At 36.9% G+C, this 144179-nt stretch overlaps 7 protein-coding genes across 18 annotated transcripts; 3 read left to right on the top strand and 4 right to left on the bottom strand.

The window, feature by feature from the left end:
• The first annotated feature begins 7973 nt into the window (after nt 1-7973).
• On the top strand, nt 7974-16129 carry LOC131738085 (polypeptide N-acetylgalactosaminyltransferase 5-like). The gene is given in 9 exon segments (XM_059031332.1): nt 7974-8181; nt 11313-11448; nt 11840-11959; nt 12102-12201; nt 12203-12235; nt 13195-13524; nt 13806-13886; nt 14361-14519; nt 15009-16129. Coding segments are annotated over 9 exon segments (1308 nt in total). The 3' UTR covers nt 15150-16129.
• A 226-nt stretch (nt 16130-16355) lies between these two features.
• On the bottom strand, nt 16356-20385 carry LOC117405105 (ermin-like). Its single transcript, XM_034007905.3, has 3 exons — nt 19400-20385; nt 19126-19224; nt 16356-18000 (listed from the first exon to the last, which is right to left on the bottom strand). Exons 1-3 carry the CDS (start codon nt 20112-20114, stop codon nt 17612-17614), a joined length of 1203 nt encoding a protein of 400 aa, XP_033863796.3. The 5' UTR covers nt 20115-20385; the 3' UTR covers nt 16356-17611.
• Nucleotides 20386-31889: 11504 nt separating this feature from the next.
• LOC117402958 (cytohesin-interacting protein-like) lies at nt 31890-38135 on the bottom strand. Its single transcript, XM_034004693.3, has 8 exons — nt 37894-38135; nt 37060-37109; nt 36854-36908; nt 36614-36716; nt 36385-36478; nt 35569-35635; nt 34966-35032; nt 31890-33907 (listed from the first exon to the last, which is right to left on the bottom strand). The coding sequence occupies exons 1-8, from the start codon at nt 38059-38061 to the stop codon at nt 33435-33437; spliced, it is 1077 nt and encodes a 358-aa protein (XP_033860584.3). The 5' UTR covers nt 38062-38135; the 3' UTR covers nt 31890-33434.
• Nucleotides 38136-46590: 8455 nt separating this feature from the next.
• Nucleotides 46591-65133, bottom strand: LOC117411948 (activin receptor type-1C-like). Of its 2 annotated transcripts, none has more exons than XM_034019830.3 (9): nt 64968-65133; nt 60974-61198; nt 53107-53352; nt 52612-52842; nt 51725-51892; nt 50394-50550; nt 49017-49141; nt 48429-48559; nt 46591-47855 (listed from the first exon to the last, which is right to left on the bottom strand). In XM_034019830.3, exons 1-9 carry the CDS (start codon nt 65044-65046, stop codon nt 47730-47732), a joined length of 1488 nt encoding a protein of 495 aa, XP_033875721.1. In that variant the 5' UTR covers nt 65047-65133; the 3' UTR covers nt 46591-47729. The 2 variants fall into 2 exon arrangements, with proteins under 2 accessions (XP_033875721.1, XP_058888313.1); XM_059032330.1 differs by lacking the exon at nt 64968-65133 and adding an exon at nt 64604-64675.
• A 6833-nt stretch (nt 65134-71966) lies between these two features.
• On the bottom strand, nt 71967-111505 carry LOC117410035 (activin receptor type-1). 7 transcript variants are annotated; one of them, XM_034016395.3, is made up of 13 exons: nt 111365-111505; nt 111015-111240; nt 102698-102891; nt 98800-98991; nt 91286-91359; nt 89559-89822; nt 87478-87695; nt 86666-86765; nt 83149-83295; nt 82425-82700; nt 79168-79365; nt 73661-73791; nt 71967-73194 (listed from the first exon to the last, which is right to left on the bottom strand). In XM_034016395.3, exons 5-13 carry the CDS (start codon nt 91353-91355, stop codon nt 73060-73062), a joined length of 1539 nt encoding a protein of 512 aa, XP_033872286.1. In that variant the 5' UTR covers nt 91356-91359; nt 98800-98991; nt 102698-102891; nt 111015-111240; nt 111365-111505; the 3' UTR covers nt 71967-73059. The 7 variants fall into 7 exon arrangements, with proteins under 7 accessions (XP_033872286.1, XP_034780280.1, XP_033872302.1 ...); XM_034924389.2 differs by lacking the exon at nt 111365-111505 and having other exon boundaries at nt 111015-111348; XM_034016411.3 differs by lacking the exons at nt 111015-111240; nt 111365-111505 and adding an exon at nt 104927-105046.
• Nucleotides 111506-115176: 3671 nt separating this feature from the next.
• On the top strand, nt 115177-124378 carry LOC117413948 (uncharacterized protein C7orf57-like). Of its 3 annotated transcripts, XM_034023432.3 has the most exons (9): nt 115178-115321; nt 115655-115716; nt 116533-116697; nt 118230-118329; nt 119057-119213; nt 119387-119475; nt 121752-121861; nt 122166-122343; nt 123141-124378. In XM_034023432.3, exons 2-9 carry the CDS (start codon nt 115668-115670, stop codon nt 123178-123180), a joined length of 888 nt encoding a protein of 295 aa, XP_033879323.2. In that variant the 5' UTR covers nt 115178-115321; nt 115655-115667; the 3' UTR covers nt 123181-124378. The 3 variants fall into 3 exon arrangements, with proteins under 3 accessions (XP_058888312.1, XP_033879323.2, XP_033879332.2); XM_059032329.1 differs by lacking the exon at nt 116533-116697 and having other exon boundaries at nt 115177-115321; XM_034023441.3 differs by lacking the exon at nt 122166-122343 and having other exon boundaries at nt 115180-115321.
• Nucleotides 124379-126369: 1991 nt separating this feature from the next.
• On the top strand, nt 126370-129770 carry LOC117413938 (uridine phosphorylase 2-like). Of its 3 annotated transcripts, XM_034023411.3 has the most exons (8): nt 126370-126465; nt 126560-126621; nt 126714-126831; nt 126911-127069; nt 127168-127282; nt 127454-127663; nt 128004-128150; nt 128463-129770. In XM_034023411.3, exons 2-8 carry the CDS (start codon nt 126572-126574, stop codon nt 128603-128605), a joined length of 942 nt encoding a protein of 313 aa, XP_033879302.3. In that variant the 5' UTR covers nt 126370-126465; nt 126560-126571; the 3' UTR covers nt 128606-129770. The 3 variants fall into 3 exon arrangements, with proteins under 3 accessions (XP_033879302.3, XP_033879310.3, XP_058888311.1); XM_034023419.3 differs by lacking the exon at nt 126911-127069; XM_059032328.1 differs by lacking the exons at nt 126370-126465; nt 126560-126621 and adding an exon at nt 126643-126652.
• The last annotated feature ends 14409 nt before the right edge of the window (nt 129771-144179 follow it).

Genomic DNA, 144179 nt, shown 5'->3' with positions numbered 1-144179 from the left:
GGTGGACAAACAACATTAACCAGATCCATTTACAGACATAAAACTGACAGAAAGATACATAAACTACAAAATAACTTTATTATTTCTTAAAATAATAAGACATCCATGTGTTGAGGCTTAAACATATTGACAGGATTTTACAACAATGTTGCATGATCATGAGTACATTTTATTTATTTATTTATTTTTTCTTTCCACCAAAACTTGCTCGTAAACTCACCAGATTCAGTAGGTTGGTAGATGCTTATGGGAAGATAGAAAATGATAATTTTATAGCTTTCTAAAAAGTACACCCAATTCAATGAGCAGCACAACCTTTTACTTGAGGGTGATACGCTGTCATATCTTTCACCTGCTGCTGAAACAGGCTCCAAAAGAGAAACCATAGAATACAACAAGGGTCAGAATAGGTTTCAGGTCAGTAGTTTGAATCAGAATCAAGTCTTCTTAACCCATGATGATTCTGATTATTTATTTTTGGTACAGTTTATGGGCTCCAGTTTAAAACTGATGAGTTGCTCATCCCTAAATATACCACATAAGACCCTGAATAAGACTACCGGGAGAGAACTGACAGAGCCACTCTTTGAATTACAGCTTTCACTGTCTCATACAAAAAGAAAGGTATTGGCTGTGTTTCTGTATTCAGCTTAACCTTAACCTTGGTGCTTCTCATTAGATAGTGTTCTTCCTGGTTAGTGGATGATTAGGCTATTTTTAAGAGATTTTCTGTAAGCTGTCTTTTTAAGCTATTTTATTTTATAAATGCAACACATGCATTCTTTACTTTTGTGGGGAAAAGGCGTAGATCTACATCAAGGAGGATACTTGTATTAGCTGAGTGGAACAAAGGAAATACAGTAAAACTAGCAAAAGTAAAATACCCAAAGATAACACTGTAATTATATAAAAAGGTGACTGCCCATCCTGCAGCACATAATTTGCAAACTTCTGCATGTGCACTTTATCTATTACCTGTACCACCTGTTATTAACTGTTTATATCAATGTCACAACCTGATACCCACTTGTTAAAGGAAACTTTGTGTAATGATACAATTATACATATTTATTTTCTATTTATCTCAAATGTGGTTAGACAGGTTAGTTTATTCTTTAAATTGGTTACTTTAAAAAAATGAATATTAGAAAAAGTTCCCAAATAGAAGTATGGGGGGGGGGGGACAATCCTGCAGACAAACCATTTTTAATGGGTGCTTAAAATGTTTTGGAGAGAATTATATGGCTGTGCATATCCCTTACAACAGTGAAGGCATGTTTTCTTTGATAGATCCAGATAATGTATAACTATAATAATATTAGCCATAAAAATGTTCTTAACACACACACTTTTGTGCAAGCAATAAGCTGCCAAGTACATTAAGTAACAGTGAATAGATCTTTCAAGCTCACTCAAAAAATGAATGCCTTCAGAGTTGATGGCATGGCCAACAGCAGCCAAAACTTTAGCACAATACTTCTGGCAGTTGTAATGAACTGTATCAAAAGTGCGACAACTTGTCTAATAACAAGAAAAGCCTCCTAAAAAGTAAACCTATTCAGGTCTTTTCTGTGATAGTCACCAGCTGATAATTCAATTATTATGGAAAATTATTTTAAACAGCGTAAAATGTAGGAAGTTCAATTTTTTTTTCTTCTGTTTCTGCCACTATCACTCCAGCTATTGATAAGATGTCTAAATTTATTGCAGAATAATTCTGCAGGAAAAAGAGATAAAAGGTTGCTGAATAAAATATGAGGCGAAGGCTGTAAATTGTAGCAATGCATATCATTTCATTCAAATGTAGGAGGCAATTACCATCTGCTATACTCATCAGTTCCATCCTTTATGACTTAATTATATGTTTAATGCTATCAGATCAAGGAAAGGGCACAATAGATGAATGAGAGAGAGAAACAGAAAAGATTCCGCAACAAGACAAAAGGCAGATGAAAAGTAACATAAAGAATAGAATTGGTTTCATTTGTTGAATAAAATAGTTAATTTAAATACTATATTCATCCATCCCCTTTGCAATTGTGAGATAATAAAAACCATGTGCTTGCCAATACGCTTCATACAATTTTCACAAAAGCAGTTAAGTTTCTGAAAACTGGAAGTCTTTTTTTCTCATATTTTTTTTTACTAGCGATGTAACATTTCAGGAATGATCACTGATGGAAACTTCAGTTGGTCACCTTATTTATATTACAGAAGTTATGAATGCAAAAACTTGTAATCATAAAGGCTGTAAAAACTGTCAATAAAAGAGCAAGCAAAGAGCAACTTACTTTCTGCAAGACAACATTCTGCATTAAAATCAATCACTGCTTTGTGCAAAGGAACATTTGATACCAAATAAGTAACATTTATAAGTATAAATGGTCCAACTAGACTTCATGCAGGATCAATTTTAAAATGTGCTTAATGGGTACCTTTATCCTTGGGTTAGTTATAGCATATTAGAAATATTGCATATATGTTACCCTTCAAGTGTTTGTACAATGATTACATGGTATGTATTTAGCCAGGTATAAAACCTGTTGCATCCTCTGGACCTCTGTCTGAAGTATGGTGCATGGTTCAGAGCTGACAGACTTGCAATCCAAAATGTCTTTTTGGTTAGAACATTTGTGGGAAATCTGTTTGTGAAATTTCAGTTAATCAGCATACCAAAGTCCACTATAGGCAACATAATAAGCAAATGGTTATGGAAGTCAATGGGTACTAAGAAGATGCCGTACAATCATTCAGAGTGGTTATTCTAATAACTCAAATATTGTGGGTTCTTTTTTTCACTAAGGTGCTCTGATCTGAGTTCAGAAGCTGCTCTTCAGTTCTACAGTAGTTGCCAGCCATAAATATAGCAACACAAACAAGATGCTGAAGTGTCTTTATATTAGTAAGCGCCAGCGCAATCTAATGAACATCTACTGTGGATCAGGTTACCTTTTAGTATGGCACTGGCTCTTCTTACTGCAATACAGACACGTTGTGTGTGTTACTTATACCTGTGACTGGAAGCTAAAACAGAAGAGCAGCTTCTTAACACAGAATTTAAAAGAATAACTGTATTTGAGTAAAATTAAAAGGATCAGGTACAGTAAAGTACACACACCTTTCAGTTCTTTGTCTCAGTGTGGTTTTGAGACTGTAGTAAACAGTCTATTGAGCATACATATGTCTCTCCCACAGAACATAATCTGATGATATGCTACTTTAGCAGCACTTAGCACTGATAGGCAGATAAGAAACGTGAAACTCTAAATACAAACACTAGACTTGCCCTTTCCTATCTCAATGACCTGCTTTCAGTCTACATGCCCAACCATACTCTGCATTAACAAGCAGGCTTGTTGGAGGTGCTTATGGGCCAGGGGTCTCTCACACACACACACACCTGTTTCTTAAAATTTGTGAAATATAGAATATCTTTATATATCCATCAGACATTCCAAGACATCTTCATCATTATTAAAACCCTCTTTATTTAGCTACTATTTCCTTCATTTGGTGGTCCTTGCCAAACAAAAGCCAGTAGAGGGGAGTGTTTGCCTGGTTATACAGCGCCCCTGTCAGGCTGTATATTAGATATTCTAATCAATGCATTTTTGTCTTCTAGAATTGACTACAACTGATCCCTGTTCATAACCTATATTTCACAAACCTATTTTATAAAAACAGGTAATATTTATGAAATTGTTTTCAAGCTACAAGCACATTAATTCTAAACTTTTAACACATATAGTAAATGTTCACATTGCCAAATCAAATTGTGTTTAAAGATCTACTTCAAACAAACATGATCAAAAGCACCATCTTGTGGCTAAACCTGGACATCTGTTTTATTACTCAGCATACATTACTAGGTAATCTGTTTTTAAATATTACTGAATCGCCCTATTACATACCTTAATGTTCAATCACCAATAGGTTTGGTGATTCAACATGGGATCCAAATCAAGATGTGCATTATATCGACAAATAGAAAGAATTAAAACCAGTGTAATAAATGATAGAAAACCATGTTAAACGTTGTAAAACTTTATGAATTAAATATTCAAGCTCAGTTGTATCATTCTCAACACAGGTGTCAAAACACAAAACAGTTTGAGAGACCAGAAACTACTTGGCTGAAGCAATTTTGCACAATGCACAATTATATAAGTGACAGACAGATGCTCACAAATTAGCATTCTGGGCTTCTCCGAATTAATCTGTAATGATAAGAACTCAAAAGGGATCTTGCTGACTTCTCTGTGGGTTACATAGCAAGGGCCGGGTGCCCTTTCCAGTTATTAATGGATATCATTACAAAGTTCAGACATTTTGTACCTCATGCCATTGTCATTCACTGAATTCTGACACACCGGACATTTATAATCATGTTAACTAGCTACTGAGCTGTTAGTATTCATTACAGCTGACTGAATTTCAAACCCATGATATAGTTTGCTTATGTTTTTTATCTTGTTGATTGATTTCTCTAACTTATTTATTGCATTTCATGGTTTATTTAATACATTTTTGCAGTAACAAAAAAATAAAAATAAATAAATGAATAAGCATCTGATCTGTACTCTGGTGTTAAAACTTGAAATGGCCTTATCTTTTTTTATTACTGTACTTACAATGTTCTTGCTCTCAAACAGCAATTTATAAAAACTATAGCTTATCAAGGCTGACTAGTTCCTAAATACATTTTGTTGTCCATTAGGCACTATAATTGTAGAGCAAATTGTGTATAATTCCTTTCTAGTAAAAGAGCAGACACAAATATTACAATTGTATTTAAAAAAAAAAATCAGGTAATTGCTTTTAAATGACTTGTGCAAAGGTCTTGTTTCATTGATGGGTACCATCTGTCCAAGCAACAGCAGCAGATTCACTACCTTTACCACTTTAATAGTGATTAATTAAACTGGTAATAAGTTACATACATCACGATTAACACACAAAAAAAAAAAAATTACCGGAGGAAATGTTATGTAACAAATTAGGTTTAACAATGATAGAAAATTACTAAATATTACAGCCGTTTCCGTTCACCATATTTCTTAATGAATTCTCTAATTAATTTAATTCACACGTTGTGCATAATTTGGAATTTAAAATGTCACTGGGTCAGTTTCTACCGTAGTCTTTTTCAGGCTGTCTGTTTCGACAAGAGACATATTAGCAAAACATGACCTCCATGCAAATTACACAGACCAACTGTTGTTTAATTCCAGTCCCTGATTAGCATGTTCTTAAGATATCTGTAATACAATTTTTTATACAATGTTATGCGCACGCTGTGTCATTTTCTTCTAGAAAACTGTTTTCATTAAGATTACCATGTATGTTTTGAGACAGTATTTACAATCAACATGATTAATAAACACATTATCTTGGCTATAAGGATATTTCAATAGGTAACAGTAAAATAAATAAAAGAAAACATGCTGAATTCTAATTATGTAGGCAATACTAACGAGCAAAAAGTTAGTTTCTTTGTATTAAGAGGTACTGACTTCAAAATTTTCAAAAACTGTTGGAAGGTGGTTAATGGTGGGTTAAACTATGTCTTTTAAAATTTGCAAACACATGACATGGTTTGTATTCCACCGCTTCACAAGACAAGTAAAAGTAATTTCCATCTTGCAAGTATAAGTTGTTAAAAAGTCATTTAGGAACCTAGACAAGAAAAGAACCTCCAAACTCTTATTAGCAGCCCATCAAGAACCTCAAATGCGTCTTCTCATTTCCCAGTCACATACTGTTTGAGACACTGGAAAATGCAGCAACAATGATGTTGAATTTCACAGTGAAGGTGAAGAGGGGTTAAAATCATAGCAACACATTTAGTTGGCACCCAGATGTAGCCCTGTCTCTAGGCTCCCACAGACACTATGTATAGGCCTATCAGTATACCCTGCCTCACCCCCCTCCCCCATTACACCAGATGATGTTTGTAAAAAGAGCAATCTAGCTGCCGGCAAAAAAACACACACACACACACACACACTTTTAACTGGAGCTGGAGGGGTTTCCTGAGGGCAATCATTTAGCAAACATTATAATAAAATTGGGGGTTCTTATTCCAAGGCCAGCCACCAAGGGATGCAGATCCGTCCCAGGTTAATCTGAGTGAGATGTTTTTCTCCTAAAATTAATGACATTGAGGAGAAGTGGCAGATGCAGCAGAGGGTGCTCTAGGGATGCTGCTGTGTATGGTTACAAACTTGAACTGAGGCAATCCAAACTGAAGGCTTCTGAAGTCTCTACCCCCACCTAGTGGCCATATTGAACATTACAATTACAGTTTGAATATTCGTGACAGTGGATTGTGGACTAAATAAAGAATTATAAAACTGAAGACTACAAAATAGAACTCCTATAGGCTGACCTATGTTTTCTGTATTTCTAGGAGCTTGGCCCAGTGGTGAACTCTACCAGAACAGACAGAACCACCCACCCTATTAATTTGTTCTCTCCAACAAGATGAGTTCTGACTGTATGTAACACTAACATCTGCTGTGTGGTCAAACAAGGAATAGGGAGTCTACGGGGGCATGGCACGCAGAAATGGCAGCTAAATACATCTTCAAAGTAGAAGGTGACCTACCAGCATCGAGCAGTTCTTGCAGAAATTGTAAGATAACTGGCATAGGGCAAGAGACTGGGTCATGACCCTTAGTCAGACACCAGTTCTGAAAATATCTCCACTTGTAGGCGTATAACGACCTAGTGGAGCCTGCCCTAGCATTCTGCAACGTGCCCACGACCACGTCAGATAGCCATAGGGCCGACCAGCGGTCCCGTTCAGGGGCCAGACCCATAATTGGAACCTGCCCGGTTCTAGATGCCAGAGAGTGCCTTTCGCCTGACTGAGGAGATCCAGGCGAAGCGGGATCTCCCAGGGCTGGCCTTGTAAGAGCTGGCACAGGGTCGAAAACCAGATTCTCCTGGGCCACCTGGGGGCCACTAAGATAACTGTCACCTTCTCTAATCAGACCTTCTCTAGGAAGGCTGGGAGCAACGGTATCGACAGGAACACATAAAGGAGCGTCCTGGGCCACTCGTGAGCTAGGGCGTCGAGGGAGTACCACAGGGGGAAGTGTGTCATTTCCACCGAGGCGAAGAGATTGACCTGCACCTTCCCGATTCGTTCCCAAATGCGCTCCACCACCAGAGGGTGGATCTGCCACTCTGAGGCATGCACACCCTCACTGGAAAGGAGGTCAGAACACCAAGGTAACCTCTGATCCCTGTCGAAACAGGGAGAGGCAACCTCGAATAGCTGCTACTCTGTCATCCGACAGGTATGCGCGCATCGTACTGGAGTCTAGCCGGAGCCCCAGATACGTGGTGCACTGCACCGGTGTAAGCCGACTCTTTGCATCGTTGATGGTGAGGCCCAGCCTCGCCAGATGCTCTGTCACAATCGTCGAGTGACAGCATTTGGAACCTCCTCTCCTTCAAAAACTCGTTGAGGAGTCTCAGGTCTAGGTTGGGGCGGAAGACGCCGTCCTTCTTGGGTACCAGAAAGTATCTTGAGTAGAACCTCCCTCCGTGGAGGGAGACACTTCCTTTTGGAGTACCAAGACCAGAAGAGGGTCTGTCACGGATGTATTCATGACCCCTTGAAAGGGAGGAGGCTCCAAACAGAACTATAGCGTGTAACTGTTGTGCACGGAAGCGAGCACCCAGGTGTCCGAGGTTCAAGCACACCACTATTGCAGCTGTTTGCGGAAAACGGATGGGTCTGAAGCAGCAAGTCGTCAAGGCCTTTTCTGGGGCTGCTGAGGTTGGGGCGAAGCTCTCTGAGGCGGCTGCCTAGGGCGATAGCCATGGAATTGCCTCCTAGAACGCTGTTGCATGGGCACACCACGTCCTGCGTTCCCTCTACCTTGCGGGAGAGTCCAGTTGCATATGCCTGCTTGAGGTGTGTCTCCATAACCCTGCACTGCGGAGTCTTAACCAAGGCCGCAATGGTGGAATCCACTGGGGGAAACCCTGCCAGGCCCAGCTTATACGCGCCTTCCAAGGAAGCAAGCTGTGCAAGCACCGCGTGCACCGAGGCACCATATGCATCAACCACCGCATGCACTGAAGCACTGAAGTACCAAGGGCTGAGCATGCACCTCGGTACCGAAGCACTGGGGGCAGCTAAAGCAGTGGTGCCTGCCCTGACCTCGTGTAGTCACACACCTCGTCACTGCATAGCAATAAGGAGACACACAAGCTAAAGCCGCGGTGGGTGAATTTTGAAACACAACAGGGGGAGAAACACACACTTTTTTTTGTTTTAAGGCCCGACACATCGGGATGGGCGGGCCGAGGTAGCCGGCGAATAGACCGTACAGCGGGGCAGGTACACACGCAGCCCCGGTGGAGGAAATACACGGCTGACTGGCTGTTGTTGTTTGTTTTTTTGTTTTTTTTGTTTTTTTATACTGCACTGCAGCTAATCCACAGCACAACAACAATAGAATGCTGGGGCCTATCGGCAGCTCTGATATAAAGAGCTCAGTAAATACCTACCAATAGGAGGTATATCCCATAAGTAATGTTTTGGTGGTCGTCTTCGAATTGAAAGGGAACTGTATTTTGCAATAATGTGAATGCTAGGCTCTGCTGTTCCAGCACTTTGCTATAACAAACGAGTTTGAGTTTAAGGTAATACCAAGTTTTCAAGTATCGAGAAAGACATGATTACATAATATCCTGCTTTTCTATGTACAGTAAATCACGACTTTCAAACTATATAAGGGCTATGTAAATATTCTGAATCAGACTGTTTGTACTTAGAGCATCTGCCAGACTGCCAGTAATTTATGACAGCCTTGTACATGTTTCAAAGGGCAAGCACGCCATGTACTGTATTAAAAATGACATAAAAAAAAAAAAAACAATTCCTCTGGAATCTAAAAAGATTTACACTTCTGCACTGATGTAACCATCACATCTTATATTTCACTGTCCAGTTCGAATACAAAAACCTGGAAGGATAAAAATTGTGAACATAACTAGCACTAGTGTCGGACGAATGGATATTTTACAGGATGAATGTTGTTAGCCAGATCATTTATGTATTTGGAAGGACCTGGGTATAAATTGTTTAGTCACTTCGTAGTGAGACGTGAAGCCTGGTCTACTAGGGATGCATCCCGTCAGAAGTTCTGTAGAAAAGTATTATTATTATTATTATTTATTTCTTAGCAGACGCCCTTATCCAGGGCGACTTACAATTGTTACAAGATATCACATTATTTTATACATACAATTACCCATTTATACAGTTGGGTTTTTACTGGAGCAATCTAGGTAATGTACCTTGCTCAAGGGTACAGCAGCAGTGTCCCCCATCTGGGATTGAACCCACGACCTTCCGGTGAAGAGCGCAGAGCCCTAACCACTACTCCACACTGCTGCTGTAGTAGGATGATAAGGGTCATGGTAACCTACTTATTAATGCATTTTGGCTATATCTTCAGAACTAGTCACCTCAGTTTCATGCACATCTGGCATGTTTCAACATACAGCATATGTAGGTCAAGGTACATGACTATATCAGGCTTACATGTTTTATCCGTATCTTCAGCACTGCTCATTGAACTGTGTTAAAAGTTGGTATGCCAATTATCACAAATTCTCAGAATCTAGCTCATGGTGACGATTTATGCATACTTTAGGGCTTGATAATTAGTTATTAAGAAGGGACTGTTTGTTTGAATTTGACCAATATTTACACAAACATTTTGTTATAAAAAGTCATACATCAATTTTAAAATGTTTTCACCGGCAACCCTTTAAAAATTACTGAAAATGACTTGATCGAACAGGTTTACTGTGTATTCAGGTTTATGTTTTTGTAAAGGAGTGCCATGCTGTCAGAGTACCAGACAGTGAACCAACTTATTTACGAAATAAAAATGTTAAGGTACAGTACATTTATATGTATGTAATTAGCTGTTTCATCTGAAATGAAAATATGATGATATACCTGTTAATGTATACTTTTCATATGCAAATTGACTTAGTTGTTAAAATAAGTTTTATGTTAATGAATTAACTTTAAAGAAATAGCTGTTTTGGATGACAACAGTTACACGATGTGTGGTCCAGTGGTTAAAGAAAAGAGCTTGTAACTAGGTTCAAATCCCAACTCAGCCACTGACTCATTGTGTGACGCTGAGCAAGTGACTTAACCTCCTTGTGCTCTGTCTTTCGGGTGAGACCTAGTTGTAAGTGACTCTGCAGCTGATGCATAGTTCACACACCCTAGTCTCTGTAAGTCGCATTGGATAAAGGCGTCTGCTAAATAATAATATCTCAGTTGTGGATCAAAAATATAGGTTTAAATTAAACTTTAAAAAATGTCAATTTACTTCCGTGTTTCATGTTAGCATTAGGACCCCACCTGACCGCCATATGCATCATAATAAGCCAGTGAAAGGTATAGGTGGGCGTCATGTTACCTGCAATACACGTTTTTTTGTTTTGTTTTGTTTGTGTGTGTGTGTGTGTGTTGTGGCAAAATAAATGGGATCACCAAAAACGTTACATCTTTCGTAAGCATGTGATTCCTTTTTGCCACTTACTAGTGTAAATTAAGTCCACTAGAAACCTACAGTGTGTAAGTATTTCTCGGTATGCATGCTTCAAAACAAAAAAGAAACATGCGCATATTGTAAAATAACAAGGCTACAAGTGTTCCACTGATTGATAGGCAGCTACAGTCTACAAAGCAAGCTTCCTTCTTGCTGCAGGCAGTAAAGCAAATGCCGCTAAGGGAGAGTCAGGTATTTTTATTTTCATCAGAAGAGCACATGTACCGGTCAGGAAAACATTCACTGATATTCACAAATTTTATGTCTGATGGCTTATGAATGAGAAGTAAGATTTTCTTAGCGTTCAGTTTCAGTGTTACCAACTTGCCCCCTTTTATAATTGTGCCGTTTGTTTGTTTGTTTCTCATACTTTTCACATGAAAAGTCTACAAGGACACAGCAGCCTGTACTTCTGTGGTGAATAAAACAGCTTTGAAGTACACTATTGTGTAACAACATGGAAGGAAAGTCTGATTTAGTGTAGTGCTTTTAGGGATGGTTCAATATTAAGGAAACATTAGAAATGGAAAGTTGAATGTAAAAAAAGGTTATATGGAAGAGGCAGTGACAAGGGCACAGTACTAAGATTTAAATAAGAGTATACAAATAAATTTTTCAAGATGACATTTTTTACTGAAGTAGTTTTATTTAATAGTAAAAGTGAGTTGGTGGATGTTAATGTTTCTTATATTTATTATACAACTGATTTTATTGCAGGTGAAGTTTTAACATTTCTGGACTCACATATTGAATGTAACGTGGGCTGGTTAGAGCCACTTCTGGAAAGGGTGCACATGGACAGAAAAAAGGTTGCATGTCCAGTAATTGAAGTTATAAATGACAAGGATATGAGGTAATAACTATGAGGTTTAACTAAATTATTAAGTATACCCCATATGACCTGTATTATGTATTGTGAACAGTTGGAAAAGGGATTTAGATATTCCTTGCAAATAGTATAGTGGGTGCTGACATTAAGTGGTTCAAGTTTGGTGGATATCCATTATGTAGGGGCTCATTGATAATTCTGAAGTGGTTTGAAGAACTCCAGAATTATTATTTCCATTAAAATTGATTCAATATATTATTTAAATCAGTTTTCGAATGTGAGTGTGCAGATCACTCTCAAGAATCTTAGTTATCCTTGTGTGCAAAAAAAAAGTAGTATGTTCTAAAATAAGAATAAACCCATGTTTGTTGACTAGAAACAGTGGGATTCATATGTATTTTTTGTTTTCCTGTAGTTACATGATAGTTGACAACTTTCAAAGAGGCATATTCAAATGGCCCTTGGTATTCGGATGGATGGGGATCCCTGATGAAGAAATTAAGAGAAACCACATAAAGGATTCAGACCCAATAAGGTAGGAAATAAAGAGCTTTCTCAAAAAGAAAACCAGGGATTTGCTTACTTGAAGCTGTTTGCCATGGAATTAATATGTAAACACATGTGTCTTCAGTATTTTGCTGTCATCACCTGTACCTGTGCTTGTATTTATTTTGCAGGTGTCCTGTTATGGCTGGAGGTCTGTTTTCTATAGATAAGAAATATTTCTATGAACTCGGCACGTATGACCCTGGACTTGATGTGTGTGGGGGGGGGGGGGGGGGGGGGGGGGGGCATGGAGATTTCTTTTAAGGTATTAAAAGTTTCCTTTAAGCCACATTCTTTAGTTTTAAACAAAACTAGAATCTAAACACAAATAGTGAAATTTGATTTTAGAATGGATACTGCTTTGGTGAGAGGGTTTTCAGGATGATATTTTAAATCAATAAATAACCGTATCAAGTGATTACAAAACTTTTTCACCCTCCATTATTAAAGTATCTACAGTATAGCTAACGAAATCATTTCTGTAAGTCTGATTTGGCATGCATTACCATTAGAGCTCCCGTTTTCCTATTGTATATGAAAGAGGCACACATTATATTAAACATGTATTTGATTTTTATATATTTTTTTCATTGCACGTATAAACAATACAACTGGTGAACATCTCTTGTGCTTTCCATGCTGTACTTCCCATTGAAGGAACTCATCCAGCACGCAAGTTGCTTCTGGGAGTTTCAGTCCTTGTTGGAAAAAACAATTCTAAACTTATTGCATGTTTCTTTATTTTTTTTTTAATATGTATTTCTCCAGAATTTTTTTTTTTATAAAATGAAACTTTCTAAATGTTTTCCATTTAATTTCTTTAAAAGAATTCAAACTCTCTGAAGCTGGAGGCACTGTCTCGCATTTGAGTCCAATCGCTGCTTTTACAATGACTGATGTGTCTTCAGTTGCAGCTTCATTCCTTCATGCGACTGTAGGAAGTACAGCAGTGACAAACCGGCAGGAGCATCTTCTCCCAACAGCTTCATATAAATTACCATTTAAAAATCTAATTCACCTTTTACCATGATTTCATATAAGAAATCATGATAGCAATGAAATATAGCAATATATATATAAGATTTACTGGAATTATTTTGTTAGTACCATGTACTTTTCTTGTAGCCATCTTTTCTGTAGCAGTCACTTTCATACATATACATAAGATAGCTGTCCAGTGACAAGTCAGTTCTGTTAACAAGCCTATTTTGTTTATTGCCCTAGATTTGGATGTGCGGAGAAGAAATAGAGATAATTCCATGCTCCAGGGTGGGCCATATCTTTAGGGGTGACAATCCCTATAAATTTCCTAAAGATCGAGTCAAAACAGTTGAGAGAAATTTGGCTCGCGTCGTTGAGGTGTGGCTGGATGATTACAAAGAGCTGTTCTATGGGCATGGCTACCACCATCTTCTCAATAAGAAACGTATGGATATTGGAGACCTGAAGCAACAGAAAGAACTCCGAAAACATCTCAAGTGTAAAGACTTTAAATGGTACCTGGACAATGTCTACCCTGACTTGGATGCACCATTAGTGAGAGCTGATGATCTGGTAAGTTTACAGTTGCTTAATTGGAATGCTTCTAAAAATATTTCAAGGTTGATACATGGATTCATAGTTCCTTTTTGCTATATTATTTGGCTGATTTGATAAACCATGATCAAAGGGAAAAGGGACATTTACAGAGAAGAATAACATGACTTGACCAGAGAGTACCTATTATAGGTTATTCTGTCATATTCAATCAGCTGTTGTATGTATTTATAGTCCTTATATATTTCAATTATGCTATGTCATTTGTATCTATTATAAAATGTTTATTTTAATTATAGCTTTTCAATCTTGGAGTTAGAAAATGTCTTTCAATTGAGAACAGCACCCTGTCGTTCCAAGCCTGTGATCTCAACGAAAAGGTAAAATATGAAAACCTTCATTTCACTTGCTGTTGTAAACTCTGGGTTTTCCCCTATCCTAACTTTAGTATAATTCAGTATTCAGGTGCGGGTACATTGTGCATAAAGACTGACAGATTTGATGTATTGCTGTATGTAGAATACTTTCCATGTCTATCCATGCAGTCCAGTAACTAAGCTAATACTGTCTTGAATCTATCCCAAGTGAGATCATCTCTATCAAAAAGAGCTGATCTTTCTTACACTCGTAAGAAAGCCTTGATAACAAATATACAAAGTAGTTCAATACACTATACTACAATGAATTAAACCACATATAATAGAGTAGTAATCAATTTCATATTAAGGTTTGCTTCAGGGAATACATTATGCAAAAATTAAAAAGCTGTAAAATAACTTCTGTTAGGGCTATATTTCTAATACATTTGACTGCCAGTAACATATGATATGCAGAATTAAATGTTTCTTCCCCAGAACCAGCACTTTAACCACACTTGGTTGAGACTAATCCGTCAGCAGAACTCTTGTTTGACTGCAATAGATAAAAAAGGCACAGTGAGCCTAGAGCAGTGTGACAATGCAAAACATCATCTAAGGTGGTTGCACAAATCACTTATATTGGACCCACTGTTTGTAAGTAAAACACCTTTTAAGCTTGTAGAAGGGAAAATCTGTTAATGTACAATTATACAGTGTAATTATTATTATTATTATTATTATTATTATTATTATTATTATTATTATTAGTTAGCAGACGCCTTTATCCAAAGTGACTTACAACAATAATTAAAACTTCACCCAAACTATTGTCACAAGAAAAACAGAAAAGATACTCATCGTTTGACTTGTTACAGTACTGATACAGGAAGTAAGCTTATAGAGCTGTGACTTTAAAAAAAGTGTCTTCACTGGAGACCAAGTGATATGATTGTAAATGCCATTTTAAAAACACATTAATATATACAGGTATCGATGAATATCAAATTGAGTTGTTTCTTGCTAGCTGATGGTGTCCTCATTTTAAAAATTGGTGCTAACTTTCCATTCAGTTTTTGGTTAAAATTGTGATAAAGTAACACATTGCTTATCCTTAATGTTATTATGCCCCCTCCCTCCCTCTAGACGGACCACCTCATTTTAGAGCATCTGCAGCGACCCTACTGTCTTGAAGGCAGCCCCTCAGAAAATACCATTAAGATGGCAATGTGTAATTCAAGCAGTCCATTTCAGAAGTGGAAGTTCACAAACTACTATGCCCAATAAACAGAACCATAGAAACTCCGGAGACTGAAAAAAACACAAGTGCCTTTTAAAGTCTTCATGGTTTACAATTTCATTTTTTGTTTAAAAACAACTTCTGAACTTGTCAACTTTGTCAAGTCACCTGCGGTGACATGCTGTATGTGATTTTGTTTTTAATAACATCCGCATTTTCTTGTTTCATATATGGAGCAGTCATACAGTATTGCGTGGTGTAGCCAGTTCTCCCCAGTCTAGTTTCAGTTTTTCAGTCTTGATCTGTTTGAGGAAAGGCATTTGGTTTTAAAAATATAACTTTAAATACATGTGGGCTTAGTAAAGTTATGAGAAAGGTAAAAGTTTGTAGATAAACATTTTTCTATAAAATATTATTATTATTATTTGTTTATTTAGCAGACGCCTTTATCCAAGGCGACTTGCAGAGTCTAGGTTGTGTGAACTATGCATCAGCTGCAGAGTCACTTACAATTAAACAAAAACAATGCCAATAAGTTTTATATACTGAATTCTATTTAAAAAAAAAAAAATGCTGTCATTTTTTTTCTTCTATCACATAACATCACATAAAAATTAAAGCACATATTTACAGTGATATAACTTGAGTTGTACTGTTTCTGATATTTTTAACAGAATGGTGTTATGCATTAAGCTTATTGGTTTTGCAGAGCTGTAATCATGTGTTATGATATGTTATTAATTGCTCAGGGAAATTTAGTTCAGTGAATCTGCTTCTGCAGTTTTTGTTTTTTTTTCCTCAGGCTGACAATGTCCTTTTGGACTTGATTTATATCTGTATTTATGTATGTCTTCCTTTTACCACCAGAGGTCACTATTGACTTAAAATGCTTGTGTGTAATCACCATTGTAAGATGAAGTAAACAGGGCAGTGACATAACAAGATACTGTATTGTCCTTTTTTATATTTTACCATCTGTTTCTAGTGTTCATAAAATAATAAATCAATGCCTTTATTACTGCTTTATGTTAAAGTATTTTCATTTGTTGTGTTTGCTGTTTTGTTAATATTTATATTGAACTCAAATTTCCAAATATCTATCAAACTTAATTTAAGATCAAGGGAGCACTTCACAAATGGTATATTATTTTAGGTACATTTGTTTGAAACATTATTTTAAACTCAATAACATGCACAGATGAAATAAAATTATTTTTATTTCATAATAAATCTCCTTGACTTAAAGTACAGTGAAGATTATTAGTCACAAAAAATAACTTGTTGAATAAGCAGGAGCATGAACACTCCCGTGTTCATTCTTGAAAGAACGTAGGCATCTAAAAAAAAGTGTATTTCATTGGATAGCTTTAACAAAATTCATTCAAATTACAGATTTAAATGACTGCAGTAAGGCTTCAGTAACAGCATTCTGTAAAAAAAATTACAGGAATATGGATCATAGGTAATATTTCTATACAAAAGCTGGATACAAGTCTAGGCTAATATGATGTCTTTCAAACTTTGTTACACGTTCAAACTCAAAGATGTCTATGATTAATCATCTTGTCATTAAAAAGGACATCTTTGTTTCTTACATGGCTTGTTCATGCCAGTAGCAAAATTCAGCAACTCTACGTGGGCTAGATAAGCCACAGCATGTGTTGGTATACATATGAAATAGTACTATTCTTGCAGTTCAAAACATATCAAACTTCAAAAGCTTCTGGTTACTAAATTCTATTACATTATTAATTTTGCTGTGCTGTAAACCAGACATATCCTCGTTTCTTTTATTATATACATGTGAATAGAAACTTGTAGTGTTGTTAACCTACCTACAATCACCACCTGTTGCATTCTCAGAATGAACCTTTTCTACTGTAAAAATTGTCTGGATATGAAGGCCGTTGATCTACTCAGCTGCTCATTCGTTAAATCAGGGATATTACTCAATGAGGCACAGGTGATATGACACACCAGTTTTACTGTTGTCAATGAATACAAATGGAAAACTTTATAGAATCAATGTTACATAAATGTTTATTTTCACCTCCCTTTGCTAAACAAATATAGCTACTATACTACCGCAAGGCAAGTGATGCCTCCCTTACCAGTTGATATTCCCGGTTTCCACAACAAAGTCTTGTAAGTTTTTGTTACAATGAGTCCCATTCACAAATTAACATTAACATGATTTATCACTTGTGCTTTACAACATTCAAGAACAGGTTCATGAATATCAAACTATAATATGTTTTATTCATAAAAAAGACAGGCATGGAATGAAATAAGTTATCTTAAAAACTTTGTGAATAGGACCGACCTTGAATTTGAAGGCATGCAATCAAAAAGATGAGTAATTGAGTAAATAAACTACAATATACCAGCTTCTACATGTAAACTCAACATTATAACATACAGCATGGGTGGTAGAATGCTTTATCAAGTTTGTATATCCCAGCTAACAACAGCTAGTGATAAGATAACCAGAAGCAGATTATGTGTTAGTTCATGCATGCATCATTGACTCAAACTCATCAATTCTTTGCTTGGTGTTTCCTCTTCTGATTTTGCGATAGGACACTGTGTTGTACTTTGAAGAGCTGTGTTTGTTGATGTCTGGCTTCTTCCCTCCCCCTGATATTTCTCCAGAAGACTGGGAACCAGGGATCGGACTAGTAGACTGAGAATCCTGAGAGTCATTTTCATGCTTTGTTCCATCCCAAGAGACCACCTCGTCATTGTCATCTTGACTCCCCTCCAAAAGTTCCTCCTGACAGAGGTCCTCCATTTGCTCTCCTGTGGCCTCTGGAGGTTCCTCTGCAGCCATTGCCTCCTCATCTCCATTAACCTGGCTCACCTCTTTCACTGGCTCAGGAATGGCTTCCTCCACATGCTCTGTATTTCAAAGGCTTGGTTAGCTTGGGAATACATACAGAATGCAGAGTAAAGCTGGACAAACTGACCTTTTCCTATAGAACAGTGCTAAAATATTTGAATTCACTTAACGTTAACTGTTCAATATCTAAGTGCTATCATGGAAAGCCATAGCCACAAAACAGTGTGTTTGATTTAATAGAGCACCTTTCATTATAGAATTCTCTATTTTTTTTATAATTTTTGTTTACTGAAAAGGTAAAGGCATTTTGTTAGTACAATAGATAGCCTTTAATGGGTGATAACTATTGATATTCATGTACAGGGTGAGTCAGAAGTTACACACCATACATCATTCCCTTTTGTATGTCTGAAGGCTAACAAAAGCTGAATGTGTGACAATTATTCTCGACATTTTATGTAATGTCCTTGTCCTAAGCAGATGGACATGTGCCAACAATGGTGCAGTCCTTGATTCAAACAGCTACTGCATTGACATGGGATTCCTATGGTGCACAACTTCTAACTCAACCCTTATTGTAATCTACCTTTCAAACACCTCCATCTTGAATCTCTTGCTATTCAGTCTATAGGAAAACATCCAAGATGGCCAATGTTTGGCACTATTGTAATGTCTCGAAAGCAAGCCCACGTACTGTAACAGTGAGGTAACAACAAAAGACATTTTCAAACAACCTTCCTGGTTTATTGAAAACATCCCAATTTGACTGTTTAAACCATATACATGTTATCTGTATTACACTTGTAGGTATATAAAAAAATAGACATCTATATCAATGTTGTAGCATATCAATTATACAAAGCACATGCCTCCAAACTTGCTCAGTTAGTAGAAAATGTAGTGTCATGTAAATCAAATCTGATTTATTAATAAGCCTCTATATTTACAAAGGACTTGACAGTTTGGAAAATCTAATTAAAGCATGCAGATTAGAGAACTGTGTTTTAGTCCAGCACCTCATAACTTTAAGCACCAGAAAACAAGTCACTAAGACTATGTCTTAACATTGAATAAACATTTATAGTGCCTTTTTTACTTTATTATTCTAAACAAAAAATGAGGACAAATCCTATTCCCCCATGTCAAAAGATGATAGTCCCTCCTAAAGAAGGACAGTTTCTTACCTTCCTCCTGCTGCTTCTCATGTGTTTCTGAAGGCAGGGGCTCAGGAATAGAAGTGTCCTCCAATACTGCAGCTGTTTCCTCCTTCTTTTTGACAGGAGCTTGAAACACAGTGACAAAGTAGGCGTGAAACATGGGGAATAGTATGAAAATGTTCTATATTTTTATAAAGGGCCCTGAGATATGTGTACATGCTATTTAAATTAAATTGGTGTGGAAAATTGGTATGGCAAAATGTTTCTATAACAGTTAAATGAAACTGTGGTGATTCCTTACCTTCCTTTCTGTTTTGCTCAACCACTGTCTGCGGTTGAGATTCGGAAGGAGCAGTTTCAGTCTCAGTGTTCTTCTCTTGTTCATCATCAACAGAAACAGGTGCACAAACTCCAGCATCAGAAGCTGGTGTAATTGTCAATGGTGCAATAGCCTCAGGATCCAATGCAGGTGCAGCAACATCAGCATCAGAACTAGCTGTCGATTTAGGTTCAGATGCAACTAGGTCAGCATTAGAAACAGACTCACTATCTTCATCTTCAGGTTTGCTTACCTGAGTATAAGATTGATTCGTTTCAACATCAGTGGCAGGTTCTGTAACATCAGCTTCAGTGTCAGGTGGACTCACATCAGATTTAGGGTCATCAGATATATGTTCACTTACTTCAGCATTAGACTCGGGTTCAGTAAGATTGGCATCAGGTGCAGAAGTACTTATATTAGAATCAGACTCTGGTGAAGTAACGTCAGAATGCATTGCAGGTTCACTAACTTCAGCATCAGAAACAGGTGCAATAACATCCGCATCAGTTGCAGGTGTACTTGTATAAGCATCAGAAAGGGTTGTGTTGATATCCACTTCTGCATTTTCAGGTTGAACAAGCATGATTGCATCCCCCATTCCACCTATGGTTTCAACCACTTGTGAGTGGAATTCGGTAATTGTATTCCCTTCCAGCTCAGTTGCGTTGGCTATGTTGGTTGCTTCTGCTGCCATTTCCTTTAGCAGTTCCCAGACGTTTTTTTTGAAGAAAAAAAAATGTCAGTCTCTTTATATTTTATATTGAATGAATTTAAACTGTGAAGTGCTTTTTGTTAGAGAGAAATTGATTTCATTCTTTAGTTGAATCCTGTTCACTGGTATGTCCCCAAGCGCACCAACATAAGGACTGATTGGTAGACCGCTCAGTAAATGTTTCTCTACCCTGCCAGATCTATCTTTCATCCAGCTGTCCAATCAAAACCCATTTAACTGGTTACAATTATGCAGTTGGATAATAAGGGAAGGCACCATCTTGCATTTTAATAAACAAATAATGTGAGGCAGTCAGGCTTTTGTGCTGGTGCGCGATGTAATTCTTTAGGCATGTTTGGCCAATGATAAACAGTGGTTTTCTGTGTAGCAATAAATGGCCCTTTGTCCACTGGCCTCAACAAGAGAAACAATTGTCCTAATTCTTTAATCTTTCCTGAGTGACCACCTTCACTCTTAACCATTTTTTGTTGGAAGATTAACATTCCCAAAGAGTTTAACTGGTCATGTTTGAGTAAAGTCGCATAAGCAGATCACCTCTGTCTGTGGCATGCCCAAGGTATTTCTGCATGAGCTGTGCCACATGTGCTGTATAGTGTGATTCGTCATACCTTTGTGCTCACTATTAACCTCTATTTTAGCCAGAATAAGAGAAACAACACCTTACTATTTAAAGACATTTTAACCTAATATTTAAAAGAAACATACTTGTGTGTCCTTGTGACCGGGTAGTGTGTACAATGAGACTCAGAGACCAGAAAGCTGCAGTTTAAGCATTCGTGCATTTTAATAACAAAGCAAAACACCATACAAAACAACACTGCACAGCACAGCACCATCACCATCATTAATCCGAACAACCGTGATCACCCTTTTTATACACCTGTGGCTCATTTATTCATGAATCATTTATTCAAATTTATGGCTGAAGCCACATTCCCACGTGTTTTTGCAGGGAGGAATTTAACCCCCTCCCTGCCACCCAATATCCCCCCCCCAACACACACACACACACACACACATTACACCAACAGGGCTTCTGTCATGCCACAGCCCTCTAATGTACAGGGCTGGCATGAAGTATCCACTGATGCTGTGTTTTCTCTAGCTGACGTAGAGTACAAGCACAGAATGCAGCTTCAGTCATATCACCAAGCATAGTTAATTAATCATGTGATATGTTCATATTGCACTCTACCTCGGCTAGACATTCACCAGAGAGCGTACAATGTTATGGGTGATCAAGTTAAGTATGTCAAACATAATATCTGCTAATTGTTATAAGTATATATTTTCTAAATTGTATTTATTTTCTCCTCAAACCATATTTATTACTACTTTACATTTTACTCATATATCACAAAGAAAACAAAATACTGAAGGAACCTGTTAATACGTGAATATAAACAACTGTTGATCTCTTATAATGCAAACTGATTAATCTGAACAAGATGTGCATATGAGATAAGTATGCCTCTTTGATTAAAGAAATATCAGACTAAATATAGATATGTTATGTACCTCACCCCTTGAAGCTCTTATTTCTTCATTTAACTTCCCCCATCATTTCTTTGCTGATGACATCCAGATTTTCTTTTTGTTTCCCTCCTTTACCCCTGACCTTGCCGCCAGTATATCAGCTTGTTTGGTACCTTTCGGATGGCGCACCAATATCTCCTCATCAATCCATCAAAAACTGAAATCCTTTTCTTCCTCTCCCCCACCCTGCCCCACCATCTCATTCCCTCCCTTGCCCCTCATTCCATCCATCTCTCCTAGTAACCTCGGCGTCATCTTCGACTCCACCCTTTCCCTTTCTGACCATATCTCAGCCATAACACACACCTGCCTTTTCCAACTATTCAACATCCGCAAAATACGCCCCTCCATTTCATTTTCTGCTACAATTTTCTGCTACCACTCCTGGTCCACTCTCTCATCTTCGACTACTGTAACTCCCTCCTCCTTGGCCTCCCGTGCTATGCCTTTGTGCCTTTACAACAAGTTCAAAACGCCTCTACCCGTATCATCTTCAACCTCCCCCGTTCCTTCCATACCTCCCCTCTCCTCCTCCAGTTACACTGGCTCCTGTGTGTTATCATTGCATGTTCAAATTTCTTACCCTTGCGTACAAATCTCTCCATGGTCTTGCCCCTTCTTATCTGGTTGCCCTGATCACCTCCTATGTTCCCTCACGTTCCTTATTATCCCTCTCGTTCCCACCCTCGCCCTCTGCCCAATCCTGTTTTCGTTCCTTTTCTCTTCTTGCTCCCCTCCATTGGAATAAACTCCCACTTGACATAATACAGTCACCTAAACTACGTAGTTTCTGTTCCTCCCTCAAAACACATCCTTCTCCCTAGCCCATTCTATTGATACTCCTGGTCTCGACTTCCTGTTATGACACCGCTTGTCTTGACCCCGACCTAGCCTCTGGCCCTCTGCTCTCCTACAACAACAAATTTGTATGTAACCACCCTAGCCCAATAAACTTACCCTCTTTCTTTACCCACTTTTCTTGATTGTACCATTTTGTTATAATTTTGTGAAATGCCTAGGCTAAAGGCGCTGTAAAAATGTAAATAAATAAATGTAACATTGATTCTGTAAACATCACAAACAAAATGAAGTAAACATCACACCAAAGATGGCCTGGTAAGGAAGTGTGTGTTGTATTCTGTGTTTATTTTAGTACCCAGCTCTCTTAACAGCAGATTATAAATCTTTACCAGAACGAGGGATCAATATTGTTTTGTCATAACCCCTTAAGGTACACAGAATTTGCGCAGTTGTTCAAATGGTTTCTTCTTAAAATACGATTCAAGTATCATGAAGAAACTGATAATTTGGATGACCAGATCCAACCTGTCAGTACAATTTAAACCATGTTTCATGCACCTCATGGAAAAAAAAAGTTAGCATAATTCTATTTGTGGGACACATATCTCCCTCGTACCTTAAAGGTTTAAGACAAATATCTGATAACACTGGATACAAAGGACAAAGGACTTAAAAAATGCTACTTCATTTTCCTTTTTTGTAGAGAAACTGTTTTAGAAAAGTATTACAGTGCTAAACAAATTAAATAATGAAGGACCTGGTTGGAAGAAGGTCCTTGCTTGGAATGGACTGAGAACCACTGAACTGATTTACCATAGATCCTTAAAACCAATTATAGTTACTTGTGACTGTCTGGAACTTTAACTATCTTTAAGTGTCATAGCTATGAAGTAATAATAATACTGTTTTTTTATTATTTAAACACCTGCTGCAATGCAGCACAGAAGTGTATGCCTTTCTATGTAGCTTGACATTAGCCTGAACTTCTAAATCCTTTAATCACCTAACTTAAAAAAAATCTATTATCCCAAGATATTTGATCTCTGTATTACTCTGACTTAAGGGCTGTTAACAACACAATGTATTCTCTACTCTCCATATAAAATGTAAACCTAGATACATGTACATCTCAGTACCACTAGTGGATAAATGTTGCTACACAGCTATAGCTATATTACAATGTCATGTATAAATAGTTTATTAACACGTTTTAGATGGTTGATTGAAGCAAGGTAATTACTTCATTAGGCATTATAGAACATATTTTATAAATACATAAAAAATAATGCAAAATAATGTTCTAAATATTAAGAAGTTTCCCACCACTATTCTGTGTTTTATTATATTATTCATGCTCTGCACATAAGAGTGAACATCCTGTTGTGATGCTTGAAGTATTATTTATTTATGTAAAGTGTGCTGGTGTGCGATCTTGTGGTTTCACACTGTAGTATTACACTGAAGGAAGTGCCTTACAAACCTACAGTAAATGAACAGTTTGGGAGAGCTGAAACAGGTAGAGACAGGAGCCTGTTTGTGAGAATTGTATCAGGGGCCTCCTGGTATCCTCCAGACCCCTGTTAGAGAACCTCTGGTGAAGGGAGTGACTAGGTGTTGTACATTTACAGTCCTGTAGTCACAGTGCTATGGGATACTGTTTTCATTCCAAGTTTCCCCTTGCTTCAACTCTGTTTGGGCTAATCCTGTATCAAATACGAATCAGTCTTTTAAAAATATTAGCAAGTTTTTGTCATTTGTTCAGCAAAGTACGTTTTAATTCAAAGTGAATTATTTTTCAGTGTGCCAAAGTGAATTCATTAGTCACAGAAGCACATTCTTTTGAATCAGTAAAAAAAAAAAAAAAAAAAAATCTATAGCGAAAATACATTATTTTAAACCTCTTAAACAACTGATGGACTGAACATTTTTATAGTGTTGTTGCATTACAGCTCCTGAGAGTTACAGATCTTTATTTATCAGATGTGTATTCCTTTGTTAACATTCGTTTCAGCTCCTTGTTGTTTTTACATAATGAGACAGAGCTCTGTCTGTACCCTGTACAGTTTCACAGCCCATGATCCTCTGGGATAAACCACCACAAACATTCTCCAGCTTTCTAACTCAGAGAGTTCACTGACACCAGTGTGGATTTACCATGACAGGAAAGGTTCCAGATACGATTCTATAAAATGTAGAAACTATAAAGCAGAATTCAATTACAGAACAGGAATGATTTGCAGTTCAGACAAATATTAACTGTGTAGAAAGAAACTGTTTTTTTCTCCATAGGATCACCAACACCATTTTGAATTTCCACATGAGATTAATATACAAAAATGTGAGCACTGTATTTTAATGGTAAGAGAACAATAAAATGTGACAGATTAATTTCCTTCTATAGTTACAGTACCATTAGCACTGCTTGTGTTGGCACATTTTTTTAAAACTCTTTCAACACTGCAAACCTATATACAGGCCTAGGAAAGACTGTAGACCACTCTAGAAGCACTGCATAATGACAGCAGACAACCTAACTAATATTAAATATGAATATGCATTAATAGTTTCTTTTAGTTTTACTATTGTTGTTTATTTTTTAACATAATAGACTGAAACTATTTAATTGGTTGTCCTAAAATGTATCCTTTTCGTGGTTATTTAGTTCTGAAAGACATTGGTTAACATAAAATTCTAATCAAATCCAATGTTCAGTGTGTTTTAAAATGTTTTTGTTTTTTAGTGTACAAAAGTGGCAACAGTACTATCCTTTATAACAGCTACTAACAGGAACATTTGGAAAATGGATGCTATATTCTGGATGCCTAAAATGTTGGATGAAATAGTGCTATAAAACCAATTACCACATCATGCAAAGACATCATTAAAGTACAGATACTGCAGCATCCTTAAAAAGATGGGGTGATTTTATTGCATTATTGTATTTACTGTAATGAAACATTTTCTGAAAAAAAGGTCTTAATAGTCTGTGGCAGTCTGGCTCGCAGTGGTGATGTGGATGACGTCACGGACCAGGAAGTAACTCAAACCAAACAGTGGATGGGCGGTTGAAGCTGAGTGTTAGTGCACTCAGCGTATTTAATAAACAAAATATTAAACAAATTAACACAACACAAAACAAAAGGGCACAAGGGCCAAACGAATGAACAAACAAACAAGTAAGTGATGTGCTGGGAAATCCAGCACGTCTTAGCAATTGTTTTGTTAATGTTGCTTTTTCTCTCTCCGCTCTCCCGTACTCTCCTCTACACTCTCAACCCCGAGTGCAGAGTGCTGCTGGTTTATATACTCTGGCCGAGGGATTTAACTAGTTGGTAATTATCTTATTATCCCCCGGCCAGAGTCTGCACGCGTTTGGTAAGGATGCATGACTGTCAGCTAGTTAAATAATCAGTAGCTGATCAGCCATGCATCCTCACAGGGTTTTTAAATATAATAACAAAAGACGCGGCGCTTTTACCCGCGCCGCAAACAAAAATACAAATAATAATAAATAGGGGCGGGACACTCCGCCACACATGCCCCCCCTTGTGCGCAGCACACATGGCCTTTTCGGCCACCTCCCCCCTTAGTCCCCAAAGTCCCGGTCAGCAGTCCCGGCGCAGGAACAGGGGCAGCAACGGGCCAAAGGTGGCGGCCACGGTGGGATGTCCTCCTCCCACCCAAACAGCCGTAGTGTTCCAATGGCCCGCGCACCGGCCAGCTCCTCTGGCCAAAAAATTTTTGGGGGTGGTCTCCAGACCTGCCCCCCCTTCTTCATGGCCGACAGCTCCCCTCCGTGGGGCTCTGGCCACCCTTTCTCCTGCAGCGAAATTGCTGCGGGGGAAGCTGGTCTCCTGACCTCCCCCCCCTTCTTCATGGCTGACAGCTGCCCTTCACGGGGCTCCAGCCACAGTATTTCCTGCCGCGAAAGTGCGGCTGGGGAAGCTGGTCTCCTGACCTCCCCCCCCTTTTCCATGGCTGACAGCTGCCCTTCACGGGGCTCCAGCCACAGTATTTCCTGCCGCGAAAGTGCGGCTGGGGGAGCTGGTCTCCTGACCTCCCCCCCCTTTTCCATGGCTGGCAGCTCCCCTTCGTGGGGCTCTGACCACATGATCTCCGGCCGCGAAAGTGCGGCTGGGGGAGCTGGTCTCCTGACCTCCCCCCCTTTCTTCATGGCCGGCAGCTCCCCTCCGTGGGGCTCCGACCACAGTGTAGTGACCCCAGGCGAAGCAGGATCCCTGGCGACCCCAGGCAAAGCAGGATCCCTGGCGACCCCAGGCGAAGCAGGATCCCTGGCGACCCCAGGCGAAGCAGGATCCCTGGCGACCCCAGGCGAAGCAGGATCCCTGGCGACCCCAGGCGAAGCAGGATCCCTGGCGACCCCAGGCGATGTGGAACAGGCAGCCCCAGGCGATGCGAGGCAGGCATCCCTGGGTGGTGCGAGGCAGGGCAGGAGCAGTCCTTCCCATGACGGTGGATGTGGAACCAGCAGGTATTCACCCTCTGCTGGTGGAGGTGGGAGGGGAAAGCAGTCCTCCCACAGCGGCTGAGACGGAACCAGCAGGTATTCACCCTCTGCTGGTGGAGCTGGGAGTGGCAAGCAGTCCTCCCACGGCGGCTGAGGCGGAACCAGCAGGTATTCATCCTCTGCTGGTGGAGGTGGGAGGGGCAAGCAGTCCTCCCATGACGGTTGAGGCAGAACCAGCAGGCATTCATCCTCTGCTGGTGGAGGTGGGAGGGGCAAGCAGTCCTCCCACGACGGTGGAGGCGGAACCAGCAGGCATTCACCCTCTGCTGGTGGAGGTGGGAGGGGCAAGCAGTCCTCCCACGACGGTGGATGTGGAACCAGCAGGCATTCACCCTCTGCTGGTGGAGGTGGCGGAGGCAGAGGCAGCTCTTGCTGCTCTGCTCCTGGTGATGGTGGAGACAGAAGCAGCTCCTGCTGCCCTGCTCCTGGTGGTGGTGGAGACAGAGGCAGCTCCTGCTGCTCTGCTCCTGGTGGTGGTGGAGGCAGAGGCGATGGGGCGGATGCTGGCCACTCAGAGGGAGGCTGTGGCGGTGCTGGCTCCCTCTGCTGTGGCGGCTGGGCTGGTGTGTGCCGTGCTCCCTTCAGCAGCATAAATAGAGGCTGCTGGGGAACACCAGCATCCTGCCCTTCTCCCCCCCAGAAAAATTCAGGGGGTTGAGCCTGTAACTCCTCCCCTTCTGGCTCTTGGGACTGCAGCTTGGGTCCTAAGGCTGTGGAAGCGCAGACTTCCACCTCTTGGGCTATGGACGCACCGACTCCCCCCTCTTTGGGCTGTGGACGCACCGACTCCTCCCTCTTGGGCTGTGGACGCACCGACTCCTCCCTCTTGGGCTGTGGACGCACCGACTCCCCCCTCTTGGGCGTAGGACGTTCGGGCTCCTCCCACTCGGGCGTAGGACGTTCGGGCTCCTCCCACTCGGGCGTAGGACGTTCGGGCTCCTCCCACTCGGGCGTAGGACGTTCGGGCTCCTCCCACTCGGGCGTAGGACGTTCGGGCTCCTCCCACTCGGGCGTAGGACGTTCGGGCTCCTCCCCAGGCTGTGGAGGCGAAACCAGCAGGCATTCTCCCTCTGCTGGTGGAGACGGTAGCGATGGCTCCTCTCCCTCTGATGCTGGAGACGGTAGCGATGGCTCCTCTCCCTCTGATGCTGGAGACGGCAGCGATGGCTCCTCTCCCTCTGGCGCTGGAGACGGCAGCGAGGGCTCCTCTCCCTCTGGCGCTGGAGACGGCAGCGATGGCTCCTCTCCCTCTGGCGCTGGAGACGGCAGCGATGGCTCCTCTCCCTCTGATGCTGGAGATGGCAGCAGCAGGGTCTCTCCCATATCCGCAGCCAGGTAGTTGAACACCATGGCTGCGATGTCTGGGAGGGAAGCTGGGTGGTGTTGCTGTTCCCAGGCCTCCCAGCGCTCCCCATCTCTTGCCCACAGGAGGTTGATCACTGCAGGGAGGGCTTCCTCATAATCCCTCCCCGGCTCCACCAGCCAGTCCCAGACTCCCTCAGAGGAGAGTGCATTCGTCCTCTTTGGAGGATGCAGGTCCTCCCTCACTGGACGCTCTGGCTCCTCTTTCTCCTGCCATGGAGGGGGTTGGTCTGGTGCCACGTGCCCAACCTCACCAACCGCGAAGCACCACTCCTCACCCTTCAGGCAGGTGAGGCAGATATCCAGTGTGGCAAGGTAAGGCTGATGTTGCTGCGCCTCCTGCTGCTGTTGTTGCTGCTGCTGCTGCTTTCTCCTCCGGCTACTTTTCCCCATTTTTAATTTGAAAAAAAAAACGAACAAACAAAAAAAACGCACTTTTCAATCCTGGTCCGGCTGTTGGAGGCGTTGTTTGTCCCACGCAGGACACCATATGTGGCAGTCTGGCTCGCAGTGGTGATGTGGATGACGTCACGGACCAGGAAGTAACTCAAACCAAACAGTGGATGGGCGGTTGAAGCTGAGTGTTAGTGCACTCAGCGTATTTAATAAACAAAATATTAAACAAATTAACACAACACAAAACAAAAGGGCACAAGGGCCAAACGAATGAACAAACAAACAAGTAAGTGATGTGCTGGGAAATCCAGCACGTCTTAGCAATTGTTTTGTTAATGTTGCTTTTTCTCTCTCCGCTCTCCCGTACTCTCCTCTACACTCTCAACCCCGAGTGCAGAGTGCTGCTGGTTTATATACTCTGGCCGAGGGATTTAACTAGTTGGTAATTATCTTATTATCCCCCGGCCAGAGTCTGCACGCGTTTGGTAAGGATGCATGACTGTCAGCTAGTTAAATAATCAGTAGCTGATCAGCCATGCATCCTCACGGGGTTTTTAAATATAATAACAAAAGACGCGGCGCTTTTACCCGCGCCGCAAACAAAAATACAAATAATAATAAATAGGGGCGGGACACTCCGCCACATAGTCAAATTAAAAAAAGTGAAAAAGCTGTTAGTCTCAATAGTAATCAGGGATATTTTTTATTTCTTAAAGTATACTTTACCCAATTAAGCTTAGTTATTTCAGAAGTTCAGGCATTATAGTCTATCTGTTGAAATACCCAAATTATTGTTTTTTTCCTGTCTCCTGGCAGCAGCAGCTGTGGCACATATCTGCCTGCAAAACAAGCACTTCCATTAGAGCTTTTTGTCTTACATTTTAAAAGGAAAAACAGCTTTACACCCATATATGCTGCTCTGCGTTCTGTTGTTTAAAGCAATGGAAACTGTTGGTAGTATTTCTGTGTAGTTTAGAACGGTTGATACAATGATGTGGTTGGCTTGAAAAGAGGCTGTATTTATAGTGATCTTGCAGATATAGCAGAAGAAGCTTGTTTATATTGTTGAAGCTAGTTGCATTCATATTTTGGGTTTGCATTGTGTATATATATATATATATATATATATATATATATATATATATATATATATATATATATATATATATTGTGAAAGACTGGGAAAGAGAAAAAGAAATGTAGTCCAGGAGGGGTTACAAAAGACTACATCCCCCAGAATGCCACAGGAGGGAACCAGGATGAGAGTCACCTGCCTCCAATCTGTAATAATTATCACCTGCCTGCAATTAGCAGGCAATTATTTAAACCAGGAGAAAGGTTTGTTTCGGGCAGTCTCCAGTTTGTGTGAAGTGAGGCTGTCATGAAGAAGAAACCTGTATGAAAAAGTTTCTTATATTTATGTTTCTTATATTTTTACGTCTCAGTCTATACATTTTCTTTATCATACGTTTTATCAATAATACAGTTGCTTTTCAGTGTTAGCTGTAGTTAGTGCAATAGTATGTACCACAGTTGCAGTCTGGTAGTTAATGAGAGGCTTGACACTGGACAGACAGATATTCTTAATGACCTTCACTTCCTATAAAACAGACAATGGTCTTATTTGCAAGAGTTCTGGTCAAGTTTATTTATACTGAATACTTTCTCTATTTTATGGGACAATGCAATAACACTACCAGGCACAGAAGGAGATCCGCTGAGCACACCACTACATTAGCAGAAGCATCAAAAGTGTGTGTTTACATTCACTAATCACTTAATTAACCAAAAGAGTTAGACTGAATGTTCATCAGAGAACAGGGAAATACTAGTGGTTCTGTATTGTTTGGTTTGAATCGCTCCAGTGTGATCAGGTTTAGTCCTGTATCCTTGTAAGTACAAAGAAGAGTGACCAGACTTAATCCAGGATTTAAAGTACTAAACTACGAAGAAAGTATGAAAGAATCGGGGGTGGGGGGCATGAGTAAAGTCTTTAAAATCTTAAAAGGAGTTGACATATTTAACCCAAATCATTAATTTAAGCGCAGTACAGAAACCAGGACCATTGGACACAGTGGTCAGGGTATGGGATGGCTACTTTGTCATGTTGTTGAGGCAGAAACACTTGGGTCCTTTAAGACCCAGCTTAAGAAAGTTCTGAGATCAATCAGCTACTAGGAACTGGCCGAGCTTAGATGGGCCAAATGGCCTCCTCTCGTTCTTAAACTTTCTTATGTTCATATGGAGGTTGAGCCTAAGTCTTTGTATTAGCATACACAATGCTTGAGATGTGCTCACCAGTACCCGGTAAAGATACTCTTCTATTCCAAAAGGTACTGCCACTTGTTATGAACAGGAATGGCCTGTTTAAAAACAAATCCTAATGGTAAAAGCTGAAAAGTTTAATATAGATAAGTATTTGAAAAATCCCTACAGCTACGTTTTCTTGGTACATGCCTAGTCATTTAATCAGCAATGCAAAGTGATGTGCCGGTAAGTCTTGCAAAGAAAAACCACACAGATGTAAAAAATTAACCGTTTCAGATTTCCTGAATGATTACAAGCATTTCAGGGCAGAGGACTGATTTTGTTTCACATATGACTCATTTTCTAATTCACAGTTGATATCCTCTTACCAAAAACACTGCTGTTTCCATTCATAATATTCTGGCCTTGTCAGGAGCTATAATTTGGCATTGAAAACAAATGTCAATACAGAAGAGATGACCTCAGAATAAACAAAACGTATTTACACTGTTTACATTTTATAATACTACTATTAATTACCTGCAATTACTCATGTGACTTCATAGTGTTAGTCAGTTACCATAAAGTGTTACCAATTTTTTAATGCTGGCCCTGGCAACAGTCTACCATGTGTTTAATGTTTGCACCACCAGATTTTTTTCTGTAAAATTTACATAATTGTTTGGTGGTAACTGAAATAAAATTAAACAATGCACAGTACATTTCAGAAACATTTACTATTTTACAGATGAATACCTTGGACACAAGTATACATTCTAGTCGACGGTTTATATTATAAAATATACATTTAAAGACTGTTAAAGACACGACTGTGTTTCTGGAAAAAAAAAATATGAAACTCTGTATGCAACTTAAACACCCACATCCTGTTTTTAATCAGCTCACATATGCGTGGTTCAGAACGTTGATAATTTGTTTGTGGTTACAGTCATTAAAGCAGTCAAGGTGCTGTTTTCCATCCTAGTTGTTAAAGTATAAAACTGTATATTTTAACATACCAGTAAATGCTGCCCTTTACAATGGGCATTTGAGGTAACTTTTTACATGAAGTGTCTCTTTATTAAACTATAATATCACAGTATTTACACACTTGGCTATGTAGTTTACAGCATAACTACCTGTTTATTACAAAATGAATGCAGACATTTGTAGGCAGATATTTTGTAATTACCCTGTATTAACACATGTGGTTGTGTAATTACCAGATGTGCAATTACTGTTTAATTACAATGCAATTAGACACATAATGCAAAATGTTACTGGATTTCAAAACCATCCATAAAGAAAAACATAATTAGCTTTTCTTTTTTTAACATACAAACTACATAAATGTATTGCCTCCCTTAATGTAGAACCTTTAAATGCTTCTGTTTTTTAATTAGCAGCTGTTAGAAAAGCAGTTAGAAATACATTTTCCTGGTTTTTGTCCAGAGAACATTCTAGGTGCAGTAATGTAATCTGTAAGCAATGTTTAACAGCACAAGAAATACAAATATCAGCAGCACAAATGTTACACTAAACTAAATCCTTGTGGCAATAAAAGCATGCTTTGCTTAAAATATGCTGTTGCTGATGTGCTACAATGCTAGTCTTTTAATGGAGATATGCTACATTTCAGTTACCCCTCCCTTCCTGTGTGAATAGTATTATCTGATTGCACTGGCTGACATCTGACTACATTACCCTCCAAGTGTGCGCCCTTCCATTCAACTTGTATTGTCCCAGAGACCACAACATTGGAATATTTTTACATAATCTAGATCATCTCATTCACCTGTCAGATTAAACTACCCATAATTTGTATTGCAAGCTCCCAGGCAATGGCGTTCTTCAGTCTTTAAGACCCATATATCAGAAGACATACGATCAATGTGTCATGACTCAAATGATCAATGAGTCATGACTCAAATGATCAATGTGTCACGACTCAAATGTCATATTAGGAATTAATATAACTTTCATTCAAAATGCTCAAAAGTTTAAGTAGTAGAAACAGGATTGAATGCATTAAAAAAAGTAGTTTCCTAACACTTTTACTCAGTTTAAATGCACAATGAGGGACACCCTATCAGGCTGCACAACTGCAACATTGGTTAAATCAAGACATTTATTTTGTTTTTGCAAGTTCAGACAGCTAAGCCTTCAAAGCAGAAATATTTGCTTTCCTTTTCATTCCAAAGTATTTCAATCACATGCCTTTGCGCATATATATATATATATATATATATATATATATATATATATATATATATATATATATATATATATATATATATAATTTGGTAATATAATATGACATATACATATTAAACAAATGTTTTCTTTTAATGCTCTTGTCCCTAATGCTTCATGTGCTTCTACTGTTGTACTAAAAAAAAGTTACTATAACATTAAAGGGTTTCTTCCTCCTCCACTGAGTGGTTTAAACCTGGGATGAACTTCAAAAGACGTTTCCTGACACTTCCTCGTTTTGTTTTCCTTGGAAGAGTCCCAAACAAACCTGCATTACCCGGCATGTCCCATGAAGGTGACCCTGACCCACTGTTACTGCTTGCCAGGCTAATACTGCTGGTTCTGGTCACTGAAGCCTTCACCCCCATTGCATTACTGTCCCTGGGTAAGAAGCATTCATCATCCACGCTTGCACGCCTACAGGGGCTTGTTGCCAATTCCTCAAATACATATTGCAGGTCATCACTGTCATCTGTCATGACACTCAGCTGGCTCTTACAGCTGCTGTCACTTGAAAACCTGTGCTTGACTCGCAGAGCTGGGGAGAACGTAGCACTGCCAGCACCAACAGTAAGTGTGAGAGAGGAAAGGGAATCCAGTGTGTCTTGGGGATTACATTCATTTAGGTTTCCTACAAAGTCAATAAAGCAAATTAGTTGGAGTCTTTCTTTTTAGGTGTATAAACAAGCAACATGGGTTGATGTTTAACTATTAAAATTCAATGTCCAAACAAAACCACAAGGATTAACAAGTTGGCATCCTAAATCAGCAATTAGTTATTTCTGGCCAAAGAACTTTAGCGAGTTACAGTTGCTTTTGCTAATTAATACATTCCTAAGTTGTTAGTATTTTTTTTTTAATTCAAGACCAAAAGCTTTTGTTAAACTTTGCGTAAAACTAGGGAGCAATATTTGTATTCATTAGTCATCAGTTAAATTATTTTGGTTGGACCACTAATGTGCACTGGAATAGACTCATGGGCTAAGAAAGCTGCAGTACGGAAGGCAAGCTCATTTTAGTCATACTACAGTATCTCTGAAGATCCTACTAAGTAATACATACTTAGTAAATAGTCAAGTAAGGAGCTTTTTTTAATTTTAGGCAGACCTAAAAATAATTTTTTATTATGTAATTGAATCATATTTGAGGTTACTCTTATAATAGTAAACAGAAGCTATGGGAGCTGCAAAATGGGTTTGGTTAATAGTGCCAATTAAAAAAAAAGGGAAAAAAAAGGTTATGGCTCTTGTTACGTTGAACTTTAAATGATGTATGTTATGAATAGTATACAGTGTTATGTAGCCTTTATGAAGGTATTATGAACGCAACAGTGTTCAATTCAAATAAAGTGTGTTTCTACTGTAAGAAAGATTTCAACACACTACTTTCGATGTTGGGTTGTGCAGATAATAAGGAAATACTGAAAAGCTCAAAGCAGCAGACTTCTCACCTCCTACTTACACCAAAGATCTGCTGCAAAGTTTTCTCCAGACTGTACTTAACAAGTTCAGAGTGAGAGGAGCTTCCAGTTAGCATAACTGACAGAACTCTGTCCTTCTCAGAATATGTCTCCCATTTTCTTTGCATTACTTATATGCATGCATTAGAACTTTTATTTTTTTATCAGACACAAGTCGTACTGACGAGACAGGATGTGTTCTGTGGGTTCACAGAAGAAATACACCTTACCCTGAGCGAGGTGTTGCTCTTGTAACAGCAGTTTTCGGAACTCCATCCATTTCTCTCGCAAGGTTTGCTGTGTGCAAAAGGTTAGCTTAGTTAATCATTTTCTCAATGTACTGGCCTCATGATAAACTTTCGACATCCTACATTTCTTGTGCATTTCTTTAATGATCCAAAAGCTTTAGCTTATTAAAGAGTAAGCCACACCTATGTTCTGTCTAAATCTAAGTAAAGTACATCGTTTGGGCTGGCAGAGTTGAAAGTTCACATTGTCACATGATTTTAATGAAATGAGGAGAACTGATCAGTCCTGGCACAAAGGATTTTCCAGACAAGCTCAAAACCAGATAAAGGCAGATAATGAGACAAATTATACAGGTAAATATAAACAAAATACACAGTTTCTTTCTTCTAAACTAAAGTTTCTTGTTAGTTTTATACAGGTACTCTACAAGACTTGCCTAAAACAAAAAAAACAACATGAATAAACCATACTGTATTACTAAATAACATGTATAACATCATCTGTCTCCACTTTCTTTCTTGGAGGGTCATTTCAAGATTTAACACAATCAAATGTTGAAATTAAGTTAAATAAAAGGCAGATACCTGTAAGAACTGCAGCTTGGCTTCAAGTGCAATCCTTTTGAAAGTTGTTCCATTAATGGTCTCCAACCTGAAAATGGTACACAAAGCACACTGATTGTAAACAGGAGCCACAGATGAGGTGACACACATTGTTCACTTTGTGACCTGCTCAAAGTGAACTTTGCATTACATTATCATAGTGCACAGTGTTATGTTCTAATTTACATGTTCATATGCATCTAATCATAAATAGTGGTCATTTCTGTACCTATAGATCTTTTACAATGTTTACAATGTCTACACTCTGTGTCAACAGTGAGTATGTGGCCCAGTTCCTCAGCAGGCACCCACATCACATACATGTGGTCTCAAGGGGCTCTTTCTTAAAGCAGCTGAGAAATATGAGAAAATAAACATTGCAATGGTTATCCTTTGAAGGAGGGATAACCCATGTTTTAAAGAAACATCCCTTACCTGTTATTAGCACACAGTACGTGTGTTGAAGTTATTTTTGTTTGCTGCTTTGGTTTTTTCTTTTCTTTTTATTTGCAACCCAGGAAGTGTCCTATAGCACTAAGCACCACAAAGCAACAATTTATACTTTTATACACATATATATATAGTGTTGTACTTGAACTATATGTACATCAATAGGTGTGATATAATATTAGACCAAATGAATGGTGCTACAGGGTAAAATTGGACCTATAACTAAGGCATGGGTATTGCTTACAATTTAGAAAGCATGCCATTCTATATGGATGGAGTGAATGTTTTCGATGTCGTATTTCACTGTTTTACCCACTGAAATGTTTTTTTTTTAAAAGGGATACATACCTTAAACAGTTACTAGAGGCTTTTATCAGGTCCACAGTGTGCTGGTGTGAGAACCCTTCCGATCTGATGCCGTTGATGCTTACTATAATGTCACCTACCGAACAGAGGGGGAGAGAGTGAGCTGTGGCTACAGAGGTTGCTTTCTAAAACAGCTTGTGTGGGCAGCAGAATGCATGAGAAAAGCAACACAAGGCTGAGGTGTAAGAGGAAGTGTAAATGGGTTAGTTACCAGTTGTCAGCCCTGCAGCCTCAGCTGGGCTGCCTTCATATACTTTACGAATGAAGGTGCACATTTCCAGAGAATTGCTATCCTGATGTTGTAAACCATATGTCTGCAGAAAGAAATATATGACATAAGTAACATATAATAATAATTAAACTAATTATAGACTATTATTGTACTGTCAGAAGTAGGCCTACAATAGGAAGAATCAATATGATTTATCAGTTTGTTCGGAAATGTCCTTACCTGAATTTCAAATCCAAACGTTTCATTGTCTTGTTTTTCTAAAACAATGGTTGCCCTGTGAAACAAAAAGAAACTCAAATGGGCTATAGGTGAAAGAAAAAAATGCTCCCCAACTCCTCATCCCATTTGTTTTCAGAGTTAACATTAGTTCAATACATGTCATAAACTGATTACTGCATCCATAGCAAGGAATAATTTTTATTTACCTTGGGGAGTCAGTGTAATCCACCAGCGAGTTTGATCGACATAGAGTCAGCTGAAAGGAAACCAGTTTAATTAGGTGCCCAGTTTAATTGGTGTGGTGCAGGTTAACACACTGCCTACCTGTTAATCTGCTACTGTTAACAATAACAGGATACACATTCAATGTCCAAAGGGTTTATTTGGACATTGCTAATGCACGCTTTTGACAAGCTGCAGCATTTTTATACATTTTTCATGAAAAAAGAAAACAAAATTAATAGAACTTAAACATAACTCTTGCACAGCTGATTTTAAAAAAACATCTTAATATTACATATTTTACACTGTAAAGTTTATTTTAGTATATCCAAATTAAACGTATATTTTCAAACAATCAGTAAAAAAAAACTACAATGTAATCTGTTGAATAAGATTTATGTTTCATTGTTAAACTTTTGATTTTAAAATGTAACAAGAAGATACTTGAATATTTATGCAGACACCCCTACTTCATTATAACCTACTACCTGTTCACTAAGCATCAGGAGTAAGTTAACTGGGAACTGTATAATGTAAGCATGTGCATGTTTGGGGGGAAAAAATGTATTCAATACAAATATAATAGTCAAATCATAAGCATAGCTTGAACATTTAACAAATTAGGCGAATTTGCTACTATCCCAATAGTTCTACATTCTGTTTCAATTAAAAAAAAAAACATTTGTACAATTAAAAAAGCTAATCTTATATCCTGTAACTGTATATTTTCTGGCTATTCCTTTTTATTATTATTATTTATGTAGCGCAGTAGATTCGTAATTACGCTACTAACTTTTTTGCAGAAGTAAAAAGCTCACCTGTTTGCGTCCCCTTGGCAAAGTCCCAAGTGTTGTTACAAGCGTCTGAAGTCGTTTATTGTCTGTTTCGCTATTGACTGAGAATGCAGGATATAGACTACTTTTACGCCTGTCTTCCAAAATATAATTGTCGTTGCTGTTTTGTTTAATTAGTCTTCTGAGAGTCATTTTGGGAGAATAGTGGATACCTAATCAGCATCACTGGCGCGAGTTACAGACTTGTAAAATCATACCTCGCTTTGCATGCAGACAAAATGTGTCAAAACGGAAATCCAAGCCATGTGATTTTTGTGGGTTTCAGGGTTACTGCTCTGTGAACATGGTTGTGCAGATCATCGGGGCTTATTGAGTTTGTTTTTTTTCTTAAGCTTTTATGTGAAGGTTGTCATCATATTTGGCAAGGAAAAGGAATCTGCGTAATTTTCTTTTTTTTTTTTTAATAAGATATTTTCTTTGTACAGACTTTGGTTTATGGTCTGTCAGAAAGCAGAAATGCGGCAAAAAAAAAAAGAGATTAAATTGTAATTTATGAAAGTGAATAACTACAGAGTGGTTGTTAACGCGAATAAGGCTATCTCTTTTAGTATTGCATGTATCCTGATAGCGGTTTTAAACAAGTACCAAATAACAAAACAAACACAAGCTCACAAGAAAATAGCTCATGGTTTTTGGTATCATAGCTGTCTCATCATAGCAGTTGTTATTTGATACTTTTTAAAAGTTGCTTCTATGATGGCTGCACCAAAATTAAAATTCAGCCCTAGGGTTACCAGGGGAATCTTGACAACAAGGTCAAAGGGTCAGAACAAAATACAATAAATTTGACCCTTGTTAAAAAAAAAAAAAAAAGTGTTTTAGAGTATTCGCTGGTGGCGATATGCATCCCTAAAGGAGATAACAATGCTTTGGCTACTGTATGCTTAAACTGATTCATGCAGAGAGTTTTAAGCTGACAAAAGCAGTGTTATCTGTGGCTGGGAAGTTTATTCTTCTGGTCTTTCTTAGTTTTTCAGCAAAAAACCTTATGTTATCATTTTTTCTATCAATGGTCGGATATGTGGTATGCTAAAAATGACTAGATGAACCCGGTTCCTTGTTTAAGCTCTTCGAGTATGGGATGTTTTTTGTTAAAGCAGCAACAGTAGATGTTTCATATATGATGTTATCAGTTTTGTTATGGTATTAGACTCAAAACAATACTTTCAGTGCTCTTTTGTTCACCCTATATTAAAAGACCAACATCCAAACTGCAAGATATCTTTAGAAGTATCCAGAGAGAGAGAGACAGAGAGACAGAGAGAGAGAGAGAGAGAGAGAGAGAGAGAATAATAGATGGGCTTCAGTGAGTTACAGGAAAATAATTCCATCTAGGGTTTATGTGACATCATGAACTAAGAGACCATTAGAGTAGTTTATAAACTGTCACAGGAACCAGAGATGGAATTAATTTCTTTTAACTCACTGAAGCCCATCAATTCTTTTTTGCAATACATGGATATTATCTGTGATAAAAAAAAGACAATAAACGGGTGTTAAGGTTCAAATTGTAAGTGAATTTAATGAATAATAATAACTTAAATTAAGTCAATGTTAAAGAATCTTAAATATAATTTATTTTTGATAATTCAGGAACTGTGAATTAAACTGGGTAGATAATGAACTGCAAAAAAAACGTATTTTTAAGGAAAAGGTGTTTCAATGGGGTATGCTTTTTATTTTATTTTTTAGTCGCTGTGGAGTCGAAGATTATTTGTCGCTTGGTTGCTGCTGCCTTTGGTGGAGGATGATTGTAAATCCTCACAGAGACAGATTTGTTGAAAGTGCCTAAAAACCACAAATTGTAGGTGTTGTCGAGTGATTTAAAACAAGACATTTTGTTTGAAAGTGGTTGGGGTGCATAGGAGTCAAATATGGGTCAAAGGTCAAGTACTATCTTCTAGACAAATATGCCATTTTGACATCACTACTGCAGTATTATGCCATTTTTTCAAATGGCTCAGGATGCAAATATAGCCTTCATTCATATATATATATATATATATATATATATATATATATATATATATATATATATATATATATAGTGATTAGATAAGGGTTGCTATGGCAGGCTGCTTATGTCTTTCAATGTATAAATTACAGACCAGAACATGCAAATGATTATTTGGTGCAATCTAATCTTTGGTAACAGTATAGAGTATTAATCAGACAGAATGTTTGCTGGGGTGAAAGGTAAGGCTGCAGAGGAGTGGGACATGCCAGATACTGTATGCTTAGCTCATCAAAATGCTCCAGCCTTGCAAATGTTTCTAATGGAGGCTTCTGCAGCGTCTCCTATGATAGAATGAAATCCCCAGCAAGCTCACCGACCTTGGTATTTCACATGCCCTTCTGCTAGATTAGTGTCCTCATATTCAGTGGAAACATTGCACCTACTGGATAGGCAAACCTATATTCATCAGTGCCTGCAAGTGCAGTTTGTCCATGTAAGTAATGACTAAGGAATTGTATTTTTTCCCAAAATATAGGCATTTCAACAATCATCTATATGACTTAGACTTGTATCTGAACTGTCACTTTTTCCCACACTTCCCAGGAAGAATCTTGTGATTGAGATACATTGTCATATGTAATGCATGATGCCATTGTGTAATAGCAAATGTTGCAAAAAAGCTGTCACATGCCATTCACTGTAGCCTTGTGAATCATGAAACCCTTCTGCCATCAGCACTTAACTCTTTGAACACAAAGTAGCTTTAAATAAAGATGAGGTCATTAATTAAATCATTTAATGAAATAATGTCTTATACTGAAAAAGGCACAGAATACCCAAGCCTCATTTACCGATCTGCAGTACTGAAAGAGAACTATTATAAACTACTGTGTCTTTGCTATATAATGCTGCAGTATTTTTTGATGGGTAACCTATTAAGTGTATTCTGTATGATTCTCTATTGTTTATGCTTAGATTATTATATTCCATGCTGACTAATAAATCCACAAGGCTGATTGTGAGAAAGTGAGGTGAGAATCATATTCATGTTGCGCTGTGCACTGAGGCCCATTGTGAAGCATTGTGCAAGATAGTTTCATTTCATACACTACTGAAATCAAAAGCAGGAGTTTATAATGACATAATGAAACAGAGCAATCTGATTATTTATAACGGTTGTGATGGTGATGTTAACCCACCTGTCTATAGACAGCAGGTTAGCAGATATTTCCAGCTCTACTTAGAAAGGCAACCTTTAGCATATTTTCCAGGAAGACAAATAGATATAGACATTAAATATTTCTTGTGCTTTTCTGTAAGTGCAGTAATGCATATACCTAAATAAAAAAAATAAAAAAAATGAAACAAAATCTGAAAGAATATTGTATTTTGAAGAATATCATACATACCTTAAACTGAAGACAAGACTTCTTGTTTATTTGAATTTTACATTACAGGTCATACTGTATATTATTAAAATACAGGTGGCTGTGTGGTCCAGTGGTTATTATTATTATTATTATTATTATTTATTTCTTAGCAGATGCCCTTATCCAGGGCGACTTACAATCGTAAGCAAATACATTTCAAGTGTTACAATACAAGTAATACAATAAGAGCAAGAAATACAATAACTTTTGTTCAAGCAAAGTACAAGTGTGACAAACCACAATTCAATAATACAGCAGATAATAGTGATAGTTACATCAGGATATGATTCAATAGTGATAGTTACATCAGGATATGATTAAATACAAAGTACTACAGGTTAAACACTTGGCAGATTACAGTATTCTGAAGTACAGGATTAAATGCAGTAAAATAGGGGGCAGATAAGAGCAAAATAAAGCACATTTACATGAAGGGTGATAGTGTCCCAGGATACAAACAGAGGAGTTCTACAGGTGCTCTTTGAAGAGGTGAGTCTTAAGGAGGCGCCGGAATGTGGTCAGGGACTGGGCAGTCCTGACATCTGTAGGAAGGTCATTCCACCACTGCGGAGCAAGGGTGGAGAAGGAGCGGGCTCTGGAGGCAGGGGAGCGTAGCGGAGGTAGAGCTAGTCTTCTAGTGCAGGCGGAGCGGGGAGGTCGAGTGGGGGTGTAGGGAGAGATGAGGGTCTGGAGGTAGCTGGGTGCAGTCTGGTCAAGGCATCTGTAGGCTAGTACAAGAGTCTTGAACTGGATGCGAGTGGTGATCAGGAGCCAGTGGAGCGAGCGGAGTAGTGGAGTAGCATGAGCGAAGCGAGGCAGAGAGAACACCAGGCGGGCAGCAGAGTTCTGGATGAGCTGGAGCGGATGGGTGGCGGACGCAGGGAGGCCAGCCAGGAAGGAGTTGCAGTAGTCTAGGCTGTGTGGTCCAGTGGTTAAAGGGCTTGTAACCAGGAGGTCCCCGGTTCAAATCCCCCCTCAGCCACTGACTCATTGTGTGACCCTGAGCAAGTCACTTGTGCTCTGTCTTTCGGGTGAGACGTAGTTGTAAGTGACTGCAGCTGATGTACAGTTCACACACTTTATTCTCTGTAAGTCTCCTTGGATAAAGGCATCTGCTAAATAAATAAACAAATAATTATCATCTGGTTCAACAGAAAATTGACCCATCTTTGTGGTTATATCGGCCATAGTGAACTCAGGATAAGCTTACCTATTTTAACTGCTGAATTGTTTAATTATGCACTTGACACAAGCGCTTTCAAAGTGAACACTTAATAGAAATGTTGTCTCTGAAGACAGGAGGGTAGGTAGTGTAGTGGGTTTATGGACAAACCTGTCACTGTAAGGGATGAAAGTATACTTACAGCAGGAGGTCAATTGAGGATCAACATACAGCACCAGAGCTTTGCTGACATGATCATTTACCATCTACCCATATCATGACTACAGTAGCAGTAGTCAGACAGGGAAACTGTATAAATGTCTTTTTATATATAAATTACTTGGACATGTGATTCAGAACTACAGTGTCCTCTGCTCATATTGTATTTGGTGTACATACCATTAGAAAAGGCTATGTGATGAAAAGATGTGATGGGAAAATCGCATACTCTAACAATCCAGACTTGCACAGATTTTCTGTTTTGTTCTGCATTTATTTATTTATTTTGTTAAAACACATCTTCCCATAGCTTTAATCTTCAAAGATGAAGTTGGAATATATCTTAATAAGTCTGACAGTTTTCTGTTAACATTTAGGTGACCATAAAAAATATATTTGACTCAATTGGTACAAAAAAATAAAATGAAATAAATAAATACATAAAAATACTTTATTTAAAATACAATTTGCACAAACATCTCATACAATAAACATTACAAGAAAAATCAAAACATTGATATGTAACATAGCAAAATATATTGTAATACCTTTTTCTTTTAGTGACAAAGAGATTTCACAGTATAACAGCACTCCGTTGACACAAACATGAAATAAGCTGTATAACTGAAGCACTTTGTTTAGCAGCAATTACAGATTCCACCCTTTAAGATAATAAAAAATATATACTTTTATCAGAGCATTTAAACAATAAATATTACATGGTATAATCCAGTCACTTGTGTTTTTATTCTTAAAGCGATAATCTGCTTTTGCTATCAAATGTATTCATTAACTGCAGTGCCTTAGGGTATTTTAGGTCCACTGTAGGCAGAACCTGTGTTTAATATCCAATTTTTATATCTATAGTAACACTTCCACCATTTCAAACGTAAAATGAAAGAATATACAGCAACACCATTTCTTTGCTTCAGAAAAACAGACAAGTTTCTCATTTGTTGTTGTATCCCCATAAACCTGTGTTAAATTAAATACAAATTAGCAATGTGAAAGTAAATGCAAATAAAACATGGCAACCTTCTTGTATATAATATATTATCATTAATTTGGTACTTGGTCATCTTCTCTATGCTATATACTTTAAAATAGATAGAAAACCCTGATACAGCTATCTAGAATGTCTTTGTATGAGGAAAAAAATGACATCATATTAGGATTAGCTATACTGTTTATTTATTGGTATTTACTTACATATTATTATTTAAAAAAAAAAAAAAGTTTGGAGTGATGTAAGATACATGCTGATTTCCAACCCTGTCAAGGTTTGATCTTTAAATATACTGAGCATCAAAAGAAACTTATCACTTATATTTGGATAAAATTCACTAGATGTGATCGAAAAATGACAAACTCTGTTTTAGAGCAGGTGCAGTGACTTTTTATTGTGCTGATTAACAACTGACATCACGAAGATTCTGCAAAATGATCTGTCGATCTTGGGCAGGTGTTGTGACTCTTGGTCTCCCAATTCGTGTCCTGTCATTGACAGGGTGTGTCTGGTTATACCGTCTCGCCAGGTTTGAAATTGCTGGCTGTAAGCACGCAAGACGGCGAGCTACAGTACGCTGCCCTAGTCCAGCCTCCAACATGCCGATTACACGAAGGCGCTGCTCTCTTGACAGACGTGGCATATTGTTTTTTTCCTGTGATTTTCTTTATTGCTTTTATTCGAGCTTGCAATTCAACAGCTGAAATCACTCCATATCCAGTATCCAATCAACCGTCTCACTAATTAGGTGTAATAAGTGTATATGCTTCAGTCACAGTCACTCAAGCGTATCAAGGTCAAGGATGAATGATCGAGTGGTTAAAAAGAAACCAGAAACATTTCATCAATGTCCATCATTTATATACCTTATTTTTTTTTCAAAAATAAATGTGTTATAATAGTGATACGTTTCTTTTGATGCTCGGTATATAATATTAACATTTATTTTAGAAGTGATACTATGTCTTTAACTTTTCTTTTTTTTTTTATAAAGCACATATTAGAAATTCTCTTTAAGGGGCAACTCAAACTGGAATGCAAGGGTTAAATACAGGAGGATGTACATTGTACAATGGGGTAAACTTTACAGAAAACTGAAGCTAATCAAATACTTCGATGTGGTGCCATTATCCAATTCCATAACAGATATGACTAAATCCTCTTTTTGAGCTTTTCTTGTCACGCGGGGGACAACACGGATGAGGTGTTTTTGAAAAGTACAATATTTCATTACAACTGCGTATTACAGACATAATATACAATAAAGTACTGAAAGGTAAAAACAACATGACAAGGAATTGAACGTGACATCGAACTTTCTAAATCAGTAAATACTGCTTGGACATTCTCAAGCCATAGGCCGTTAGATTACAATTATTTAGTCACATCATTTTCATTCTTCATATTATCTTAAATAGTGCAAAAGAAATACCAACCACAGTTTCAAATAACAGAAATACGGTCTAGCAGCAGGTGCTGCTCTTATCCTAGAGTATAGGACGGCTGAATCCATAGCAAAGTAAAGGCCTAGTTTTAAATCATCACACTTCCAGTCACTAGAATAGTTAATGTGATGTGTCCAGTTAAAAAGACCAGAATAAATCTTGTTTTCTTACATGATGTATTTAGATTGAAGATCATTTATACTTTTGTAAAACAATAATAATAATAATACAAAATCTGTGAACTAAAGTGATCATTTTAACTCAGGATGTTGCCAATCAAGGTTAAAAAGTCTTAACTTATTATACACATTAATACAATCACCTTAGCTGTTCTCAATGAACATCAAACAATTACATTTCTCTAAAAATCTGTGTTATTACGCTTTGTATCCCGAGATCACATTAAAATATATATATATATACACACACTGTATATTCTTCCAAGTAATATATATATACACACTGTATATTCTTCCAAGTAAAAATGTCACGTCAACATAGCGTACTGTAAACTCCTTTATATCTCCAGCTTATTTTTTTTTATACTGTTGAATACACTGCCTTGCATAATTACCACACATTAATCGCATAGCTATTAGCTTCATACATAGCTATTAAACTATTAAATGGATATTCTAAAATTAGATCAAATGAATGCAGCACTGTGACAGGGGACTGCCCCGTCTTTATGAACATGGTTGGGACTGGCAGGGAGGGGGTTAAATTCCTCCCTACCAGGAAATCATGTGAGAATGTGGCTTGAGCCCTAATTGAAAAATCAGCAATTATTGATTAATTGGGCTCCAGCCACAGGGCATAAAAGCCAGGGGAAAGGCCCTGGCTAGATGGAGAGTTCCAGAAGGAGAGGAAGCATGTGTCTGTGAGTTTTTGAATCCAGTGAAGGCAATGCCCAGCCTGGAAGCCTTATTCTTGTAAGTTTTGTTTTGTGTATTTTGTGTTTAGAAACTTTTTTGTTTGGCCCACGTGCCGATTTATTTTGTATTTTTGTTTATTAAAAAACTTTATTTTGAACTTCTAAACTGTCTCTGAGTCTCAACCTCTGCCAATCCTGTCACATTTGGTGCTCAGAAGTGGGATAACGCCACCTGGAGACTCAGAGACAGTTTAGAAGTTCAAAATAAAGTTTTTTAAATAAACAAATACAAAATAAATTGGCACAAGGGCCAAACAAAAAGGCTTCTAAAAACAAAATACACAAAACAAAACTTACAAGAATAAGGCTTCCAGGCTGGGTGTTGCCTTCACTGGATTCAAACACTTACAAAACCAGACAGACACTTCCTCTCCCTATAGCCAGGGCCTTTCCCCGGGCTTTTATCCCCTGTGGCTGGAGCCCAATTAATCATTGCTGATTATTCAATTAGGGCTCCAGCCATATTCTCACATGTTTTCCTGGTAGGGAGGAATTTAACCCCCTCCCTGCCAGTCCCAACCACGTTCATAAAGATGGGGCAGTCCCTGTCACAAGCACAAATAAATGAGTGTACAGTATATTACAATAAACATGTTTGTAAATGTACTGCAATGATCGTTTGACATAGGATGCTGATTTTGGGGGGGTTAAAAAAAACACACCTTTCTATCGTCCCCAGTTATAATCAATTTCAATATTAACAAGTTAAAAACACTAAACTAAATTACTTAGAGTTCTGAATGTGTTGTGCCTTCTCATTTTCATTTGATTAAAGTGTGCAGTTGAAGTGTTTTGATCTGTGTAACACAGAACAAGGAGCACAACCATTAATGTTAAAACTTAAGTATTGGGTTTGATTCCTGGTCTTCTCTTTGACTACATAAATGAGAGTCACTGAAAGTGTTCTTTATTATTGATAGTGTTTTGTAAAGGTGAGATTAATTAATTGGAGAAAAACGATTGATGGAAAAGGTATGTTTTTTTCTGACACTTTAGTGAGTTAGGAGGCAAACTGTTTGATTTAGGTCAACATGGTGAAAATGGCTTAGCCAGCAATTTGTTGTCCCTAATTACACTGCAAAACTGTTTTGTGAGTTCTAGATTTATCATGATGTGTGTGTGCCAGGAGTGTGCAGATGACTCTTTTTTTAATCCCTGTAGACCTGTATATTTTTACATAAAAAAAGATATCCTACTATGTTTAACAAAGGCAAATAAACAGTACTATTTGTAAATTTTAAAAGTATTTAGTATGATGGCAAGGTGTTTTAAACCAGTCTGAGATTGGTCCTTGAGGCCTAATTCTACTGGAATTTGAAACTTTTTTGTTTAAGGGAGATGCTTAAGGAAATCCAGTTCTTCCAAAAAACTAATGATAAAAATATAAATGGTCACAATAACAAGTTTGTCCACATCGTTACAAAAATATGTTTAATCAGTATAAATGGTGATTTTTAATTCCTCCATTAGACACTGTTTCGATTTTTGTGAACAACCTACCCGTGCCATCAGGCTTGCCAGTGAGTTACTCAGTAACATTACAAATTGAACTGCCATGTTGCCAAAGGCAGTTTTTAAAAGTGTTCAGCTTTGGGCACTTATACTTGAGGTAGCACAAATGTTGAATACACATAGTCAAGTGCATGTCTAAACTTTCAAATCCTTAGTTACGGTAAGCTGAGAGATGGTCTTCTTGATGCGTAGTCCTGTCAGACGAGCTGCTCCGTTGGCGTACCAACACTCACGCATTATTTTACCCATCACACGGAGTGCCTACGACGCAAAAAAATAGAGATTACGGATGAAAAAAGCATCCATTGCAAGCACAAGTGAACAGATAGACAATTATAAGAAATCACATTACAAACAGAACAGGCAGTAAACAAACAGGCCTATTAAACCTTACTTATCATTTGTCAGAGTGTGATTTCCTGCACCCTATAATGTGATATGCATTGACTATGAGGCACTGGTTAGACAATAATGATCCTACAGACTAAAATTAGCTAAGTAGATTGCCAGGGGCATGCCTCGGTTTTCCTGAGAATAGCTTGACCAAAACAACCCTGGTTAACATACTTTATTAGAGGTGATGGTGAAACAAGTTTACCATCATCGATAAGCTTTACATATTGCTTACATTTTAAGTTTTTCATGCTACTATCACACTTTCAAGACTTTGTAAGAAACTATTTGCAAATAGAATTGATAAATTCAATCATATTTAAGATACGGTATTATGTAAAAAAAACTTGACATATTATTTCAGTTCTCCCTGACTAATATTATACAGTCAGGAACCTTGGGTTTTTATACTTCTATTTCTGAATAAAACAATTGACTTACTTCACAGCTCTGCCACTGGTTGGGAATGTTTGGTCTCAGTTTCTGGTCACAGACAACCTTTCTCATGTCTTCTATAGAAGGGTCAGAAGGCACCATATCATAGTAAGGCAATTGATAATCGTCATGGATTCCTTGAAAAAACACATATGACCGTTTTATGAGTTATGCAAGATAACTGCATCACATTCAACTTTAAAAATTCTTTCTTCCAATGTTTATAAATCAGTCTGAAGTAATAATACATTATATATTCTGCTGTCATTCAAAATACAAAGGGTTATCTCAGATACCTGACCTCATTTGACCTCTGTTTCAGTGGAGATGGGCTGCAACACCTTGGATCATATATTAAAGATATTCTGCAGTTACTTAAAGCATCACTAATCTGCAAATGTTAATGATATAGAAATGTGTAATATTTTCTGCAACAGTCTCATTATTTAGAAAGATTCAATGCTAAAATCTGTTGGAGGTTAAAAATAAAACTTCCCTCATGGGAATAAATGAAGAATCAAATCTCATTTAACCAGCCTTCACAGACTATTGATTATCACATTGAGTTCATTTGATGATGTATTTCTGGATTACCTCTGATGGAGCATCTTCGCACCAATTCCCAGAACACAAGCCCCAGGGAGTAGATGTCGGCACGTTTAAATGATTCAAAGTTGTTCATATTGATTTTATCGTCAAGTATTTCTGGAGCCATGTACCTAAAATAAATAAACTCATTACTCAATACAATCAGTACACTTAGTAAGATAGTAAACAATGACACATCCTTTTGGAAAGCCTTCTGCACTCAGACACTCAAAGCATATGTCATTTTGCAATCCAAAGTTCAGGAAATAAATACAATTTCAAACTTGAATAAAAAGGTTTAGCTTTATTACTACCAACATGTCCTTGCTCTTTTCTATACTTGTATTTTTAAAGTGTTGAGTGTGAATATCTACAGGATCTGCTCTTGTCCAATTCTCAGTTCTTATCACTAGAGAAAGTTGAAGGAATGTCATTTTAACATTGACTCCAAAAGATAAGTTACAGTATATGACATGCTAATTACAGCTATGGCCAACAGTTTTGCATCACCCTATAGAATTAACAACTTTTGCTTCATAAAGTCAAATGAAACTTGATGAATAATGTTATGTTAACATATTGAATTACATAGCGCTTTGTAATTTTCCATATACTTAATGAAAAATGGACAACAATGGAAAAATGTGACATTTCAAAATCTAACATGACATATTGTACTACTATTATGGCTTCCGGTAGATTTTTGTGATATCATTTTGTAGTTTCTTTGATTACATGATGTTAAATAAAATATCTAAATTATGTTTATATAGTTTTCTTTTTTTAATTATGTTTTAATCCTAAAATTCTAGGTGATGTAAAACATTTGGCCATAGCGGTACTATATCTTACAGGATCTCAATATTTGTAATAAGAATGATTAAGTTGATGCCATTTATGGGACCTAGAAGATACAACTTGAAATTATACAAGCTTTCAGACCAAAAAGATCCCTTTATTAGGTTAACATGGATTTCAGAAGCGGTGTAGATGATTACATTAAAAAAAATAGATCTATGTAAAATGGAGCATAATTGAATAAATATAATACAAGCTGTAAAAACTACATTTTGTTTAATATAAATATCTGACAGCACTGGGTGAACACTCTCCAGAGAATATCATAATGCATGGTAAAGTCTGCGGGACTTGTGGGTTGATATGGTTCATAGGAATAATTTTGTAAATCACATGGTATACTAATGAGTAAAGTAAACTTTTGTCTAAAGGGGAAAGAATATCATAAAAATGGTATTCTTTTGTTGCACAGGCTATGAAGATAAACCCACTCCTAAATACAAACATGAACATAGGTAAGAAATACATAAACAACTATTATGCTTTAAGGAACATACTGTTTCAAAATGTATTGATTACACTCACCTCTTTGTTCCAACTCTGTGGTTTGAAGGTCTATCAATCATGTTTGTAACTGAATCATGTTTGACAGCAAGGCCTAAATCAGCAATAGCACAAGTTCCATTCTTTTTCACTAAGATATTTTTTGACTTTAAGTCTCGGTGTGCAATAGCGGGTTTTCCTATTAAGTAAAGAAAGAGGGAATTATTTTTGTAAACATTTAAGTTTTTTTTGTAACTGCATCCTCAGCAGAATGATATGAGTAGTTCAATCTGTTCACATCTAAATCTAAATTGGCAACACTGCTTGAAGGCACAGGAAAAAATGTTTAATTTTCCCACGGCTTATTATTTCCTTGAGACAACAAGGAAAATAGATCGCTTCATCGGTGCCCAGGCACTGAAGTTAGAGCGGTTGTGTGCCATTGAAGCATTTTCATAACACATCGGTAAAGATTCTTTAATTATTTAAGGTGAATTCTTAAGCAAGGATCTGCCTGTAGAAAAAAGTACCGAAGGATTTGCTGTTATTTGTATTTACTGATTTGGTGTGAACCCCGGCCCAAACAGGGATTCGCTGTTATTTTATTTTATTTAGTGCAATAATTAAAAGCAGCAAATGTGGAATCCCATCTGGTCTCCCTGAGTCTTGTTTCATTTCCAACGCAGCGGTTCATATACATATATATATATATATATATATATATATATAGATATATATTTATAAATTTAAAAAAGAATGAAAAGGGAGGGCGGCAAAATTGAGTTTGCCTAGGGCGGTAAAAATCCTTTCGCCGGCCCTGCATACAGTAATAAAAGATAATAAACAATTGACACCAAAGAGCACTACTGGCGCAAAAAAACATTTTCACTAGTATTTTAGAGTTGGACTTTCAGAGGTTTACATTCCTAAGTCATACTTAGTTTAGGTTTTCAAAGTATTAACAAACATTGCCGCTTTGCTTTTAGTTGAAACCCTAACAAGATTACGTTTAAAATGCATGGTCTATGCATAGTAATGCACAATAGTAATCTTTTCATCAGTGTTACACTTGTTACAGACATAGATATGATCATGATAAAGCTTTAGGCTCCACAATTAACTTTGAAGACTAGGCACAGATCATATATATGTTCTCACATTTCTTGGACAGGCCTTAATTAATTATTGCTGGTAAAAAAACAAATAGCAAATATGTTAAACCATGTTGTCCTGCATGTGATTCTCCATTGAAGGAAAGATAATGCAGGCTTTAAAACATGTATACCAAAGAAAGATAGACCCAAAGATTTGACATATTACTTTAAAACAGAAGAAAGTATAAAGTCAACTGTACTAGAAGTTCTGGAACTCACCTTGGGTACCAATTATCTCCATATGAAGATGCGCAAGACCACTAGCAATGGAAAGCGCCAATATTATTACTCCATCCACAGACACAGTGTGGCAGTTTAAATAATCAAACAATGAGCCATGCTCATGGTATTCAGATACAAGCCAAAGCTGGGTCCATGTTCCATTATCTAAAAGATAGAAGTTCACAAATGGTTAGTGGTTTTAAACATCACTTGGCACAAAATTACTTCAGCTCTTATTTCAATTTGCCAGAAATGCAGATTAACACATTGTCACCTATCTATGATTTAACTTACAGTGCAGTATCTATGTGTTATACCAATTCTAGCTTCTTTGTATTGCATGTTTTCTTCATTGTACTGGTAAATTAATTAATTAATATACATGTTTCAGAGTGGTTTAAGTTATAACACCCTGTGTGTTAGTAAAAGTTTTTGTCTAAAATTAAAACATGCGGTAACCAAGTGTTAACAATACAAAAATATACTATACCCTTACCCCAAAATAGTATACAAATAACGTAATCAGTAACTGTATTAAAGATCTCATCAACCAACCATACGGCAACTTTCAACACTTCAAACTATCTTTAGTCATTTTAAAATAAACATAGCTAAGTTAGACAACTTTTCGAAAATATATTTAGCGGCATTACCATGCATTTTCTTTCATTCTTTCATTCAATCGATTTTATGAAACAAAATGTATGTACAAGGCATCAGAGTGCTGCACTGCACAGTGAAAAAAACGTAGACACAAAACAGGATACATAATAAATAAAGTAACCAACTCATAAGGGAACGCTTCTGTAAAAGATCTGTATCGGACTTAAGGTTTGTATCTGAACACAAATACACAACTTCAGGGAGTGCACTCCAGTTTGTACCTTTGTTATCGGCAGCAATGAACCCCAGGATATGTTCATGTCGTAGCATTATAGTTTGGTAAATTTCAGCCTCTCTGAACCAAGACCTTTCATCACGAGAGGAGAAGATTTTGACAGCTACATCCTCTCCACTCCACCTCCCTCGCCAAACCTCCCCAAACCGTCCTTTTCCAATTATTTCATGGAGAACAATCGATCTCGCAATCGTCCGCTGAACAAGCAGAGGTAACCCTAAGAAAATGGAGGTGGGGGTCAATATAAAATACCAGTGTTAGAACCTTTAATATACAATTAGAGATGTATGTAAACTTAAGTTTTGGCTAATGCCTTCATTAGTGTATGAAGGCATATATACGTTAATATAACATGATTCCTACAGGTTATCATTTGTGTACAGTTGGTTTTACTAGCATATTAGTAAAATGAAAATAATCTAGTGATACTTCTGCTTTACATAAAATGAAAATCATCTAGTGATACTTCTGCTCTACATACCAGATCCAGATCCTGATGTGGTCAAATCAAATATCAGATCTTTTATAGACTTCCCAGATGACATTAAGCTGTGATCAGATAAAGGCTCCTCGACGTCATGTCTTTCAGTCTTATTATAAGGGCATTGCTGGCCACGGAGAGTGCAGATTGTCACAATAGCAGCCAAACACAGTAAACAAGCTGGTACAACTATGACTACAGCCAGCTTCAAAGGTCCCCAGCTTGGTGTACTAGACACATTTCCCACTGAAAAGAAGAAAACATTACATGTTCAAAGAACTTCTTCAGCAGCTGGTATCTGTCCAATCATTGAAAGACACATTTATTCGATCCATTAAAAGGATGCCAGTACCATCGACATTTCACTAATATTTACTATGCTAGTATGTGTGTTCTGGATGATCTTCTATTGTTGTTTCTGTTTAGATCATTAATAGGCAGGCATACTAATTATTCCAGCAAAAATGTCTAGGACAAATACAGAATGCAGTTGTCACTTGTTGACAACATAAATGATGAGGAATAATAAAGAGTGACTTATCATGAATGATAGACCAGTAATCGATAATACAGTTCACTAATCAATAAAATGATTAATTGAGTAATTCAGCATCTGGCTGCATAGCCTCTAAATGCTATGTTAATTCCAACCCTTGAAAGTGCAGAGGTTACAAGATTCTTCAACAAACACAAATGCTGAATAAACAAACTGAAACTATAATGCTCACAAATGATTAATAATACTGTCTTAACAAACTATTGCAAATATTGTTTTCTAAAACAGTAAATCTATAATCCACCTACAGTATGTTATTTGTCATGAGAATGTTGTGCCATCTAGTGGTTGCCTTTCTCTCATGTTTATATTATATCTGTGTATCAGTAAAGTATTGTACTTTCCCAAAAAATATGCAACTCTATAATCCATGATAAAAGCATAAAATCAATTAAGAAAAAAAAAAATCATCTCATTCTATTTTTAAAATCTGTTATAAAAAATACTTTACCTTATCACACTATACCTTCGTAATCACTGTACCTTCTGAACAACTGCCAAATTAGCATTTTATACTTAAGTAATTAACCAGTTGTGTTATACTTCATTTAATACCAACAATAAAATTAAACCATGTTTCAAAGTAAAAAACCAAAAGGACTTTTAAAGAAGTATCCATAATTAAAACAACAATTTATAATTACGGTATTGTGGTTGGCTAACGTTTCACGTATCATTTTGAACTTTTATTAACAATTCACTGGACAGAAGCAATGTCTGTTAGGGAACAAACTGGTGCTACTGGTTGTGTACTGGTTGTCTTATGTTTTCATCCATGGGTACCCCTCTGGTACGCAGAGAACCACCCTCAAGGAGGTAAGGCCAGGGCTGTGGGGCCTCCAAGGCTGGGATGTGAGTTTTGCTTGCCTTTCAGAGAGAGATGCAGTTGCAGAGGTGGCGCAGGAGAGAATGGAGTAGTACTTGAACTAGGGTTAAATAGCAAGCTGACTGACAGAGCCCTTATTCCTGCCCCCTAAACCATTCCCTTGGTTACAAAAAAAACCCCACAACTGAACTCTATACACATCAAATGGTGCTAGCCAGAAGAGTAAACCAGTGGGGAAATAGAAACAAATTGTCAAAGTTCCAGTCAAATTGTTTTGTAAAAGTTTCTCAATCTTGAACTATGGTCATTACTTTTTTAATTGACATCAGTGAGTCTTGTGCCATTTAAAACGAGAGTAGTTGGTATTACATGAATATATTTTAGTGTTTTTTTTTTAAAAACAAACAAAACCCTATTGAATTTTACAAAAGGAAATTCTCTATTTTACTATATGTCCATGCGAATTCTGACAAAATTATTCCCAACATTGAATACCCTGAAAACGTAGATCCATATAAAATAAATTATCAATCAAACAATCAATTTTATTTTTATATAGCACCTTTTGCAACAGGTCGCCACAAAACGCTTTACAAAGGCAAAAACAATTACATATTACTGAACAACAGTAATCATTTAAAAAGAACAGAATAAAAATAAAACAGAATATATAAGCTGTATTATAAAAATATGATTTTAATCTAGATATAAATAAATAAATAAATAATAAAATCTAACACCTGAAGTTTTTATTCTGAATAATGGGTACAGACAGTAGGCCAGCATCCAGTGATCGGAGCGGGCGATTGGGGACATAGTGTTCCAAAAGATCTTTAAGGTATGGAGGTGTGAGACCATTTAAAGCCTTATAAGTTAGCAGCGACACCTTAAAATCTATTCTAAAACTAACCGGTAGCCAATGCAAAGATGCCAGCCCCGGGGTGATATGCTCTCGCCTCTTGACCCGAGTTAAAGTTCTAGCTGCGGCATTTTGTACAAGTTGAAGGTGAGAAATAATGTTGTGATTAGTCCCAATGAAAAAAGCATTGCAATAGTCAATCCTGGAGGATATAAAAGCATGCATTAATCTCTCTGCATCCTGCCTGGAAAGAATACCTCTCAGTCTTGCAATATTTCTTAAATGAAAAAAGGAAATTTTTGTGACAATTTTTAAAAATTGTCAAAACTTCTGTTTTGTCTGAATTTAACATTAAAAAGTTATTAAACATCCAGTTCTTAATGTCAGCAAGACAGGTATTCAAAATGTTAGCAGCAGATACATAGTCCTGTTTGAGGGACAAGTAAAGCTGAGTATCATCAGCATAACAGTGTAAACTAACTCCATGTCTATGAATAATGTCACCCAAGGGTAACATATAAAGAGAAAATAAAATTGGGCCAAGAATTGAACCCTGAGGGACCCCACAAGTAACCTCTGATAAAAAGGAGGTCTCCTCTTCAGTTTTTATTAACTCTAATCTGTTTGAGAGATAGGACCTGACAATCTCACCAAATCCCGGTTCAGACATATCTTTTATATCATTTTCCAGCTTCACCATTATGATGTCCATGAGTAATATCGTGTGCAATAATAACCTGGCCTATTTAAACCTGGTGAATATTAGAGCAGAACTCCACAGACCAACCTAATATAAACATGTATTTTGTTCTAGCAAGTTTTTCTTCTTTTACAATTGTTTTAATGAGTGTAAAACAGACTTCTTGTACTGTGATATATTTACTCTATGTAACATCTTGACTTCAATTTATTAAGCACAGAACACCATCTGCTGAGGTCAGAAAATGTTAGAAATGTTGAAACAAACTGCTTCAGGTCTTTCGAAATTTGTTTTGCTGTTGCACTTTTGCCTAAATGTACATTTAAAATGCCTTCAGCCTGCTGGAGAAGACAGGCTGCCTCAAGAGAACAGTTTGTTGATCTGCATGCATTAGGTCAGGAGTACAGTACCACTGGGACCTGGATTACAGACTGAATGTGTAATTCTCACATATGATTGAGATCTACGAATGCTCACTATGAAGAAAGGGAAGCCAGAGACATTTCTGTATGTATTTCCCTTAAACGTACTGAACCCCACCCAAGGAGATGATATTGACATGTACTGCTCATGATGAATTTGAACATACAGTCTGAATGTTGCTTTTAGTTTTACTGTCTGGTAGTATTTAATTGCTTCAACATGTATAAGGCATGGACATTTAGTCTCAGATCGAATTGGGATCCTGCATACACTACACGGCTTCTTCATCACCCTGGAGAGCAGCCAGGAGGAATAGAATATCATCTGAGCTCCAAATCTGGTGAGGAACCTCAACCCCCGGTAGAGATCATTTTCGTAGTGTTTGTGAGACAGGCTAGGTCCTAATACAGTACATCCTTCTAGGGTCGGTATATGTTTCATGTAATTTACCTGAAGTTTATATTTTAAAAAGTTAGGGGTGGTGGGAAGACAAATGACACACACTGGATTAACACAAAAGTATCACTGCATTGAACAAGATCTATGTTTTTATGTGTAATGTCACAGTGTGGTGTAGTATGATCATGTGACATTGTCAGAGGTCAAAGAACACTCTCTTGCAGAGTTCCAGAACCAATCACTGGTGGATGTCTGAGTGGAATGGCGCATACATTTAAGACAAAACTGCCAGCTAGCTAAAAGAGGAGAGACTTAATAGTTTAAAAAGGTAACTGCCTCAATCCCACCAGCACATGGAAAGAGGTTAAACAGATTAGCTGCAAGGACTGCTTAGCTGCATGCTCAAGGTTAGCTAACAGATTAATCAGAATAGCACAAAGGATTCACCAACATCATTTTCATTCCTCTAATCTCTGGATTTTACAGTAATTACAGAATTGCTATCAACTATACAACCTTGAAATATATTAAACAGAAATAACACAAACACATGGTTTTCTTTTTTCTTTAATTGCACTGAAAAATCAACACCAACAAAAAATTACTAGAGCTTCCATAAAGCTTCCTGATTTTATGGATTTGAAGGCAAACTAAGGAAAATAAAATGCTTCAATCTAGTGCTGTCAAAGCCAACTGTTTTAAGCCTTTTCACCGCATTACGAGATGTTTTTTTTTAATTCTCATAAAAAACACACTTATTCACTACTGTTTAACTACATCCTGATAATTTTTAGGTTACAACAAATTAGCCTGAAGCACAAGTACACTGTGACCTAGTGAAGAGATCCTCAAGGGCACAGAATGAGTTGAACAACAGATTAATGAATATTGAGTAAAAGAAATATATGTCAGAACTGTATGTATTTTCTTTTGCACATTTAGCATTACAATATACCTGTTATCTACTACGTTTTCTAGCGTTATCATTGACCAATTTTCAGAAATCCTTTGGTAATCTGTATCTATATGATGTAAAACGTGTTCTGAGAATTGCTTTTTCTCCTAGCAAACATCATAAAATGTTGTAATATGTGAATGAATAACCATTGGTAAAAGGAATCTAAGTCCTGTAATGTTTGTAGCCTGTTTTGTTGAATTCTCTTGGTATTCATAAAATGTATTTTTGACTTTAATAAATATTACGTGCAATCGTGAAATATCTTGAAATATCAATTTTTAGACAGTGAAATAAACCACTTGTTACCGTGAAAAAAACACATTACAAGCATAAAAACAGCAGTCTGTTTTTTTTTTTTTTAAATTAATGAATGTCATAGCTGTTTCAAATTAATTAGTGCTTTATGCATGAGTAAATGCAGTCAATTATGTAACTAGGGAAACAATACATTTTGTTCTAGGGAGAGATCACTGCTGAAACTTTAACTTGATCCCTGATGCACCCAAAACTCTATGGTGAGAACAGATAACAATTACCTTGCAATTAAAATAATAATAATCATTCTGCAGGACTAAGTATTTGTGAGGTTCAACTATTTTCACACTACGAGGTATCCAAATACCAATCAGCAAATCGTGGTTCAGTAAAACTGGATAAGTTTAGAAGATTTAATTTAAAAAATGAAAGTCTTTGCCGTGGCCACCTGAGACTTCATGGTCTCTTTTTATATTGGTATCAGGTCATTGCTGCCATCCTCCATTCTTAACTTTCCTCTTGACCAATTAAAACTCTCTGACCTACTAAATGTCTTCTGACGGATATGGCATGTTAGACCATGGTATTGTGGTGCTGTTCCTTTGTGTCATCCTTCTGTTGCTGATTTCTAAATCTTTTCCATTAATTCAGCTGTAAAGACAAAACAGCCATCTTGAGATGGTATAAAAAGTGGCTGTTTGAAACGCATTACAAGGTATACAGTACCTGCTAGCTTTTTAAAATGCATTCACCTCTCTTTTTGACTTATCTGTTGTATATGTGTAATACTGTATACCAGAAAGTTGGATTTCAAACAGTGTTTTGCTTGTGCTGTAGTGGGTGTCCTTTGAATACAATTTTTTTTTTAAAAGTTACTCTGGACAACAGTTAGGGAATCTGAGACTAATCAATAAAGCAATGAAGAGAAAGAAAATGAATTTTTAAAGGTTACCAAGAATATCTTCTACCAGTTTCATGCTGTGTAAAAGATGCAACCCATTTGTATGTGCACAGCGTCAGAACTGTATGCTTTAACTACATAATGGAATGTGCACTAGCACTATCAGATACAGATAACCTCTGTAAATTCTTAGCTCTTCCTGTAATCCAAGGCTGTTCATAAGACCAAGCAAACAACCAGCCAAACACATTATCAAAGTCAGGCATACTAAGATCTTAGGGTCAAGAGAACTATGAAAATTGGAGGTTTCTTAGAACATTATGAGCATTTTGAAAATCTAGATTAAAAGCAGAAAATTATTTGGGTTGCTTTGACATTTCCTTTAAAACACAGCTATTTGGCACTATGTGCTCAGTACAAAAAATTAATAAAAATAGGTGGGTAATAGGATATTGTCTGAATGAGTGTGGGTGGCATACAACTAGAAATTGCCTCAGACCAGAATTCTACTCTCTCTGTTACACATAAGTGTTTTCCAGTCAATGTATATCACTGGCTAAAGTCAGTGTTCTGTGAGACTTCTGTGAAGCTCATTTGGTCAATAGACATGAATATTCATACTGAGGTAAGACTTCATTACAGTATACCTTGCATTCCATACCTGGATGGGTGCAAACAGCAGATCTCTGACATACTGATAACAAGTGATAACGTTAAGAAGTGATAACAATAGGAAGACCTATGCTCACCCAATGTCTAAACTGGTCTGATATTCTGCAGGACTAATGACAATTATTAAGCTGAAGTATTGAAAATGAGTGTAATTCAGGAGTTGAAGTGAATTCTGCTCACACACCTAATCATGGGGACCACAATATTTTGTCAAGGGAGTGTGCTACTGTAGTACAGGAGTTCTCAACTCCAGTCCTCAGAGACCCCTAACAGGATTTTGTTTCAACCATTGCTTTTATTTCCAGTGTGCATTGTACTCTGGTGCACAGATAGCAATAGCCTGTGAGTACAATTTATGTGCACTGAAAAGCAATACCACATATTAGGAGAGATGCACTATCACTATCTGTTTACCAAGTGAGTAGTAAGCCATATATAACAACAGGAAATGCTATGCTGAATATAATGGATTCTAGAACGTAATTCCCTCGTCAGCGCTGGGAAGTGACTCACAAGTACCTTTTTTTTTACTTTAACATTTATTAACTAAAGTATAAAAACATATATGACTGCCGCTCTGATGACTAAATAATCACAAAGATTAAAATGCAATTTAAATTAATTACAGAGTACCACTATGAATGTGCGTTTGTTTATTTTAAGTACTGCTAGAAATGTGTTACAGAAACATTTCATATAATTGGTACGATAATGACAAAAAACAGTAAACTGTTTAACAATGAAAGAAAGAAGGCTATAGAGTGTCAAGAAAATGTTATATTTTCAGAGATTTAGACTCACTAAACAGCACTAAAACAGCCACGTTATACTTTGTACCATTGACTTGCACTGTTTATACTTAAAAGAACTACGCCTGGGTGTTGTAAAACACCTCCATGCAAAAACAGAGAGGCTTGACTGTGTTAAGTGCTGTACCTACCATAAATATAAATGTTACAAGGGTGCTCCAGCTGTCCTCTGGGTGAACTGTATGAATGTATTTTTACATGGTTACTGACAGTACAACACCAATACTGTGGGTGTCCTAAACCAACATTATTACGTCACTGAAAGCAGACATGAATGGTGTCAGCAGCACCAGTGACAGAGGCTGCATATGCTGCAGTCTGCTGGAATGAGGGACCTACTAAAGGAAGGGATTAGAAATAGAAAATAGAAGAAAATACTGTTTGAAACAAAAGGGTAAGGCTACCCTTTCAATATGACAATACAATGATATAAAATGATGTGACTAATGAACAAAAGTGCAGTACTGAGATTATTTTTACAGTATTGAGAATTGAAGAAAAATAATTACCTTTGGGTAGGTGCAGTGTTATATTGTTACAGAAATCAGTAAAACAGCATTCTCTTCTTAAAATATTACTGGAACTGGAGCAGAAGATTTGCCCTTTCATTTGATGAGGAGATACACAAGACTTCAAAACTTCTTCCTTTCCATTACTCAGCATCACTGAGTTCCAACAGGCCCCCTCAGTTTCACAAATATGATTGGTACACACCAGACATATACACTTCAGACCTGGAAAACAATGCGAGAAATTAGAAATATTATCCGACAGTTTGTTTCCTCAAAATGTAAAACATGCCTTTCCACGAATGATTGCTCTTGAAGGAAAAAAAGGGCATTTTTAAATACATGTCCCTGAAGCAGAATTAATTCAATAAACAACATTAGAAAAAAAAAAACACACATCAAGCTAAACATCTTGCAAGTACCTTATTTGATATTTTGAGACTTTATTTTTTAGACTTTATTATCATTATAATATATTGAAGCCCTTTCATCCTCTAAACACACTGTAGATAAAATATGAATATTTTTTTTCTAGTTTGACTTACCAAGGAAACCTTTATAAATGTAACAAAACTAGACAGAGAAGTTCCACTGATAGATCCATAATTACATCAGGTGCCTTTGCAGATGTGTAAACTCTCACTGGGTTAACTCTCTTCACTATATCAATGCTGATTAGCCCTGTAGTCTTCTAATGCAAAGGTGTTTACACTTACATAACACAGCCCTGTTACTTTAAGAGTAAAGCTGTACAATGCAGTTTAGGTTAACACCCAGATTAACCTCCAATGCCTCTACACTTCTTCCCTGGTTTGGTAAAGCCAATAGGTCAGTTTCTGCGACTCCTCTGACAGTTTATACTCAGACAAAACCCATGAGAGGTAAGATGTTTCAGATTACACACTCTGCAGACTTTAATATGCAGAGCACAGGTGCAGGCTGGGTGATAGAGGCTAGGAATAGTGCTACTGTTGTAGACAATGCAGAAACTGTGCTGAACCATTCAAGTCAGACGAAAGAATGAAAAGTCATATACAGTGTAAGACATTTGAGTTCAAGCATTAATCCCAGCATCACTGGTGCGCTTGAAGTTTGTGGATCCCGACCTAAAGTGGCAGAGGTCCTTGTGGGAAGCTACTGGTACTCAAATTACATGCATGCAGGCCAACAATTTGTTTACGAGCCATTATCAAAAAAGTCTGACAAATGATTGATTTCCTTTCTGTTCCAAGACCCCAATGTCTCTATTTTGAGATATGCAGAAAACCTGTATTAAGGGATTTGATAGTTTTTTCTTGAGCATGATTTATGCAGACCTTGGTTAGTTAAAGAAACACTGACTGCCCAATGGTATTGGACCACAATTCCAGAACCCATTGTTATAGGCCATTTGTTGGAGCAGCTTTGACAGATGACAATGCTCACCCCTACCGAACCAGGAGGCAGACAGCACTCCAGACACATAAACGTTCCAAAGGGGTGTGGAGCGATCCTGCATGGAGTGTTAACATACAGTATTAGGGACACTGTGAATGGACTGCAGCACAGAAAGCAAGCAACCAAACATTTGTTTCGGTGAAGTGTGTTACTCATCTGTGAAAGTTTGTTTAGCCTACTTTTAAAATACATAGTGGGACAAAAGTATAACATAAACACGCCTAACTTGTTTATGTTTTATATAATTTATATTTCATATGAAAAGTTTAGAAATATAGAAAAATTGCATAATAATCAGTTTATGTAATTAAAATATGAAGTCATATTTATTTTTGGAAATATTTGATTTATATATTTTGATATTTACTGTTGCAAAATAATAATATAGTAAATCGTAGAGTACAAAACATTTTATGAGTAACTAAGGCTAAATTATCATTGCTCTATGACTTATTATTTACATCTCAGAAGACACTCTTATCCAGGTCAACTTACAATTGTTACAAGATACCACATTATTTTAACATTCAATTACCTATTTATACAGTTGGGTTTTTACTGGAGCAATTTAGGTAAAGTATCTTGCTCAAGAATACAGCAGCAGTGTCCCCCACCTGGGATTGAACACACAACCCTCTGGTCAAGAGTCCAAAGCCCTAACCACTACTCCACACTGCTGCCCTTAAAGTACCTTCAAAATAAACAATCAATAATAGCACGTTGATATGACAACATTATAGTTTGTACACAAGCATTTCAAAATGAAAGATGCTGAAATACAGCAGTGTGGAGTAGTGGTTAGTGCCCCCCCCCCATTCAACATGGGATTCTGTTTCAAATGTATGTCCAGCCTCAAATACCACTGGGCAAAAGCTACGTGCAATTATGTTTTAATATTAATGAACCTAAATAGTATTGTTGATCCAATCCATCTTATTTGTCTGGTCTCACAGAAGTGTTATATACGACATTACAATGTGTTAAGAACATCCTTGGGAATGCAATGCAATATGATAAAAGAACTTGAAATGACACATTTCAGAAGTGAATAACCAATTTTACTTTAAATGTCTTGAAATAAATAAATGCCCTAAAGGTCTACTTTGCGGGTGCCAGTAAAAACCACTGTGCTAACAGACTGTATTGCCATTCTAGACATTTTTGAAGTCATTGTGAATTCTAAAGTGATAGCAAGGTAAATCACAGGTACTGTAAAGCATGGATAAAACAACCATGATGAAGTTGGGAAAGCATTTTAAATTAAACAGATGTTCAGGCAATGTCATATAAATCAGCACCTTGCAGTGTTTGATTTGATCGAACGTGTAGGATATAAGGCAAAGGATCAGCTATAGGATGACTGTCTTTTTGGAGTTATAGAGTGTGACTAGGAATGGAAAATATCACATAAGAAAACTACGCATGGTTGGAAGCTGTTGTTGATGAACAGAGGAAGGTGACTGCTGCTGAGGCTTTTAACATAAAAAAATATATGTTTTTAGTTTGATCTCCACTGTTAGAATAATGAGAAATAATAAGTTAAATAAACATCCTTTCAAAACACATGTAGATAGTTACAATACTTTTCTGGAAAAAACCTCTGACCAGACTTTTAATTTTTTTTTTTTTCTGGTTAACCCCATGTAATGCTGTACAGGTTTGCATTGTAGTCTACTGCGTTTTAAGCGAAACATTAATACAGTTTATTAATGCAGTAAAGCTTGCATTTACAACAACCTTGTAATGGCCACTTGCTCTTAAAATCCTGTAAAACCCAGAACATTACCTTCTTTCCATCTTTGGTAAAACTTGTACTGTAGTTAGATACTGTAGCAATTATTGTACATTGATGTAACTCGAACGTTAGGCTGACTACTAAACAAGCGTACACTGGTAAACACAAGTCTGTTTGCTATTTTATACAAAAAGTACACCGTCCGACGAATGCGCGATTTATGTAAGTCTAAACGTAATTTGAAGTTTTAAATTTATCTTAAAACCTATCTACATGCCTGGCAGTTGTATGTACATCAAAACTGGAAACGCCAACTGCTTTTTATTATTATTAATTATTTCTTAGCAGACGCCCTTATCCAGGGCGACTTACAATTGTTACAAGATATCACATTATTTTTACATACAATTACCCATTTATACAGTTGGGTTTTTACTGAAGCAATCTAGGTAAATTACCTTGCTCAAGGGTACAACAGCAGTGTCCCCCACTGGGGATTGAACCCACAACCCTCCGGTCAAGAATCCAGAGCCCTAACCACTACTCCACACTGCTGCCCTAATCATAAGAGGATTAGCAGACAGGACGTCACAGGTGGAAATTCTAACGAACTCTTCCACATTCTTTTTTTACAAGCAATACAAGATGCACATATGCAATTTGTCATTTTCGATTGTAACTTTTCAATCTGCCACTTTGACAGTGTTAAGTGGCCATGTTTACCATCTGATACCGTATAGGCTGCTACAGTATCTGAAGCTGCACCAGACAGAAAAAAAACACCAGCAAACTTTCCATTTGAAATTGTAATAAAAATAGTACCTGTGCTTAACTGCGTGACGTAGAGAAATATTAGCGCCGTACCAGCAATGCCGTTGAGGTGCCATGACAAGATACTCATCTGCTTGATTCAGCGAAATAGCGGAGAACAGTTGCACTCAAATTGATTTGCTTGAAACTGCAGGTCTGACAACCATCACACGCTGTATTGCTCCAGTCCTAATAACTGGTCACAAAACACAACACGCAGTAAACAGAGCTACTCCGCCCCCTTGACTGGAACTGGAGGATTAATCTGCTTTCCCTGTGATAAATATACAGTTAGTGACCGCCTGGGGGAACAGGCAGTGAGCTGAGTGGATACTGTCCCAATGGAGCAGTGTTTATATCAATATATTGTAAATACATACATACATACATACATAAATAAATAAATAAATACCGCAATTCTTTGTCTTTTTTCCAGTACCAGAGTTTACACTATGAATGAAAAGTTGCATAAAACTAGGGTTGTGTTTGTGCACGTTCTATTGCTGTACTTGTATGAATGCACCTACGGTAGTTACACTACATACTGTGTACTAGGCCTTTAGAAGTTCTTTGCTTATTATTCTACCTGAGAGGTGAAAGTTCAAGAAAAATCGTATTCATCTCAAGACCATTTTAAGGTTGAACGCAGGCAGTTACAGATAGTACAACTGACAAGGAACAGGATGTGGGGTACTTAAAACTTTCAATATTATTATTTATTTCTTAGCAGACACCCTTATCCAGGGTGACTTACAATTGTTACAAGATATCACATTATTTTTATAAACAATTACATTATTTTTTACACATTATTTTTACATACAATTACCCATTTATACAGTTGGGTTTTTACTGGAGCAATCTAGGTAAAGTACCTTGCTCAAGGGTACAGCAGCAGTGTCCCCCACCTAAACACTATTCCATACTGCTGCCCACATATTCCCCTTTTAAGAACATTACAAAAAAAAAATCCCCCTCAGAACTTGGCTGACATGCCCGTGGAGTTTGGATTTCAGAAGTTTGCATAAGGCCAACTGGGACAGCCAACCTTAGTCTGTTCCAGAGGACTGCTGCTCACTTAGCATTTCCTTCAGAGGCAAAGAGTGACTTCCAAACCAATCACGAAGACTCCTTCATCTCAGACAACAGCTCGCAGACTCATTCATCAAACTGAACGCAAGTCACCCCCAGAAACCAATCTCTGACCATATCAGAAATGTCTCAGAAATGGTCTCAGAAATGTGTCCTAAGCAACCAAAAAACACAACAGCCCTCCTCTCTTATACTCAACTGTTAGCATCACTAGGTAAGGTGACTAGATTTCTAAGTCCTTAAACTGGGACAGTATGGAAATATTGTGAATAACTTCCGACATCAAAGTTACAGAGAAGATCTCAGGTTTTAATTTTCACTTTGTTTGATCTAATATTATATTGAAAGTGAATGCAGAGACTGGTGATATTTAGTGTGGAATCTTTTACTTTCAAAAAACTTTTTTTGTGAATAAATGATCTTATTGTCTTTGTAATGTTATTTCTACACAACAGGTAGTCTTTACATTACACAGTAGCAATTCAATAATATCGAATTCTAAGATTCTATTTTACCGCTGATTACTGCTGCAAATCTAGTAGCTTTTCTGCCTAAGAAACTGCATCTTCAATCTTTGATTTCCACTTTCCATCTCTATCTCTATCTCTATGCTATCCTCCAGTGTCCAATCTGCAAACCAGGCACTACCTGCATGAAAACATTACATATCTCAAAATTTCTATTTATTAACTGGTTACTTCATAGAATCTATTTTTTTCAAAATATTTAATTTCTTACCATTTAATATGACATGGCATTTGTTCTGTGTATGTTTTCTATTGCAGTTTCTGATTGGATAATTATTTTTCTTCTATTAAACTAAAAACTGTGAAAGTAAAATACTTATAAAATACCTTATAGAGCTATCACACCTATGCAACAGAAAGCAGTAATCTTAAATATGAGTACTCCACTGTATCTATTTTCTTCTTAAACTTTGCAGTACAAAATATACATTTAACACAGAAATAAAAATAAGGGGTCACAAAATTAAAAATGCCTGTAAAGCATATATATATATATATATATATATATATATATATATATATATATATATATATATATATATTTAAAAAAAAAAACAATTAAATTGATCCCAGGAGACCTGAAACTATTGTACTTCATTATTGCTAAAAACAACATAACATGTATACTTAAATAAAAAAAGAAATTAAACTTGTAAAATAAAAACTTGTATATTTCACAAATGTGAAAATAACTATTTCATAAATTATTTTGTATTATTCACAAACATACGTTTCTTAGAGGGTACCTGTGGTGAACTGAAAGTGAATGTAGACTTATTTCAACAGAAAATATGTTTCCAAATACTTTTGTCACATTGTACAGCCCCTCCTATTGTTGTGATGGGCTATTTCAATGCACAAAGTGTTCAAACCACAACAGGCTTCAGTGCACTGCGTTGTAAACATGTCAAGGTAATGTGACGACAGCGCTGATTTCCGCAATTGTTGCCTATGTATAGCTACACACGAAGCAAAGTCGTTTGTATGCAGATATACAAATATCATGCATGAAGAGAATAATTCTAACACAATACAATAGTACCTGTATGAGCTGTTATTGTTAGACTACAGTAGTCCAAATTTTTCAGAGAGTGAAGATTCAGAATCAGAGGAGGATAGCCACCAGTTCGTTTTAGCAGCATTCAGTGGATAAACCCGCCCACAATTCTCTGCAAATATGAACGTTGACTGTTAATTCTCCAGATTTGGTGGTTTTTAAATGCTACTGGTCGTTCAACCTACTTTAGTCACATCAAGTGTTGTACTGTAATAAGTTAGACAGGTTAGAAACACAGCAGCCTGTATGAAAATACAATATTCTGTCATTTCTGTTACCAGCGCGACGATGCTGAGGGAAAAAAAAGGGACTAAGTGAGCGCCCCAAGAAAGGTTCTGGGGACACTGGGACCAGTGTTCCAAAAGTGGGACTGTCCCATCCAAAACGGGACTGAACCCCAGCCATATATATGGTGGTGAAATAAGACAAATGGCCAAGGATACCACCCCCCTACAAGGGCCCGGTTTATTTTCCTCACAGGCCATCATATCCACGCTTAAGGTGAGTTGACCTGACATGCTTTTCTGTTCATTGTCTTTTGATCTGATTCTGTTCAAGCCAATATGGCTGAGTTTGTGCACATGTGTATGAGTTTTGCTTTACACAGCGTGAGTTTTCAGCATAAATAAGCGTTATTTGTACAGAAATCATACTGAGCTCCTAGAGACCTAGACTGTGAGAAGCTGCATGGTTATGATGGAAACCGGGTCACTTTTAATTAGTAGGTAAATAAGAACTAATTTAAGCATGTTACACTGACCATAGAACACATTATTCTGGTCTTAACCAATCAGTTATGATCAGTAAAAATGTTGGTGTCGCATGAACTGATTATTATTTTAATCTTTTATTGATTATAGCTCCCTATTAATCTAATAACACTAAATGTGCTGTTAACATGAAAGCAATGAGCAATCTGTTAGTTTAATCTGCACAATGCACATCAGGCACCTTTAGAGTTTTAATATGTGTGACAGGACAGAGGCCCTGCACATTAAAATGTGTGTTTTTGTGGCTGGCAGCCATCTTGTCTCAGGGGTAGGGGAACAAGATGGCCACCCATTACACAGCCATATGGTAATTAAGTTAAATTGGTTTGGTGTGGTGTCTTTCTGGGGAGGTTGATTGCCTGAGAATGCTAGGCATGCAGTTCCTGGTTGGCTGATCAATCGGTCAATTGATCAACCTGGAGAAGACACCACACCATTTAAAAAGGGGACAAAGAAATGTTTGTTTGGAGAGAGTTAGTTCAGCGAAGGCATTGCCAAGCCGGAACAGTAGTAAGGGAGCTGGTGTAGACAGAAGACTGGGAGCAGCAGGCTGTGCTCCCTGTTTATGACGTGGCTTGGGTTCTGTTTTTGAAGTGTTTTTTTTTAAATGATTTGTTTGTTCCAGTTGTTAAATAAAAGTGCACCAAAGCACTAAACTGCAGCTTGCATTGTTTAGGTTTGCTGTTTCTGCCACTGACAGGCCTTGACCTCAATGCTACTACACCACATGTGCTTGGTTATGATTCATTCCTCCTTTGTCAAGACTTTCCACATACATTAAATGAAATCTAATGTTCCCAAGGTGAACCGTAACTCCTTTTTGTAGTAATATTGGCTGGTATCTCCACAGCCCTCAACAGATACATTTTATTTTACATTGTACTCTCATACTCCATGGCCAGAACATAAACATAGCTTTGTCCTAGCGTTTTTATCTGCAGCCACGAGAAAAGAGGCACAGTATACTAAAATGATGCTTTCAGTCCATCCCTCAGTCCATCCTTCTCAAGTAGTACAACCATTGATAAAACTGGATACAATTTATGACAGCTACAGTTAGGTCCCTGTCATATTTACAACTGCAGTATTGTATTGTACTCATAACTGTGAGTTGGAATTGTAATTGAGGATACTGTCTTATTAAATGTAATAAAGGGTCTGGGTAGTTTGAACTGAATGAGCACAAACTGTCTGTATATAACAGGTTGGTAGCATTCAACCTCACAGTTCAATTACTACCTGGACAGAAAAAAGGACAAAATTAAACTTTGTTGCTTTTGGATATGCATTATTATAAATTTCACCAAAAAAAAACTGCTAGCCACTAGGCCATATATATTAATCTTTTTCTGTAGTTCACCATTTTCTTTCCTTAAAGGGTTTTCAGCAATATAAAAGAGGAAATCAACATGTCCGGTCCCATTGCAAATCTATTAATGCTACCCTTAAACTCCAGGCTTTAGATTTATACCCTGAGCATTATATTCCTGGTTTTAATTTTAAAAAAAAATACATTTGTTTTATTCATGCTGGTACAAATAACATCTGTAATGAGTTTCAGAAAGAAACAAAAAAAAAACACCTTCATTTGCAGAATTTATTGTGAAAAGCGATCAGCATATCTGTAAATATGATCTGCTAGTTGTTGCAAGTTGCTGATGTAACTATAGTGACTACTGCCTAAACAGGTGGAGCTCAATGCATATTTACTGTGTTAGACATTGTTGTGATTTATAATCACTTTTGGCTGTACAATCTGTAAACGTGGAGGAACATGGATTTATTTAGGCAGGTGATGTCTCCTACCCTTGCCTTGCATTTGTTGTCAACTGTACTAAAAATATAGAATGCCATAGCAAAGATGGAGAACAGACATGTCAAATGCTGGATCTATTTATCTGGCCTGATTCAGTCTACAATGTAGTTCAGAAGCATTGGTTGGCACATAAACTCCATCCTGTCATGTACATTGTGTGTGGATCGTTAAAGACATACAGACACACGAAAACAGTTTTTTGAATGTATAGGTTTCTTCACAATGAGTGATCCAGTTGCATTGCTTCCTATGGTGACGGGCATGCTACAGTCTTGTTTCACAATGTTTTGTGGACAAGTACATTTTCACCATATGTCTTCATAAAACCAAAATGACTTTTTCCATATTAGCAACACCCTATTCTGGTAATTTGGGTCAAAATCACCAATCTTTACTCCATGTTGTGACTCTACCAGGCCTGTCTTCCACAAACTTCCCCTCAGGGTCTCCAGCAGATCAGCATTTCAAAGTCCAGGTTACTACAGCAACTACAGTTTTTAATACTAAAAACTAATGTCTCAACAGTAAACACATTTCTGTCAAAAGTAATTTCCCCCCTGGTAAAGGACACTATTTATACCATTAAAAAAAAAAAAAATCATTAATGACTGAATGCAACATGTGGAACACAAATTAAGGAGCGTGAGCTGTGCAGGTTTCTGCGACAAAAAAAACAAACCTTCTGTTATATTGGTCAACCTATTGAGACTAACTTCAAGCTTTCATGCATTTACTGTAGCTTTCAAAACATGTTCCTTTTAAGAAAATGTATGAGTAAAATCAAATGAGCTCAGAAATAGACTTTAATGAAGTCGTTTTTATCTAGTTAGTACTGCCATAGTCCTCCAAAGCCATCATTTTCAACAGTGTTATCAATGCCAGCGGCCCCATATGCAAATTAAAGTAATTACTGCAACCCACATAGTTCTCAGTGAATGTGTTTTCTATAGTAACATTAAATTATACAGTTGTTTTTTTTAAAAACAAATAATGCTAGAATATTACAAAAGCATGCCCGTTTGTGATTTTTTTTTTTTTTTAAACATTTGAATGTAAAGCTTAGAAAGGATGTACCAAAACCAGAATTATAACATGAAAGCATTCACACATAACCAGTCTGTTATCATTCGCTGTTCTGTAAAAATATATATATTTTATATATGCACACATACATCATACTGTACTGCTGATGCATTACTTGGTAAAAGTGATTCTGGAAGTTGGGACAGCCTAGTCGAAATCACCCGATCTGATTGAGATCAGTCGATTAAATGGGACATTAGCAAGCAAAAATCAACCCATAGGAATGGGCCAGTAGGTACCTACTAGCCTACTAACAGGTAGAGTAGTTCCGGATCAAATGCTTTAAATGGACGTCAGATGTAGTAGTCGCTAGAAGGCGCTAAAAAGCAGTGTTAAAATAATAGTAAAAATTACTTTAATAGTAACAGGTTTAGGGGTGGCGATTAGGTTAGTTGTAGACATTAGGTTTAGCAGTAGAGGGTAGATTTAGGGGTTAGTAGGCTAGTATGTACCTACTGGCCCATTCCTATGGGATGACTTTTGCTTGATAACGTGCCATTCAATCGACTGATCTCAATCAGATCGGCTGTCTAAATATAGAGGGGGCGTCATGTCAATTTATTTGTGTTTTTTTTTTTGTGAAATCCTTTTCATTGTTTAGTGTGCTTTAAATCAGTTTTGCGTATATCATTTGTAACTTAATAGCTTGTTAATAAAATTAAACAATTTCACGTTTAACATTAACACAGTGTTATATTAGATCTGGAGACACCCATCACAAACAACCCTTTCATATAGTCGGTTGCAAACATTCTATTTAATTTATACAAATGACTACTAAATATCAAATGTTGGGTTAAACAAAACAAATTTTAAATTCTGGCTGAGTTTACAATGCACATGAAGATTAAGACAAAGCACATCCACAGGCTTGACAACCTTGAACCTTATTTTAATATATCTGTATAAATTATGAATTGAGTGTTTTTATTTACTCTAAGCATCTGAACGCAATAAAGCTTATAAAACATTAAAAAAAAAATCATAACATGAGTTACATAATGCATGGACTGTAATGTGATATGCAAAATAGATTACATTAAAGACTGCATTAATCATTTGTTGTATTATGAAGCAAGAAACAGACACAAAGAAAGTAGCTTAAACTGCTGCACTATTTTACAACTAATCAGTGCATTAGCAATAAATACATTTTATAAAGAATATCAAGAAAACCTACTTTCCAACAATAATGTAAACACCAGTGCAAGAAATGATGCTAAAATAACTAATTATTGTTTTTCTTTTCAGTTTCTCAGTTATTGATATTTCTAAGATACGGTGTTAGTGGAATAAACAACCAAACCATTTTTGGCAAGTTATTTTCTTTTACAATGCACCAGGAACAGCGCAAGTAAGGAATGCAACGACTGCTAGTGCAATAAAGTAGAGAAGCACAGACCATATTGCTCATTGAAATAGCAGTTCAGTTATTAGTTTTACCCATGTAGTGTCTAAGACAACCAACGCCATTATTCCATGGCCAGGTGACAGTTTCTTCCTTAAAGAATGTGACTATTACAAGTTCCTATGGATGCAAACTGACAGTAGCCAGCAAATTATCACCACATCTTTACAGCCTTTTTAAATGCCCACGAAGCCATCTTTGGATGCCAAACATTTCTCCAATCAGGTTGTTAAAATAAATAATCTGTGCCGCTATAGAGCACTGTGCCGGGACCGATCCCACGTCTTATTTCCAGGCGAAACACTTGTGCGCTTCATGAAGCCCTTATAGTGCCACTTGGTGCTAGAGAGTTCAGCAATCAGCTTTGATTTTATCCAAGGAGTTGTCGATTTTTGTCAGTGTCTTTTTGATGCGCAGTGCAGTTAACCTTGCAGAGGGATTCTGGTACCAACATTCCTTCATAAGCTTGGCAACAGATGTTAAAGTCTGAAAAAAAAAAAAAAAAAAAGAACAAAAAATTATGTTTTAACATAATGAGGGTACATTTTATCTACAGGTAATTCAGAAATTGATGAGCCAAGGTAGGTGTGCAATAAAAGGCATGTTTACCGAAAGCAAATAATAATTGAGCCCAGTACGAATCCAAGCATACTGGTCGTCAGATTGTTTAAAAGATTTCTATTTTCACACCTCTTTTGTGCAAGAAAATAATGTTTACTGCTTTTAACTTCTGCAGAAGCTTACATTGATGTCAGACCTTTACTGTGAGTTAGACTCTCACCAATTCACTAAGTGCACACACTTAACTTTGATCCATCTTTCTTTTTTTAATGGGATGCAATTTGTATAACTAGATAAAAACAGCAAACACTGGCGTCACATAATGAACATAGCTTTAAAAGGAAACATCATTTCCTCCACTCATTCTTTCAATTTAAACACAATTACTCACCGGATCTGAAAACCACCTATTAGGAATGTTTGGCCTTTGCTGGTCAGTGCAAACAACCTTTTTCATATCTTCAAAACTGGGGTCGTTGGGGACAACATCATGAAAGGGTGGCTTGTAGTCTTCTACAATACCTATGCAAGATGAAGAAAAAGTACTGTGCAATCAGATAAATTGCTGTGTAAATCAGATTTTATATGAGTGAAATGCTTAGGACGCACTTTTAAAACATTCGTAATCAATGTAACTTATCAAAACAAGGTCTCAGTAAAACCAGAATTCATTCTCCACACACCACAATACTGAAATCAAATACAGGTTATACTGTATATTATAAAACTCCCCCCCCCCCCAATAACTCTTTAAAAATACAAATTGTGGCACTTTTGATCAACAGGACTATAACAATTGCTTGGGGAAGATGTCTTTCTGGTGATCTCAGTGTAAAAGGCAGGTAAAAACTGTGATACAACTAAAGCAAGAGACATTGAAAGAAGACACTTGTAGAAACGTCTGCCCAGAAGACCAACCCCAGGATTACATTTTAATAATGCATCTGCTATCCTTATAGCGGCTTTAAGACGGATCTGACTGCTCTCCGTACATCTGTGATCGGTAACAAGAGAGCTATTACAGCATGTGAGGCCAGGATGGACCGGATAGAGGCTAAGAAGGCAGACCTGGAGGACAGAAACAGACGCAATAATCTTCGTCTGGTTGGCTTGAAGGAGGAAGATGAGGGCTCTAACCCCACTGATTTTCTATCTAAAACTCTCCCACTATGGTTCTCGACCTTGGCTGGTAAGACCATCGAGATTATGAGTGCTCACCACATATATTCTGACCATTCCAAATCAAGTGACAGGCCTTGCAATCTTATTTTCAAAACTACTGAGGTACTCGGATCATCAGGGAGTGTTGCAGGCAGCCAGAAAGAATGCCTCTCGGTCTACGGCTGGCAATATTAGGGTTTACCCAGACTACAATAACATCACGGCTCAGCGGCACACGGCCTTCTCCCACTCCACCACCTTTGCTTGTTCCAGAGGCCTACAGGCTTTCCTCCTTTATCCAGCAACTCTTAAGATTCATCACGCTCTATGGATCATCTCTTCCAGTCTCCTGACAATGCCCAGGCCTTTCTGGACTCCCTCGGCCTTGCTGGCCCACTCCAGGATCAGTCCTTCACCCATGTCCCTCACCCATGTCCCTGATGAGACTTGTACGGATGAAGGGAGTACAGCTATTAGAGCTGTCTACGCTTTAGTTTAATGATTGGTGCTGATATGAATGCTGTGATAAACTCAGCTCTTGATAAATCGAGTATGCAGCGGGGAAGTACACAGACTTTGGCATCCTCTACACTGCAGAGTTTTACATATAATTTCAGTCTAGTTGATGCTTGGCGGGTTTTCAATCCATCAGTTAAGGAATTCACTTTTCTTTCGGCAAAACATAAATCCTTCTCTAGGATCGATTTCATTTTTGTATCGAAATCTCTCTTTTCCAGAATGCATAACATTGATATTCTACCGATGATTTTGTCAGATCACAGCACTATGTACTGTAGGCTAGTACTCGATGACATGTGAGCCACACGATGGCGCTTCAATACTACTTTATTACAGAATGAATCATTTCATATTTCATTCCAATCTGAACTGGATGAGTTTCTCGATTTTAAATCGTGATTCAGTGAATGATCCTCCTATCTTATGGGACGCAATAAAGGGCTTTATTAGAGACTCTGCTTCATTGTTTGCCTATAATCTCAATAAACACCGTTTGAGCAAAATTAAATAGCTGGAAGCCAAATTACAGAGCTCTTTTTCTGAAAGCATTGCACTCGAATTGGACATTACTAGGAAAGATCTCAATCTGTTACTCAGACAGCATACTGAGTTTCTCATTTATAGGGCTAGGCAGAATTATTATTTTCATGGTACCAGAGCGAGTCACCTCCAAGCTTTAAAGCTTCGAAATAACGAATGTTTCACAGACATTTCAGTTATCAAAACCACACAAGGTAATATAGTATCTGATCCACTCTTGATAAATACTGAGTTCTGTTCCTTTTATTATAAACTACATAGTTCTGAAATTCCATATGATGGTGGCAAATGTGATCAGTTTCTTCAGAGTCTTCAATTGCCGTGCCCCTCGGATGACGAATCAGCTGCATTGGGAGCTCCAGTATCTCTGGAGGAGATGAGAGAGGCGGTTCAAGATATGAAAATGGGCAACTCTCCAGGTTTTGGTGGCATACCCCCTGAATTTGGAACTATTTCTGGTCTGTCCTAGAATACATGGGATTGGGGGCAGAGTTTATCAAAATGATAAAAATGTTTTATGTGAATCCCTCGGCGATGGTGCTCACAGGTACCAGATGCTCTCCACAGTTTGCCGTTTCCAGAGGCACGTGTCAGGGCTGCCCTCTCTCCCCGTTGTTGTTCGCTCTTTCACTTGAGCCGCTCGCACAAGCAGTTGGACAATCTACTATAGTTTTATTCCTATCAGTATCAAGAATATGCAGCACCGCATATCGCTTTATGCTGATGTGGTGTTATTATTATTATTATTATTATTATTATTATTATTATTATTATTATTATTATTATTATTATTATCATTTTCTTAGCAGACGCCCTTATCCAGGGTTACTTACAATTGTTAAAAGATATCACATTATACAGATATTTTTTTACACGCAATTACCCATTTATACAGTTGGGTTTTTACTGGAGCAATCTTGGTAAAGTACCTTGCTCAAGGGTACAGCAGCAGTGTCCCCCATCTGGGATTGAACCCACGACCCTCCGGTCAAGAGTCCAGAGCCCTAACCACTACTCCACACTGCTGATTAAAAACATCTCCCAAATGCTCCCTCACATACTTGCTCTATTTAATGATTTCAGTGCTCTCTCGGGATATAAAATCAATTGGTCAACGTCTTCCCTGTTGCCGCTGAATACTACAATGACTAATATAGTTTTGCCTGCAAACATATAGGTAGTTAAGCATTTTAAATATCTTGGTGTGGAAATTCACCCATCTTTACACTCGACTGTACTCGCTAACTATAGTATGATTTTCAGACAGGTCGAGGCGGACTTAAACAAATGGATGCAGCTGCCTAACTCGATCCAAGCCCCTATAGCCATAATAAAAAATGAACGTACTCCCACGTATCAATTTTGTCAGTTCGATGCTTCCACTCCCTCCTCCTGTCGGATACTGGGATAAATTGATATCAACAATTAATAAGTTTGTATGGAGAGGAAAGCGGACATGTCTCAAATTTTATACATTGCATCATGAGAAATCCAAATTTCAAATGTTATTTTTGGTCATTTGTGTTGCGACTGATCAGTGTGGTTTGATGCTGGCGCTCCTGTTTTATGGCGACAACTAGAAGAAAATTTAGTGTCTCCACAGACTTCAAGATTTGGTTTATTGTGGTATTTCCCTTAAACAATGCAAATTACCTTTTGGTCCTATAATCTTTTATATGATCACAATATGGCGATTGGTAGAAAAACACACTAAACTTCGAACTAAATGGTATAATCACTCTCCTATTTTTCACAACACTGCACTCTTGTCAGGCGGCCGCCCTTTTGTTTTCCCTCAGTGGAGCGATAGAGGTGTTCACACTTTTGCAGATGTTACTGAAAACAACTACCTTCGCACATTCTGCACATTGCAATTGCAATTATGATTTACCAGGTACTTTTTTTTTTTATTTATGTCTGGCAATGTTTTGTTGTTTTGTTTTATTGTATTGTACTTCCCATTTCCAAATAAAGATTTGATCACAAAAAAAAGTCAATAACAAAAATATACATTAGGTGTAATTATTTCATGCTTACATTGCAGAAAATGCCAAAAGAATAGCTGCACCATAAAATTGTATGGTATGTATGAATTGTTAGCCTAGACAAAAAAAAAATCACACAGAACATTCAATCTAGCAAGAATTACGTGCTACTGTGCAAGATAAACTATTAATTAGAATTGTTTTCTTGAACAGATTCGATTTTCCTGTATCAACTTGGGAGCTGTTCACACAATGTTACATGATTAAAGGGTAAACTATCTGCACAGAACATGGCTGCTTGCCTAGCACCGACTATTAATAGCCATAAATCTATTTAACCCTGAATGGAGAAATCAGTATCAATTTCAGATTACACATCTGGTAGTAGCCTACTTCTTAAAGAGGAATCACAGGATTTTAACCAGGATACGGACTTCAGACTAACAGTACTGTATTATAACTGTCAAGTGTCCCATTTTAACACAAGCAATCTTACAGTATTACTGAAAACCACAACACATACTCTTCAAAGAACCATTTTAGCCATTAAAAGGCAGTATCATTATGTATTTACGCAAAGACTCTTACCTTAAAAATCATTTGTTTTTTGTTTTTAATGTTTTTTTGTTTTTTTTTTTAAATATTGGCTACTTCAAGTGTTTGTTTTTCAAGCTGACATACAATCTTTGTTAGGCTTGTTTTCCTTTTGTGTTGCTATGGTGTTCTTCCAAAATAGCAGTGGTTGCTCAAACATCTTGTAAACAAATCACTATATACTCTTACATAATGGTCTTGTCCACTTTCTATACAATATAGTTTAAAAGCAACATTTTATAACAAATTCACATTTAGAAATGTACCGTGAAGCTCAACCGTATTACAGAAGGATTTCAAATGCAACAATGTGATTTATTGGGATTAAATTCTCCTGAAAAATGTAAAATCGAACCCACCACATTCCTAAAAAAAATTAACAAAATTGGCAGTGCAAACATAGTAAATGCCACACACACTTCTAGGAATTCAGGTAAGCACATTAGTGTTTTGTAAGCATGTTCCAGTTCTTAACTGGCTGAATATACTGTTATTTGCATTAAAAAAATAAAAATGTTAATTGATTTCACCTCCAACTAGATGTGGGAATTTCAAATAATAAGATATTTGAATATATCAGGAATAAAAGTTTTGAATACCTGAATACTCGACCTCTATTTACTCATAACAGTGACAGGTCCTTAGAACGTATAGGGACGCATAGATAAATACATCAACAGTAACACAGAAGAAACATCTAAGGCATCTAATGTATTCAAAGTAACAAAATGATTTAAACTATAAGAAAGAAATACACAGCAGAAGGGGTTTTAACTATAAAACGCTTTGAGAACTCGTATAAAACACAGAACACGGCTGCTTACTAACAAAGCACAAAAAAAATATGCTTGCTCAATAGCATAAGATGCCATTGTGATAAATCTGGTAAAACTATTTAGAAACCTTGTAAATTCAATGCCAAAATGTTTTGATTGAAAGTCTTCAAAGTTGAAATTAGTTTTGCTTCACATTCTTAAATACCTGATTTCAACATTGAAGACACTGAGAAAGCCCTTTAGTTGAAACATTTGGCATTTTATTTATAAAGTTTATTTTAGTATTTACTGTCTGCAATCTTAAAAGTCTAAACTATACTCACCATTGCTAACCGTCCTCCTGGCAACCTCCCACAGGACAAGCCCAAACGCCCAGATGTCGACTCTCTTATAAGACTCAAAGCAGTCAGCCTGGATGGTTTCATCTAGAACTTCTGGTGCCATATACCTCTTGGTCCCAACCTTGGGGTTATTTCCCACATCTAACTCATCAGTATCTTGGAAATGCATCACAGCAAGACCTGAAATAAAAATAAATAAATAAATAAAAAACAGGATTAATGATTATAAATACAAGACGTTCATTTATCATACATTTCATGATCAGCAGTTATGTCAATATCATCGAATACACTTGTATATTATTATTATTTAATTTAGTCGTCGCCAATGGTTTTTTCCCCGGTTTTCTCCCCAATTTAGAATGCCCAATTATTATTTTTAGGCTGTGTAGGACCCTTAAAATTAACATTCAGTTGTTAAAGGCTATTTGTTATTAACCAAACATGATGCATGCCGTCTTATTGCTTAAGTAGCTTTTGTAATCTATTAAAAAGTGAAGCCTGAACTAGGAATCAGACTACCTTTCAGTTACAATTAATCCAATTACTCTTCCCAGGGGAAAAGGACAGCTTGACCTACAAAACACACAACATTATAAAAGAAAAAAAAACTCTTAAAATGTGTGTGGGTCAACTACTTAGGCTGTTGAAATATCTTTGAATTTTAAAAGGGTTGGTAATTTAATAGACATTGAACACAAATAGAACAACTCAAAAGGCACAGTGTAAGGGTAATGGCACATTGGATAAAATGAAATGTGTTTTTTTTTTTTGCTGATCCCTTGAAATTCGTATTCATGAGAATTGAGTGTATATAATTTACAGTACATTATAGGTAGGGGTCTACCTAAAATCGCGATTTCGCGGAAATCGTGAAATTGAGGGGTCACCGCGAAATTCACCTCTTAGGGGCCAATGCATACAAACAAGTATGGAGAGGAAAAAAAAGAATAAAAACTTGTTTAAATGAACTACTACACAATGCAAGTGACGCAAACTACGTATCTTCCTTCTGTAGATAACCCTTTTTGATTCCTTCTCCGTCCCGTGTGCATTGCACTTTAGCAAAAAATAAACAAACCAAAAACGTCCATAAGTAACATTTACAAAAGAAATTCTCCAAAGCAGTTAATGTTCTTGTTTACTATTCAAATTACAAATGTTTTAATCAGCCTATCAGTGCGTCTTTACTGCTTTTATGTGACCTGTACTGTGCAGTAGGGGGTGGGACAAAGTTGGTGCTGCATTGTTTTGATTTAGGTTGCTAAAATCTAGTTTTCAGCGTTGGAGGTAAAATAGTAGAAATGGGCGACAAAAAAGGCAAAAGTATATTTCGGTTGATGATCATTTCAAGATATTTCCCAAAGAAACTGTACATGCCGACTGAGGTAATTGTTTTGCATGTCTTAAAATGTGTCTTTGGAGAAAATACGATCGATCGCTATTTAGATTCAGAATCACACATTAAACAAAAGGCTACTTCAGAGGCTGCTGAACAGAACGTAAAATAAACAGCTTTCAGAAAACAAACTGGAAAGTCAGCCCAGGCAAAAAGTATTCCTGTCTGCAAGTTAAATCAGTACTAAAACGATCCAGCACAGCCACCTCGTATCAACCTGCTGCTTACTTTTTCACAGATGGAATTTTAGACCCAAATAGCCACGTTTTCTTTGTTTTGACTCGGTACTACTAAAATAAATTATTGAATGGGACAAATAACATGACAACGAACATGCTGCATACATTGCCTTTATTAAAGTATGACAGATGCCCTTGTGTAAGTTTTTGGGCTGTTTCTAATCGATTTCCACATCTGTATAACTTTGCCTTAACTTCCAACCAATTCAACTGCTGGGGGATGCTGCATGCTTGCCTTTAACAAATGACAGCACTCTGTTTTAGTAAGGAAGCAAGTACCACTATTTTTAGGCTTTATAGTGTTCTGAAATACTGTTTACATGGGTTTATATAATGTTTAAACAGGTCCGCGAAATCCTAATTTTATTCCGCAACATACGCAATTTAAGTAGACCCCTAATTATAGGTGGAGAAAAAACACATTTACTGCCCTCTGGTGAATAAACATATCATTATATTACAGGTCCAGAGCTATCTAAATAATGATAGCAGGCAGCAGTGTGGAGTAGTGGTTAGGGCTCTGGACTCTTGACCGGAGGGTCGTGGGTTCAATCCCAGGTGGGGGACACTGCTGCTGTACCCTTGAGCAAGGTACTTTACCTAGATTACTCCAGTAAAAACCCAACTGTATAAATGTATGTAACAATAATGTGTAAAAAATAATGTGATATCTTGTAACAATTCTAAGTCGCCCTGGATAAGGGTGTCTGCTAAGAAATAAATAAATAAATAAATAAATAAATAATAAAATAAATAAAACAATTTATTTTTTTTAAAAGTACTTAAATGAACCACCTAAATTCATCACTAACCATTTATTTTTTCATTTTGCTTTGATATATATAAAATAAATCTAGTATCCTTTGCATTTATACTTACTGAAAAAAGATTCTGCAAATAAGAATTGGAAGAAATCAGGCCTAATGAACCTAAAAGCTCAGAAGCAGCTTGTTCAGATTGAAAGGGCTCCTTAATGCATCTGTAATTACGTCCTTGGTAAACATTTATACATAATAAGGGCCTTTTCGAGAGCTTTTACTTCTAATGAATCACTCAAAAACAAACTAGTGAAAGTGTACCATCTAAAACTCTCTATATATGAACTATTCAAGCAATGCAAAACTAACTTCATTATTACCTAAATAACAATAAAAAGTAAACTGATATTTTGCTTTTCCATGGTGCTCAATCAGTTCACAGGTTACCAAGAGGAGCTGTGAATGTGAGTTCTTTATTAACACGATTAGCATGATTTTGTTTTGCTGCAACTATATGACCAGAAGACTTTCTACCAGATTTATTGAGCATTTACCCCACGTAAAAATCTGTAATAAATCACTTGTGTATATTGGAGCCTGTATAATTCTTTGATTCACTAAACATAAAAAAAAATGTGAAAAAAAAAAAGAAGTGGAGGAGACTTTGCACTGTAGCAAAACAGAAGCTTGGTATGGCTCTACCAGTCCGATAAACAGAAATTACCGTAACACAAACACCTATTGAACGCCGAACAGAGAGAGGGAGGATTTTACTAATTATTGCTTTGCCATTTTTTGCTTCTCAATATTATCATTATGGAAGACGGAACAGAACATTCTCACCTAAGTCTGCTATACAGCACTGTCCATTCTTGTTAACCAGGATGTTTTTGCTTTTCAAGTCCCGGTGTGCAATAGCAGGCTTTCCTTGGGTTCCGAAGATCTCTACATGCAGATGTGCCAAGCCACTGGATATGGACAGGGCTATGCGCAGACAGCCCACCGTGTCCAGCATGGTCAGCTGCAGGTAATCATACAGGGAGCCCATTTCATGGTAGTGTGTTATGAGCCACAGCTGTGTACTGGAGTTTCTTGAAGTCATATCCGAAGCAATAAAACCTGGAATCGCACGCAAAGCAGAAGTTTAGTAAATTCTGTAGAACAAGCTATTGCCAGAGTATCAAAAATACTTACTAGAATTCCAGCTACATTATGAGTGGCCCATGCAAAAGAAGTGGAATAACATTTTATTCAGGATATGTATGTGCAGCTCTGGATAATTTAACATGCATTTAACAGGAAACTTGTATACGATTTGAAAGGATATTTTCTTCATGGATCTGTATCATGTTTTGGCAAAACTACTTATGTTAGCATTTGTTCCCCAAGTACAAAGTATTAATATAATTTGTTGCACCCTAAAACGGATTAAATTAGACATCAGAAGATACAGTATACTAGCTAGTAATTGGGCTACTCGGGATGAACAATTCCAGCTTCCAAGTACTTCCAAGTTAGGGTTAGAACCCCACTGCTCCACAATGAACTTCCCAAACAGTTTACTTACCCAATATGTTTTCATGCCTCAGCAGCACAGTGTTGTAGATTTCAGTCTCTCGAAACCAGGACTTTTCATCTCTGGAGGAGAAAATCTTCACTGCCACACTTTCTCCTTGCCACTGTCCTCTCCAGACTTCTCCATAGCGGCCTTTTCCTATAAATCAATACAACAAATTTAAAAAAACCTGTGCGAATACATCTGTTAAACTGATCTGAATTTACCTGGCATGACATTTAGTTGCATACATGCAGACTCATCATTTTGATAATTGAGCAAGCTGTCTGGAGAGCTATTGGTCGTGCCTTACTGCTGGAATATCTTCCCAACAGAACCTAGCCAAGTTAACACTACACACAGGAGGGTTCTTTGATTCCAAGAAACAGCAGCTGGGGGTCATTTAAGCGTTTCCTTAAAACTGAATTACAGGATTCAAAAAATAAATAATTAGGACAATAAATTCAACTGGACGTGGCTGTAAATTTCATATTAAGCAACCTGTTTTTCAATCGATTGCTTCAGAGTTAGAAAATGTAGCAATTGTACAAGACTGTCTGGGACCAATCACAGGCAACACAGGCGAGGAGGAACTATTCACATGGGACTTACTCTTCTGTATCCTTGAACTCAAAAAGGCAAAAAAAAAAAAAAACACACCACACAACACACCCAACAACAAGTCATCAGTGGGGATTATAAACTGGAACCAAAACCATGTTTTGCTTGCTACCCATTAAGTAGTTTACCCTATAATTATCCTGGACCTGTGGAATAATTTTGAATAAAATCAGCAAGCAAATCATTCATTGGGAAACATCTACTAAAGTATAGAAAACAAAATGAACTTTGGCACACCCAGATTGTTTACACTCTTCTCCCACAGTCTTCTAGCACCGATCTGGAAAGCGGAGTGTGATTTATTACTTAACGTATTTTCTTACAGGCGGTGGGCTTCACAGAGTGCATTTACCACCCTACAGAAAAGCACTTCCCCCCCCCCCCTTTTGCTTCGAACGAACCCAACTGGCATTCAATATACTGGGTGATTAGAAAGTAAGTTTATCACATCAACGCACCATATCATTGATGTGGTAAAACCTGAGATTTGAGGAATTGTGGATCAGAGATTCTAGTATGTTGCAACATTTCCTTATAATATTTAGCCTTGTAGATGTGAGTTTTTAATCCAATTTGTGCATGTTTTTGTAATCCCTATAATAAAAAAAAGGGTTAAAAAAAATGTTGCTATATGTCTAGTTAGGCAACAAAAAAAAAAAAGGTTTACTGTACTGTTATTTTTACGTACTACTTTGTTTATTTTGGTGTTGGTACAAGAGCAAAACAAATCTTTAATCCCTATCCTACACTGAAGAATAGGTTTCAACAGAAATATAGTAGGAAGACAGTGCTTACATCATATACTTATTTGCTCATTCATTTGTTATTTTCTTCATGCATCACTCCTGAATGTGCGCGCATATCCGACCCTATAAAATTTTTACTTCAGTGACGGTTAAGCGCGTGTGACGCATATCTGATTTCATTTTGGCCCGTTACAACCCTTGTATGTTTTTTGTGTTCCCTGAAAAAACGGACAATATCAAAAACGCATATCTGAAAAGGACTGCGTTTTAAAATAAGTAGGCTTCCATTTAGATGTACTGTATTGGTTTTGTTGGTACAGTACTATATATTTTTTAACAAGTTTCCAAAATTAAAACAGTATCCAAAGTCGGTGTTCAAAATTGCAGAATATAGTGCTCGATAAGGCCCTAACGTCACATTTCACTTGCAATTGAAAATACACAAAAGCAACATCACAGATATTAAAAAAAATGCATTGCAGTATCTAAAACTGTTTAATGATTAACGGTTATATTACCCTAGCTTGTCTCCTTCGCTTTGTTTTGGCTGCATTTTCGTCAGGTGAAACTGAAGAAAGTGCTCTGTAACTGCACAATGTAAGACAGACTGACTTGGCATTGGAGAGAATTTATTTATTTATTTATTTATTTAACCGCGGGCTGTGACGGACATTCAGATCAATTGCAACATTGAAGAGATGGGCTTTGTATCAGAAAACTGGTGACAGAGTCAGAAATCACGTGTGCCAGGTAAGTGCATTATTTTGTTATATATAGGTATAAATAATGGGGATTGATTTTATTCTTAATACAAGGGCGGTAAAACGCAACTGACATGTATCTGGGTAACGGATACCTGAGTACTGACTGTGAGTGTGTGTGTGTGTTTTCAGGGCATTTTGTTAATGTTAATGTCTTTATTTTTCGCTATTTACATTTTTTTAATGCAACTGTTCATTTTAACAATTTTTTAACACAACAGTAATCACACACGTTTGGTGACCATCATAACTGTTGCATGAAACCGCAGTGTAATAATGAAACCGCAGTGCAATAATCCAGCACCTCTGCATTTGTATGTCAGCCTCTATATATGAACCCCCAATATCTCTCACAGCTTTTTTGGGGCATATGTATAGCTATTACGTACTATATAATCACCTTACAGTACAATAATACGACAAAAAAATAACAATGATAAATACCCGAAAATAATCGTAATATTTTTTTTAATAAAGTAGATCGTAGGATTGCGTCGATCGCCGGCTTATTTTGACCCCCTGCATTCATTGTCACTATTTTTGCTTTCATTTTTAACGTTTTAGCCACTCGAAGTACTTAACACAGAAAACCCACTCCTTCAACTCTGATTGGTTAAATGTTGTGTCAAGACCTAACACAGCTGTCATGTGGTTCCAAGATTATTTTTTTTTCAGCCAGCAACGCGCAATTTATCTAGTCTTATAGAAGCACAATCAATCCTTATTGTTAAAGGCACAGTAGCATCTTGATTGTGTTTTTTCAGCTGGGCGGCAACAGCCACTATATTAATAAAACCCTCGGTCAAGAGTCCAGAGTCCAGAGCCCAGAGCCCTAACCACTACTCCACACTGCTGCCCTATATATATATATATATATATATATATATATATATTATATACATATATATATATATTATATACACACACAAATATGAAACATTAGATCAGTTAAAGCAATTACCATCTTAATAACTTAATGCATTATTTACTGTTTAAACAAATGGAGTCACTGCAAGTTCTAGACAAGATTACAACCAAAGTTTATTCTTAATAAACTAACTGCATATTTTGTAATCCTGATAACAGCATTGTAGTAATATTGGGCAGCAGTGTGGAGTAGTGGTTAGGGCTCTGGACTCTTGACCGGAGGGTCGTGGGTTCAATCCCCAGTGGGGAACACTGCTGTTGTACCCTTGAGCAAGATACTTTACCTAGATTGCTCCAGTAAAAACCCAACTGTATAAATGGGTAATTGTATGTAAAAATAATGTGATATCTGTATAATGTGAAATAATGTATAATGTGATACCTTGTAACAATTGTAAGTCGCCCTGGATAAGGGCGTCTGCTAAGAAATAAATAAATAAAATAAAAAAATAAAAAAATTCCCAGAATACTGACCCACACACTCATTTAGTGTAATCTGCCGAGCTACTGTCCTTTGAACCAGGAAAGGCAGACCAGATCCACTGCCTGATGTACAGGAATGGTCCAACAAATCCTATGTAAAGAATAAGAAACAGAAATCAGTGCCACTGTATATAAAACACACGTATATCTTCATTTTAAATGATATGTGCTGGGCTGCCAATCAACTATCAATTATTTTCCTTTCCAATGTACTGCATTGAAGTAAATTGTGAATTTTACAGCCTAATTATTCACAGCAAATGCTTCAGGAATCCACAAGAGGGTGCTGGTTATCTTCTGATTTACCAAAAAAAAAAAATTACAACAGAGATATTTTTAGATAAACATTTGTTTGCCACATGACAGCAATACAGATTTACAGCAATGATGACTTCAAAACCCATAAAAGACTATAAAAGATTTTTTTTGGTACAATTATCAAATCCCAAAGTTTGAGATAATCACAAACCCAAGCCTGCCTTAAGGCAAAACAGAGCCTGTTAAATTAAATCTGTTCTAGAAATCGTTGCTTCATTTCCGTGGTGAAAGTGTGCTTTGGTAAAAACTGCACTTTCTTTTTCGTAGTTTTAATAGAGGGGCTACTACTAATAATGCCTTAAAAACAAGTGCCAAGTTCTCTTCAGTTTTATGTGGTACAGACATATTGAAATACCAGATTCAAATGGCAAGCATTCTAGGAACCGACACGCCTTCTGTTTTATAAAAAAAAACACGTGTGCAATATATAACAATTTAAATAATTTAAAATTAGAATCTTAGCTTACAAAGCTGGCTTCACTTACTGCCAAAGTGCTCTCCCCAACGTTTGAGGCTATCAATCCATCTATCGTCCCGTACTCTGCATCTCGTGCATTTAGCCTCTCCATCTGATTGTGGTGGATTGATCTGAAGATCAGGACAGCAATCACAGATAGGACTATCAGCACTATGACAGGGGCCACAATAACGATGGCCAGCGTTGTCACACTGTAATGCTGAGCTTCACCTTTTTGAGGTTTCCCTTTAAAAAAATAAAAAATAAATGGGGTGAATTTCAAAAGCAGTTGTGTGTATATATAACTAAGACAGTTGACGAAATAAGTAATTTATAGTGGATGACTGCCCATTTGTAACAAAATATTAAACCTGGTTGCATCTACACCATGAAGTCAAACAATTTATACCCAGCAACCACAAGGCTAGCAACATTCCATAGATATGTAAAAAGCTTTACCATTTAGATCAGTATCAGTATATTTGGACAAAGAACTTAATTTTTGTTCACAGCATGAATATCAACAATACAACTGCCAACGCCTTCCCAGTAAAAGCTATTCTGGCTGCTTTCCCTATAGGCCCTTTCACACTGGCATGCTCTACCTGGGTCGGAACCTAGGCGGGTCAGGACCTGGTGTCATGTGGGTCGGCTACGCGATTTCACACTGCTTTTGATAAAGCAGGGTTGACCTGGGTGACAGACACAAGTACACAATGCGTGTATCAATGCCCTGGAAGCAGCTTGTTACGGACGCTTCCATCCAAGCTTCTCTGGATTGAACTGTCGGCACAAATGTTGATTAGAGCAAATGCTTCATCATCCCTGCTGCAATCTGGCTCATGGTGTCTCAAAATCAACAAAAATATGTCTAAACAGGAAGCGAAACTTTCATGCAGGCATGGCTGTTTGTTTTTTCATCGGATTACGAACGGCCATCATGCATTTTGTCTCGCTCAACCCGGGTCAAAGTGTGTCGACCCACATCCTGAGGTGGGTCGCTGCGACCCGGGTACGACCCAGGATTGTGACCGGAGTAGCTAGAACCAGGGTTGGGACCCGGGTAGGAGTGCCAGTGTGAAAGGGTCTTTAGAGAGCTTTACATCCTGTCCTTGAATCAACTCCCGAGAAACTGGAAAATTAGTCACAGCGCTAATCCAATTCACAATAAAATCACTCTTGCCTCAAGTGAAGGAAGTTGTTCTTTTCAAAAAAAATATCAAGATATATCCCGAAACAAAAATAAAAAGCCTGGCCTGCATTTCTTTTACCATTTGTAAATGCTCAAAGCTGGATGTGACTATTCTGATCTTCCGAGATGTCTCGTTACAAAAGTTAAGGGTCTGTGGAGTAGAAGCTATAATGAATGACTCTGATGGGCAACAGCTGTTGATGAGGATGAGCCAAATCTGGGCCTCACATCAGAAGAAGCTGCCACTAGATTAAAATGTGTTCATGTCTTGAATATTCCCATCCCTATCCCCACCCCACACGTTCTTCTTTACATATGGCACTATGGATCCTCTTGAAATGGTTTATCAACAAAAGGAAATACATTTAAAACATAGCTTTTACTTGCTGTAAGCATGTCTCGTGGCGGGAGGTTAAAAAAAAAAGTGGCAAAGTGGTCAATTTTTTGGCAACCGAGAGAATCAAGGAATTTAAAGACAATATGTCACTAAGTCAGTAGTCTCGGTTATTGGTATGACCAGAGCTTTAAATCAAAGTTCTGCAATGTGCTTAATTTGGACTGAATGATAGCCACAATCCAATTTAGCGAATCATAGCATACACCTGTATGCCAAGCATTTGGTCTTTATCCTGTGGAAACAAAAAGTCACATGACCAAAATGGAAGCCAGTACATATTATTCCAATAAAATAAAGTAAACATTTCTTTCTCATTTTAATTTGATAAAACATTCATATCTAAACAAGACTTATATCTTGTGCAGTGCAATGGCACGCTACAATCCATTTAAACTACTGTGTTGTCAACATTTATTGATCAAAAATCATTGTGATGAGTCAGTACAAACATAATACATGCTACCAATGACAGTGATCCACAATAAAAATAAAGTTATTTTCATGTAGAGAACTGTCTTACCTTTTAGGGGCAATTGTGCTGTGATGTTTATGTTACACAAAGTCCCTTGACAGCACTCCACAGCCTGTTCCGTGGAATGAGGGGTTTTGCAGGTCATCTTTCCCTGTTCGTAAACCTGAAAGCAGCCTTTCTGGTAAACCCAAGTGCCATCATTTATACTGAGTGAGGAAAAACACTGCTGGCCAAAGCAGCGATCCCTGTTCCCACAGGACATTCCCTCACAAACACACTCATAGGTTTTTGTGTTTACCTTCAATTCTTCTTCTGTGGAAAACAAAAGAAAAAAAAGTTTAAGGAAACCTCAAACTATTCTTCAAATGACACACAAATTAAAAATAGAGGAAGGCATATTATAACATTATGTTTATCTGGCGAAACTGCATTTCAGTTCAATGATGCACAAAGCCTCTAGAAAAAATAGTTCTACTGTACTGTACAAATTCTTGTTTGGACTAGAAAGCAGTGCAGATTTAAAATTACTGGCTCTACTTTTGTCAGAGGCCTCATTCTTGTCTTAGCCCCCACCAAATTGGACCACGATTCAAATTAGGCAAAGGGGACAAAAGAGGATCTAGGAAATATTCAATTTCTTGTTAGAAACAAAAACCCAGATTTGGAGTTATGAACCATTGCTCTAACAAACAGAATGTGATCTGAATCAAAATGGAAGGCTATGTGCCAAATAAAAACTTGCCAACCAGAGTTGGTATTTAAAGGAATGCGGGTACTAAAAAAGGAAGATGCTACATTGTGAAAGAACTAAACAAATAAGGTGCAACGCAGAGGCTGTAAGACACAAAGTAAGCACTGGGGAGAGTGACTGATTACACAGGCTCCCACAGTTGTCACAGATTCGGTGAGAAAGCTTAGAAGTATGTGCTTATGAAGATGGCACAGAGTCAAACTCTGAGGACTCCAAGTCACTCGGATTCCTCCTAAAATAAATACAGCAGGGAAACAAAAGTGAGAAAACGACAGATACAGTAGTACAGTAAAATCATTTTAATAGAGGAGAGTTCTAATAGAGAGGGCTCTTCAGACTGCCTTCAAATTCACAGAGTTGAGGCGAGTTTTAGGGATGGCAGTTTAGATCATTAAAATAGACCCAGTCCTGTTTTCTAAATATATTGTTGAATTGCTGTATTAAAATGATGACACTCCACATATTCTGTTGAGGTCAAGTTAAGCTGAACTTTAAAAGAAAGATGTTTTGATTTAATTACTATTATTATTTTTTTTTAAAGAGCAAAACAGTACCATTATGGATCCCCTGATTTACCCTATAACTATTTATCCATGATGTGACAGAGGGAAAATACCAAAATACACTGGCTCAGAGTGATAGGGGTCTTAATAGTGGAGGTATAGACAGTATATGCTGCAGAAAGGCTCCCTCAGTTAAGCAGTATTTGAAATACAATAGAACCCCCCCCCCGTGATTGCTTGAGATAAATGCAGATACAGAGATGAGTTCTGATTTATCCCACTCTCCTTGTAAGCGATATGCTACCAAAGTGAAAGACACATCAACATTGACAACACTGCACTGCTTTATGACTTTATGACTGTTCTATGACACAATTCAAATCAAACTTCTCAACACAGAATGAGAAAAAAAAGCACAAATGACTAAAGCTCAATATTCGATTAGTCCTTCATTTAAAAAAAGACAATCCTTGCCGATATAATTCCCATAGAACACAGGGAGTTAGCATATTTTTCCTTACCTTCCATGCTGGAAGAGGGCAAGACCAACATCACCAAGACAGAGAGAATCATGACTCCATCTACCATCATAGAACTGCAAGACAGAAAACAGAAAAAACTTTAATGGATAAATTAACAACACAACTTTTCCTGACATTTCCTAGTTACTGTAGCTGTCCCATTTCAGAAGCGTTTAAATGGAGGAATATTTATTGCTTGTGGGGATAGGTGGAGTAACCAGCTGTGCTCTAAAACACAGTTCTTCCACAGCCTACAGGATTGTCAGTGTATGGCTGACCAAATTAGAGGTGCCATTTTTTTCAGGGCTGGTATGTCCCCATCACTTTAGCCTTCCCCATACTTTTTCAGGGGGACCCGGATTAGGTCTTTGCTGGGTTTCAGGCCATTTTTGTATAACCCTGCAACACAGGAAATACCTCACTGTGGTTAACTTTGGACTTTGTATCTATGAAAGGACTCAGCCACTTCATTTGTTTATTCTTATCTTGTCCACACAAAGGGGAGTGGAGTGGAAGAAATTACTATTATTAAGGTATTGAATTTTAGTTGAATGAAGATAAAAGTTTAAGGTCACTATTTTTAAACTATGACAACATTTTTTATACAGTTCAACAGTTAAATTATCATTTAGCTTAATCATTATTCCTGCTGCTTTTTGTCCTGCTTTGTGCTGTGCATGGCATTGTACAGTACACAAAAATGATACTGCTGTAGGTCTAAAATTCACATTTACTGTACCAGGGGTCTTCTTTCTGTTGCCATGGTAACCAGTACCTAGCTGAGTGGTTAGCAGCAGGAAGACCCCATTATCCTATTGGCTGGTACAATGTCTGTGAGAGACAGCCAGGGCAGACAGGAAGGGGAACAGACAGACACAGAAGGAGGAGAGGCTCAGCATGATAAAGAGAAGTGGAGCAGAGGAGGAGAAGGCTGCCAGAAATAAGAAAATAGAAAGAGTGGGGGAGGACAGATTGAGACAGAAGGGCAAAACCCACACCAATATAGGCCCTTGAGATTAACATTTATTTTCAATTTGCGAAGGCAGGCATTCTTGCAAAAAAGGGACGCAGTTATCAAGCAAGAAAGGCTGCTGGGTCAGGTACAAATGTTTATCCATGTAGCACTAAATTAGACAAATAATCCAATGCTCAATGTCCTCACAGTCAACAGATTTGCACGTTAAACATTATTGTAATAGATTATTTATTATTGATCCAATTATTTATCATGATCCAATTAATTCTGAATCAAATGAATAGGTTATAATCTGGGTTGAGCACAGAAAAAAATGGTTTCAGGTATAGCTGGCTTTGCATTTAGGCCATTATGACAAAGCTTTAGCTCAGGAGTTATTTAAAAAAAAATGGTTAGATTTGAGGGATTAAAAATGTTAAGTATGCATGAAATCTGTTCCGAAACCAAAAGCAGTCTAGAACCGTTTTATGACAATCAAGCTTTATATATAGCTAACGCTGAATACTGATGATCAATTACTAATTACAGCCAGGTGTGCAAATTTGGATATGTAGCATTCTAGCACAAGAGGACCTCATATAGAGCCAGCAATATTAAATTCTTGCGCCAGTTGACATTTAATTTTATATATATATATTTTGTACTGCAGTGACATGTAGGTTCAAATGCATGGAGAGAACTCAATATGGTCGCTGGGGTAAAAGGAAAAAAAGCCCTATCACTTTTTTTGTTTTTTAATATTTAAAAGAAGGTGAACATTATGAACTGCTGTACAGTAGTTCAATGAATACTTGTAAAATAAAATTGTGAGATATACATGTATACAGACGACACACACACACACACACACGAGAATATAGTATATTGAGAATATGCATTGTTCATTCTTTCTATAAATAAAAACCACAGAAGCAAATCTGGGGAAGCCTGTATTAATTCATATTCTGCAGAACATGCAGAGTACTGGAATGACGCTGCATCTATCTGCAAGTATTCCTAGGCAGATTTGTTTCCTCATATTATCTAACTCAAGCCAGCATTCTGGTTTAGAGTGTTGAAATGCAGCCAAAACATTTTGAAGGGGGTGTCAGGCAGTTCTTTCTGGTTGCCATTTTGTTTAAAGTCCTATTTCTCGTATTAGCCCTAAAGCACTCTGTTAAAGCCAAAACTTTATTTTTATATATTGACCCCCGCCCCCACACCTTAATGTATAGTACATTGAGATAACTTTTTGTCGAGCAACTAATTGAAGGTGAAACTGTCCAGAGAAAAGAAGAGCGCTTCACTGCCATGGCTGGAAGAAAAAAGAAAGAAAAAAAAACAAGTGGCAGAGTCCCAGGAATCTGGTTTGTGAGAGCCGAGACAAGTAGCTATTTTCCATTGAAATCTTATGCCACTTGAGACTTGCACCCCAATAAGCACTTCAGCCCCCACAACCTAGTAATGGACAACTCCGCTGCTGGCCTCACACAAGTCTTAGATTTCATTTTTAAAAAGTCCATCTTCAATGCTAAAACAAAGGGTTTTTAATTCATTTAGAAATACAAGATTAAAGTTACTGATAACAGACTAAAGTTCTTTCTTGAAGAGTGATTGGCACGATGTGTTGTTTTTTGGGTTTTTTTTTACTGATAAAAAGCCTATCTGCAGATATATCTCAAAGCAGATTCCACCCTTTTATCAGTATGCATTCCAGCTGGATCCCATGGCTGTGTTCCTGCTAAAGCGTTGCACATGAGGCAGGCCGTCTATTGTCGTGGTGTTTGTAGTGTTATCAGAGGACCACAAACATGAGCAGACAAAAACCCACTTAGGCATATCTGGCTTACGATCAAAGAAAGTGCTATACCATATTTTATCTAATATATAGTGGTGAGTAATTAATCGAAAATACAGTTAATTTCCGATTGTTAAATTAAACACTGAAACCGACTTCAAAACAATTAATAAACTGCACAATTTGGATTGATTATTATACTATAAAACTTCACGCTTTCTTCATGGTCACTCATCATAAAAGTTACTTCCGCATCTCAGCCACTTTCAAGTTCGTTTCAGGCAACCACTGAAGCTGCTCTCACTCTGGGGTCTGTAGTGCAAGAACCGAGACCCGCCCTCCTGTAAAGCTCCCATAATGCATACAAAACGGCGCCACGAACAAAAACATACAGGGAGCGTAGCGTATCTGAACTCTTCATTATAAATGCTTGTCAGAGAGGTGAGCGAGTGTTTAAATACTGTAAGTTCATAAAAATAAACTATTTGCATTTTTTTTTTTATTTATTTTTTACACATTTACCAATCACCTTAATGACATTTCGTTCATATATATGTTGATATAAATATGTATTTATAAGTGAGCTCCCCAAAGTTATTGTATTGTTTTACTGGGACTTTCACTTGTATCAATCAATCAATCTTTATTTTACATAGCACCTTTCACAGTGGACCACCATCACAAAGCGCTTTAATATATAGTGATTGTTATTGTTGACTAGTTGTCTCATTTTAGTTTAGTCAGCAAGACAGGTTAATACATTAAATTTAAATAATAAACAAATGTTTCAAATTACTATTTCTTGTATTACGTTTCATTTATTATTAAATGAAACGTAATACAACCAAGGATGACAACCTGAAACAAAAGATTACACAAATAATTGTAATTATTAATTACTGACAGTTATTTTTATAATATTTTGTTTCAGGTTGCCGTTCTTTCTTGTATTACGTTATTTAATGAGTTAAACTTTCAGCCATGTATTATTATTATTATTAATGCTGCAGAACAGAAAATATCAACCCTAGAGAGTTAGGGATTCAAAAGAGCTTAAGAGAAGATTTCAGGCAGTTGACAGCAAGAGTGCTTTGTCAGATTGTGTGTGCTTTACTTCTTTATTTTCTTTATGTTATTGTAAAAGTGATAAATTGCTCATCACTTCTAATATAGGCTCACTCTCAAAAAGACTTTCATACTGTAGGTCATGGTTCAGTTTTCAAAATTACTAGAAAAAAGTTTCTTTAAATAAAATAAAATAAATAAATAAAAATAAAGTTTTCAGGGGGCTCCAGAGTGGCGCATCCAGTAAAAACAGTTGCGTAGAGTGCCGGATGCGTCCTATAGTCTGGACATCGCGAGTTCGAGTCCAGGCTATTCCTTTGCCGACCGAGGACGGGAGCTCCCAGGGGGCGGTGCTCAATCGGCCGAGCGTCGCCCGGGGGGAGGGTGGGTTAGGTCGGCCAGGGTGTCCTCGGCTCACCGCACACCAGCGACCCCTGTAGTCTGGCCGGGCGCCTGCGGGCTTGCCTGTAAGCTGCGTTGTCCTCCGACGCTGTAGCTCTTGGGTGGCTGCATGGTAAGTCCGCAGTGTGAAAAAAAGCGGTCGGCTGACGGCACACGCTTCGGAGGACAGTGTGTGTTCGTCTTCGCCCTCCTGAGTGAGCGCAGGGGTGGTAGCAGTGAGCTGAGCATAATAAAATAAATTGGCCATTCCAAATTGGGAGAAAATAATAAAAATAATTGGCAACGACTAAATTTATATAAAAATAAATAAATAAATAAATAAAAAGTTCTCATTCAGTTTAATGGAATATCGTATAAGGAAAATGTTTAACAACAATGTCTAATAACCTGCCACAAGACACACTTTATGTATGTCCTTATAAAAAAAGGCCCTAACCCAGTTTCATCACAAATGTATATGCACTTCAAGATGTATGCAAAAATCTAAAGTGTGATACATACAGACGCCACCACTGCAATATATCCCAGCTGCGTTAATCCTAATAATAATAATCCTAATAAATAATAATAATAATAATAATAATAATAATAATAATAATAAGCAGTTTTTAGTAGAAGAGTAATACTCACATTTTTCAACAACTTTTGAGAAGTATTGGTTAGACAACTTTAAAAACACATAATGGCTTTGAAACAAAAGCTCAACAGTGATTTCCTTTCAGATGCTAAAAATAATGGAGAGCTGCATAAATCCTTGAACAAAGCAGGAACTGTTTTTCAACTTGGCAGCACTTTTAAAGAATGATGAGTTACTTTCACAAAACCTTTGTCATGTAAACATTATATATCCTGCAGTGTTACATTTAAGTACATAGACTGTACATTTTAGTGCAAGCCTCTAAAGCTAAATTTACATTTCTCACCTAGTCATTTGGCCGATAGGCTGTACAGAGATGTATGTTTATTTTCAAAACGAAATTCAGCCTCTCAAGCATTATTATACATAACTGTCGATGTTATCACCTGGGCCAGGTTCAAGAGAGCACAGACTTTCAGAATGTAAGGAATGCAATCACATGCAAATCCATGCTACAGCAATACATTGCTGACTAACATAGGTATACCTAGTCGGAGGAGTTTAAAAAAAAACAAAAACAGCTTCCCGATAATCTTAAATTTCCACCTCTTAATGTGTAGTTTGAGAAGATGCAGCATAAAGAGTTTTACAATTGCATGAATGTTTTAAAAACAGAAAAAAGGAAAAGATGGGACACACACAGTGTGTACCAAATCCAGAATTATTTTTGGATTGGCATGGCCATGGCATCATAATAAAGATTTCTCTCATTCCGTTAACTTCAGAACACGGGTTACAAAGGATATCAAAGACATTGTAGCTGCACTGTTTTATCTGAGACGACCACAATAAATCCTATCAAATTACAAGAGACCCTCTGCTGGCACCAGATTCAATTAGATGCAGTGAGACCGAGGGTCATCGGTGTCGATTAACTTTGCTGTTAGTAGAATGAAGATGTCGTGCCTTTCTGGCCAGACTCTAAATCTTGACCCATCCAGCTATCTGAGATTCCCTACCTTCTGTATCACACCTTCAGCAATTAGAGAACTAAACAAGGACAAAAATGGAATTAACGTTTAAAAGAATTCTAAGTGGTTATTTGCCACCAGACATTTGTGGAAAACTCACATCACAGTAACAGTACAGTAGGTTTAAAATTTGCAAAAATACTTAACGATTTGTTAATATTATCAGCAATTCAACGAGAGCTATTGAACTGGGGGGGGGGGATAACACTACTTTTGCAATTTCTACAGGTAAGGACAATCACTGGCTGATCCAGGAACCCTGTCCACAACAGCCCTCGGGTGGTTTTATTATTTTCAGTTTAGCCTAATGAAATCAGACTTTTAAACACCATCCTCATTAGTTTCAGATGACACTTGATTCCAGCGATAAACCAAAGAAGACAACAACAAAACTTGTGAATATCCAGTTTTAAATGACACTCCTTTCGCAACTTCCTCACAGGGCTATATTGGTTGATCCTTCCACTTTCCATATCCTATGCTTCTAGTCCCTGATGTGTGCTGGCATTAGGGATATCAAGTATTCATCATGCATACACACAAAACACTGTGTCATGTGCCATCACTCTCGGGTGTCTGTATTATCAAGTACACTAGACATGGCACAATGTTTTCCATTCTACAACCACTTAACAGTGAGAAAACCACCAAGTCTGGCAGAAATGCATACGCTACACTTCTGTCTTATGATTCACCGCGCTTTAGATACAAAGGGCTTGAATAAATACAAATTAAGCTGCTATAGTTTTATTCTTTTCTAAAACAAATGCGAAGCAAAACCTTTCAAAGCTAGAAATAAAAGGAGCACAATGAAGATGCTCCTTCATTTAACTTATTTGTAAAAACTGTTGTCACTATTTAGTTTATGTGCAATCTTTGTACAAAAGCTTAATGAATATGTCCCAAAATGACCTGGTTATTCAAGCTGTGGTTCCAGTTGTGAATGTTTGTCCTCATCGCTTTGTTTGTGATTCAAAATAGACCAGCACATTTATGAAATTATATTGAAAATGGAAAGGATGCTTTTTCATAACACATCTAAATCATAACAGTACCTAACAGTTACTACATAATGAAACGCTTTCATGAGGTTAAAAAAAATAAGCACAAACCACCCCTTTCCTTAAAGGCTCTTATGTGGGTATTTCTGTTTTCAGAGGCCTCTATTCTGTCACTGATGATGTAAATTATGGTGGACAAAATCCAGAGTAGTGATCTGATCAAAGTCCTGAAATACCAACACACATGTACTCTGCCACAATGTAACAACCAACTAGCCATCTGAGGCTAATACAGAATGGCATAAATCAAGGAGCTGGGCAGAAGAGCACACACACACACACACAATTATTACAGGCATACAACAGACTAATCAGAGGGCAGTGTAAGCCTTCACATATTGTAGCCCATCTGCAACTACTGGAACCAATCAACCTTTGGGATACATCTGTGGAATGATCTGCTTGGTTATGGGGTCTGTCTTTGGCAATGTTGAAACAGATAAGTTTGATGACCTTGCAGCATCTTAAACGCCTGGTGTAATTATTTAATTAGTATTTAGCCATCTATATACTACTTTGACAATCAATGTATGAAAGCAAATTGGATTTGCTGAATAAAGAAATTACATAAAATCGTATCTACTAAAATACTATGACCGAACTGTACAATATGTACATTGCATACCTGGTGCGTTATTCAGCTAAATAATTATGAATATTGTGATGTTTCAATGGACTCTGTTTTATCCGCTTCTTTCTACAGTAGGTTGCAGATGTGGCTCCCGGTCTCTTCTCTTGTGGGGAAACAGCAATGCTGGTTGTTTTCATTCATAACAGTAACAATGTGTTTCTTAACATCCATAATAATATATGTTATCTAAAAAAAAGGGAAACAACTACAATTACATTACATATTACAATTCCTTGCCTAAGAAACTGCAACATAACTTCACAGATGGTGGTGAAACTGTATCCAAGCTCTTGGTAGAAATTATATAAAGCCAAGACACCACACACATTAGAATACTCCCATGTGTTTGAGTCTTCTGTGCTTTGATTTTATTTCAATACAACAGGCATGTTTTAAGTGACTGAAGCCATTCTAATACATGCACACATTGAATACATATTTGACACAATCAAAATCATTCTAGGATTAGCCTATAGTCCTTAGTTTACAATCTTATGCGACACATTGAGATCAAATAACTCATTAGCTTGCAGGTCATCAGGGGTGCCTAAATGTAATCTTTAAAAGACCAACATGAAAAAAGAAAACACATCTATAAATGCAACACTTATCCCCTTTAGCATTCTCGTTAAGTGTGTGTTTATATATATATATATATATATATATATATATATATATATATATATACACACACACAGTGCCTTGCAAAAGTATTCAGACCCCTGACCAATTCTCTCATATTACTGAATTACAAATGGTACACTGAAATTTCATTCTGTTTGATATTTTATTTTAAAACACTGAAACTCAAAATCAATTATTATAAGGTGACATTGGTTTTATGTTGGGAAATATTTTTAATAAATAAAAAACTGAAATATCTTGCTTGCATAAGTATTCAACCCCTGTGTTGTGGAAGCTCCCACTTTACACCGATGAAAGAAATTGCCCTAACGAGGACACAATTACCTTACCATTGGCCTCCACCTGTGAACCATTAAAGTTGCTGTCACATTGGATAAAAACCCCACTGTTGAAGTATCATTGGTCAGACTGTGAATCTGAAGGAAAATGAAGACCAAAGAGCATTCTACACAAGTTAGAGATAAAGTAATACAAATGCATAGATTAGGGAAAGGGTACAAAATAATATCCAAGTGTTTGGATATGCCTGATTATTGATCAGGAAGCTTCCACTTCCTGATCAATAATCAGGAAGTGGAAGCTGCATCACACCACCCAGGCACTGCCAAGAAAAGGCCGTCCCTCAAAACTCAGCGCTCAAACGAGGAGACTTGTGAGAGAAGCCACAGAGAGGCCAACAATCACTACAGGAGCTACAGTGAAGGAGCTACAGAGTTCAGTGGCTGGGAGTGGAGTAATGGTGCACCAGTCAATCATATCAAGAGCTCTGCATAACACTGGCCTGTATGGGAGGGTGGCAAGAAAGAAGCCATTACTCAAAAAGTATCATCTGAAAGCACGTCTGGAGTTTGCCAGAAAGCATGAGAGTGACCCAGCTGCGATGTGGGAAAAGGTTTTGTGGTCAGATGAGACCAAGATAGAGCTTTTTGGCCAAAACTCAAAGCGCTATGTGAGGCGCAAACCTAACACTGCCCATGCCTCAAGACATACCATCCCTACAGTGAAGTATGGTGGTGGCAGCATCATGCTGTGGGGATGCTTCTCCTCAGCAGGGACTGGGCATCTTGTTAAAATTGAAGGAACAATGGATGGAGCAAAATACAGGGAAATACTGCAAGAGAACCTGCTTCAGTCCGCTAAAAAACTGAAGCTTGGGAGGAAATTCACCTTTCAGCAGGACAATGATCCCAAGCACAAGGCCAAAGCAACATTGGAGTGGCTCAAGAACAAAAAGGTGAATGTCCTACAGTGGCCCAGTCAAAGTCCTGATCTCAATCCCATTGAGAATCTGTGGCACTATTTGGAAATTGCTGTCCACAAGCGTCGTCCAACCAACCTGAACAACCTGGAGCAAATCTGCCAAGAAGAATGGGCCAAAATCACTCCAACATTGTGTGCAAAGCTGGTACATACTTACCCCAAAAGACTTAAAGCTGTTATTGCTCTACCAAATATTAATGTGTGCGAGTTGAATACTTATGCAAGCAAGATATTTCAGTTTTTATTTTTCTTAAAAATATTTCCCAACATAAAACCAATGTCACCTTACAATAATTGATTTTGAGTTTCAGTGTTTTAAAATAAAATATCAAACAGAATGAAATTTCAATGTACCATTTGTAATTCAGTAATATGAGAGAATTGGTCAGGGGTCTGAATACTTTTGCAAGGCATTGTGTGTGTGCATATATATATATATATATATATATTTTATACTGCGCCCAGGGCTTGCTTGATATTTGCTGTAGAATTAATTACTTTTAACCTGCATCAGCTACAAAGCCTCTAAAGTCTGTTAACTTCTCTTCTGAAATTCTGAATGCACTCCATGCAACTTATAAAAAGAAAAGCAAATGAAAAAACAAAACACCATGTTAAAAAAAAATGAGGACAGACAAACACACAAAGACTTTTCTGCACTTAACTGTAAGCATTTCCTACCTTCTATTTGAGAGTCAAAAAGTGATGACAGATAAATGCATGAAAAAGTGTTCCACAATGGGAAAATAAACTCAGGAATCAGACCAAACTGAAACAGCACAATAAATCTCCTAACTATATACACACACACCCAGATATTAATAAAAGCTGATGTTTCATGAATTGAGGATTATAAAATATTTTAAATATGTAAAAACTGTTTATTCAGTGGCAGCACAAACTGTTGAAAATAATTTGCTGCCACTATAATGATTCGAATATACAGTACTCGTTTTATTTTACACAACAAAGCTGCCTGTCATTCCAAACAAACAGACGTCTCACCTGTTTCACACATTACAAAATGTGTTTAATAAACTAACTGCTATATGTAAAAATGTAGAGAAGATCAGTAAGAAAATAAAATACGGGTGCAGTTCTGCACCCCAGCAATAAATAAACTGAAACCAATAGTACTTCCACCACAGCAGAACCAATTGTAATGGAATATAAAAGTATGCAAGTCCTTCATACATACAACATATAAAAAAAATCTTAAGAAACAACTGAATTACAGACTAGCCACTGATGTGCAGTCACCTTGAGACATAGAATGTGGGAGTCATACTGTACCTGCACACACATCATCTGAAATTATTATATATTTTTTTTGTATTTTTTTTTCTGGAATTTGGGTTCTAGAGGTTGTAAGTGTGCCTTTTTCTATTTAATTAATAAACTTAGTTTTACAATTCTATACAGTTTTACAATTCTTGGACAAGCTTAGAAAACAACATTGTACCTTCCCCACTTAAAGAAACATTTCTCCAGAGCCGCACAATAATTGACAGTCTGTACCAAAGTGTAAAGAACACGAGCAGAAACCGGGTTTTCATATTGCCTTTTCATAGTGCAGTGAAATCCTTCTCATCCCCATCTCCTAGGCTTGCCCCCAGTTAATTGCAGCACAGCCAGTTTAAACATTATTTTTTCAACCTTAAACATAATGTTTGCATAAAGTGGAAAGAGCAAACATTGTTCTGCAAAATGGGTCTCTCACCGATAACACAGACTGTGCTTGCATTCACAGCCAGACCCAAGGCAACCCAGTCACGACAAAACTCGGTATTTAAAACCATTGTTTAAAATCAGAATTTCTGCAACATGTAGGCCTACAGTTCTTTAAGTAAACAAATGTGCATTACCAAACTGAAGTGCTCAGCCTCATACTAGTTTTATCAAGTTAAAATATTGCCTTTCTTGCACCAAGAGCGTGCCTGAGAAGTGAACTAGTGAAGAAGCCTGGAATCCCAGTCAGCCACAGTACCTGGTGTTTAAAGGATGTGTTCCAGAGTGAGGAGGAAGAATATTGATAATGCAGATGGAGGTCTGATCACTCTCCTCTCCTCTCCTTGCAGGTCAGGACTGTCCTGGCTGTAAGGGAGAGTCTGCAGCTACACCCGCCACCCCTCTCTCCCAGCTAGGATCCCCGTTGGTGGAGGAAAAAAAACAAAGGCTCTCCTAGGAAGAACAAAACAATACAGAAGTGTACGTTTCAATAGAGGAAAACTAAAGTTTATGCCAGATTGCATGTTTTTAAATCAATAGTTCTAACATTGCAGCAACTGCCCTTCACAGTTGGCAGTGAGTGCAGTGTATCTGCAGCCCCCCCCCACTCCCCTCCCAGTTGACAGCCCCCCATTTCACTGGCTCCATTGCCAGTCAGTGTGTGTCGTATTGACAGAGGCTTTATCTCCTTGTTTTCCTGCTGCACAGATCGAGCCAGTCTGACTATAATATTATCATTAAGTAAGCATTCCTTTTTCCACGCATATCTTTTATGCAAAACAACATCTGGAACACCAGTCAGTCAAGAGCAAGAAAGACAGATTGAAATCAACTTTTTAGGACTTGGGCCCCAAAACCATTACATTCATCTGAGTCTACTTAGGAGCGCAAACGTTTATATTGCTTTAACATCATGTACACCATTTATATTACTGGTGCGGTTTATGAACAACTGCTTCAATCGTCCTGCACATCTGCTTTAAGTGTAAAGTAAAGGAGATTCCTCTTGTGTCTCATCCAGATTTTATCTTTTGCTCTTATTTTTGAAAAAAATAAAATAAATCGTGATGCTGTATGTACAGATAAAGTACAGTGCAGGATTCAATTCCTAAAAAATAGATAAATATACATTTTTGAAAATGCTACAACATGGCGCATCCAGTAAAGGCACTCCGCGCGGAGTGCAGGATGTGCCCTATAGCCTGGAGATCGCAGGTTTGAATCCAGGCTATGTCACAGCCAACCGTGATCGGGAGTTCCTAGGGGGCGGCGCACAATTGGCTGAATGCTGCCCGGGTAGGGAGGGCTTAGGTCGGCAGAGGAATCCACGGCTCACCGCGCATCAGCGACCCCTGTGGCCGATAGGGCGCCTGTGGTTCTGCAGTGGAGCCGCCAGATCTGTGTTGTCCTCCGGCACTATAGGTCTGGTGGCATTGCTGTGGACCTGCAGTGCGAAAAATAACGACTTGGCAGGAGCACGTTTCGGAGGACGTGTGTTCCAGCCTCCGTTTCCCGAGTCGGCGGGGGGGTTGCGAGCGGTGAGCCGAGGATACAGATAATAATTGGGCATGCTAAATTGGGGAGAAAACCGGGGTAAAAAAAAAAAAAAAAAAAAAAAAAAAAATTGGCGACGACTAAATTTTTTTAAAAAAGAAAAAAGAAAATGCTATAACATTTGATCATAACATTTATAACTGTTTTAGTAAATTCAAGTAAATATGCATGTTATCTATTCGTGTATTGTTTTACTACAACACATTTTTCTTTTGCATTACATCTCTAAACATTCTGAGGCTAAATGATAAAAAAAAGCTACAGCAGATAAAAACCTCATAATTGTATTTAAGACTGTCTCAGATGCAGACAGTGGTAATGGGGTTGTGTGGAGCCAGGAAATACTGCAGAACTGTGTTTCTGCTCAGACAGCTGACTCCAGTGTCATTTAAGAATTCCTTTTACTGAGATCACACTATGAATCATGGGAATCAATACCATGAAACAACATAAAAATACTGTTGAGCAAACAAACACAAAAGTAAATCTCTAACCTTTTTTTTTTTTTTAAAGAATATATACCGTATATAATTACAATGAAAACAGCAAGTGCACACCTACCTCCGAGGTTCCCTACATGATTAGTCTGAACAAGGCTTTTGATTAATAAAGGCTCACAGATTGTTTTTACTAAGAATAACACACTGGCAAAGAACCAGAAAAAAAAGCAGTAGAACAATAGACTCAAACAGCCAGAGCAAACACAATTGCCAACCTTATTCCTTCGCCAATAACGATAGGATTGCCAGGTCAACTAATCCACACTGAAAACTAAAAGCAGAACTTACTCCCTCCCGACTCAGCTCACATATCGGCACACGGTAAACGCCAGCCCCAGAAACAATGTATCCTTGAAGAGATGTCTCCCTTTCTGGAACTGCTGCCAAGACTTGCCCAATGACTTTTCCCCCCTTTGTGTAATTGAAACACCTACCCGTCTGAGCCACAGACTCCTGCTCAGACTTGAAGCCCAGAGTCTCAGTACATGGCGCAGTCTGTTGTTAATGACAGAGTCTGTAACCTGATCCTCCCGGAGGGTGCTTTGAATAAGCACTTCCCTCTCCCTCTGCTTCCCCATTGTTCCGCCCTATCGTGCCAGCTGTTTCTGACAGCCAAATTGCTGTGCACTGAGAAATGATTGCTGTCACAGGAGGGTTTCTTACATTTGTTTTTTTTGTTGTTGTCTTTTAGAACGCTTAGGACTTCATGGCCAAATTATACATATTATGGTCCTACTGTATACCAGAGGGAACAGCTGCACAATTAAAAAAAAATGTAAAATTTCCAGTTTTCAGATTATGTAATGCAGTGAAAATATTTGTTCTGAAACTACAGTAAGTTGCATGTTTTGGTGGTTGTGACGAATGTGCAATTCCCCCAAGCTGTGCAAACCCCAAATCTAAGTGTGTTGTGAAAACTGTACAAATAAACTCTGACCAGCCACTTGCAACAGCTTTTCTCCAGCGCTGCATTCACCTAATCAGTGGTAGTCCCAGTTCTTAGGTTGAACAGTAGGACAAATACCTTTATTAACCTTTATGTCTAGTTTCTACAATACTCATGGTTGCAGTTAAAAATATTTTCCAAATTATATGTACTGAAATTCTTTCAGTAACCGTACTTGGCAACTACACTGTAATAAAAATGTCTAACCTAATCCACCATACTGAGAATAGTAACTTCATATTTACCACAACCCAAGATACAATCCTCCCTTTCCCCAAAACAAGTTGAGAATGCAAGAACTATTCTACAAAAACCTCACTGTTCATTTGAAAAAACAAAGAATGCATATATGTTATGAAAATGTATAGCAAGTACAGTGTAACATTGGCCATTTCTATTACAAATGATTGTGCTTTTATAAAACTCATTTGTTTCTTCTTTTCTGCCCCAGGACATCAAGAAATACAGTAACTTTCACTAAAATGGAGATGCAAGCAAATAGAGATGCAAAAATTATTTAATCTCAACTTCAGAATATTTTTGGGGGGGATTCCAAAACAAATAAACTGATATTTCTGTTATGAAAAAATATATTTTTCAATTTCAAAAAGGCTCATCCATTTTAAAATACATATTTTTTACCTTTACAGTATTAGTTCTGTTAGATTATCACTTTGCACCACTTCCCTCCCTTTAAGGTGAGACAGAGCTGAATTAGTCACAAGCATCTCTGCACTCACTGCTTTCCAGTGGTTTTCCTCAATAAAAGATAGCTTTGAATATCCACAGCAATAACTCATAACCTCCCCCACAGAAGACCACTAAACACACTGCTAAAGAAAATCAAACAGTTCGATATCAGTCACTTTACAATATATATATATATATATATATATATATATATATATATATATATATATATATTGTAATCTAGATGGCTCAAAAAAACAAACAAAAAAAAAACACACACACACACTGCACAATTGAACCTCAATATGAAATGAACATGGGGGGGGGGGGGGGGGGGGAGCTGAGCTTCTAAGCTTTCCGAGGATACTGCCCCTTTCAGTCTAGCTGCTACAATGACGGAGCAATAGACTCAAAACCAAACCTAAACTGTGAACTCTGTCACATGATGAGAGGCTTTTCAGGCGATCGTAGTTCCGGCTAGGAGTACCGCATACACAAACTGAATAAGTCTTTGGAAAGCCCAGAGTCTGTACTTTTGAACAAGCCATGAGGTGGCTTTTACGGTTCCTGAGTAATATGTGCGTAACCTTCTGTGCACTGGAGACCCAAAATGAACAACACCTACATAGACTTAATAACGTCTTTTCTTTTCCAAAACTATTTACTTACTGCAGTGTACTGAGTTTCTATAATCCTTAAAGATAGCCGCCGAGAATCACGTACGAGAGAATAAAGTCCTGCGGCACTTAAAATATCCAGCATTACTTTTATTTATTTATTTATTTATTTCATAGTGCTTTCGTCACTGACACCCACTTCCTTAGAGATTGTTGTAGCATTTCAGGCATTCTAAATTGGGTGGAAAATACAGTAGCTTGGTGTCTTAAAATATCTCTGCAGGACTTTCCTGCACTGAAAGTTGCAGATATGCGGGAGCAACTTGGAAAATGCGCTATTCCCGCACTGAAATTCAAGCCCTGGGGCGCATCCTGCACTCCACGCTATATACACACACACACACACACACACACACACACACACACACATATATAAATATATATACACATATACATATACACACACACATATTTTATACACACGGGAAAGTCTTTGTTAAACAATACAAAATCAGAATATGCCGATGAACAAAAGGTCAGGTTTATCACATGCTCCCTTGGCAGGATGTAGGCCACTATTTGTGTGAATATTGTAATAAGGCTTTTTATTCTAATTCAAATGGAGCTAAAATATATGGAATAATCCAAGTAAAAAATAGTTCAGCTTTATACCCATATCTTGTTTTATATGACGCCAAACTAACTTGTATATGTGTGACTGAATTTTAAATCGTATTTATAATAGACTTAATCACAGTAATGTTTCTGCAGAGCAGTGCAAATATAATCTAAGATGCTTGCTAAAATGGGAACACATTAACACTTCAACACCACTGACTGATTAACATTACACAAACCTAATTAAGTGATGGGGGGAAAATTACAGGGAGGAGGAGGAGGGAGCTGCATTGTTTTAAAGTGAATGACATACAGTATGCTAAACTGATTTGCACAACCTATAAAAATAGTAGAGTATTGCAACACTGGTGTTTTTTATTATTATTTATTTAAAATAGGCATGAATAGGGGATTATTCACATAAACGTCACATTTAAAACTAAGGTCCTTTGGCTACAGGTTGCAGGTTACAAAAATATACAAAGGTTTTGTTACAAACCTTGGATTACAGTGACTGGACAAAATTATAAACACCAGTCATAACCAGATCTGGACAGACTGACTACCCATCATGACTAAGGCCCTGTCCACACTACGTAACCGATCTCGAGAACCATACTCAAAACCGTTCTCAAACGTTGTTGTTGTTTGGCGGGAGGACAGAGGCTCTAATTAGACAGTCAGCGGATGGCGCTGCTTGTAAAAAAAAAAAAACCCACATGAAAAAAAAAAATTATAAAACAAATTGTACAGACCGATTACCAGAATCATGTTCCGAAAGATGTAGCCCAAGGAATACCAGTCACCCATGTACACAAACTAAAATATGACCGTTATACTAGACACAGGAAGGTGAAGCAGTCATGGTTTCAAACATTCCCTCTGGTCCCGAGAGAACATTTTCACAGACGGCAAGGCAGAAACACGCAGCTTCAAGATCACAGCTAAGTTTTTTTGTTTGTTTGTTTGTTTGTTTGTTTTGCTATCTCTTTAAAATGTGTTGAAATATTTTGGAAATAGTAACAGCGTGGATTCGAAAGTGGAATAATTTAATAAAATAATAAACATTTATTATTTTGAAAAGGATTAGTCTCACTGATTTATTGAGTTTCAGTGTCAGAATCGGTGCAATATTACTGTCAGTAGTCACAGGTGGAAGAACACAGTAAAAAAAAAATTAACACAGTAGTGGCTGTAAAATCCTACTATTATCAATCACATTAGTACAATCTTACTAGCGGTTGGTCAGGGAGACATGAATATTAACATACACTAATAGCACGGTCTACTGGCAAAATGTTGCTTTACCGTTCTGTAGTGGAAAAAAAAAACGTGTCAAAGTCAAAATAATGTAAAGGATTATGCAGTACATGAATATGTCTGCAAACCTATTCAGAATTTAGGAAATCTGTAATGACGTTTTTTCATGTGGGACTACTGACATTTATTAAATGGGAATCAGAGTTATAGTGCAAATGAAAGTCTTAGAGGGAACGTAGTTATGGTATAATGATAAAGATCTGCAAAGGTGTTGGTTACAGAGCTGTCAGCAATTTGCTAATAAAGTTCAGTTAAGTTCAATCTCGTCTTTGTGTCGCATGCATTACACGCACCAAACTAAACAAGCTGCCACAACCAACCCATTGAAGAGAGCTGAAACAAGTATTTTAAGAAAACTAATTTCTCACAAAGGAATAATCAATGTTTCACAGGATTATTATTATTATATTTTGGCCGTTACGCAAACTGAAGACACTGAGAATCCTGATTTTTTTATATAAGTTTAAACAGTGGTATCTGTAAAAATTCAGGAATGCATTCCTCAGCCCCAATGGCCTAATATAACAATCCAGTGTCTAGTCTATTTTAATTCCTGCTGTTGGAGTCAATCGGGAACATGCAACTTGCATTATTCTTTGTGGCGATATTAAAGTTAAAGGATTACAAAATGGGTTAGGTCCACTTACATCCTGCCTGTCATGAAATCTGTAAGCCTTAAATATACAGTCATGTTAAAACTAGAACGGAAAACCCATGTTGAGGGAGCCTCCTTAAACAATTCCCAAATATAATAAAGAAACGTGTGTTGTGTTGAGGATTCCAGACTGAGCTTTGTAAAAGAATAACTAGTCTGTTCTATTGTATGTACAGTATTCCTTTCAAAGTATCTTGACACAATGTTGTCAGAAACTTATCTACAGACATGATTTACTTCTTATTGTAGACACCCCATATGTCTGTGTTAAAGATGCATTTGAAATGTAAGCAATATACCCTAAAAACAAGGAAAGTAATTGTACTCAACAGACTGCACCTCTGCTTGGCCAAGAAAGAATTTCTGAGACCATCATGTTTAATATACTCATAGTAAAAGTAGGGGCAGCTTCCTTTAGCATGCCTCAGGCCTGCCCTGGAGGGAGCACCCTCCATTGATGAAGAAGTCAGGGAGTCTGACTATTGATCCCATTGTGATCTTTATTAAGCTGCTTGAAAAGCTCCCAGTGCCAGATTGTTAGGTGATTGTGGGATGTAAACCACTGTCTACTGGAAGGCTATTCTGGCTAAATTCAGTCAAGCAAAAACTGTTCCTCCTAACTCAAATCAAATTCTGCCATGCAATGTGATTTCCAGAAAATATAAAGCTTAGGACCCCCAAGTCATTTAGAGAAATTAAAAGTTTGAAAATTAAGTCAATGTATGCATGGCCTTAAATCAATTTTCCAGTTCCAGAAAAAGTTTGCGTACACTTTATTGCAATCACGTGTTTGAAAAACGTCTGTGGTGTGCTAATATTAAAACTCAGAAACATCATAAAGCATAATGTATTAGGTATGCTATCTCTAAAAGTGTCTTTTTTACCGTATTTGTTAGTATTCATCTAGCAATGTAACCTTGACGCCTAAATTAAGCTAAAACGGGGGGGGTGGGTGTCCTCCTGTGTTCGTCAAAGAACTCCATTAGCGGTTTTGTCTGTGCCTTTTGTAATTCTTAGTTCCCAGCATGGGATAACTGGAACCAACAGGAAAGTGAGAGACACATTCTCAACTAGGTCTGCATCACAAAAGCCACTTTACCATGTGTAAATTAACTACATTTTGTGCACCAAGGGAAGATAGATGTGGCACGTACAAAAACACGACTAGTAGTGCCAGACATCTATCGCTTCGCTTTTCGCACAAAGAAAAAACACAAAACCGTCCAACACTAGCCTTAAGTAAACAGCACCGTAATGAATTCCAGCTAGAGTTACCATGAGAGAAAACTACTGTACCAAGACTAGAACTCTAATGTTTACCACATTTGCCATGGGTCATCAAAGAAACCCCCAAATTCATAACTTTGGAGCGTCTATAAATAAAGCAACTGGGGATTCTGTTTTTAAATGGCCTTCAAACAAACCAAAACTGCACCCGAATATCATTTCAAAAACCGATACCAAATTCAAAACAGCAGCCTATCGACTGGTTATTTATAACCCCAAAAAGGTTTTTGTTAAAAAAAGCCAGTCAGAGAACACTTAATTCTGTTTAGCGTTGCCTTAAAAAAAAAAAAAAAAAACGCGTGTATATAGGTATAGCTAGTAATATTAGGATGATCAAAACAACAACAAAAAAAACGTCTATATAAAATGTCAAAAAATAACCAACTTACCTCTATAGAGAATATTAAGTAAGTGCTTTTAGGATCGATCAAGTCTTTCCAGCAGTAAAACTACTTAGCTTGCCATCAGTGGAGTGGATACCGTGGGTCTACCAGAAATGAAACGCTCCTTTGCCCAAAATTCCATCAACATCGCCTGTACATAAGTTCTTCCATCAAGTTTTAGAACTTTCCCCGACCTTCATGTTCCAAAGATACTATAAGCACTGTTGCACAACTTATTGGAGACAGAAAAAAAAGAAATGGGTCAACTTTTTGTTCTGCCAACCGAAAAGCATAGACTCTAAAGGAAGTGGCCCTGCAACTCTGCGCCTGGAGAGTGTAATTAAAAGACCCATTACCACATCATTTCCTCCCAGCTCATTCGCATAGCAGCCACCTGGGGAGACAGACAGGCCGATTCTTGAAAGCTAGCTGTAAACAACACAGGAGTATGGATTGATTATTTCAGTCAACCTTAAACAAATAGAGAGATAATACATATTTACACAGTGCCATCGCGCTGAATGGCGCAGTGGATTGTGTGACGTGAGCCCAACAACGTCTGGCACCTTTTTCCAGATTGACAAAACCGGGTTTGTAAGCAACAGGATCCGGTATACATTTCAACTTTTTTCTTTTTTTTTTTTTTTTTTTTAAATAAAATCGATAAAAACAAAGCCTGTGTTTAACAAAACAGACCATGTGCGTATAATCAGATTTGTTTTTGTTACTGAATTTTTTAGTTTAGCCAAATAAACAAAAAAGAAACGAGTTTAATACGCACCCCATGTATTTTGCCTTTGCAAGTCTGAAAATCCGAATGTATACAAATCACGACAAACCATGACGATATATATATATAAAAGCAATGATATTTTAAAACATAAGAAAATAAACTGCAGATCATATCAGTACAGCTACCCACAAATACTGAATAAACTGAGCATTCAGTTACCCAAAAAGATGCAACCATTATAGCCTATGTATTATTGCTATTATTTTCTAGTAAACTTCATTGACAAAAAAAATATATTGAAGGCATCGATAAAGACTTGTTGTCAAACTGTTTTGTCAAAGTTTTGTACAACTTTTTAACCTTGTCTAAATACAGCATACCACAATCTAAAAAAGTTGTATAATAACTGCATGGTGAGAAAGGCAAGCGTTTTGAAGTGCTTCATACGTGGCCCAACATGAATGTTGCCTTATAAATTGTGCAAGTGTAGTTACTGACGACAGTTTAGAGATTGATAATATTGAAATAAAAAGTATTCTGGAGTAAAACAAGCAACCAAAAACAAGCAAACCGATCCTGCATTCCATTATTATTACAGAACGAAAGTGAAGGCATGAAAGGGAATTACAGTGGAGCTCCTTCAGTGAGTTATCTAACAGAATTTACCATAACATTCACCGCCATAATCTTAATCAAAGCAGTGTATGTCTAATACATGTAGCACTGTCACATTCATTGTTCATTTATATTTAAGAATTTGTTTTTAATTTGACTTAATGTTGACTTTAAAATATTCTAAATATTAATTTAGAAAATAGTTATGCATGTGATCAGATTTCTACACAGTATTAACTATAATTTTATAAAGCTACAATTGCCTTCATACCCCCAACCTACAAAAGGCCAAGGGCATTCAGCTGCGAGTCCTTGATCTATGGTGACATGCTACTATGTACAGTATGAGTTTTAAATCATGGGTTTATCAAACATTTATACAAACATTGGCAATTTTACTAAAGCAGTGGTGTGTTTCTGGAGTGCCACAGTATGTATGGGAGTTTGGTTGAATTGTACAAAACATAGACCCCAGCGCTTAGACCAGTCATTGAACATGATTCTGTTGTTATCCATAGAAAAAAAAAATTCTTCCAGATACTGAGTTTGATAATTCCTATTGCTGTTATTATTTATGTTATGTGTGAGATGTTGACAGATGGTCTGTCAGTTGATACTGAAAATATAGAAGTTATATTCAGGCTTTGCTTGCCCCTGCGGTGAACTTAAGATGGGGCTGTGGAATGGCGGACAGACTTTATTGATCACATTAGATTCAATTTTATATTACAACTAAGGCACAGAACAGTATTCCTTTAACCCATTACAATCATGTGGGCTTTGTTTTTGTCAGAATTCAAATTCTGTGAAGCAGGGTGCATATTTTACATTTAGCAATGTGTATTAATATGTCCTTTACTAAAACAATATTCATCATGCAGTCTGTTTAATTTATCTTAAAAACAATGTTTCGACTATTATCAAAATGATGAAAATCAAACATCTAACAGTTCATGTTGCTTTAGTGCATTATTGATCTATTTCTGACAGTACAATAATGGACTACCCCCAACAACATTTAAACAATATATGAGCAAACTGCTATTTTGGAAGAAAATAGCTGGCTGACAGTCTTTGTGTATAGTCTCAGCATACTAATTTAGTAGGCCTCATATGACATTATATTTTTTATCCTCCACTAAGCGCCATTTTAAGTTCTGCCTTACAATCAAAACCACTGAAAACAGGGCTCCCGAGTGGCGCACCCGGTATACGTCGCCAGTTCGAGTGCAGGGTATTCCACTGCCGACTGTCGACTGGAGCTGCCAGGGGGCAGCGCACACTTGGCCGAGCGCCACCAGGGGGGGTTGGGCTTAGGTCGGCCAGGGTGTCCTCGGCTCACCACGCACCAACAACCCCTGTAGTCTGGCCGAGCGCCTGTGGGCTTGCATGTAAGCTGCCCAGAGCTGCGTTGTCCTCCGACGCTGTAGCTCTGAGGTGGCTGCATGGTGAGTCTGCAGTGTGAAAAGAAACGGTCAGCTGACAGCACACACTTCGGAGGACAGCGTGTGTTCGTCTTCGCCGCTCCAGTCAGCACAGGGGTGGTAGAGGTAAGCTGAACCTAAAAATAATTGGATATTCTAAATTAGGAGAAAATACTTGGTGATTACTAAATTAAAAAAATAAATAAAAAACACTCAAAACATGGGGCTTACACAAAACTGGATGGTGGGTTTTACAATACAGAAGGGGATTAGGGTCTTATATTTCAGCTTTGTGAAATAAGTAGTATGAATCAGGCTTTGTGAAGTTAGGGTTTAAAGGTGTAGTTCTCTGAATATGTTGTAGAAGATTGTTAACTTAGCCTGTGTATAGGCATTTTCTTTCATCAGTTTAGGAGGGGGGGGGGGGGGGGGGATTACCTTCTCATTTTTGTATACTTTCTTTGATGGAACTTACAAATCATATGCATAACTGTCTACTGCTATGAAAGCATTTCTGTCTAGTTAACAGTTACCTCGTTTCCACGACACTGCAACACCGTGCTGGCATGGTGCTGTCACTGTTGTGACAGCGGGTAGAGTTGTTTCCACGATGTTTGTACAAATCCATACCGTGCCCTGCCGTGTCAGCATGTGCCGTGCCAGCATCCTTTCATATCTATACCATACCATAGTGTACAGTACAGTAGAGTGAGGTACTGTAGCTGCTGATCTACTTTGGGATTTGCATACCTTGGTACTAGGGTTAGGGTTAACAGATTTTCAAAGAGAAAAACTGGGCCTTTTTTCCATTTTCTTCAATTCATTGACGCCTTACCAACTCCGAAGCTGTTGAAATAACTGTATATAATAACATTGTGTATTTATTATGTTTATATGTTTTCGGTTGCTACTTTTAATTAAGTCGAGAGTGTATTTCTCACACACTATCGCAATGTGTTTATTTATTGATACCTAGTCTGTAAAGCACTGAAACTACGTAAAAACCCAACAACTGCTGAACCTCGTCTTCTTTAATATTAGCATCAAAAGGGTATCCATGATGTATTTTAAAAAATAATACATGTGCATCCAGTGAGTTACATGAGAACAATTCCATCTCGAGTTTCTGTGACAGTTTATAAATTACTCGAATAAAACTGCAAAATTGGGACAATCTAACAATCTAACCCGTTTTCCCAGAACGTGGTAACCCTACGATACGAATGACATTTACTTTTATGATAAAAAAGCATTGCCTAAAAAAATACAATATATTTTAATAAACGGTATTCGGTGTCACTTAAACATTAGGTGTAGCACAGTCTTAACAGAAATACCATAGGTTCCCTACGTTCTTGCTTCGTCGTCTCCATAGAGATGCAGCACGCAGTGAGTAGGCAGATCTAGATGTAATCGTGGCAGTTAAAGAGGCGGTCCAAGATGTCATTTCCATGGTTACGTATTTTCCTTGCTCTCAACTGAAAAGTAGGACGCAGTCGTTGGAGCTGATTGTTCTCTGTCTCAACACAAGATTACCGTGGGTAAGTGGGATGTTATGCCTTGTTTTGAATTATAAACTATGAAAGCACAAATACATGTTTAAAAAATCAATAGTCTAAATAGTCTTCGCATTGCTTAATTAAACGTTTATTTTATGAATACTGCAATCGAGGCCTAAATTACAAATATATATATATATATATATATATATATATATATATATATATATATATATATATATATATATATATAATTTATTTCCTGCGTGTGATAAAATATAACTAGTCTCACAGCATAAGATGTTTTTTAAACGCTTGTATTTAAATGTTAGACAAATCATTAATGTGGATACGGGATTTATTTGTATTATAAAGCAACCGAAGCAAAATGGACAAAATGGACAAAATGGACAGTGGTGCACAAGTGGAAAAAAATGGTACGTGTTTAATTTTTTTAAATTATTGGGTACTGGTAGGCGATAATAATTATTGCAATGCATGTAAATGACGCTCTGTGCGTGTGCGTGTGTTGGTGTAGTGTAACATTTTTTTTTTTTAATTAATTCAAAAATCCATTATTTTATTTTCACCGAGGCCCAGTGCAGCACACGTAGAAGTTAGGACGTTAAACTAAATTACATACGTTATGTTAAACTACATTTAGTTGTAACATATCACGTTATTATCAAAGGCAGGGAACTGCAGTAGAGAAGTACAATAAAAAGTACATTGTGAAAATTAAATAACGACCGCTGCATAAAAATGACATGTTTTTTGTATCTGTTGAAAAATGCATTATTTTTACGTCATTGCTCAAAAAACCAAAATGGATGAAAATAGTGAAAATCTTGCAACAGCCCAGATTAATATAAAGTTAAGTTGATGTTGTACTGTTGACACACTTAAAAGGGGTGAACCCTGGAATCATTTACAGAGGTGCTTGTACCACAAAATGCAAATCTAAATGTCATGGGCACTCAAATACTTGACCTCCTAGTATTACAAAAATGTAACATTTTGTGAGTCTATGTAGGTTATTTATTATGGTTCAGTATTTATTTTGACGTGTTTCAAATGAAATGTGTTTTTTATTTTATTATTATTATTTTTTTTATATATATATATCCTGGCACAATGGTTACAGCATTGGTTTTGTACTGTACTTGGTTTTAACAAAAAGTTACTATTTTGGCTGTGGTTAAATAATAAATAAATCAAATCTGAAATCACTTAAATCCCTACTTTCATATTAGGTATCAAATCTGTGAATGACAGCAGTGTGCGTCCCAGTTCACAGATTCCTGGACTGGGGAATTGCACTGATACAGGTGATGAGAAAAGGGCACATGGACGTCGAACAGGAGTGGTTGAGACTGATTCAGATTATGTGAAACTGGCAAAACAAGGAGGGCAACAAGGTAGTCTAGATGATTTTATTTGTATTTTAGTTTTCAGTTTCTTTTAATAATACATGGCTTTCCACAATATCATTCTTTAGTATTGTACATTACCTTGTATACTAGCTGAAGTTGCCAGTGATCCATGGTATTTCTTGGGCTGCAGTTATTATCCATACATTTCTACAACAACCCTTGTGGATGATTTTACCCAGTCAAATTATTGCAGTTTATTGAGAATATCAACTCTTTTGTAATCCCCTGTCAATCCTCTCTGTCTGTCCGTCCATCCGTATATCCTGTGAACTGCTTATTCATATGTCATGGAACTTGCTATTAACACTATTTAGCATATATTAACAAGAATACTCAGATTCTGAAGATATACAGGGGTGTCTGTCTGTCTATTCATCCGTCCTTCTTTACAACATGTCACGCTTACATTTTTGCATAGAATTGTTTGTCAAATTCTAATTAAACATGTCATTGCTAATTCTTATTCTATACTGTTCTGTAATGCTGTTGATATATATCATGGTCATCAGCTTTTTCATCATTCCAATAACTCTAATTTTGAATTTACAGCCTTGAAGGGGGATTTATGTTACTGACATACAGTGCTACCCCGTTATAACGTGGTTGTCGGGATCCATAATTAGAGGCTGCATTATTTGTTTTTCACCTTATAACGAATATTGTCATTTTTGTTCCCAAAATGATTTACAATGGCCAAATTAATATTGTAGCGTACCGTGGAAGATGAAGGAAGGAGACACACACAATTTGCAGGTACTCGAGGCCACGGTTTATTGGGACAATTATTCCTGGCCCCTGTCAGCCTGGGCCACACCAAATCAACAAACAGTCTTGTACATTCACACAGCAGCTTGTCTGACTTAACTGTCAGCTCTGTCCGCGTTGATGTGGGCTTTCATGTCCCTGCCTACCCAGACATCAGTCAATCCTGAGTTTACACCACTCTTATTTAAATGGTATATGGGAGCTTTATAAGTACTATATGTCCCAGTTTTAACTTAAATGAGTTTTACATATGGTAATGTAAAACAACAATAAAACCCAACGTTGGTGAGTCACATTGCATTTTGGGGGAAATGGGAGCCACAACCTTACCATGTTATAACCAATTCCGCACTATAACATGTCGCATTATAACGGGGTAGCACTGTACTTGTTATCTCCACTTTTTTGATTGGAGATTGAAGATTATACATTAATGTTCTAAAATGACAAACAAACACAGTGGAAACTCTGATTTATATTATTTTGTTGCATGGTTCTAGTTTTGTAATACATTGTATTGAAAATGTGCATTTTGGTGTCACACACACATTTCAGAAATAGAAAATCACCCAAATTATCTAGGAACATTGTCAATAATAATAATCATGCCCAGCTTATCCTTCTCGAGGTGATTTACTTTTTCATGATACTGATAGCTTTAACTCTCTGAAGCTGTGGTGTGGCATTCTGTCACACAAACATACTTGTTAATAATTATTGTCTGCATGTGTATGTATTTTATTTTGTAACAGGTTTACTGCGGCACGAGGTAAATTTACAATCAAAACCAAATTTGGATTACACAGCTCCTGACTGGTTTTCGTTTGAGTCTAATTCTCAAGAACATCAAAGGTAGGTCTACTCACAGTAAACAGATATTCTTAAGATGTAATGTTAATGCATTGAGGCACCACCAGGTAACTTAAAAAATAAATAAATAATAATTGTACACCCCAATTCTCAGTCCCTTTTTTTTTTTCTTTTTTTTTTTTATTATTTTTTATTTTGTTTGTTATCCACAAAGTAAGAGGTCATATTTAGGCCTGTGCCTGAATGTCAGTTAATGTCTAAGTTGGTGTAAATAGTCCTTTTTGATCTTTTGATCTGACAAATAATTATGGGAATTGTGTTTGAAATGACCTACCTATGTCAGGGAGAGATGGACCAGGCTATTTGGAGGTGGCATGAGTTTACGTCTTATGGAGTTGTGCTGTAGACTGAATGATTGATGGTTGTATACGTCTATGGCTTTGAAATTGTATTTCTTTGTGGAATGAAGACCCTGTAAGAACCAACATAGTGATATACTTCAGAGTACAAGTTTGTTATATGGTTCAAGTTTTAGACATTTATTGTGGAGAGGTGTTTTGCTTCTGAACAAAAGTTGTTTTGCCAAAGATAAGAAAGTTAAATGCATGGGTAAGAGAATTATTTCCAGCTACTTCCAGCTAAGGAATTTACAGATTCAGTATAGCCTATATGCACAAACAGGCTTTGGATTTATGCTTCTCTGATTAGTCTGAAAAGTTTGTGTCAGAATCAGTTGTAGGAAACAATTACAATGATTTTGTACTTCCAGCACTCAAAAAAGAACAATTCCTGATTTTATGACTTCTGAAGAATTCCAGAGAAGTCCAACCAAAGGATCCTTCCAACCCCTGGATGCTCCCTTTGGGACTGATAATAAAACCACATGGGAGCGGGAAGGTGACAACTTTACAGCTGATAAAGATAAGGTAAATTGAATAATGAAAAATAGTGTTTACAATACTGCCTTTCAAATATTTGTGCTGCAACAATATTCTTTTATTCACTTTCTTATGATGTTTGTTTAAAAAAATAGGCAATTGCAGCTAAATAATATAAATATTAGCATTATGGTGATTGTCATATATATACTTATTTATAGAACACCACAATGGTCCAGCCTGTAAGCCAGATGGAGAACCTGTCCTTAACTTCTGAAAACCATCACCTAGCAAGCAAGTTTAAGAAAACGTAAGTACAGTGGAACGTCGCATGTCCGACTGTCGCATAACCGCCCTGATCATTTAACCGCCTCGCTAAATAAATAAATAAATAAATAAATTCAATATTGAAATTAGGCTACGAGAGTAATGGTATCCGCGATGGAAACAGAAAGAAAGCATTATATAATCCGCCTTTTGGTGCGTTCCCCTTTAAGAGAGACGGGCTGTATGCGTGTGTCAGTCAGCTGTGTGTAGCAGTGATGTTTCAATACACCAGTTGAGAAAGCTTTTTGTTTTACTCTTTTTCTGTACAATGTGTTTATATGATGGAGCGCACGGTAGCAGGTATTGGCAGCCTGTGTTGTAGCTTTTAAATGCATTTGAATTAAACAAAGCAAGCTTCATAAATGCAGTGCTTACCGGCCATTTGTTTAAAATAGCCGAAGCAATATTTAAACCAAGCTTCTTATCGGCTGTTGTCAATATCAAGAAAGAGCGCAAAGTACCGTGACAGAGATATTAAGAAAGCAGAACCAGGGGAGCAGGGACTTCTAGAGTTAAGAAAGAAGACATCAGTCGCAGTTTACTGTACATTTACTGTTTGTTTTGTATTTTTTTTTTTAAAAGCTTCACGTGGAGATGGCTTATAGTAAACCACATAGCAACACTTGTTTACATTTGCTTACTTTTAAAGCAAAGAATTTCCCGTGTTTAAAGCAGTTTGAGTGTGCATGTGTAAATGTCATTTTCTATAGATGTTCGCAAATCCGACTTCACATATCCGCCTATACCCCAGTCCACAGGGGATCGGATATGCAAAGTTGTACTGTACAGCATTTGTTGAGCAAAATTATTTTGTCTTGTATCCACTAGAGGGCAAGCTTAAGCCATCAAAGCTCCAAATGTATTTAGCTTCAAACAAGTATGTCAGTAGCATACATCCCCACCACGGCTGGAAATTCAAAATTAGATCTATCCGTATGACAGAAAAGTTGATGACCATGACGTATATCAACAAAATAGTATAGTATACAAAAATTCTTGTGCTCTAATTTAAAAAATGTGCAACATAAAGATTGAAAAATGTACAGACAGATAGCCTCCATATATCCCCAGAATCAAATACTTATGCTAAGTAATTGGAATAACAAGTTTTATTATAATTGGATAAGTGTTTTTCCAGATGTATAGAAAAATATAATAGTTATATACAGATTGACACATCTATGGACAAACATATATCCCCAGAATGTATTACATTCAGTAAATTATTCTAAATAATGTTAAAACCAAGTAAGTGCAGTGCAGGGGGACACACAATATGATCGTTATAAATGGGGGAGGGTGTGGGGGGTGCTGCGGGACACATAACACACATCTGACTAAAATACAAAATAAAATAACTCCCTCTCTGTAATGCACATATAGTGAAGCAAAAATGTAACTTTTCGTGAATTAACCATTCATAAAGCACCATGCAACCAACACTATATCTTTTACAAAAAAAAAACAAAAGGTAACGTTCCCAGTCGTGGATCATTTTAATTAGCAGTTTTTAAACTATAAACAGCCTGGCTAAACAGCGGTCAGAAAGCAACAGACAAGCAAACCAAGTGCGAGAAGGAGAGCAGGTTAGGTGAGGGGAACAGGGAATGGGCTCGCCCCAGGTTCGGCTGCCGGAGCGGGGCTGAAGCGAAGCTGAAGAATCTTGTCTCCCGGAGGAAGTTGCAGCTCCTCTCGCAGCAAAAAGTTAAATACATTAGGAACGGTAACCACGTAATAGGACCAATATTTATTTAGTTATAAAACGAATGCTGAATAAGAAGTTGTTTACAGTTTGAACAACACTGGTACTGTGTTTACTGTAGAAATATTGCATGAATCACTAGTATAGGGAATTGGGGGACATGCTGTAGGAGCGTTATATCCGAGGCGCGTTATAATCAAGAGCCTTATAGCAAGGGAGCACTGTATATTGTTCTTAGAATTAAGTATTTTACTTAGAAATGCAGAATAAAGAGAACGTTTTAGGGAGTGTATCCATACTTGCAGTTTCACTGTAGTTGTTTCTGGGCACCATTAATAGAATGTCTGTTTTAAGGAATGTTTTCACTGACATTCCCCCAGAGAACAGTTTTGTTAAAGTATTTGATTCCCAATACAGCTGTGGCAGGGGATGTATGTCACTGACATACATGTTTGGCAAATGATTAATACAAATGTATAATTTTATACATTAACAATTTTACCAGAACTAAATAATAAATATGTATAACTAGGATTTTTTTTTTTTTTTTAAACTAGGTCTTCTCAAAAAAGTGATAAACCTGTTAGCATGCAGAAGTTGCTGAGTTTTGGCTATGCAGATGATTGGCATGAAGAGCATGATAAGACAATCCCCAAAGAAACCCCAAGTAAGTGGCTCCCAGAAAATGTATAGGAATTTGTTATGAAGCAATGTTAATATTATAAAATTATTGTGTACATGAAACAAATAAATTAGGGTAACACTTTACATTTGGTAAATTTTGTTAGTAATGTACTTTTTCATACACAAATATATTGTGTGCGTGACTATGCCTATATATTGATCTGTTGGTTACATGTACTGTTTAAAAATGTGTATATATTTGTTTATTTTTCTTCTTATTATTTGACAAACTTGTATTATTTTTACTTTAATCCAATTGAGAACATTTTGAAATATTTCTTTTATAGATGCTTTATTGTCAATTAAAGACAGTACACTTACCGGTAGTAAACTGGAAATGAACCATGCAAACAAGGTGTCATTGCATAGAGGAAGCACCAGACAGACAGGGCTTAGAGGACTCATGTCAAATAAAGTGGCTGTAGAAAGCAGTGATACACACTTCAACATCTTTGGATATCGCAGGTAATCTGTATGTTAAAGTGGGGATCTGGTCTTTGAAACTAAAGAAAAAACAGGAAAAAAGTCATAATTATGCAAGTTGGGTATATCATCCGATTGAAGTATTGGAAGATGTCCACAAGCATCAGTAATCACCACCTTTTTCTGTTAAAAAAAAAAAAAAAACATTTTTATTTAGGTGGAAATACCCAATGGCACATATTAGTTAATCCACAAAAGCATGACTATAAAAAACAGCTGTCATAGATATTGAATGGTAGTAACATGGCTCACTTGGCTTGTACTACCGTCCCTCTTGTTTTGCATTTGCCAGATCCAATTGGTCCTAAGTGGTGTCTGTAACTGAAACACAGACTCAGTTAGTACTATTATAAAATCTTATTGTTTGCTAATTTAATGTACACTATAAACCAGGGACTTAAATCAACAAAGTTGTAGATCCCTATTTTAAATTCAGTTCTACCATACCAAACGAATAGGCATACACATTTTTTCATTTTTTTTAAATGTTTTGTTTTGCCTGTTTTTAGACTTACATCAGGTTGTAAAAGTTACTGTTTGAACACAAACATGTAAGGTAGTTCAACAAATACTAAACAAAAACGGGATAAACAACTGAAAGTATTGAATTGTTGAAGTAAACCTGTTTTGAGCGCCTTTATGCATAAGAACACAACAGTAAAGTGTATTGGATAAACAGCAATGCTTCTACCAGCTGCATTTGTATGTAAACTGTAGCATTGATATAGTATGAGTTTTTGAAAAATAAAGGAGTTAATAACATGTTTTTTTCCTTACAGGTATAGAGGTAGATCCACAGAGCTAGAACAATACATCTGACCAGAAACTGCTTTAGTCTGACATGGAGATTGCAGACTGCTTTGCCTTTCCTCAGCAATAACTTAATGATCTTTTTATTTTAGATTTTCATGTATTAAATTTGTATTATTTTTGTTGTTTAATTTGATTTGCTTATTTGTTTGTAACACATTTATATATTATTTCATAGTTACACTGACCGTGCTCTATTGTACTTTTTAACACACTGATATTTTGATGGTAGGCTTTCGGCCTAAATTATTTTCCCCAGAATATGGGACACAAGCTGTGCAAAGCGTGTACAACCTTTATGGAAATACACCCTACCAATTTCTGAAGGGGACTGGCCTTATTTGTTAATGAATTTATCATTGTGTGTTAGGAATACAATTGAATCTTTTTCATTTTAATTTAAAGACAAAGTCCCTCATACATGACCTGTGTTGAAATATCACATGTTAACTGCCCATGTATAATTCCTATTGTATTGTTTACATAAGAGCAGTTAAAAGGGAAATGATGGCTATCTGCCACCACTTTGATATTTGCTTATAACTCATTAAAACTAAATACTTAACAAATATAAGTGATGTATAGAATAAAAAGAGGACAATTACCTAGGGGTATGTATTAATTCCATAACCATCTGTAGGGGATTGCCTAAAAACAAGATGTCAGAACTCTGTATAATTAGAATAATAAATAAAATAATAAATAAGACCAAAATTACATCTATGACCCAGAGGCATTGACTTGATCTGGTATTTCTAATCAGTAATGTGCTGTGTTGTGTTAGTTGACCTAATGGATTTTAACATACAATAAATACATTATAAAGAAGCAAGTCTACACACTAGACTGTTAATTCATTAAATAATTTTGTGGCCCTTATCTGGATATCCACTTTACCAATTCCTCCAGGAACAAACATTTTGGCCAAAATTTTCAAGGGAACTAAGACAGTGGTAATGTGGGTTTATTTTAATAAATGTCTGACAATATGGCTTTCACAAGAGCTTATCATATATTGTAATAGCATGCCAGTCTCATCACTGTAAGTAAAAACTAAATTGCAATTTTAAGTACAATGTCTTAGCTCTCAAATACTTTCAACAGGGATCCAAACAATATGCATTATTGACATAAAGCTCCTGTCATTCTCAAGAATGGAGTTCCTTGTCAGTTTTGTTTGTTCCCCCCCCCCCCCCCCAACCCCCCCCCCCCCAAAATAGTACATCTTTATAGAATTGAATGTGGTAATAAAAGCATAATCCATTTAAGTTTGATATGGAACTAAGAAAACGAAATCTCTTTATATTGTATTAATCTCCATATACACTCCCAAATGTCCAATATTACCATGTTTTTGTTTTACTTTATAATTTCCTGATTTAGTAGAGGATTTAAGAAATGGTTGAATTTTCTACCAGAAATAATCAGCTTGAAAGGGCATGTTACCTTGTTGAAGAATGCATCTGAATTGTTGTTAAAGGGCTTACACATACTGTTGGACCTGGGTTATGCAGTGGGAATGTCTTTCACCTTTGGTATTCAGTTCACATATGGGCTGCGGGATGTAAGCGGGCATCAGGAAGACCACTGTTATACCTGGCTCAACTGTTGTATCTGGTCCCAGCCTTATAAAGGCTTATGCTGCATTACTTGCTACATTATTCAGTTGGTTACAATTTTTGTAAAGAGCAGTAAGATGCTTAAGTGCATGAAAAATACATTTTGTTCTGTTCTCTGTCTCTTAATTTTACACAAATGTTAAGATCATTCATATTCCTTGGGAAAAAAGAAATAAATTACTTGGAACAATTAATCTCCAAGTTTAAATCTTCATTTAGTTAAAAACATGTTTTGCTGTTATATGGATGTTACCTATTTAACGGTGTCTTCCACAAATGTTATTTTATTCTGCTACCAAGTTTGCATTTACTGTTTGTAGCGATTTATTGGACAAAATGTGACAATAAAGCAAGCATGCTGAAAAAATAAAATGTCTATTTTATCTAGTGTCCGTAGTTACCCAATTTTCTCAGATTAAGTTTACATTTAAGCAATATATAATGTTGTAAATTTGTTTTGAAACAAACAGCCTGTGTAGGAATTTGGACTGAATTATTAAATGCCTTTATGTATAATAATATCAACTGATGATTTCTTTGGGTAAATCAAATCAAATTACAATATTTATTTAATAACACTCATTCCATCATGGCATGATTATATTGACTGATCTACCTGGATACGGGGGTGATTCTTTCAAGGCAGGGCTGGAGATCCTCTTTCTGAGTTAAATTCCCCAAATGGCTCACTGTATGACGACTGCACTCCTTTTTTATACCCACCAAACCCAATTTGTGTTCTAAATTAATTGGCTGTGTAACCCAAACTGTTCTCTCATAATTAGATCTAATACAGCTGTTGCTGTGCTCTCATTGTGATAACTATCAGTGTTATACTGTAGCCATGTTATCTAACAGGTTAGTGGTTTGGTTTGGTTTGGCTAGGTCCCAAAGTACATAGCCGTGTTCTTTTCCACAGTACATGAACGTTTGACTCTTCCTTCCATATTTCAGCATAACATTTTATTTTTAACACTACAGCTGGAAAAGAAAACTGGTATACAAAACTGGAAGTTGCTTAAGTTACTGGATAGAATTGGATCTATACAGGTTTGACATTTTTGTTATGTCTTTGTACTTCAATGCTGTTGTGATTTTATGAGCTTTTGCTCCCTGAACAGCTATAAAATTGCAAATACATAAATAGAGTACTGCATACGATACAGCAGATCAGTGTTATTTTTTTGTTAAATGCTTTATTACATAACCTTTTCGTTTTGCCAAAGGACTCTAGTTTTCTAGCACAGGTTCGATTAAATAGAGGAGTGAAACATCTGAAAACGTTTGGCTGCCGGTTCATTGAGGAAAACAATACATATATTTTAAATATAGAGTGGCCAAAATACCAAAATAATACCCTCACCTTGTTAACACTACCAGGTCGTATTTTAAAACTGAAATTACATTAGTCACGTGACAACATATTTTCCAGACAACTGCTCACTTACACTAAACATTGGATCCATGACCTTGTGGGAAGGCGAGAGGAGTGTATTCACCTCATTGTATAACCAATAGTTTAACAGATAGGCGGGAGCAGTTTGAAAGTATAAAGTGGATCGATCTAACTGATGTTATGTTTCATTCCCTGCAATCAAAGAGCAAAACGAACGTGTTGGGTATATTTGACCAAATCAGTTTACCAAATATCACGAAGACATCTCTTCTTAGAAAGGTATGCTACTATTATTATTTAGCTAAGACTATAATGTTAAGTGAACAAAGCTGTCTTTTAGGTTTTTCTCACTGGTACTTTTATCGATTTTTAGGAGCTAAAAATTATGGCACCAATTTTACTCAATGTTGGCAATGAAAGTACTGATTATCTTGAGTAAGTATTTATTTCGTACTGATTATCTTGAGTAAGTATACATCAAATTATTTGATTTCACAACTGATTTGTTTTTGTGTGTTTCTATTTAGACATGGACTGGTACATGTTAAAAACCCTCACTTAGATTTCATGGAGGAGGACATTCTTTATCACTTTAACCTAGGAACCAAAACTCACAATTTGCCTGCAATGTTTGGAGATATAAAGGTGGGTATGTTGCTATTAAATGGCCACTTTTTTTCTACCAGCCTAAACGTATCTAATTATTTATATTATTATTCTGAAGTTCGTCTGCGTTGGTGGAAGTGCCAATAGAATGAAAGCTTTTGCCCAGTTCATATTCAAGGAGCTGGAGTTGAAGGGAGACTGCAATGATATCGATGACATCTGTGCTGGGACAGACAGATACTCCATGTACAAAGCTGGGCCTGTGCTCTCCATAAGTGTAAGTCAAATGTCTTGGTGAACAACTTCCCTCTTTTCTTGCGCTATTTAAACATAATGCCTTTTAGATAAAGTAAAACATTTTGTTTTGGTTTACAGCATGGAATGGGGGTTCCTTCCATCTCTATAATGATGCATGAACTTATAAAACTTTTGCACCATGCCAGATGTCGGGATGTGACGCTCATTCGCATTGGTACTTCAGGTGGTGTGGGTATGTTGTCTTTAACCATTTTTTCATACATAAAATCATCAATCTGTGTACTTTTTGCAAAAACTGGGACAAAACCTACGTATCTGTCTTTAAACGGGAATGTGTGATCTCAGTTTGTTTTCCGCTACATACTGTATGTGTGTTGATCGTTTTCTGCGCTACTGTTTGTAGGTCTTGAGCCTGGAACTGTTGTAATTACAGACACAGCAGTGGACTCTTTCTTCCAGCCTCAGTTTGAACAGGTGGTGCTGGGCAAAGTAATTGTCAGAAGCACTCAACTAGATGAGAACTTGGCTCAGGAGTTACTGCAATGTGGTAAAGAGATCCCTAACCTGCCTACTGTTCTTGGAAACACCATGTGCACCCATGATTTTTATGAAGGTACATTTTCAACCCCTAATTAACTTGTATATTCCTGTAATTACACAACAACCTTGCTTTGGTGTAAAGTTGCAGTTTTGTGAATCTGCGCATATATATAGCTTATGAACCCTTGAGAATGAACTACATACGACAACGTCCCAAAAACTATGCCTTGCCTGAAGTCTCAGTTACCAGTCTCTTACCTCTGGAACAATGAGCATGGGCTTTGTCTCGTTTGTAGCGATCCATTAACTTTGCTTGCAATTGTACAAGTTAACTAATTTATTGCTATTTGAGGCATATACTGGATTCTGAACAGTTGTAAAATAATTATAACTATCCTATTTATTATTTAAAGGTCAGGGGCGTTTAGATGGAGCATTGTGCTCATTCTCTACTGAAGATAAACTGGAATACCTGAGAAAAGCACACGAGGCTGGTGTAAGAAACATTGAAATGGAATCCACTGTATTTGCAGCCATGTGTCGTGTCTGTGGACTGAAAGGTATTTATTTATTTATTTATTTGCTTATTCATATAGACAATGACCTACTTGGCTCTATCAATCACTGCCTTGTAGTAAAAAGCAGTGAATCTGCACAAAGTATCTTGTGGTTTCTTTCCCCCCCCCCCCCCCCCTTCCCCCCTTTTGCTTATCATTGTGAATGATAATGTAGTGGGATTCTGATGGCTTATTTGCAACCCCTACAAATGAGGCACTAGGCAGAGACCAGTTTAGCTGAATATACAACAACAGTGATCATAACTATTATTGTGAATGTTATAATCTGATTTCATCTTTTGTTTAATCTTTCAGCTGCCGTTATCTGTGTGACCTTGCTGGATCGATTTAAAGGTGACCAGATTTCAACACCACATGAACTTCTACTTGAATATCAACAGCGTCCTCAGTATCTGGTGTCACATTTTATCAAGAAACATCTTGGGCTTCATAATTAATATATATTTTGCTACATAACGGATTGTTTACTTGTTATTATTGATATTTGTTATGTACATAATTGAGTTTTCTGTAAATAATATATGTGGATGTTTAATATATATATTCTATGTTAACTGTGATATGTTTCTATCTGATGATAATGATTATACTGTATGTATATTTTTGTTGCAATAATAAATATTTCTAGAATGTGGGATTTAACAAGCTAAAATGTTTATAACCAAATTAAGCATAAGGAAAAATACAGTACACAACTAACCCGGCAGTCCTTTTTCACGATGGTCTCATTTTAATGAACCTGTTGCTTAAATTAACCTAATGCTACCCACTTAAATTATATGGAATTGGTCAAGATTGATAGTAAACGCAAGTTGAGGGGTTATATAGATTTTATGATTCAAATCCTTTTGTCCTAGAAATATTTATACTGAGGAAAATCCTGTATTATTTGAGGTTTCTCATAATTATAGATGAACACCCACTGTGCAGTCCAGCTATGGACATAGTTATTTTTCATTCTATAATGCTTAAAAGAATAGATTTGGTCAGGAATCTAATTATTCTAAAACTATAGTCATTCCACATGCACTTCAAGGTGTCTGCCATGGTGCATAGCAAACAACATCCAGATCTTTTACTCCAGAGAATGTGTTGGTTCATTCAATATGGGATGAATAATCTTACCTCTATAAATGAAAAAAAGCCAGCTAATTAGCAAATGCCTGGGAGAGTTGTCTAATGATTATCATACATTGAGGCCCAATTTCTCATACCATCTGACATGAAATACAATAAAAGCCTCATAGTTTTCCACACACCTAGTAGGTCAAATGTATTACAGCATAGTTATAAACTACCCTGTAGTTGCCCTATTTCTAGGTTTAGTTTAGAAATGTAACATAAAATAATTTATTTCAGCTGATCTCAAATTTAAGTTGTCATGACTAAATTATATCTTATCAGCTCATTAGGTAGGACTGACCTCTCATTTACTTGACCATGTTTGTCCTTAAAAAATACACACATAAAACACTACTTTGGAGCAGTCAGTTCTAGTACATGTAAAACAAACATCTTGCAACAACCAACACAAGATACTCTTGCATGTCTGTTAGGCAAAATCAGATTATAAAAAAGGACAAGCAGTGCGGAGTAGTGATTAGGGCTCTGGACTCTTGACCGGAGGGTTGTGGGTTCAATCCCCAGTGGGGGATACTGCTGTTGTACCCTTGAGCAAGTTACTTTACCTAGATTGCTCCAGTAAAAACCCAACTGTATAAATGGGTAATTGTATGTAAAATAATGTGATATCTGTATAATGTATAATGTGACATCTTGTAACAATTGTAAGTCGCACTGGATAAGGGTGTCTGCTAAGAAATAAATAATAATAATAATAATAACAACCATCTACTGAAAAAAAAAAAAAAAAAAAAATCTGTAACATCCAAGACTTGGCAGCCCAACCTCTGATAGCAATGGATTAAAGAACACCAGGACTTTGTTTGGATAAAATATGTTGTATAATATGCTTTCAAACTAAAACTTGTGTTGCAAACTTAGTTCTATCTTTTTAATACACAAATAACATAGCATGTCAATAATTATTACAAGGTGTTCTTTGTAATACCAAACATTTGCACAGCTATCAGAATTTGAGAAACATGTTTCAGAAAGGTGCATATTGTTCTGTAATCATGTCTGGAACAGTGGATTCCACGACTCTCTTTGGAGGTCTTGGTGGGGAGATGTTTGATAAAACTTCTTTGACGTAAAAAGTATTATGAAGGCCTGCTTCTCTGAGTGCTTGCTCAGTTCAAACTCGAGGATCAAAGACTATCTGGTATATATAATTTTTTTTTTTTTTTTTTAATTGTAATGGTAGAATATAATATACAATTTCAAACATAGAGCGGTCAGTAACAAAAGTAGATGACTGCGACTTATAGTCAGACCCTTTGCTCACGGCATAGAGGATAAACATGGAAGTGAGGAATTGTTTAAACTAGGTTTGAGGGGGGCAGGGTACAGCAGACGTGGCTGACAAAGCACTATCACTGTAACAATGGACACAAAAAGCCTTACAGAAATCAGAGGACACAGCTGGAAATGAAGCGTAGATAGACTTAGGACAGGGGGAAGGAGACACTTCCCTACAGAGTGGTGAGTGCATGAAATGGGCTACCTAGTCCTATTCTGAGATAAATCAGTGTCTAGAAACTGGCAGAAAGGCCTCCTCTCGTATGTTCCTATGTTCTTATGAATAGATAACATTTAGAAATATTTGCTAAAGCTTTTACTCAGTAATATTGTGGTTCCACAAATATTATGTATTTACTACAAAAATGTACCACGTAAATCACCAGTGGGCTGACTGTATTTGTGAAACATAGTGTAAGCTACAGGCCACTAACCTAGAATGACCCTGTACAAATGTTCATGAAATTTGTTTTGACTGTTATGAAATCTGGTCATGCTAGTTTGCCTTTTGGCCTTGAAAGAAATTTCTAAACATGTTTTTGTACATGTAGTTAATATTCAACTAAAGCAAACAGTTACAATTGTATTTTTTCTTTGTATTTTATTATCAAAACGTTATTTATGAGATACTGTATTTAGTCAGAATATAAATATATAAAAACATATTGATACATACCTGATTTTCACTGTATGTGTGCAAATTTTAAAAAAGTGGCCTTTGAAGAACAAACTCTTCATCTGCACCAATCCCAAGTCTTGCCTTTGATGCTTCTGTGTCACTCATCTTCCTCACAGGGTCAAATTCTGCCACGACTGCAACCGGTAGAATACAAAAACAGATATATTAATAACCGAGCCCATAAGCAAAAACAGAAAAGAGGATTGCTCCCCCCAGTGGTAATTCTTGTTAAATCTGTAACTTTTTACAAGAATAACAATGCATACATACTTTTTAAATTGTGTTAGATGCTACACCTGTTTAAAAAAAATCCTCAACTCATTCAATGACATGTTGTTTTGGTAAGCTGTCACAACAGCCTTTGTGACATCCTTGTATATCAAAAGTGTCCTGTATATTGCAGGGTATAGATTTGTAACCCTAATGAAAAGAAATGTCAGGGAGACGAACCTAATTTGTTACCTTTCTCTGTCTTTTTTAGCTTGCTCTGCCATGGACTTTTTCAGCCCCTCTAATTGCTGTTGGTCATTTGCTTCTCTGTGTAATATTGTTTAATCTGAAATGTGGTAAAGGTATACAATAAACGCTAAAAACTAACGCAACAAAAATGTTTGAATGTGAAATTTGAATTGCATATGTTCATCAATGAATATATATGAATAATATATTGAATATATTTAATCATACCCTGATGTAACTATCACTATTATCTGCTGTATTATTGAATTGTGGTTGTCACACTTATACTTTGCTTGAACAAAAGTTATTGTATTTCTTGCTCTTATTGTATTACTTGTATTGTAACACTTGAAATGTATTTGCTTACGATTGTAAGTCGCCCTGGATAAGGGCGTCTGCTAAGAAATAAATAATAATAATAATAATAATAATAATTAATATATATATATATATATATATATATATATATATATATATATATATATATATATATGGCAGCAGTGTGGAGTAGTGGTTAGGGTTCTGGATTTTTGACCGGAGGGTCGTGGGTTCAATCCCTGGTGGGGGATACTGCTGCTATACCCTTCAGCAAGGTACTTTACCTAGATTGCTCCAGTAAAAACCCAACTGTATAAATGGGTAACTGTATGTAAAAATAATGTGTAAAAAAATAATGTAATTGTATGTAAAAATAATGTGATATCTTGTAACAATTGTAAGTCGCCCTGGATAAGGGTGTCTGATAAGAAATAAATTATATATATATGTATATATATATATATATATATATATATATATATATATATATTTGTGTATATATATTTGTGATATAATATAACAAATCTTTGAGTAAATAGAATTAATTTAAAATAATAACCCTACCTTTTCTTTTTCCCGTGATCTTTTCTGCATACATTTCAGCTTTTCCTTGTTCTGTTTTTCCTATTCTTCTGCTTGCTTCCTGTCTGCTATAGCTGCTTCTAGCCTTGACATTTTTTTCTTTTGTGCACACCATTGTTCAAGCTGGGGATAGAAGGTAAAAAAAAATATCTTAGTATAGAAGTAAGTGCCAGCCACATCTTTGCCAAAAAAAACAAAAGGATACTTGGTCTAAAGTGAATATAACTAGATGGCTCTGGCCTTTACCTCTCTAAAGTCACTTCTGCTATGTTACATATACAATCTAGGGCAAGCAACTTGAACTGAACTCATATAAAAGCATGAAAGCATATAAAAGACTTATCAAAATATATATTAAAAAAAAAACATTATTTGAGTAGTTGCAATAAGAATTGCTCCAATCATAAACTGTCAAATAGTCATTTGTTCACAAGATGGTTTCTGACTTCCTTATATAATGAAAAATCTTATTAACTCACATGGAAACCTGTTCTGAGTAGCCAACATGTTAATGAGATGCCTAAAGGGTTTTGAACAGGTTTATTACACATACTTGAAGATAATGTCCTTAAGGAATAGAAAGAAGACAAGCATTGAATTGACAACAGAATTGACAGAAGGCACAGGTGTCGTTGTCCATCCATCAAGAGTCCAAAGCACCATGTGCTCTTGTGCATATTTTAACCTTTTAGTCTTGTTCCCCTTTCTTAACAGAGGTATTCTTACTGCAACACATCCTTTAATCCTGATTTCAAGAGTGACCTTCGTACTGTTGATGGATGGACAACGACACCTGTGCCTTCTGACAGTTTTGTTGTTAATTCAACGCTTGTCATCTTTCTACTCCTTAAGTATATTATCTTCAAGTATTGCACATCCTTGTTAGACAGCTTTTTGGGTCTTCCAGTCCTGGGTTTGTCAATTACAGATGATGTTTCTCTGTACTTGTTGATTATGCTACGGATACCACAACTTGAAAATCGAGTGATGTGAGCTATTTCACTCAATGTTTTTCCTTCTTTATTCAAGTCAAGGTTGTTATAATAGTAGAAAACATTAGTGGAGGCTTTGAGTAAATTGTTGATGCTCATAATGCATCAGAATAGAAAATTGCAACATGTCTAAGACTTTTGCACAGTAGTTTATGTCTAGCTGCTTTCCTGAAACTGCTTCTAATGGTCTTCAACTTTTATTCTGTGATTAACAAGCTAAGTTGGGTTTAATTAAACACATTTTAACAGAAGTGAGTGATTTTTCCAAAGATGACTTTATAAGCATCCTGTATATTACTGTAGTTATTTTGGTAGGTAGGGAAAATGTTGATTATATGTCACTGACAAGATACTATAGCAAATCTAACATACAACGTTTCTATCATTACTATTTCATAAGTGGTTGCCTTCTGGGGGAGGAATAGGGATGCTATTGCTGATCTTTCAATATTAAGTTAAGTGCATTAATGGCTGCTAATTAGGAGAAGGCAACTGCAAGCACTGGCTAGAAGGAGTTCCTGCTAAGTGAAACGAGAATCCCCCAGATAAAAAAAGGGCCAAGAAAGATGCATCTTACATTTAATAACAAAGATTGACAGTGACTTCTTAATGGCTAAACTGCTGCAGATGATGCTGATGCCAAATGCTCAGGCAGAGTTTGAATTTTTATCTCAGACACCAGCAGGGCACGCCATGCTGTGAGGCAAAGCTCATCAAGTTAATTACAGTGTTTTTGACAGACAATAATGAAAAGCCTTTTGATAAGCAGAAAACACTGTTGTGGAAATCACGGGCTGACGTACATACATTTATAGAAAATATTCAAAACTACAATGTATAAAATTCAGTAGAACTGAGATGCTTCATTACCTTGATAAACAGCTATCTGCTAGTTGTATAAAATAACTTTCATAATTCAAATAATTTTATAATAATTACAAACAAAAAAATAGTCTTAAGGACCAAAAAAGCCCAGTCAAATTTGAATGTTTCTTGATTTCTGTTTCATTATGAATTTATATACCGGTATATCATATTGTAACTTTTTATTGTATCTAGTAATTTACCAGAGCTCACCTTGTCTTTCAGTTCAGCACAGATTTCTTGTTGCTGCCTTCTGTCATTCTTCAGTGCAATCTCTTCTTCATAAGCCATACTTGCCTCATCAAGGGTTGCTACTGCCTAACTGTAAGTCCTTTTTATCTCAGATCCAGCCCCGTACAAGAGATTTTTGCTCCTCTACTGTAAAACGGTACCAGTCCCAAGACCTCTGATGGTCACTCTGTAATATAAACAACAACATTATTGTTTTCACTGCTGGGTTATTATTTGTAGATTTGATATATTCAACATAAATGTGTGCATTAAAATATTTTACATTGTAGAATCAAATGCACTGACAGTAAATTCACAAATTAATGGTGAAATGTCCTGATATCTACTGTAATCTAAGCTTGAAAAAAAATAGTAAAGGCATTTCCTCTCCAGCCAGCAGAGGGCACACCAGCAATTCAGCAGTACAGTGTATATCACTGGATCTGCTGACTACAATATATTTTTAGATACAGTATTCATTTTTTACAAAGCATTTAAAAATGTGATTTTGCACTTGATTCAAGCTTCCAGCACATTCCACACAATAGTTTATTCTACAGCAAATATTTAAACTGTATGAAATGTCATTTTTCTTCTTGTGAATTTGCCTTCACATAAAGTGCATAACCAATCTTACTATACTAATAACGGAGAATGTAAATTATCGATCTATCTTGCACATAGTAACACATTTATCATTACTTCAAAATCAAAGCTTTGGATTTGAATTTTAATTATACTCAATGTGCTTGTTTATGACAGAAGGAGATTGCATTTTTATGGCAGAAGCAGATAAGACTGATAAGTGCAAAGGTCAAAGTGAATGTAATTACTGAACGTGGTCACAAAATATTGTTTAAGCATTCGTGTATACATGATAAAACTTGGCTTGGGAATGAGATTCAACTTATTTACATTTTGATGCAACTACACATACCTCTACAGGGAAATACGTTTTTTTAAAAAATAATAAATTCCATTTAATATTACGTTTCAGAAAACGATTCATAAGAATGACACTTTCTTAACTACGGTGTTTCTACTCAGGAGAACTACACAGTAAATACAAACATATTTTGACTATGAAAATGCTCATCAAAAAAGTGTCTATTTAAGATAATTAGAAATACAGACAATAGACAAGTAAACCTGCATTAATTCAACAATGAGCAGAAAATAAAGATTTTACGCAGACAGGTTCAGAAATTCATTAATGAATCTGCACATTTTGAACTACTGTGGTTCTGATCCTTCTTTGCAACTTGGTCCTTAGCTGTTTCTGTACATGTGAACTGCTTTGGTTGGATACAAGTTTGACTAAACTTTCTTAATCTACAGTTTCTTTGCCTAGTTGATATAACCTTTTGTTATACACTGTGAACCATTATACCATCACTTAATATTTCTTTAAGTAAAGAATAGGACCTGCATAACATTATTGTTTTTATTATTATGCATTGAAAAAGTAACGTGATAGGAATAAGGGCTGTGATGAGACTAACCAGTTCTTGTTTTGATTTGTGAGGCAACAGTCTTCGAGCATATTCATGTACATGGTTCTTCTGTTCTGAAGATCATGAGGATAGTGGTCAATAGTGGTATATATAGAGAGAGAAAGAGTGTAGTGTAGTGTATTGATTTATTGTTTTCTGCTCACAAAATATTTCTCTCATCCAAATATTTTCTGATTTGTTTGTTTTTGTTTTTGTTTTTTTAAGTTTGAGCTCAGCAAGATCTGTAGCAATGTGCTCTCCACTAAATACCATATAAGGTGCTTCTAGATAGTTCCCTACAAGGGATTTTTGAATGGTCATAAACTCAAAAGGTTTCTACATCTATACCTGTCCAGAGCCTTCAGTCATTCATTAATGTTCTGTAGCCTGGACTTGTATTTCAAATGTCTGGAATTCATTCAGCAATAAAGCCTTCAGATCAGGATAGGGACAATGCAAAAGTAATACCTACATGGGTATTTGCTCTAAATCACTGGGAATAACTTCCAATGAAAAAAGAAATACCTCTAAAAGAAAATATATATGATATCATTAAATTATGTGTTGCAAAGGGCATCAGTTATTTGAATTGTGATCCTGTTTCCACAGATAAATATCTGATGTTGCTACTAAACCTACCTCAGTTCCAGTCGCACTGATACTTTCTTCTGCAGCTTGAATTTCACACTTGAGTTTTTCTATTATGTCTTTCTGATGCTCCTTCACAAATTCAACCTAAAATGTCACAGAAGCCCCAAAACAAACAGTATGGTAAATTATATTGATCTTGTGGTTTATATATTATTCCCTTAGTGTTATTGGTTTGAGGATGACATTAAAAGAAAAAAAAAATTACATTTCATTTTATTTTATATTAACCATCAAGTCAAATTGCCATTATTCAAAAATCTGTCCATCTGTCTTGCCCACACATAAGTAAAATTGTTTTTGCCTCTACTTTCACACATTTCCAGTATGCTGGTTTAATTTAGTGAGCAAACAAGGGTTTTTTCAGACACCCAAAACAAATATTCACAGTATAAATATTAGAAAATAGCCGTGAAAATGTAACAAATAAAATGTCACGCATTGATCAAAATATTTTAGAAATGTAGTAAATTAATGTCCAGATATAAATACAAAAATACAAGTATTCAAATATCATTAATTAGCTTAGTACATCTTAAAATAACATACTAATGAATATATTTGTTGTGTATGGTTAAAATACATGTAATTTCTGATGACAATACCTTAAAGTGATTGTAGCTAACAAACAAAATAATTCCATAATTGCACATACATTTACTTTTTTTTTTATCAAAGATGCATTTTCCGGTACTACACCAGGTTAAAGAAATCTCTGCGGGTCTTGCTTTCAAAAGCATTTTCACAGTCATTTCACCTAGAGAGTAAAATTGTCCCGACCCCTTCAAAACCGTAACCAACCAGCTGCTTCACCTACAGACTGACAATGTTTGCAGCCAGTAAGATGCTTAACCCCCAAAGTGCTGAGATAACCCATGAAGTCCAAGGATAACACATATCCTCGAAGGCAAGCAAATAAACTGAGGAATTGTTTAATCTAGTGTTGTACCAGCTGTAATGTTGTTGGGCCATAAATGCTTGCGATATATTTTCTTGGACCTGTACATTTAAGATATATATATATATAGTGAATGGAAAAGCACAACAGGGAAGATTTATGAAACTATTTAGTTAGTTACAGTTACTTGAACAGTAGCCTTTCTGCAGCCATTGATTTTTTAGCTTTTTAGTTTGTATTCTTCCTTGTTATGTGCCCTTGGCCGACACAGGCAGAAGTGTTGTTCCTTTCTCTCTACCCCCAGAAGATGGTTCCATGGCTTGCACTATACAGCTATACTGTAGATCATCCATTACTATTAAACCCTAATTCAGTTTCAATCAAATAAATGCATAACACATAATTGAATGTATTGTTTCTTTTAGATTTTCTTTAACAGTTATGGGTGATAGGCTGCATAGTATTTCGAAACTATGCAGCCTACAAACAATAAATGCATATCAACAAGACCTTAAAAAAGTTCTAGTTTCATTTTGATTAATACATAATAAAAAAACTAAAAACAATAGTGAAAAAAAGGTTGCATACAATGCTCCCAAACAGTACTTTTATAAATTAATAAATACAAAATTAAAAATATCATACAATAAGTCATGCAACCACTGTCTATTTCCATCTCATTTTCATCATATCGTATTTAGCTGATATTTGATGGACTAACAGGAGGAGGCAGAATTTCCATTACGACATCACAAGACAAATCTGGGCAAAGTAGGTAGGGACCTAGGGAATACTGTACTATTAATAACAGATTCCTGTTTGACAAAGTGTTAACATGAACTGCAGCTACTAGAACATATTCTAACTGGTGTTGTTAGGCTTTAATAAGGGACATAATATTATATAAGGTGACAGCTCCCTAGACCAAAACCTGAGAGAGATTAAAATAAAGGTGATATTTCAAACCGAAACATTAAGTACTTTTTTAAACCAACATGAAACGGTTAAAACTTCAAGCACACAATCGTCCAGAAAATAAACAGAATGCTGTCCAGTACAATCAGATAGCCAGCAGTACTGCGTCTTAAATTGATTTTTGGAAACAATTTATTTTCCACTTGTAACACAAAGGAAACTGGGTGCAACTCACAGAGCGGATTTCTAACAGCAGGGTTTTTTTTTTTGACTGAGGGGGTGATGTAAAACAAAAAGCTAGTGTAAGAGTTTATATAGCTGCAGGTTTCTGAAAAACGATAAATGTTCCACTCAATGTGTGTATGGGCTTGATGAATACAAATAAGGGCTAAAGGACAATAAGGACAGTGTAGAACAAAAACAAACAAACATAATAACAAAGCAGAAAATAATGCTACTTCTACATAGTATTCAAGCACTCATAAAAATGGTTAAAACTGAAGATGAAAATGAAAATAGCCTGACACAAACAGTTAATTTGTGAATGAAAATGGATGGTGATTTTACTTATGAATTAATCTGCTAAATTCTGGCATGTGCATCATGCCAGAATAATGTTACCATGTTTTAAGTAACCAGAAACCATTTAAACATTTGCACATAAAAAAATAAAATGTTCTCCTTTTTTTTTTAGCCTCTCTACCCTGTCTAAGCTAAATGTAAGTATTATCATTAGTCATTTAATAACATCTGGAGGACAGCAGCAGGATCAGATTTGAATTCTCACAATTAACAAATTGAAAGCACAAGCATTATTCTATTAAACTAGCAACAAAGGTTTCTTTGACACAAGCATGTTCTCACCTGCTCCCGCATTAAGTCACAGCCAAACATATTTTGCAAGGCATTGTGGTGCACTTCTAACAGTCTGTGTTGTAAATCATTCCTTAACTGCCCAATAGAATCCACCCTACCAGCTTTAAATGCTGTCCTGTCTTCCTCCAATTTTAGCTATGTTGCCAAATAAAAGAAAGAAAAGGTGAACTGCAAAATTACTGAAAAATTAATTAACCAATTAAGTATTTTGTTTCAATGTAAAAAAACAGTATACCATACCCCTTCATTTCTGAATTTGTCCCATGCTCCAAAAACTGCTCAAGCTCCAAATCAGCTCTGCCTAAAATATGGAAAGAAATCGTCGTTTTTTATTTCGCTTCTGCTGGTAAAAATTGTCTGTGGATAGTTCACCTCATTGTGCTTCTGTGTCTCCTACTGGTCAGGTAAATAACCAGGCTGGGTGAAGACTAGCCAGGCTAGGCCCTGCTTCCCCAGGATTCAAAACCTTGGAACCATTTGTAAATTTGACGGGAGATAAGAGACGCCAGGCCTGACAGCAGAGTTGTCCATAGACCTTCAGTCCCCATGATCAGTAAATGGACTGCAGCAATGTGTCAACACTTGAATGAAGATACCCTATGTGTCGACACACGTTGTGTTTATTTTTTGTCTTGTTTCAGTAATAATAAAACAACATTTTTAAACAAAATGTAAGAGGAATTTTATATATAGCTAATATTAGCGGTCAAGTCTTAAAGAAGACGAGATTTTTAAGTGTGCGAACAACTTTGTCTCCAAGAGCGTAATCAAGCAAAGTATACATGGTTGATTTTGTCATTGTTGTTAACTATTTTGTAACTCTGCAGAGACGTTAATATATTAAGTGCCTTATGGTCGGCACCTCTTTTTGGAAAAAGATTTGCTGTGCATGAATGTCTTCATGATTATATATATATATCAGTCAGTTTTCTGGGGTACACCGCTCACAATACTGTATTTATTTGTTTATATGTTTTTTAAATAAAGGCTACTTATTTTATATTTTTTGATATCCTGTGAGTTAAGAACTGAATGCAAAGCTTGTTTTAACGCTGTTATTGTGCTGGCCAGAGACCCGCGCTTACAACTGCATTATTTTCTACATTTTCTTTAAATTCTCAAATTAATAATTGATACCCTGGTAGTAAAAAGAGACCCGGGTCGGGTCAGGTAATTTAAAACCTGACCGGTACCTGGGTTTTCATTTACCCGTGCCGATCCCTGATATATAAAAGGAACCACTTAAGAAATGGCGGAGGGGGGATGGAATTGTATTTCTGTTTGGCTGGCTTTCAAAGGAACCTATATTGTTTAAAAATGGTACGCTTGGATAAATATACTTAATTTGAATCCTAAACATTCCACTAGTTGGTGATAACAAAATGAAAACTGATCAAGCAGAAAAATGCATACAGTAGCCACAACGCTGTCTTCCCTCCGGACACATCATAGTACTTGTAGCGGATGCCTCCTGGCAGGGCTGTATCAAGGGCTGAGTGAGGGCGGAACTTCAGTTTTATTGCAGCAAGAGGGCTATCATGAGGGATTCCCCCGTATGACCTTCATATACAGTATATCTTTTGCCATTAAGCAGAAAATTAAGTGTTTTGCGATATCGATTCCAAAGTACTTGCAGTACTTGCTGATTGTGATGACACATTTATGCCTCATATGACAGACATAAAACACAATTCAAAAGTAGGATACATTTCTAATTTAAATGCTTCATTGCGTTATGACAAATTTAATGAGAAAAATGTCACTCGTTCTGCGGTCAGCTTTAGAACACCAGGTGTGATAGACGTGACGGCGATACGTAGGCAGTCCTCCAAAGATTCTTGTGTCAGCCTGTTTCATGCATCTGTTTTTAATATTGCTTTCATTACGGAATAAGCCGCTTCGCGTGTGTAAGTAGATCCAAACATGGAGAGCACAAACAGAGCCAGCGGTAGTTGTCTGGACATATATAGGCGGACCAGAATTGCTTTGTAAATGAATTCAGTTTTCAGCAACGACGATGCCTGCAATTATACTAGTTCTAGTTGCTGTATTGCAAGTGGCCCGCTCTGTGGAGTGGTACACTGTACTACAGGGTACCACTCTAAGAAAATGCTGCTCTTTAGCAAGGCTAAATATTGTATGCATATGAAGTCATTCACCAGTACAACATAAAAAAAACAAGTGGAAGTGTGTTGTATTTTCATATACAGTTAACGTAATAAACCCACCTATATCTTCTGATCTGTGGTCTGTGATAAACAAACAAAGGTCTCTCCCACTCATGGCTACCACATGTACTTAAAGACAAATTCAAATTATAACACAAAAGAAAGAATTCAATAAAGCTTGAGTCTTTTGGTTTTAATTACACAATATGCAATTGTTGCTTAATATTGCTATTCATGAAATAGCTTAGGTGGGCTGTGCATTACTTAAGTAATATTGGCATGGAGCCTAATGACTGTACAAAAACAAAATAGTCAATCATTTTATTTTGTTGCCAGTAAAACATTCTTTTCACACTAATTTGCCCAAATTTAGATTTGAACTCTGTAAATGTATCTTTTCTCTATATAGTGCATGTGTGTTATTTTAAACCTGCTAGACCTGCAGTGACCTAGGTCCATTCCACAAAGGCAACCAGCTCAGATAATGATATTAGGGGAAGTCTTTAGGAACAGGATCATATAGGCAGCTATAAATAAAAAAAATAGACAGCATTTTGGTTAAAAAAAAGTCTTTAACAAATAATTATAAAGTATAAGGTCAGCATGTGCAACTGTAACAAACAGTCATTATCATCCTGTTTACTGTATTCCATGTACCGCTAGATTTATTTATATGAACATGCAGGCCTTTTTTTTGCATTTTCATTACCAAATTGTTTGTTTAATGCTGTTGGCATAAATTATCCTCCATATGGCAGCTGAAGTTAAAGTTTTTTTTATATACTGTATTGAATTAATGCTTCCATCCAAAGAACTGTCAGTAAAGATAAGCCACCCTTGCGCTGTGTGCAGCTGAATGAAAATAATATAGACTGTCTGAGCAGAATGAGAATTTGAACACACACTCAATGTTCTATTCCACATCAAATAATTGCTATTTTTCTATAGCATGAACCACTGGTTATGTCTCAAAATTGTGGGTCTGAAATGTTTTAAAACAAAGAGCATTGAATTTAGATCGTTTTACTGTGTGGTGCAAATAGTCAAGGAGGTTATGTCTGCCCGATTCAACAGAGAACATTTCCTATGATGGGACATCATAGGGACTTATGGGACACCAAGTTCAACAATGGTCAATATTGTGCTGTGGTTCAAAGGGAAATGCATGGGCTTACACCACTAGAACTTATTTGTAATAAAAAAAATGTAGTAATTGAAAAAAATTGATACCAACAGGAACAGATGTTGTCTAGCCATATGTGTGTTTATGATGTGTGTTTTATTTTCACTTGTTAATTTATACTTTAGTTTGGGAGTACAGTATGTAGCTTTTTATTATTATTGGAATTGTTTTGTATTATCATTATTAGCTTCAATGAAACTGGGTCTCCTCTTTTGGTTTCTCCTACCACCTTTGACTCCCACATCTCCTCCAGCATCTCAGAATGTCTCTCGGCTATCTCAACTTGGACGCACTCTCAGCACCTCAAACTCAACCTCTCTAAATCTGACCTTCTCTACTTTCCTTCTGCTTCCTCTCCCTCTAACCTCTCTATCTCAGCATCCCTTGACTCTATCATTCTCTCTATCTCCTTCTGCTAAAAATCTAGGTCTCCTTCTTTCAACACATCTCCTCCATGGCATCCACTTGCCACTTCTTTCTTAGCAACATCTACGAATGCGTCCTTTTCTCACTACTTATTCCACTCAACTCCTGGTCCAAGCTCTTGTACTCTCAACTTGGAGTACTGGAACTCTCTCTTTGCTGGTCTCCCTGCTTCGGCTATCCACCCCCTTCAGTTGATTCAAATTTCTGCTGCTCATCTTGTAATCTCCCAACATAACTACTCTCATGCTACCCCTCTGCTTCACACCTTCCACTGGCTACATATCTCTTCTGGCATTCAATTCAAGACCCTTGTTCTGGCCTACCGCTCTCTTCACCAAACTGCCCCCTCGTATCTCCAATCGCTCGTGTCTCCCTACACCCCCTCTTGCCCTCTCGACTCCTCCTATTCCTGCCTACTATTTATGCCTTCAAGCCACTCTCCATCCTTCTGTGCCCGCTCCTTCTCTTCCCTAGCCCCCCTGTGGTTGAACCAGCTACTAGAGAACTTCCGGACTGCTCTGTCTTTCATCGCCTTCTGCTGCCTCCTCAAGACCCACCTGTTTAGACTGCACTTGTAGATCTATTCCTCCTACTATGCACTGGACTTGCCTGACCTAAACACCATGTTCCGGAGTCAGACTCTCACCTAATGCACTATCCTTGCACTACTATGATGTAATTGTAGATATAACTTGTTTTAATCCTAACTTCTTTTTTCCTAGTTCATATTGTATTTTAGTCATTATATTACACTTACTGTAAATTACTGTATTTAAATATTAAGCTTGCTTTGTTAGCATTTACTGTCCTGTACGTCGCATTGGATAAAGGCATCTGACAAATAAATAAATAAATAAG

The sequence above is a fragment of the Acipenser ruthenus genome, chromosome 10 (assembly GCF_902713425.1).
Source record: "Acipenser ruthenus chromosome 10, fAciRut3.2 maternal haplotype, whole genome shotgun sequence".
Lineage (NCBI taxonomy): Eukaryota > Metazoa > Chordata > Actinopteri > Acipenseriformes > Acipenseridae > Acipenser > Acipenser ruthenus.
This window is presented reverse-complemented; position numbering and strand designations above follow the sequence as displayed.

Coding starts and splice junctions, on each gene's coding strand:
- LOC117405105 (XM_034007905.3), bottom strand. CDS start 20,114: ATGGCAGCAGAAGCAACCAACATAGCCAACGCAACTGAGCTGGAAGGG. Junction 19,225..19,399: donor TGAGCAAAACAGAAAGGAAG/GTAAGGAATCAC, acceptor CTGTGTTTCAAG/CTCCTGTCAAAAAGAAGGAG. Junction 18,001..19,125: donor TGAGAAGCAGCAGGAGGAAG/GTAAGAAACTGT, acceptor TTTGAAATACAG/AGCATGTGGAGGAAGCCATT.
- LOC117413948 (XM_034023432.3), top strand. CDS start 115,668: ATGGACAAAATGGACAAAATGGACAGTGGTGCACAAGTGGAAAAAAAT. Junction 115,717..116,532: donor TGCACAAGTGGAAAAAAATG/GTACGTGTTTAA, acceptor CTTTCATATTAG/GTATCAAATCTGTGAATGAC. Junction 121,862..122,165: donor AATCCCCAAAGAAACCCCAA/GTAAGTGGCTCC, acceptor TTTCTTTTATAG/ATGCTTTATTGTCAATTAAA.
- LOC117402958 (XM_034004693.3), bottom strand. CDS start 38,061: ATGACTCTCAGAAGACTAATTAAACAAAACAGCAACGACAATTATATT. Junction 36,717..36,853: donor CGTTTGGATTTGAAATTCAG/GTAAGGACATTT, acceptor TTCTTTCTGCAG/ACATATGGTTTACAACATCA. Junction 35,033..35,568: donor CCAAGCTGCAGTTCTTACAG/GTATCTGCCTTT, acceptor TTTTGCACACAG/CAAACCTTGCGAGAGAAATG.
- LOC117413938 (XM_034023411.3), top strand. CDS start 126,572: ATGGCACCAATTTTACTCAATGTTGGCAATGAAAGTACTGATTATCTT. Junction 126,622..126,713: donor GAAAGTACTGATTATCTTGA/GTAAGTATTTAT, acceptor GTTTCTATTTAG/ACATGGACTGGTACATGTTA. Junction 127,664..128,003: donor CACCCATGATTTTTATGAAG/GTACATTTTCAA, acceptor TATTATTTAAAG/GTCAGGGGCGTTTAGATGGA.
- LOC117410035 (XM_034016395.3), bottom strand. CDS start 91,355: ATGATGGTAGATGGAGTCATGATTCTCTCTGTCTTGGTGATGTTGGTC. Junction 87,696..89,558: donor AGCACAATTGCCCCTAAAAG/GTAAGACAGTTC, acceptor ATTTTTTTAAAG/GGAAACCTCAAAAAGGTGAA. Junction 73,195..73,660: donor ATAGGTGGTTTTCAGATCCG/GTGAGTAATTGT, acceptor TTTTTTTTTCAG/ACTTTAACATCTGTTGCCAA.
- LOC117411948 (XM_034019830.3), bottom strand. CDS start 65,046: ATGAGTATCTTGTCATGGCACCTCAACGGCATTGCTGGTACGGCGCTA. Junction 53,353..60,973: donor AACACTGCACCTACCCAAAG/GTAATTATTTTT, acceptor TCTTCTTTTCAG/TGGGAAATGTGTCTAGTACA. Junction 52,843..53,106: donor CACATCAGGATCTGGATCTG/GTATGTAGAGCA, acceptor CCATTTTCTTAG/GGTTACCTCTGCTTGTTCAG.